Source organism: Mobula hypostoma, chromosome 23 (genome assembly GCF_963921235.1).
Source record: "Mobula hypostoma chromosome 23, sMobHyp1.1, whole genome shotgun sequence".
Classification (NCBI taxonomy): domain Eukaryota; kingdom Metazoa; phylum Chordata; class Chondrichthyes; order Myliobatiformes; family Myliobatidae; genus Mobula; species Mobula hypostoma.
Genome location: NC_086119.1, coordinates 35,940,287 through 36,050,745, shown reverse-complemented (window position 1 = coordinate 36,050,745; position 110,459 = coordinate 35,940,287). Strand labels below are relative to the sequence as shown.

The following is a 110,459-nucleotide window of genomic DNA, read 5'->3' as shown; positions in this document are numbered from 1 at the left end:
TTCAGGGACATCCCCAGTAGATCGTTAAGCCATTGAACATGCTTTTTTGATCAACAGTTACCAAGTAAATTTATTATCAAGGTACATATGACACCAAATACAACCCTAAGATAAGTTTTCTTGCAGGCATACTCAGTAACTCCAAGAGCCATAATAGAATCAATGAAATATTGCACCCACCTGGGCAGACAAGCAACAAATGAGCAAAAGGCACAAACAGCGCAAATACAAAATAAAATAAATAAATAAATAAATAAATAATATTGAGAATATGAGATGGAGTCCTTGAAAGCGAGTCCATAGGTTCAAAGGTTCAATTTAATGTCAGAAATGTATACAATATACATCCTGAAATGCTTTTTCTTCGCAAACATCCACAAAAACAGAGGAGTGCCCCAAAGAATGAACGACAGTCAAATGTTAGAACCCCAATTGTACCCCCCAGTTCCCCTCACTGCTGTGCGTAAGCGGCAGCGAGCAACAATCCCCCCTCCCCCCCACCCGCAAAAAAACACATCAGCACCCGCTACCGAGCACTCAAGTGTGCGCAAAGCAATAGCAAAGACACAGACTTGCAGTTACCCCAGAGACTTCGTGTTTCACCCAGTATACGACATACTCTCTCTCTCCCTAATAAGGGAGAAGGAGATGTCTCCGTTTTACCAGCGAGCAGGGAGACATAACAAACAACTTGCTGGTTTACGATGTTATAAGTCCATTATGTTGCTTTTCTCAAGCTCTGTGTCTGAAGATCTCAAAGACCTCAGATCTCCGGGCACACAGCTGTATATACTTCAGCTCCCCCAGTGACACACAGATCTCCTGCCGTGACACCGACCCTCGATCTGCCCGTCTCCAGTTCCAAGATCCTAGGCTTCCAAATCTGAGCTGGACTCTTAGGCTGAGCCCTTGGTGTGCCAAATAACAGCCAGTTATGTAACCCCGAGAGCGGGTCCCATTCCCGCAAAGAACGTGTAACTCCAGGTCAGGGACTTCAAAAGAACCCTGAAAGGGAAAAATAAAGATATTAAGTACGGAAATAGAGCTGTTTCCGAAGATGCAAACAAAGGAGTCGCCATTTAGTGTCATCATTACTCCGCTCCACCTCCAGAACCAATGTGGGAACCAATTAGTGATTGGGCATTTGAAATTGAATTAAGTTATCCTCACTGGTTCAAGAGGGGTACTAACTGTTCCTGAACCTGGTAGTGTGAGTCCTGAGGTTCTCTACCTCCTTCCTGATGGTAGCAACGAGAATAGGGCATGTCCTGGGTAATGCGGGGCCTTAATGATGGATGCCACCTTTTTGAGGCATCACTCCTTCAAGATGTCCTGGATACCACTCTTCAAGGTTTGCCAATATCAGCCGGTGATGCAACCAGTTAGAATGCTCTCCACGGCGTGTCTGTAGAAATTTGAAAGTGTCTTTGTTAACATTCCAAATCTCCTCAAACTCCTGATGAAATATAAACCTCTGTCATGCCTTATTTGTAGCTATATTGACACGTTGGGCCCAGGAAAGATCCTCAGTGATGTTGACACCTAGGAACTCGAAATTGCTCACTCTTTCCAGTTCTGATCCCTCTCTGAGCACTGGTATGTGTTCACTCGTCCTACCCTTTCTGAAGTCCACAATCAGTTCTTTGGTCTTAGTGACATCGAGTGCAAGGTTCTTGCTGCGGCACCACTCAACTAGCTGATACATCTCGCTCCTGTACGCCCTCTCATTACCATCTGAAATTCTGCCAACAGGAGTTGTGTTATCAGCAACATTATAGCTGGCATTTGAATCTGAATTCTCTGTACATTCATAATAAGACAGATGAATAAACAGCATAAGGTATTGACTGTGGAATGTCTGTTCAGAAATGTCTGCCCAAAAATGATGCTCACAAATACGTGGAGACTTCAGGGACTAGATATCCCTTTTCCTGACATCATTTGGTATTAGTGGGACTCCAAGAGTCACAACTGTGCAGTTGCCCCCTACCCTAAGACTCAGTCAAGTTGTAACAATCTCACAATCTAATAATCAAGTCTCCACAAGCATTGATTGAGATTTTACGAGCTGGGGCTTTGATATAAATTAAACAAGATCGGGTTGCAGAACTGCAGAGTGTTCATTTGGTAACAATTGATTAACATGAAGTAATGCATTTCATATTTTAAATGTACAGGAAATATTGTGTGAAGAACATGATAGGAAATGGGCTCCAATGATTAACTGAGATGCTAAAGAATCCTCTTACATTATCACTTCAGTGCTTATGTTTATGGACAGCAGAATTCATGTATTTAATTATCAACTAAAGAAATTACAATCCACAGACAGAAAGTACTTCTTAAGTCTGCAGTGCTTGCTGAGCAGTACTTGTAAATTAGCAAACCACCAAAACCTCTCTCACATCTCATGCAACAAGGCATATATATTTGCAAAGAATTTTAGTATGAAAGTAGTAAATAGTTTGGGGAGTATACTAAAAAGACTGCAAAAGATTCTTTCTTTTGAGAAGGAGGAGAAAATTTCTTGCAGTGACTGCCTTTCGGTCTATATCTGCATGACCCTTTTTTCTGGAAGATGCATGCTGCCACTACTATACACCTGTACTTAGGCTAAATGACTGACGTCAAATTGCTACACCTGATAGATACACTAACATTCCTGGCAGAAAATACAGGTCAGTGATTTAATTTGGTCCAGATTTTATGTCTACAAATTTTCTTGCAAAAGTCACTCTCCTCTATCTAGTTCCTGTCATTCCACAAAGGCACAATTTGTACTCCGGACTCCACTCACAAACAATGCTTTTCTTCCAAGCATCCATTTCCAATCCTCTGAAATTCTTCCCCTACCTCAGTCCATGTACTCTTCTAAGGAAAAGATACCCCCAGGGGTGCCCGAGAGGGGGGGAGGGTGAGCACCCCAGTCGGATGGACACAACGACATCAGACCCAGGCAATGAACAAACGACGATGAGGAAGCAGTGTGCATGTGGCAAAATCTGCAAGAACAATCGCGGCTTGAAGATCCACCAAGCGAGGATGAAGTGTCTGGCGGGAGCAGGAGCAGCACAACGCGCAGGTGTCCAACCTGGTGAGACGAAGGAAGGGCCAGGCCCGGAGTCACCCCATAGTGCCCGGAACTTCCAAGTGTTGCAAACTAATCCCTCGAACATGAAGTCTATCAGGAGGTGGATCATATGGCCTGCAGTTAACATGACTTCACTGTGGAAGCAGTTTGATGACGATGTTAACCAAATTCTGGAGGCAACGGCGAAGGGAGGGGTTGATAGGAAGCTGCAAACCATGACAACAATTATTGTTAGTATCACAGCTCCCAGTGGAGGTTGGTTGTAGGGGATTCATAGCCTATTCCTTAGTTAGAGCCTTCAGCATTTTGGGCATCGAGGGAGAGAGGAAGAGGAGAGCCATCCGCAGTACCACCGGTGCGGCAGAGAGGGCCTCAAGATGGCTGTGGCTCAAAAGAGGGGAGCCATGGAGTCATAAGTAGCTAGCCATCTGGACACAAGCTGGGGTCTGATCAGCCCCAGCTGGGTCACCTGGAGGAAGGTGTATTATGTTGAAAGACCCGAAACACCCGATGATTCCAGGAACATCACTGAAGATGTGTCCAGAAGCATCAATAGATGTATGTACACAGTTTTACCATAATGTTCAAGCTGCCACTTTATGCCATCCAATCCACCCCAGCCCTTTTCTAACTCTCAAAGTACAAAGTTTAATATAAGTTTATAACCTAAGTAGGTATATGTCACCATATAGTACCTTGAGAATTATTTTCTTGCATGCATTCACACAAGAAAACGGAGAAATAGAATCAATGAAAAAACTACGCACAAAGACTGGCAAACAACCAATGTGCAAACGAAGACAAACAGTGCAAATAAATAAATAAATAATACCGAAAACATGGTCAGCTGGTGGCATCAGCGCCAGACTTTGGAGCGAAGGCTCCCGACTTCGAATCCAGCCCACTCCCTTGTACATTTTCCATCCGTGCTGGGTTGAGCACTGTGCTAGCAACTCGGCCTCATAAAAATAAGAAAGCCTGCTAAAAAAAACACCGTCATGACACCGTTCCAATGACCCCACTCGGAGTTAAGGGCTTTCTTCTTCTTCTTCTTCATAATACCGAGAACATGAGGTGTAGAGTCCTTGAAAATGAATCCGTGGGTTGTGGAATCAGATCATAAAACCATAGGAGTAGAATTAGGCCATTTGGTTCATCCAGTCTGCTCTGCCATTCAATCATAGCTGATCCTTTTTTTTTTCAGAATTTCAGTTCAGAATCAAGGTGGGTGAAGTTATCCACGCTGGTTCAGGTTGTAGGGAAATAATTTCCTGAACGTAATGGTGTGGGAACTACAGCTCTTGTACCTCCATCCTATTAGCAGCAACGAGAAGAGAGCATAATCTGGATATTGGGGGTCCTTGATCTTTCTTGTGGCAGCTCTCCTTGTAGATGTGCTCAATGGTTTTTCCTGTGATAGACTGGGCAGTATCTCCTACTTTTTGTTAGGATCTTCTGTTCTTGGGCATTGGTGTTTCCATGCTAGGCTGTGATACAACCTGTCAGGAAACTCCATATAAAGTTTGTCAGAGTTTTAGATGACATACTGAATGTGCACAAACTTCTAAAAAGTAGATGTACTTTCATGCCTTAGTTGTGATGGCACTTACTTGCTGGTTCCAGACAGATCCTTTTATATGATAATGCCAAGGAATCTAAGGTTACTGAAACTCCCTATTTCTGATCTCCTAATGCGAACTAGTTCATGAACTTCTGACTTCTTCCTCCTGCAGTCAGTAATCAGCTCTTTGCTTTTGCTGACGTGAGTGAGAGGTTGTTGTTGTGGCATCACTCAGCCAGATCTTCAATCTCCCTCCTATATGGCGATTCATTACTACCCCTGATTCAGCCAACAACAGTGGAGTTGTCAGCAAACTTAAATATGGCACTAAACCAGTACTTAGCCACACAGGCATATATATAAAATGAGTAGCGCAGGGGACTAAGCATATAGTCTTGTGGTGTATTTGTGCTTATGATGACTGTGGAGGAGATTCTGTTGCCAATCCATACGACTAGAATGTGCAAGTGAGGAAATCAAGGATTCAGATACATCCTTATCAATGCATCTTCATTGTCCAGATGCTCCATAGTTGAGTGAAGAGCCAATGAAATGGGATCTGGTGTTGACCTGTTGTGACGGTAGGCAAATTGGAGCTGATCCAAGTCACTGCTCAGGCAGGAATTGATGTTTCATGACTAACCTCTCAACATACTTTATTACAGTGGATGCAAGTGCTATTGGACAATAGTCATTGAGGCAGGTTTCCATATTCTCCTTGGACAATGGTATGATTCTCTGTACGAGTTGCTGTTACAAATATCCTTCCTTTGATCCAAGTACTCCTTCTAGCTTGTTCACTCTTTCTCCATTTCCTTCTGTCCACCATTCATTGTTTCGCCTTCCTTCCCAAATCCCTTTTCACACACAGTAAGATTTATCCCAAACTGCTATAAGAAGAAAGGGTGAAGACAGCTCGAGACCTGACAGAGATGTTTCGATGCACGGCCAAACATTCAAATAATCACTTTGTCAAGTTTGCCGATGACACAACAGTGGTGGGGCACATCATCAACAACAATAAGACAGCCTACGGTGAGGAGGTGAAAGAGCTCAAGTCCTGGTGTCAGGCAAACAACCTCTTCCTCAATGTCAGTAAGACCATAAGACCATGAGCAGAAATAGGCTATTTGGCCTTTTGAGTCTGCTCTGCCATTCCATCATGGCTGATTTATTATCCCTCTCAGCTACATTCTCCTGTCTTCTCACTGTAACCTTTGACACTCTGATTGATAAAGAACCTATCAACCTCTGCCTTAAGTATGACTTGGCCTGCACAGCTGTCTGTGGCAAAGAATTCCACAGATTAACCACATTCTGGCTAAATAAATTTGTCATCTCTGTTCTAAATGGACACCCCTTAATTCTGATGCTGTTCCCTCTGGTCCTAGAAGCACCCATTAGAGGAAACATCCTCACGACATCCAAGAGTTTACAATACATGGGACTGAAGACAAATTGTCAAAATGGATCCAGAATTGTCTTGGTTGTAGGACACCACGGGTGATGGTGGAAGCTTTCTTTAGTGATTAGAAACCTGTGACCAGTGGAGTACCACTGGAAATTGTATTGAAACGCTTCCTCTTTGTTTTTATATGTACATTAATAACCTAGATATTAATGTTGGAAATACGATTCGTAATTGTGTACATGACACAAAAATTAGTCGCATTATGAATAGTGAGGAGGATAGGTCAGACCACAGAAAGAGTCTGATCAATCGATAAATTGGACAGAAGCAACGGCAGATGGAATGTAATCTTGATAAGTGTGCAGTGATACAGTTTGGGAGGTGAGAAAAGGGTATGACATATACAATGAATGGTCAGGCCCTGGGGAGTATTGGGGAAAAAGTTGATTTTGGTGAATAAGTACAAAGGTTCATTAGGGTGGCATCATGGATAGATTGATGGAAAAGAAAATTTGTGGAATTAAAATAAACCACTGGATAGAAGTACATAAAATGGCTTATATACATAAATTGATTATATGTCCATAAAGCGATGGGTCAAGCAGCCAAGAAGGTAAAGGGGTGGAGATAAAAGGGTGGTCACAGGGTAAATCCTGCATCAGGATTTATCTTTTAGTCCAAATTCCAGTTCTCATTTATCTCCAAGATATACAGGTTGCTAGCTTTCACTTGCTGAGGCACAGAATATAAGGGTAAGGAAGTTTTGGTACAACTTTATAAAATATTGGTGAAACCATATCTCAAATATTCTGCATAGTTTTGATCATTTGAAAATAGAAAGAACATGGTTGGTCTAGAGGCAATGCTGAGGAAATTCACCAGAACATGGCGTGGGGCAGAATGTCTCAGTTATGAGAAGACAAATAGGTTTGGTTTGTTTTCTTTGGAGCGGAGAAGACTGAGGGAGAACTTTGAAGAGGTATACAGAATTATGCAGGACATAGATATGGTATACAGTAGCAAACATTTCTCAGTGGTGAGGTGTCTATAACTAGAGGTAAGAAGTAAGAGGTACAGAGGGGATATGAAGAAGAATTGTTTCACCCAGAGAGTGGTTAGGTTTTGAAATGCACAGCCTAAGATAGTGATGGAAGCAGAGATTCTCACATTTTTAAAAGTATTTATCCATGCACTCCAGTCACCCAAGCATAGAACGCTATGGACCAAGTGATGCTAAATGGGATTGGTGAGTGACCTCGAGCTGTGTCATCTGCACATGCATCAGGTAATGTGAGTTGAAAAGAAAACAAAGTCTGCATTGTTATTACTTCTATTCACATTAATTCAGTGAGGGTGAATTTTATATAATATCTCAGTGATTTGTGAATCCTGTAATGGTGAATTTCCATTACAATGGTGAATGGCCATAAATTGGGTTTTGCCTGTATATAATAGAATAGAACTTTATTATCATTGCTCAAGACAACGAGATTGCAGTGCTATCCAGTCCATGAAAAACAGATATTTACAATGCATGTGATATGGTGTAATTTAAATAAATAAATATTCCCATATTTACATACAAGTGACTTCGATATCCCATAACTCTCGAAGGCCATTGGCAAACCAGGGTGTGGCATTATTCAGCTGCGCAACAGCCGTCAGGAAGAAGCTGTTTTTCAGTCTAACTGTCTCAGCTAAGATGTTTCTATATCTCCTACCAGGTGGCAGGAGACTGGACAGACAGTGTCCAGGATGGGATGGGTCTTTAATCATGTTACGAATGTGCCCTAGACATGGACAGAGTGAACTGAGGGCCTGTTTCTGTGCTCTATGGCACAACCATCATTTCCTTTATCCTTCTCCCAGTCATTTCTTCCCTTTACCGGCTCTCCATTTGCCCTCACTACCTGGGATGCCAAGGCAGTAACTAGTGGAAGTGGGAAGTGAGCAGTAGTCATTTGGGGCATTAGTCACATTCCAAGAGGGAGTACAAGAGATAGATGGACAGAGAAAACCATGATGTGTTCATTTTGACCTATTGGTCAGGAAGCAAAATGCTGACAAATGTCATATATTCTATAATCTAGACTGGACCTGAGCCTGGACCTTTGTTGATCTTCCCACCTCACCAGTTGTCAAGGCCTTCCCGGGGTACACAGGCTTCTACTTCCGCTGGGCGAGAGCTTGTGCTATGTCAGTGAACTGGGGTTTGGCCCCTCTGTGTCCAACACCACACAAGCCATCAAAAAGTTGTCAATATGTTGTATTTTTTCCAAATCTAGATAGTTTCAAGTTTTTCTCAGATTTCAAGACAGAGTAGCCAATTTGTTTTACAAATTGGTAGGTTTCTGGAGGGGTGTATGGGGTGTCTAGGGAGGGGTAGTACCTCTGGTGGGGGGCCTGCTGTGCCCTTTTTCAGGGCAGCTCGTCCACCTTTGGTCCCCACCTGGCGCTCAGCTCTCACCTGTGGCTCCAAGTAGCCGTAACACGCACAGCGGCCACACCCTGGTAAACCGTCTTGGCAGACGGGCCAAACCAAGTGAGGGTAGCCGATGGATCTTTGACCCTCGGTGAGGTGGGGGATCTGCCTGTCCCAGCGTGTGAAGTCTGGCCCTGGCAGATCGAGTGGAGGAGACCGATTAATGGTCCAATGGTCAAGAAGGCAGGCCAGCAGGCATTGGTGGGGCACTAAGAGCACGACAAGGCACTTAGACATCCTGGTCATCCACTGCAAGAGGTGGTGACCTCTTTAAACTCACCCTGCAGAAGGCAACGGCAAACCACTGCTGTAACCTGCCACGTACATGATTTCTCAATATGTCAGCACGGTGTGGCAGGAAATCGTCCGCCAACTGGAAATTCCAGATGTGACCTACGACGAGGTTTCTGGAAGTCACTGCAAGGGGAGGGTGGTAGAAGTACACGAGACAGTGGTACTTAAAATGCATTTAGACAGGCACATGAACATATCGAGAATTGATGGATGTAGATCATGTGCGGGCAGATTGGATTAATTTGAAATGAAATACCTTTATTGTCATTGCATAGTACAATTTGTCATGCACCAATACAGCGAAAATGAGTTTGCAACTTTCACACTCAAAGCTATAAAACAACAAATAAAATAAATAAACAATAAATAAAATCAAGTAACCAGCCAGTACAAGCAATGTCCTGGTAATTAAACTGGTAATATGTTAGGCAAGGATCAACTCCTTCATAAATATGTGACATTCGTCAGCATTTCGCTTGCCTGGCCAATAGCTCGAAGGGTCTGACCCTGAGATATGCTGTTCTTTGGATGCTGGGGCCCATGAGCGATTACATATGGAATAATCGGACATTGCCCTTTTAATTAATTATCCGCGACTGGGCGCTGACGCTGAAGCAAGTCTTTCATTGGTTGCAAACTGCGGCGATTTTCTTCGGTTTTTGGTGAGTGTCTCCTGCGTGTTTAATCCGAAATCTGGAGGAAGGAGGGAACTATACCACATTTCACTGTGTGCGAGGGCACTGGGAGGGAAGTGATGGTTGGTGTTTGAACGGCGCTGCCCTTTGCTCTGCTAAATCTGGGGTAAGTGTCAATCAAATGCTAAATTGTAGCGCTGCACGTCGAAAGAAGTGGAAATCAAATTTGCTTCAGGAATTAAACGTAGTTTTTTAAATTCCCCCCCCGGCCTTCAAATACTGGTTGCCGGCTTCCCGTGGATCTGGCTGGCACCGGGGCTCCTGTGCATCTGATGCGCTGGTTTACTGAGCATGAGAAGCTCCGAATGACAGTGGCAGTGTGAGATCCCTGTGGAGGCCCGGACCGAGGCTACTTCACCATTTCCCTATCATGGAGAAACTGTTCATTCCTCATTCACCCTTCCGCCTGTTGCATTAGAAAAGTTTCCACTTCGGCCGTGTGTTGTCTTTAAAGTTAGTTGAGCGCTCCTTTCCAGGAAGGTAAAGCCTCTGGTGGTGGAGGGGCACTTGGGTTTCTGCCTGGATTAGAGGGTCTGTAAAGAGAGAAGAGGTTTTTTTCTCTCTCCGGAGTGTTGGAGACTGAGAGGAAACTTGATTAAAATTTTATAACATTCTGAGGCTTAGGAAGGAGAAATCTCAAATTCTTGAAGTTGCGTATCTAAGGTAGGAGGGGAGAATTTAAACGTGCAGGACGCGGTTTTTGCAGATCGGAGGGTGTTGGAACAGGCTGCCGGAGTGGTGGTGAAGACAAATAGGATTGTGGAGTTTAAGAGGCTGTTGGACACATGGGTATGCTTGAAGTAGAGGGAAATAGATCATTGCGAGCAGAATGTTAATTTGTTTAATTTGGCATCGCGTTCGTTGCGGTTTTGTGAGCCGAATGGCCTGTTTCTCTGCAGTACTGTTGTAGATTCTTCCTCTGCACTTTGATCCAGTCCTATGAAGTTTACTTGCCAAATTCTAAAATCTGATCTTCCCTAAAGGTAATCTTTTCGTAGCCATTACCCTCACTGCCTAAATTTGTGAAATCCTGTTGAAGGCATAAATCCTGTTGATCATTCACTCACTTTAATCCTGAACGTGAGATAACAGTCGGGTAGAGGACGAACGGGTCCAGAAAGTGAATGATCCATAATTATTGACCAGCTTTCAGGATGTTTTCGTTTCTGTAAAGACTTGCCTGTGACCACTGAAGATATCCAACTTAATGACTGCCCTTCGGATGGGGTCACTGTCAGTCTGAGACTGCAAACTTAGCTAAACTAGCAGAATCCACAAGAAATGTTTCTTTTTACCTGATGAACATATCCGCCAGAGAAATCTGTGTTGCATCATTCAGAGTTCTTATGTGAGGGGGTGGAGTGGGTGTGGGGGTGAAGGTCTGTTACTTAATGTTTCAGTGCTGAAGAGTGAGACAAGCAGAAGGCTAGAACAACACATTTTCAGTATACTACGATCAGCCAGAGGAACGGGGAGTGGGGTGTCTTGAATTGACTTTATTTCTTACATCCCTCGCATACATGAAGAGTAAACACCTTTTCGTTACGTCTCAATGTGCAATGTGTAATGAGTAATTTATAGTGAATAGAACAGTCAATGTAATATAGAGTATACTGAAGTCAGCATGAGTTCATCAGTATGATGGCCTGGTGGAAGAAGCTGTCCTGGAGCCTGGTTGGTCCTGGCTTTTATGCTGCGGTACCGCTTCTTGGATGGTAGCAGCTGAAATAGATTGTGGTTGGGATGGCTTGGGTTCCCAATGATCCTACAGGCCCTTTTTACACAGCTATCCTTGTAAATGTCCTGAATCATTGGAAGTTCACAACTACAGATGTGCTGGGCTGTCCGCACCCAGCTTTTTTTAAAAAATTCAGTGGTATAGATATGTGTGACATGGACGCTTGCCTTCCAATTACCTTCTGCTTTTCCTTGTGCTCTGGGGTTATGTTTTTTTATTGTCTCTAGAGGAATGTGTGCAGCAAAATGGCTACAGCTGTTGAAACTAAAGCTATCCTACGGAGTGCCGATGCCGTGTGTTTTGATGTCGACAGCACCATAATAAAAGAAGAAGGAATTGATGAACTGGCGAAGTTTTGTGGAGTTGGGGATGTTGTGGCAGAAATGTAAGTTGACATGGTCTGTTGTCTTAATAATGAAGGGTGCTGCTGTAATATTACCTTTATAGTCTATAACTGCTTTTGACCAGTGTTTTAGATTTACCACCACAATCAAACCCTGGCTCTCTGCTGGATTGATGAAGCAACCCAATTATGTAATTATGTAGCCAGGGCAATTATCTAATCTGTTGGTGGATTGAATGTTTCCAGTGTACAAGTTTCTAGGGTGTTTTCTGGTGTTTTGGGATATAGCAAATATTAATTTCGACAGCAACCAGTCTTCAGATCTGAATGTGGATTGTACATTGAGTCTAAAATACAGCTTCAAACCGTGGTGTTCTTGGAGCTGCAGACTGGGGTCGACTGCAAACCAGGAAACGCACAACTGAGCAAGAAGCACCCTGTTAACCTGAGATGTCTGCATATGCATGAATGCAGCTCAGAGACATTGTTCAATATAGGGTGTCTGGAGTGTTGGTGTAAAGATCTAGGTTCTGAAAGTTATATGCAACTTAAAGGAGGCATTATGAATGCATTGTAGCCATTAAAGTTGCTCTGTTGTTACCTTTGATCTTTAGCAATAAAAATGTGATGGGTCAGGGAGTCTCTTTGCAGGATGTCTCCAAATGCTGCCAGTTTGTGTGTGTGCTGAATAATGACTTCTATACTACCAGCTGTGTGTTGCTCCAGTGGCTTTTGTTGACAATCACAACAAGCATAACCCAGTCTGTGATTGTACATGTCATCCTAAATGTGCACCACAAAGTATTATTCTTATATGGGTATGAAATTAACATCAAAGATATCCAGATGTTTTTAGTGGAATTAAATATTTGAAATGCTCTGTAGGTGGAATGGACCAATTTTTTTGAATACTAACCTGTATGATAGTGAGGACATTAGAAGGAGGGAGAGAGGGGAAGAAATATAGGATCACATCATAGAAAGGTTCCGTTCAGCCATCTTGCCTTTGAAAGAGCTTTTGTTTAGCCTTACTCTTGTCCAATTTTTTATGAATGACCTGCAATATTTTTTTCACTTTCAAATTCATCTCAAGTTCTTCTTTGTAAATTGCTATTCAGTGTGCTTTCTGGTAGACATTAACAATTTGCTGTGCTTTGAATGCTTCTCTTCTTTTCACACTTGTTCTATTGCCAGTTACCCATGTACTCTCACATTAATAACTGATGGACAGTTCCTGGATTTTGATCCCATGATGATGGAAGAAACAATGTTGTCCGTGGACCTTTGTTTATGCTGCCTTTGTCCTCCTAATTAGTAGAGATTGTGGGCTTGGAAAAAACTTGGTGGGCTATGGTATGTGTTTTTTTAGATGGGACACCCTGCACCCACGTGCTTTGGTGTGGGAGAAGGGGATCATTTAAAATGGGCATTATTTTGCCAGTTAAATGACCTTACTCAAGTCATGTCATATATTAGAGGTTTTGTTGGAGCTGCACTCCGCTAGGCAAGTGGAGAGTATTCTTTGTAGGTGGTCAAACAGCTCTGTAACCAAGAGATGTTTTAGTCTCTGATTACTCCAGTCAAATTCCTGATTAAATATTGACGGTGTGTCACTAAAGATGGTTTAGACCTCCTCTTGAAGAAGATTGTCATTGTTTGGCACCAGTCTGACTGGATGATAGTTTGCCATTTATAAGGCTCAGGAGCTTGAAGACTCGTACGGCCAGATTTGGGAACAGCTTCTTTCCAACAGTGATAAGACTGCTGAATGGATCCTGACCCAGATCTGGGCCGTACCCTCCAAATATCTGGACCTGCCTCTCGGTTTTTTTGCGCTACCTTACTTTCCATTTTTCTATTTTCTATTTATGATTTATAATTTAAGTTTTTAATATTTTAATATTTACTATCGATTTATAATCCAGGGAGCGGGAAGCACAGAATCAGATATCGCTGTGTTAATTGTATGTTCTAGTATCAATTGTTTGGCGACAATAAAAAAGTATTCTATGCCAGAATGGTGTCTGGGATTTGCTGCATGAAGCTGTGAAGTGGTTTATGATCTAAGGAGTTGTGGGTAAGGCTGCACACCGAAAATAACTCCCATTTGACTGCATGGTATTTTATATCTTTATTATTTTAATGTTTTTCTCATGGCCTGGAGGGAGGCTATCTTGCACCTTGAGTCTGCTGGCTCTCACAGCAATCCCGTCCCCGTCTTGTTTTACGGCAGTTGGTTTCAGTAAGCAATAATTGCGCCTCAGGGGAACCTCATCAGCTACGATACTGCCACTGCGCAAAGCTATCCCATTCTTTCACAAACAAGAGAAAATGTGCAGATGCTGGAAATCCAAGCAACACACACAAAATGCTGAAGGAAGTCAGCAGGCCAGGCAGCATCTGTGTAAAGGAGTAAATTCGATCTCTTGGGCCTTCCTGAGAAAGGGTCTTGGCCTGAAATGTTGACTGTACTCTGTTCCATAGATGCTGCCTGGCCTGCTCAATCCCATTCTTTCTCTCATTTCCTTATAGCTCACTCCCATCAATCATCTTGATTTTCCTGTCCTCCACCTATAGTAACTATTTAAACTACCGCCACATCCTTGTCTTCACTCTATAACGAAAAACCAGTAAGGGGTCCACCACAACAGACAGGATCTCACAGTAGCCACCCACTTCAACTCTGCTTCCCACTCCCATTCAGATATGTCCATACATGGCCTCCTCTACTGCCATGATGAGGCTAAACTCAGGTTAGAGGAGCAACACCTCGTATACTGTCTGGGTAGTCTCCAGCCCCTTGGTATGAACATTGAATTCTCCAATTTCCAGTAATTCCCTCCCCCTCCCTTCCTCTATCCCTATGTCACTCTTCCCCCTCCCCCAGCTGCCTATCACCTCCCTCATGGTTCCGCCTCCTTCTACTACCCATTGTGTTTTCTCCTATTCCTTCTTCACTTTTCCTGCCTATCCCCTCCCCGCTTCCCCTCTCCCACTCCTTTATCTTTCCTCTTACTGGTTTTTCACCTGGAATCTACCAGCCTTCTCCTGACCAAGGGTTCCGGCCCAAAACGTGGACTGATCTTTTCCATGGATGCTGCCTGACCTGCTGAGTTCCTCCAGCATGTTGAAAGCTGCTCACCCTTTCCTCAATGAGGTATTCTACTGACTTCCCCTTCCTGAAGTTTATAATCAATTCCTTTGTCTTGCTGATGAGTGCAAGTTTGCCGTTGCAACACCGCTTAACTAGCTGATCTATCTCACTCCTGTGTCCCACCTCATAGCCATCTGAGATTTTACCTACAACGATGGCTTTTGAAGTGGGCTGGGCCACACAGTGGTGAATGTAGAGCAGTGGGCTAAGCATGCATCTCTGAAGTCAGTGATTGTCAGTGAAAAGGAGAGGTTGTGACCAATTTGCACTGACTCCCAATAAGGAGGTCAAAGATCCTTTTGCAGAGGGAAGTATGGAGGTCCAAGTTTAAAGGCTTGGTGATTAATACTGAGGAGATGATGGTGTTGAACGCCAACCTATAGTCCTGAAAGGATCAGCACTGGGGTCTCAGTGATATTCTGAAATGAAAACTTGTATAGATGAGCTGATTAGTAAGCTTGCAAATGGTACAAGAATTGGTGGTTCATTGTCATAACAACCACCTCGTGCTTAACATCACCAAGTTCAAAGAACTGAACATGGACTGAGAAAAGACGTATTGAATTACGTTGGGGCAAATGTGCGGAGCTCTTTGGGAGATCAAATGTAAGAGAAAATGTGCATTAAGTGACAGGGCCCATAGGAGTATTGATGTACTGGAGCACCTTGAAGTGAGAGCCCAGAACTCCCTGAAAGTAGCAACACAGAGATATGATGGTAAAGAATGTGTACAGTGTTCGTTCCTACATCAATTGGGATGTTGTGGAGAAAAGTCGTTTTGCAGCTGTGCGAAACTTTTGTTAGGTCATCTATTTTTAAAAAAAAGTAATTGGAGGCTTTTGAGGGTGCACACAATTATTGATTGAACATAATGAGTCTAGAGCAGGGGTTCCCAACCTGGGGTAAGGCTCCTTGGCGTTAAAAAAACGGGTTGGGAACCATTCTAGAGAGCGGTGCATTTTGTTAGTCATAAAGTTCTTATGGGTGTTTGTATCCAGATACAATATCCTTTGCATTCTCTGTTACAAATTGCAGTGAACCAAAGTAACATTCTTAACTTGCTATTTGAAAAGTAACAAATTGATACCATGAAGTTACAGAATGTCATGGATAATCAGCCCTGATGGTTTAATGTGGACACATATCCCCAGTGTCCTATTTAGCAGAGTATTTGGTGGTCTACTTCATCTTCATTTGTGATGTGTGTTGGAGCATGAGTCCATTTTCTCCAGTTAATGGAGCGATTCTTTAAATTTATTACAGGACCCGGAATGCAATGGGTGGAAGTATCCCATTTAAGAAGGCCTTAACAGAGCGTCTAGCTATAATCCAACCATCACGAGATCAAGTGAACAAACTAATAAATGATCAACCCCCTTGCTTAACTGATGGCATGTTGTAAGTTACTGTAGGTGTTCTTAATAGTATAAAAAGTGTGAAACTGTAGGACTGTTTGTAAGGATGTGACACCATTGTGATGAGAAAGAAGAATTTTTTTTTGTAAGGGGAGTAAGAAAATAGAAATTTAATTGCTGTATTTCTATTGTATCTTCTTCCCTGGGGGCATATGCCATGTATAATTCTTGAAGAGTGGGGCTCTCTCAAATATTAATATTCATGTGTGTGTGTATTTAGAATAATAAACTTCAGGGTCTATATTTTATAATTAATGGTGATCAAAATCTTGAAGGTTAACACTATTTTTAAAACTCTTCAAGTGGGGTATATGAGATGTAGCAACCCAATATTGGTTGTGCTTTACACCGTTTACCTGAAGAAAGACTGGACTGAACTTGATAGAATGTTATAGGAAGGTTGGGTAATTTTGCACTTTCAAAGATCGAAGACAATTATCCAAAGGAGCTGGGTGCAGAAGAGAAGAACAAACTAACTTTTGATAAGAAATTCAATGTTGTAATTGTATCAGTAAATTTTGCAGATTAGCACTGATCCGATGAAGTGTAATGGCTTTTTAAACTTGTATTTTTAGGGACCTAGTTGATCGGCTTCAGCGGCGGAATGTGCAAGTCTTCTTGATATCTGGTGGATTCCATTCCATTGTGGACAGCATAGCAGCAAGGATCAATATTCCCTTAACCAATGTCTATGCAAATAAGCTGAAATTTCACTTGAATGGTTAGATTTATAATTACTGATAAATAACTTTGGACCAGAAACATTTACTTAGTAGGATTCAACCAAAGCAAATGAACTACTGATCATATTGAGAATGTCAAAGTTGAAGTCTACCTGCTGTCATCTACATAAGTACATACGTGCAAAGGTGCAATGATAAAATTATTTGTATCAGCATCTCAAGCGCATAGCATTATATAAGCCTTATTTTTGAGGGAAAGATAGGAGTAGGCAGGGACATTTATAAAGAAAAGCGAATGGGATTGCAGATGTTACAAAGGTTGGAAATCCCATTCAGTTCCTGTCCAGATTAATGAGATAAAGGATTTCGTGCTGTTTTTAATAGCACAATGTAAAATGATCTTAGTAGGAGTTCATCACTTCATTGTAAGTATGGGCCTCTCTTTGGCATGTGATAAGACTTAAATCTAAAGGAAACTGAAATGGCTAATGTGGGGAGAAAATGCTAGAGATAGGGAAGTAGATTCTCTGTGGGTCTGAGTTACTTGGACATCTTAAACCTGACAAGTCTGATCTTGGTTTCTGAAATTTGCTGACTGTAGATGGTTTAGAAAGGGACGGTGAGGGAACGCTAGAAATATTCAGTGGCTTAATCAGCACTTGTGGAGAGAAGAAAAGATAATATTTCAGATTGATGACTTTTATCAGAATGGGCCGATAGAAGTCGTAGATTAAAAACAAGTTTGAGTGTAAAAAAAAAAGGCTGTTTGAACAAACAGAGAGATTTTGATAAGGTGGAAGGTTCCAAAGGTGGGGGAGTTTTGGGCCTAATAGAAATTATGGTTTTGAGTTACCTAGTCAATTGCTTGCCAACAATCTCCTTCCTTGTATTTCTCAGTAAACCCTGTATCTTTGCTCAAATTAAGATCCAAATTCCAAGGCCTCTGTGGACATTTGGACAATTGTCCAAAAGATGTTTCTGCTTTTGACTGTTTTACGTACAATAAGTGGGATGAAAGCATGTTGAGAATAGAATCTGCATCCAAGTTTATTTTGACTTAAATGTTCATGTAATATTTCTTTTTATTGTGCCTCACTGACGCTTGTTGCCTTCTCTCACTTGCAGACCAAAAGTATCCAAGATATAATCTTCAGTCTCTGCCCAGTGGGATATTTCACCCTTGGGTGTGGGAGAGGAGAAACTAGCCAGTGTTCCAGTAGAAGTGTGGATGGAAGACAGAGATGGCATTGAGCATAGTAGTAAGGCATTCCACAAGTGGATAATGTGTCAAGGCTCATCATGGTCACTTAGGTAATAGTAGTGAGAAGTTGAGGTGGTGCATTCTAGCAAGAGGAAGATTCACTGATGGTAATATAATGAAAGGGGTCATAAAGCTACCTAATATTTTATTTAGTAATTTCAGGATACTTGGTAGTGTGGAGGAGCAGAGGGATCTTGGGGTACATGTCCACAGATCCCTGAAAGTTGCCTCACAGGTGGATAGGGTAGTTAAGAAAACTTATGGGGTATTAGCTTTCATAAGTCGAGGGATAGAGTTTAAGAGTTGTGATGTAATGATGCAGCTCTATAAAACTCTGGTTAGGCCACACTTGGAGTACTGTGTCCAGTTCTGGTCACCTCGCTATAGGAAGGATGTGGAAGCATTGGAAAGGGTACAGAGGAGATTTACCAGGATGCTGCCTGGTTTAGAAAGTATGCATTATCATCAGAGATTAAGGGAGCTAGGGCTTTACTCTTTGGAGAGAAGGAGGATGAGAGGAGACATGATAGAGGAGTACAAGATAATAAGAGGAATAGATAGAGTGGATAGCTAGCACCTCTTCCCCAGGGCACCACTGCTCAATACAAAAGGACATGGCTTTAAGGTAAGGGGTGGGAAGTTCAAGGGGGATATTAGAGGAAGGTTTTTAATTAGAGAGTGGTTGGTGCATGGAATGCACTGCCTGAGTCAGTGGTGGAGGCAGATACACTAGTAAAGTTTAAGGGACTACTAGACAGATATATGGAGGAATCTAAGGTGGGGGCTTATATGGGAGGCAGGGTTTGAGGGTCAGCACAACATTGTGGGCCAAAGGGCCTGTACTGTGCTGTACTATTCTATGTTCTATGTTTACTGGAAGCAGTTTAGAACACTAGGAATTAAATCACTTAGATTACTTATTCACTTATCGAAAAGCCATGTAACTTGTATTGAAAATGTACATAGGTTAGATTTCATTATTAAAGTAACACAGGAATCTTATCCTTTGGCTCCTTACTGGATATTTGTTAGTTATTATCAACTTCTTTCTTTTCCCTTTCACTGCGTTACTTGAATGGCCAAGAAGACAATTGTGCTGAAACTGTTCTGTGGTTATATGTAGATGTGGGAGGTAGGTAGCTGGCCCAAGATGATCTCGTTATCCTTTCACCATTTAGGTTACCTCTGTCTTCCATATACAGCATGTCACTCATTGTCTTTGAAACCTTGGAATATTAAAGCCTACTTTTTATAAATCATACTTCATCATAAGGGCAATTTAAATAATGTAATATGGAGGATAGTAGTTCGGTGGCGTTCATCTGCATTTCAGAATTTAGCTATCTTTTGCATCTGGGTTGTCCCAAGTGAACAATTTGCTGCCTTTGGCCAGAGCAAAATTAAATAAAAGAGCTCAAAACAGATTCCTTTGTTAATCAGACAGCTTGTACCTGAAATTAATTTTGTAGATGCTGTGGTGCTGCTCAGGTGGTGTGCAGGTGAGCTCAGGGTTGGTAATGAATGAACCGTATTGTTATTTGAAATTTCTGTCTTGCTTTTTTCACTCCCCTCCAGATTTATATTGTGGAGGACATCTCTCCATTTTAAGCAAGTTTCAAAGGTGACCCAACAGTTGTGTTTTATTGCAGGTGATTATGCTGGTTTTGACGAAACACAACCAACAGCAGAATCTGGTGGGAAAGGGCAGGTCATAAGTCTCCTGAAGAAAGAAAGAGGCTTTAAGAAAGTTGTGATGATTGGGGATGGAATCACAGACCTGGAGGCTTGCCCACCCGCAGTATGTACAGACACTGAAACCGTCATATCAAAAGAGTAACTTCAAAGTACAAATTCTAATTTAAGCTTTTCATTATATACGTACATCATCTAATAATAGAATTGGCCTTAATTAGCATTAAGTCTTTAATTTAGATTCTGTTTAATGTTCTGAAAACCTATTTTAAGAAATGCCTAATAGACTTTTGGCTTCCTGTCCTAGGATGCATTTATTGGATTTGGTGGAAATATTGTTCGGCAACAAGTAAAGGAGAAAGCCAAATGGTTTGTCACAAGCTTTCAAGAAATTACCGCAGAACTGGAATAGTAAATTTAATTTAAAAAGGCAAATTGTACTTATAAAAATGTATTTACAGGAAAACATGAAATTCTTGTGTGTTTGCATTATAATAAATTTAACCTTATCCATGTTACTTTCCTATTTTGTTTCTGACTTGCTCATTGGAAAAGTGATGCAGTTGTAGAGTGTTATTTCTGTTTTATCATTCAGAGCCAGAGCCCACTTCCTACATCAGCCACTCACCACACAATACACTGCCTAGCAGTGGAACTCTAGAAACTAGGGGAACTTTATGTTGGTTGGTGCTTGAAACACAAACCCATGTTTATGCTTTTGGATTCCCCATGTTTCCATGTTGTATATCCAGACTAAACAGGGCAGAATGGTTCCCACTTTGAGATTGGTGATACCTTTAGGAAAAACTTGGTTCAGTGGGAGCATAATGCTTTTTTCTAGTATGCTTGGAAACACAATAATCTCTGCATGACTTTTTTATTCTCCATTTTCTTCTACAAAGCCCTGTTTATATGTTTTTTTAAAAATGAGGGTGTTTCATTCCTAATTAATTTGCAAATTGTAGAGAGTATATTTGGAATTATGGCACTTTTCTAAAGTCAATAATTATATTGAAAAGAGATACTTCTGTTTGACTTTAGTTCACTAATTGCAAGACTGACTCTAGAACGTTACATTTTTACTACATTTTCTGATCAAGGTAAATTGTTTTTAATTTTAAATGAATAGATTTTTGTCTGGGGAGGAAAAAAGTTAAATATAAAATCTTTTTGTTTACAGCATACCAATGAGATATATACTGTACATTCTGCTTTGCTTTGACTCTCATGTATAGTTATCTTCTCGGATGGATAAGTAACCCAGGCCTGCAACACAGTTTATTAAGTTAATAGTGAATGCAGACAGGTATGCTGTGCTAGTTTGCCTTTTAATCACTGTATTTAACCATTTTGGAAAAACAAGCCTTTTGTGAGATTTAAGTTCACATTAGTAGCCCTGCAAATGGAATGCGGAATCCAGTTCTCAAGGCGCCAAGTGAAGTTTCACCTTTGCCTTATTTGGTGTCTTAGCAACTATTCTCGCACGCCTGCCAGAAAAACATCACGAAAATGAGGGTTGAAGGAAGCTATTGAGCCTCTTCAATTATTCAAGGGAGTTCTTGATATAATGGACTTATTTCTCTCTTGAATGATTTCAGAGTACTTTGAATCACTCCTCTATCAAAGGACCATTCCGGATACTAATCACATTATTTCCTAAAAGATTTTAACTCATGCCTTACTTTACTGTTAGCTCTGTTCTTGAGATATAACAGGGAGGTACTTTTACCCGTTCTGTCTCCACCTTTATGGCCATTTTGCAAGGATAGAGTCTTGTTCTTTTCCTAACATGAAATGTCTAGATGGGCTTCGGATCAATATAATTTAAATTTTGTATTTCCTTTGTGTGAAACCTATTTTGATCAGTGACCTTGATGGTTGTTATCACAAGTACACCAATTCCAGCCAGGAGGGGAATGGATAATAAAATTACTTAATAATTCACACCCCTCATCACTTTGTTCTCCTTTGTGCTTGTGTACTGAAGAATTACAATAAACAATTTTGAATTTCTCTTGTTTCTTCAGATTGTATGCTGGGACTACCCATTAAGATTTGATATTAAGGAGGTCATTGGGGGATGGGCAGTTTCAGCATGGACTAGATGGACCGGTTGGCTTCTTTCTGTCCTGTACTTCTATATGGCTCTGTAATTGTAGGACAAGGTACACATACAGAAGGTCTGGCAGCAGCACCAAAAATATTGAACAAAACGTAGAATATTACGGCACAAGTAATGTATTGTTTTTTTTTTTAACTTGACTGCTTGCCTGCTTTCTAACCAGAAATCTTGCTAAGGATGTATTTGAACACTGTCATGCATGATTCTTACTATACAGAGCTCCATTCTTCAACAAAACTTCAAAATGTGAAATATGCCTATGTCACAGCAATTTGTAGTTGAGAGTAGATGGAAATCTGCAATTCTGCTGAGCTGCTATATCAAGGAATTTTTACTTAATGAGCAGGATATTTTTCTGTAACGTGTGTGATAGTGAGCTATATTGAAGCATTTATGGAAGATAATAAACCCTCAAACAGTCTAACTTTATTTTCCACCTTAAATAGATACATTTCTAATGAGAGGCAATTCCAACATCTCAAGTTCTTCCAAAGTTGTCATTTAGTGCTGTCTCTAGAACGTACAGTAAAATGAGAATCAGAGCGCCAAGGAAATCCCAGGGAACATGCTCTATTGAAAGGCCTAGGGAAACTACCGTTGAACAATATTATAATTCAGCTCATCGGTCAAAGATGTTGATGCTGTTGTGCCAAATTTGCACTTAAAGGATATGAGTTTGCTGGTGCAGAAATATAAACAGGAAACACATAAGCCTGAGTAGTCAGCAGTGACCACAATATGTACCTGCTGAAAAGGGCCTTGAGAGTAAGCCCTGAATCCATGTCTGCTGGTGCCTAAAAGGCTATTGCTAGCTGCCCAGAAATAGCACCACTTGCATGTTACTTGAGAAGATACTAAGGACCTGTGCTTATCAAATGTCTGGAGTGTTCACTGAGCTCTTTAACCTCTCAGTTTGACAGTCTGAGGTACACACCTGCTTCAAGCAGGCTTCAATTATACCGGTGCCGAAGAAGAACATGGTGATCTGCCGCAATGACCATCATCCAGTAGCACTTACATTCACAGTGATGAAGTGTTTTGAGAGAGGTTGGCAATGAACTCTTCTTCACACAGAGAGTGGTGAATCTGTGGAGTTCTCTGCCACAGGAAACAGTTGAGGCCAGTTCATTGGCTATATTTAAGAGGGAGTTAGATATGGCCCTTGTGGCTATGGGGGTCGGGGGTATGGAGGGAAGGCTGGGGCAGGGTTCTGAGTTGGATGATCAGCCATGATCATAATAAATGGCGGTGCAGGCTCGAAGGGCCGAATGGCCTACTCCTGCACCTATTTTCTATGTTTCTATGAAACGTAACTTCTGCCAGAGAAGCAACTTGAACCTACTGGAGCAACAGGTCCACTGCAATGCCATCTCATTGGCTCTTCACTCAAGCCTGGAATATCTGGACAGCAAAAATGGATACATAAGGAAGCTCTATCAACTAGAGCTCAGCATTTAATATCATCATCCCCTCAAAACTAATCAATAAGCTCCAATACATTAGCCGTAATAGCTTCTTGTGCAGTTGGATCCTCGATTTCCTCACTTGCAATCAGTTCGGATTGGCAACATCTCCTCCACGATCTCCATCAGCACAGGTGCATCACAAACCTGTGTGCTTAGACCCCTGCTCTATTTGCTTTACACTTACCACAGCTCCAATTCCATATTCAGGTTTGTTATGACACTACTGTCATGGGCCAAATCAAAGGTGATGAATCAGCATATAGGAGGGAGATTGAAAATCTGGCTGAGTAGTGCTATAACAGCAACCTATGTTATCAAGATCAGGGCACTGATTACTGACTTCAGAGCTCCATGATCTAGTCCTCATTAAAGGATCAGAGGTGGAGAGGGTCACTAACATTAAATTTTTTGATGTTATCATTTCAGAGGACCTGTCCTGGGCCCAGCACATATGAAATTACAAAGAAAGCATAGCAGCACCTCCACTTACTTAGAAGTCTCCGAAGATTTGGCATGATACCTAAAACTTTGACAAACTTTTGTAAACGTGTAGTAGAGAGTATATTGACTGGCTTCTGGTATGAAAGCACCAATACTCTTAAATGGAAAATCTTACAAAAAGTAGTGGACACAGTCCAGTCCATCATGGGTAAAGTACTCCCCACTGTTGAGCACATCTACCTGAAATGCCGTTGTAGTAAAGCAGCATTCATCATCAGTGATCCCCACCATCCACAGCATGCTCTTTTAACGTACACTCAACTTCAGTTGCCCCATCATTGAAATGTTCCCAGAACCTATGGACTCACTTTCAAAGACTCCATCTCCTGTTTGTGATATTTATTGCTTATTTATTTATTACTATTAGTTCTTCCTTTCTGTATTTGCAGAGTTTGTTCTCTTGCCCTGGCTGAACACCCAAGTTGGTGGAATCTTTCATTGATTCTGTTATGGCTATTATTTTATGGATTTATTGAGTATGCCCACAAGAAAATGAATCTCAAGGTTATATATGTTGACATATATGTACTTTGATAATAGATTTACTTTGAAGATACTGGACCTGCTCACCTAACAGCAGATTGAGACTACCAGGAGCACATGGACTGGAGTAGTTCAAGAAGCCGGCTCATTCTGCCTTCTCATGGCAATTTAGGAGCAAGCAAGAAACGCTGGCTTTATGAACCCTTACTTCCCTTATAGACTGGGAAGAGATGTTTTTTTTATTTTACTTCAGTATTCATTGTGGAGCAAGAATATAACTTGAATTCCAAGCAAACAAAAAGATAACCAGATTGCAAATTCTTGCAAGTGAATGTTAGTATTTGCTCTAAATGGAATGTTTCTGTCCTTGATACCAAAGTGGTTAAAAGGGCTTGATTCTGCAAAATGTTACAACCTTATCTGATTGTTAATGTGCAGTCAAATCATGTTTGAGTTTAAAATTCCTCCCTGCTCTGCGGCTGAAAAAAAACTCACTTGATTTTGAGGCTAATCTTCTCCTAGGCTAACTCACAATTTAGCAACTCAGTCTTTCTGTGATTGATAGAATAGCACTGCCTAGATATCGGTGTGTTAATTCCCATCTGAGTTCGTGTGGAAAAAATGATATTCAGAAGGGAAGAAATAGATCTAAGTTAAGTATAAAATATATTTAACTTTCTTCCTTGTTTGGATCTGTTGGTCAATGGACAATGTGAAAAGTAAGGTCTGGTTGTTAACTACTTTAGTTGTTAAGGTTATGTTAAGCAGCAATTCATCTGTACTGAAATTCATTGATGTAATACAGTTCATTAGTGGCCCATATAGGCATCCCATATTTCTAACTGCATGCATTTACGAAAGTTACATATATACTCGTCCCTTCTTTAAAAAACACCCTTTTCTACTTCCCATAGTGGATTCTAAGTATTCAGAGATGCATGCTTTGCTTGTGTATATAGTACAAGGGAACTTACTCTACCAGTTCCCTGCATATAGCAAAACAGTATCTGCTTTGTCATCTCACCATCCTGTGTGGGATACACTCAGAACACTGTTGTATGGGGTAGTGGAGTTAGAGTTGCAGCTAAAAGTCATAGCTGTCATTCCTGTGTGGGTGTGGCCAAAACCTTTATTTTCCCCTGAATACTGTAAGTGATGAAAAAATGAGCCAAAAATCAATCAATACAGTAAGGCAGGGCATATTTTTACAGTAAAAAATTCTCATGGATTGAGGGAGGGGTGTTGAAAAGATGTTTTTGTTTTTAGATTCTTAGTAAAGTTTTGTCCCAGATGATATGAAGGCTGTAATCCAACTCATCAGAATAATGCCAATAGTTAAGATACTCCAAGGATGAAGAAGAAATTCAACTGGTATAAAAATTTGTTAAATGAATAAAATCTGAGGATTACAGGAGACTACTTGGCCCACTGGATTTGCAACAACCTTTCTGAAGAGCAGTCCCAAAATTTCTGCAATTCATTGTAACATTCAAAGCCCCTTCAAAGCTACTGGTTATTTATTACTCACTATTGTAAATAGTTCTTATTTGTTACTCTAAATTATATGAAGTAGAATTTTCTGGTCCTTTGCATGTTGCAACAAGTAATTCTGGCTTCATGAGACACTGAACTTTCAATCATGTTCTTAACAGTGAAGTATATGCAACTATGGAAAATTTGGATCCAGATTCCTATGATTATTTTTGTCCAAATTAGTTAATGTTGCTTGAGAAGATACCAAAGAGGTCTTGGTGGGAATAGAAGAGGAAAGTGGAGAGGGAAAAAAAACTACCAGGAGAAATCAATGTTCTTGTCATCATCTGGATGGAGGCTACCTAGGTGGAATATGAGGTGTTGCTCCTCCACCCTGAGTATAGTCTCAACATATTACAAAAAAGGAGGCCACGGACCAACATGTCAAAACAGGAATAGGGATAGGAATAGGAATTGAAATAGTTGGCCACTGGGAAATTCTGCTTTTGGTGGATGGAGTAGAGGGCTTGACAAAGTGGTCCCCCAATTTATGACAAGTCTCACCAATGTAGAAGAAGCACTGAATACAATAGACGACCCTGATAGATTCACAGGTGAAATGTTGCCTCGCTTGGAAAGACTGGAGCCCTGAATTTAAGTGAGGGAACAGGTGAATGGGGAGGTGTAGTTTGCAGGGTTATGAGCTAGCAGGGAGATCAGTGGGGAGGGACAAATGGACAAGGGAATCAGGGAAGGGGTACTCCCTGAAAGTGAAGAGTGTTGGGAGGAGAGAGATAAAGATGTGTTTGATGTTAGGAACCTGTTGAAGACGGCAGAAGTTGCAGAGAATTATGTGTTGAATGCGGAAGCTCATGGGGTGTTAGGTGAGGACAGGAGAGCTCTATACTTGTTAAGGCAGCAGAAAGATTGTGAATGTCCACAAAGTGGAGGCGATGTGGGTGAGGGCAGCATCATGTGAAAAAAGGAAATCTAGTTCTTTGAAGGAGGAGGACATCTCTGATATCCTGGAAAGGAAAGCCTCGTCTTGAGAACGGATGCAGAAGAGACAAAGCAACAGAGAAAAGGAATAGCATTTTTACATGAGACAGGGTGGGAAGAGGTATAGTCATGATAGTTGTGGAAGTTGGTAGGTTTATAAAAGATATTGGTCAACAGTTTGTCTCCAGAGATGAAAACAGATTGGGAAAGGGAACAAAGGTGTCAGAAATGGACCAAGTGAATTTAAAAGCAGGGTGAAAGTTGGAGGCAAAGTTGATGAAATTGATGAGATCAGAATTGGTGCAAAAAGCAGCACCAATGCAGTTGTCATGTCAGACAGGAAGAGCTGGAGAGCATTACCAGGGAAGGCTTGGAGCACATTGTTTAACACAATGTTTAATCATTCACAGTCCAAGCTGGAAAAAGGATGTGAACCCTTGTTTTTAAATCACTGGTAGAACCTCCTTCAGCAGCAATAACCTCCACCAATTATTTCCTGTAGCCGCTGATCAGACTTGCATAATGGCATGGAGAAAGTTCAGACCATTCCTCCATACAAAACTGTTTCAGTTCATCAATATTTCTGGGATATCTTGCATGAAAAGCCCTCTTCAGGTCATGCTACAGCATCTCAAATGGGTTAAGGTCTGGACACTGATTTGGCTATTCCAAAACACAAATTTTCTTCTTCTTAAACTATTCTGTTGTTGATTTACTTTTGTGTTTCAGATCATTGTCTTGTTACATCATCCATCTTCTATTAAGCTTCAGGCAAAGGAATGCTATCCTGACATTCTTCTGTAAAATGTTGTTTAAAATTTTGAATTCATAGTTCCCTCAGCAAAGCAACCCCAAACCATGATCCTCCTTCCACCATGTTTCACAGTTGGGATGAGGTTTTACTGTTAGTGTGCAGTGCCCTTTTTCTTCCAAACATAGCAGTGTGCATTTCTGCAAAAAAGTTCCAACTTTTGTCTCATCTGCTCGCAAAACATTGTCCCAGAAGCATTGTGGAACATCCAGGTGGTTTTTTTGAAAACTTGAGATGTGCAGCAATGGTTTTTTTTTTTGGGAGAGCAGTGGTTTCCTTCATGCTGTCCTTCCATGAACACCATTCTTGTTCAGTGGTTTTCTTATAGTGGACACATAAACAGAGACTTTAGCAAGTTCTAAAGATTTCTGCAGGTCTTACACTATTACACCCCTGGGTTCTTTTTCACCTCTTTCACCATTGCACATTGTGCTTTTGGAGTGATCTTTGCAGGACGCTCACTCCTAGGGAGAGTAGCAACAGGACTGAATTTCCTTCATTTGTAGAATATTTCTCTTACTGTGGCTGATGCAACACTCAGGTCTTTAGAAATGCTTTTGTAGTTTTTTTCCAGCTTCAATCATATCCACAATTCTTCTAAGGGCCTCTGAAAATTGTTTTGATCAAAGCATGGCAGGAATAAACAGATCTTTCTTGAGAAGAGCAGGCTCTGTCAGTAACTTGACTGGTTTTTTTGTATAAGGTAGGGCACCTCTACAACCCACACCTCAAATCTCATCTCATTGATTGGAACATCAGACTCCAAATAGATCTTGTAGAAGGCATTACCCCAAAGGTACACTTACTTTTTTGAACCTGGATTATGATTGTTTAAATGGTGTACTCAGTATTGACCAGTAGTACAATTGATTGTGTGTTATTAGTTTTGGCAGATTGTGTTTATCTATTATTGTGACTTAGATGGAGATCAGACCACATTTGATGAGTAATTGCAGAAAACCAGATAATTGCAAAGGGTTCATAAACTTTTCCTTGCAACTATATATATAGCTAGGGTGCCTAAAACTTTTTCACAATACTGTAGTAAGTTTATGCATTGCACTGTATTGCTAGCACAAAATAAAAATTTCATGACATGTGAGTGATTATAAACCTGATTCTGATATAGGTCTCTATTGTGGACTGAGAGAGAAGGGGGCAGGAAGAGGGGATTCAAAGCTGGGAAAAGGGGAAGGGAGAGGGTTTGAGCGGGAAGCACCAGAAATGGATTCTGTAATGATCAATAAACGAATGACATTGCCTGGTGTCTAAGGCTGTGTGTGTCTGTACTTGCGCCACCCCCTGTCCCAACACTCCTTCTTTGCCACCTCCCCTATACCCCTCCCGCAGCACTCTACCCTTGCCATTCCCAATATCCTCTGCTCCCGCCAAATGTACCCACTTCACTCTCCATGTTGACATATACAATACTGTGCAAAAGTCTTAGGTAACTTAGCTTTATATACCTAAGAATTTTCTACAGTACTTGTACACTAATCCCATTTTATTCTTCCCACATTTCCTTCAACACTACCTCCCCACTCCCACACGCCAGTGTAATTTACTGTGGTCAACTACCCTATCAAGCTGCCCATCTTTTGGACATAGGATGAAGCCATTGTGGGAAAATAGTTGATCAGAAAGAATATGCAAACCTCTCACAGACATTTCCAGGAATCAGCATTGAATTCAGGATGATGGAGCTAAGAGGCAGTAAGCTGTATCAGCTGCACCAGTGTACTAATCTAATTTGTCATCATTTGTGTATATTACAAAATGTGCAGCCAATCTAAACAGAAATATCATAAATCAAGTTTATTACAGTCTTAAGAGTGTATTGGCTGTTGTAGCCTGACTGTTGAACAATGACCTCGAAACTCACTCCTTTCATTAATTAGATTTACCTAATTATTGTAAATCCCAAAAACTATACATAATGGTGCCATTTAAAAAATAAGCACACGACAAAACCAGTTTAAAAAAATGACATCGTAAGCTTAAATTTTGTTCAGTGATTTAACATGCACCACCTACAGCAGTAGAAAGCAACCCAACAATAATCTACTATAACATTTTATGTTGAATTTGCATCAGATAAACAGCAGGTGTACTATTCTTTCTTCACAAAAACTAATTTTGATTTAAAAAGTAATTTCCTAACTAACAGTTTTAAAAATTGTAATGTTCTGAGATTTTACTGAATGGGGATCAATGTTTTGGGGTGGGAACTTCACTTATTTTTTTCCCAAGAATCAGGCATAATTTGTCCATATTGCACAATGGAACACAAGATTGAATTAATACCTTAAATTTACACTTTTCAAAAACTATTCCACTAAGTAAAATAAGTGGAACAGATGAGATTAAAAAAAACATTAATGAAACTGTCCAAAGGTAAAGGAGTGACGAAACTGAAGTAAGACAATAAAATATATGGTAAGCATTCAAGATATTAAACACCTAACAGAGTAATTTTAGTGCTTTGGAAATAAAATATTACCGGTGGTAACAGAGTTAGCTTCAGAAATATTTCTGTAAATTTGATAAAAGGTCCAGAAGTTAAAATATGCTTTTGAATCTTGACAAGCTCATTTTTCCCTCATATGTTAAGACAAAACACAATTAACTTTCTTGCAAGATGTTCCTAGTTGAGTTCTACTGAAGTGGTGAAATCTTCAGTGGGATCATAATCCTGGAATCCATCCGTTGAATGAGTGGCACTGTGGAGAGGAAACAATGTATAATTCATGCATACATTTAAAATACACACTTTACTTGATAGCAAAAATTGATGGATCAAAATGTAAATACTGCAATCTGCCAGTTCTTTATAAATATTTAATTTTAAATCATTTGTATTTGTATTCAGTAAGCAAACATTTAACAGAAAATGCAAATATTCTCCTCAAAAAATCAACTGGATAACTCCAGACAAAATCTATACCAGCACTGCATATGAACAATTTCATTCAGCAATTTTATTGTTCACACAACTAGGCTTCATATAGGTTTTGTGAATATATGTATATAGAAAAAATATTTACTCATACAAATATGTTATAAGGTAGTGTTGTATCAGAGAAGAAAGTCAAAAACAATGATAAAGAATCTAGTGCTTTCCCAGCATAAGAGACGAATAAACTCTTCTCAGGCTTCCAGCCGGGTACAAATATCAATTTTACAAATTGATATTACAAATTTACAAATATCAATTTCAATGACAAACTCTGCCATCTTCATTAAGGTTGATGCCTGGGCATGTCTAGTCTGGTGGTATTTATACCCCCGTCCTCTGTCCCTCCTGATTGGTTAATCCTCATCCAATTAGGTTTCCGCTCTCCCATCCTGTTTACAATTGAAATCCAGTTCTTACTTAGAGCAAGACCTTCATCTTTGTTAATATTCTTTTCCTCTAGTTTTATTTCAATGGCTTCCTTCACCAGGCAGTCCCAAAAGCCATTGGCACGGCACAGTAGTTTTGTGCCGTTGAAGTCAATCCTATGGCCATTGTGAATGCGATGTTCCACTACCGCAGATTTCTCCGCATAACCCAAACATTGCTACCTCCTGTCTTCCCTACATTTCCACAGTTTCCAGAAGGATCGTCAGGATCCTGAAGAAATACTGGATTAATACCATTCACAAACTCTAAGGAAGCTCAAATCACAGCTTATTGGGTCAAAGATGATCTGGGACGCAGGACAACTGGTGTTTACAAGATTCCCTGTGTATGCACAACAGCGTACATCAGCCAGATGGGATGCACGGTAGAAACCAACATCAAGGAGCACAGGAGGTGTATCCCATTCTCCTGCCTTCTCACCGTAACCTTTGACACCCTGAATAATCAAGAACCCATCAACCTCCGCTTTAAATATGCTCAATAACTTTGTCTTCAGCCTTCTGTGGCAATGAATTCCACAGATTCACCACTCTCTGGCTAAAAAAGTTCCATCTCATCTCTGTTCTAGATGGATGTCCCACTAATCTGAGGCTATGCCCTGTAGTCCTAAACTCAGACACATCCACTCCATCTAGGCCTTTTTAAAGACGGTCAGTTACACTGAAATGGAATTCTGCTGCAAACTGAATGCCAGCCACAAAAGATGCCCGGCATTGTCACATTTAATTTTTGGGTGCTGAGTACTGAGAATTGCTGGATGACACTGATATGGTTCTACAGGTGAAATACTGAAAAGTGAAAAGGTATCTTCCACATCTGAATGCTAATAAACCAAAAAAATCAGTTACATTTTCTTCTTTCTGATACAGGGTATAAAAGCTCATTTTACCATGCTTGGAAATTGAAGACTAAATATTACAGATCTATGTAGCTTTACTTCAACCGTTTCAGAACACTAATTTTAGACTAAAAATACCTGTGTAGTATACACATTCATCCCAGCCAGGTTTCTGCCATGCTGAATTTCGTGTTTCATCTCTTGACTGCAAATCTTTGTAAGCTTTAAAAAGCACAAAGTACAAGAAATAAAGTTAGATTTATATTACTTATATTTAATATAACTAAGCCATTAAAACCAAATGTTAAAAATCAACTATCATTTACTCTTTAAGTTGTCAATTATAGTTGTTCATCCCTTCAGATCAATATTTTTAAAACGGATCTCTTAGTAAATTGACAATTTCACCTGCCACCACAGGTACATGTATATGAAAGGCTGAGAGAGATACGGGCCAAACATGAGCAAATGAGTCTTGCTTAGATCGGCCACATTGTCAGCATGGACAGATTGAGCTGAAGGACTATCCACAACATAAGTGAAATACTTCCATTACATAACATGATATACAATGGTTGATGACATTTTTGTCAATATTTTTTGTAAATTAAGCTTGCTGAACACATCACTAGTCCAGTAACCTGGATAGCTTCACAAGCATGAAAATAGAATCCTTTGTCAGATGAATTACTTCAGAACACAAGTGTGATGATGAAATTACAATCAAAAGTTGCCATTTTGTCCTCCAGATTTGTAAAACAACTTCCCTCTCCCTGACCCCCCTTATAAACTGCATTTGTGAAGACTCTAACTTTATGTTTGCTGTCCTTTCACAATTGGGCATTTGCCATAGGTGAAACCACATAAATTTGTAGAGAAAAGTGCATAGCAGAATTAATTCCTGAATATAACTAACATAAGGCCATTAAATGCAGCATGCATTTTCTTCTTTCTGATACAGTGCAATGCATGCACTGTGGCATAATTGTTAATTGTGGTTGATTATTTTCCATCTCAACCAAGAAACAATGAAGCAAACTGTAATTGCATGCACACAAACGTCTGACTGAGAACAATAAGGCTGGCATTGATTGGACTTTGCTGCTCTACATGGCTCAGCTTCTTAATGTATTAAGTAACTTTCTTTCCCCTCTCTGCAACTTTTCTGCACAATCACAGACTCCGTCTTTGCTGACGTAGTGTGTAGTCAGCTGGCAATTCTCATTTAAGAATTGAGTATCTGAGGTTCTTAATGTCTCAATTGACTGCTGGATGCTCAAAGACAAAACCATGATTGCATTCTACTCAAAAGTAAGCCTAACTGGGCCTTTACATTCAAGTGACAGCACAGCTTGCTAACTTAGCATTAGTGAGCTTTAGACAGAATCACGGTGATGAAACATATCAATTCCTGCAACTTGGAGATGCTCCAATTTGCCTACTGTCAACAGAAAGTGCCATTTCATTGGCTCTTCGCTCAATCCTGGAACATCTGGACAGTGACAATACATACATCAGGATTCTCTTCATTGACTACAGTTCAGCATTCAATACTATCATCACCTCACAACTAACCAATAACCCTCTCCACCAAGACGTAGACCTCAAATAATTTCCTCACTTGCAGACCCCAGTCAGTTCAGATTGGCAACAACATCTCTTCCACAATCTCCATCACCACAGGTACATCACAAAGCTGTGTGCTTAGCCCTCTACTCTACTCGCCTTACACTTATGGTCTGTGAGGCTAAGCACACCTTTAATACCATATTTAAGTTTTTTTGATGACACCACTGTCCTTGGCCTTATCAAAGGTGATGACGAATCAGCATATAGGAGGGAGATTGAAAATCTGTCTGAATGGTGCCACAACAACGACCTTTCACTCAATGTCAGCAAGACCAAGGAGCTGAATATTGATTACTGGAGGAGGAAACCAGAGCTTCATGAGCTAGTTCTCATCAGGGGGTCAGAGGTGAAGAGAGACACATTAAATTACTTGGCATTACTTCAGATGTGCAGTGGATAATATACTGACTGGTTGCATCACAGCCTGTCATAGAAACACCAATTCCCTTGAACGGAAAAGCCTACAAAAGTAGTAAATACAACCCAGTCCATCACGGGTAAAACCCTCCCCACCATTGAGCACATCTATGAGGAGTGCTATCGCAGGAAAGCAGCATCCATCAAGGACCTCCACCATCCAAGCCATATTCTCTTCTCACTGCTGCCAGCAGGGAGGAGGTAAAGGAGCCTTAGGACCCAAGATCCACAGCACCAGTTTCAAGAACAGTTATTATCCCTCCACCATAAGGCTCTTAAACCAGAGGGCATAACTCACCCCAACACTGAATTGTTCCCACAACCTATGGGCTCACTTTCAAGGACTCTTCATCTCAAGTTCTCGATATTTACTGCTTATTTATTTATGATTATTTTATGATTTTTTCTGTTTTGTATTTGCATAGTTGTCTTTTGCACACTGGTTGCTTGTCTCATTGTGTGTAGTTTTCATTGATTCTATTGTATTTCTTTGTATTGACTGGGAATGCCTGCAAGAAAATGAATCTCAGGGTTGAATATGGCGACATAAATGTACTTAGATAACAAATTTACTTAGAACTTGAACCAGTGCTTGTCTATCCAAATATTTATATATCCAGTCCCTAAGAATAACTTACCCACTATTGATGGCAGGCTCACCAGCCTATAATTTTCTGGCTTATTCTTAGAGCCTTTCTAAAACAATGGAACAACATTAGCTATCCTCCAATCCTCTGGCACTTCAACCATGGCTAAGGACATTTTAAATATTTCTGCTAGGGCTCCTGCAGTTTCTGCACTAGCCTCTACAGGGTCCAAGGCAACAAATTATCAGGCCCTGAGGATTTATCCACCGTAATTTTCCTCAAGACAGTATACACCTATTGGGGTAAATACATATTGATACCAACGACATAGGCAGGAAAAGGGAGGAGGTCCTGAAAGCAGACTACAGGGAATTAGGAAGGAAAGGACCACAAAGATAGTCATCTCGGGATTAACTGTCTGTGCCACATGACAGTGAGTATAGGAACAGAGTGAGGTGGAGGATAAATGCATGGCTGAGGGATTGGAGCAGGGGGCAGTGATTCAGATTTCTAGATCATTGGGACCTCTTTTGGGGTAAAAGTGACCTGTACAAAAAGGACGGGTTGCACTTGAATCCTAGGGGGACCAGTATCCTGGTGGGGAGGTTTTCTAAGGCTACTGGGGAAGAGTTTGAACGAGAATTGCTGGGGGTGGGAACCGAACTGAAGAGACGGAGGAAGAGGTGTTAGCTCACAAATAGAGAAAGCTTGGAGACAGTGCGAGAGAGAGGATAGGCAGGTGATAGAGAAGGAATGCGCTCAGATCGATAGTTTGAGATGTGTCTATTTTAATGCGAGGAGTATTATGAACAAAACTGATGAGCTTAGAGCGTGGATCAGTATTTGGAGCTATGATGTAGTGGCCATTACAGAAACTTGGTTGGCTCAGGGGCAGGAATGGTTACTTCGAGTGCCAGGCTTTAGATGTTTCAGAAAGGACAGGGAAGGAGGCAAAAGAGGTGGGGGTGTGGCACTGTTGATTAGGAGGATAGGAAACAGAACCAAGTGAGCTTGAAGGAAGCTTGGAACCCCTGGCACACCATGTGCTGATGCCCAAACTTTGTTTAACATAAAAGGCCCCAGCGAATGAAAGGGAATGCAGTAATCAGCACCCAGCTTGTCAGAATTAGAATCATATTACTGCCAGTATGTAAAACATACCAGAATTGATTGTGCTTCAGTTCCAAACATAAAACACAGGACAATATCATACCAGACAATACAAAAGGAACCAACAACTTACAAGACAATAGTGCAAACAGCCAAGAGCAATCAACAATTAGCAGAACGGTCACATGCACAATATCAATAATCAAATAAATGTGAACATATGAAGAGACTCAATAATTATCAACAGAACAAGGAGAGCAGGAAAGACCATTTAACAGATGTTGTGCAGGGACAGTTAGGGTATTAAACCTGAGTGAGTTTTGTTGAGAAGCTGGTTAGATACAGGAAAGATGACATGTGGTCCTGGTGGTGATGCACTTGTAGCATCTCCCTGATGGCAATTTAGTGAATAGGTGACTGCTAGGGTGGATGCTGTCAGTAGTAATTTCTTCAGCTCTTTTCTTAGCTCTGGCGATGAACAGGTGCCAAATACATCTTGATTTCTGAATAGTCAGGGGATTATCACTTGCATATTCTACATTATCTTTACTGCTTAGCACCTCTATCCTTTTTCTACGAATGCTCTATCTGAAAACTTCATTAACGATACAGTAAATAAAATTAATGCATTGCTCTCTAGTTATCTTGCACAATTATTTATTTCATTCAACTGCAACCAAGCTGAAAACCACCTATATTTTTAATTCACATGGTAGGCAATAACAGCAATAGTGCTTTATTCATTGATTCATTTTAAACTTAGGAGCAATTAATTGAATCAATAAAACTATTAGCAGTAAGTGGGTTAGAGACAAAAATAGTAAAGAACTTATGTGTTACAAATAAACAGCAAAGACTCTGGCAAACATTACTTATGCCTGCATTGTTTAGCTGCACAACTTAAATGACTTCGCTTCTGATACATCACATGTATCTAAAGCCTAATGTAAATAAATGACAGCATTTATTTTGTTTGCTGTGCTCTTGATCCAATAAAAACAATAGGAAAATTCACAATTTCAGGAGTATGTTTGCTATCCCAGTCAATAATTTCAGTAAATTTTAGTAGGTAACTCTCAAGCTGTAATCACTCATCAGTAATAAGCAAAACCTTTTCTTCTTCTTGAAATTAACATTCTTTTTATTTATTTTTCACATGTACATTGAAATACATCATTCACGTTAAAAATCAACACGACCTAAGAACGTGTTGGGAGCAGCCCTGAAGTGTTGCCACACAGTCCAGCACCAACATCATCACAGAACTGCAACAAAACAATAGCAAACTAAACCCCGTTGCTCTCTCTCTCTCTCTCCCCCACGCACGCATACAGTCCTTCAACCCCAGGACAGGCAGTCTCCAGGACTCAAGCGGACTCGCAGACATTGAGCCTTCAACTTCCCTAACGGAGTCAGACTCACAGACCCAGGGCTTTGGCCATTGGGTCTTGATTTCCGGTCTTCCAATCAACCTTCAAGCTTCAGTCTTTGATAACAATCCCAGGACTTGCTGATGACAATCAATGAGGAACCTGAGATCCAGAGTCTCTGATAACTAGGACCCTAAACACTAGGCCTTGAATTCCATTCTCAACGACTTGCATACATAGGGGTCAACAGCCCTTCCTACTACTGTCTGCATAAAATTCTGATCCTAGGAGCTGATGACGATTTACTGATTTGGGGGGTTGGGTGGTGGGACCAGCCTTCTTTGGTCTTCCAGCCTGACACCCATCCACAGATGTCCTTCATCACATATCACTGGCCTTCAAATGCAGAGCGATGGCCTAGACTCTGGCCAAACCTTTAACTCTCCCACATCCCTTTCCTAAAACCTAGTCTGACCACTAACTCTCCTCTCTGTCCCTAAAACCATCCCTACAAACCTAAAAAGCCACAAAACCTGAGCCACAACCTTGATGGAGACTGCAACTCAGTGCTATCTTGACCAGAAATCCTCACAGTTCAAACAAATTCAATAATCATTAGAAGCCATAACTAGTCAGAAAAATTATAAAGAAACATGAATGCAGTAACTAACTGATCTTATTTACCCCATAGGTGATGCACTGTATAAAGTTCACCAATCTGCGAGAAGAAGCCACCAACTGCTTCATTGTTCTCCTGTCGAAATCGAATGGCACGAGCCCTATGAAAAATTAAATGAATCATAAATTCATTATTCATCATTATAGATAATTGAGATTTGAAGCAGTTATATTATAAATGTGAATGATTGTTTCAATTTTGTTGAAACAGACCTCTGAAAGTTGAACTTTGATTCACAAAATAATGATTAATAACTCAATTTTCCTAAAATTTTAATGTTGGAAACTGATTACACAAAATTTCAACTTATTTAACATGCAGTCATAATTATTTAGCTTTGCATAAATTAAAGTTTGATTCCTTTACACTAATAACACTTTACACAAACACTTACAGTATTTTAAATTCTGAATGAAGAGTAGTTGAAAAACTCAATGATTTTTCATTCAACCAAAATCCTCAAACATTAAAGCAGCTGCAACATTAAATTTTTAAACAGTTAAAACAGGATTTTCAACTTTGTGGCATACTTCAGTATAGATCCATATATTAACAGTCTGGTCATGTAAAATGGCAACTACATGCAAGCTAAAATGTAAAAACACCAAGCTTTGAATAGAGCTAATCTAATGGTGGACGGTATCGTCAGCCATTAGATCAGAGCTCTACAGACTTGCCAATTCCAGGCAGAATAAAAAAGTTTCCATAAACATCTCCATCCACAAATATGGCAGAGCTTTGCATGCGTAAACAAATTCAGAGAATGCAATTAAAGAGATCGGTCCTCGGACAATTTGATTCACTCCACTTAAAGAAACTGCTGAGTGCACTGCATTCATTAAAAAGCTTCAACTTAACTGAATACTGAAGACTAATCTAGAATTAGTCATATCTCTAGCCAAATTGTTCTAGTGACAGCCGAGTCATCTACAAACGTTTGTATTTGGAAAAATAGATTTCCGAAGTATACCAAATTCACAACAAACAGGAGAAATTTAATCTGCCAATTGCCATTCCCTTAACCTACATTCATTTGTCAAAGTGATGAAAGGAATGGTTGCTCATTCTATCAAGTAGCATTCACCTAACAGTAACACGCTAAACTCCAGGACCATTCAGATTTTGACCACTTACAGCCTTAGTTCAAATATGGACAAAAGGTCGGATGTGAAAAGGTTAAGTGAAAGTGGCTAGCTTTGATATCATAAAATTATTAAACAGTATAATACAAGAAAGATTCGGTAAAATTAAAGTAATTGGGATTGAGGATAAACTATTCACTTGCTTGTCATTAATATCATAAAGAAAGATGGCTTCTGTAATACTGGAAGCCAATAAATTAACCTTCAGGGTTATATCAGGATTCCTCAGGGTTGTGCCATAGCCCCAAACAATATTAGTAGCCATTTTAATAAACCATTCATCCTAATGTTACGTGGGCTTGATTTCTATCTTTAGCCTTATTTGCACTTCCTTTAAAGAATGAAGTAAGACCGAGTCAACATCCAGGCATGGGATGGTAAGTGACAAGTGATATTAAATTACACAAGCTTCAATCTAAAAGGAATGCTCAAGTACCTTCTACACTTGAACAATAGGCAAGGAAACTATTTGAGATAATTGGAAATACACAAAAAATCCAAATCCCATAAATGATGCAAACATTAAATTAAATAAGACTAATTAGGATTTATTTTTATTAGAATATGTACATGTTGGTGCTTCTTAATAACAGTGAAGGAATTTACATTTAACTTTCTACCTTTTGTTTAAAGAGTTTAGAACAATTATGCTTCTACTTACTTAAACCGCATCTTGCTCATCCTACCAAAGTACTTTATTTCAGTTCTCTGCTTTAAATTTCAATTATGTTTACCCAACTCACTAGTTTACTTATGTCTTCTTGTATTCTGTTATTAATTTCATTGTAACAGAATCTGACTTTCATTTATTAACCAATATTTCTCCAATGCTGGTCAATAATCAAAAGAAAATTAAATTACTTAGAATTTTATTCAAGGATCTGATGGTTGCTGGAAAGACAGAGGTAGGTCATGTGATGAAGGTGACAGTCACAGTATTTTACATAAAGATTGCCAGTACAGTAGATTTCAGTTAATTGGGCCATCAGTTAATCAGGGCAACCACTTATTTGGTAAAACTCTTGAAGAACATAAACAAATTGAGAAAATCGCCAGGATTCCCTTAATTTATTTGGGACATTATGCCACTTAGTTGGGGCAGGAGACTGTTGCCGAAAACAATTTCTAATTAGCAACAGTCGAGTGGCCATTAGACACTAACTACACTGTACTTACAGCAGACAGTTTTAAAATAATGTCACTTGTGTGTTTGTGTTCAAAAAGCAATGATTTTTGTCATTAATAATTGAATAAAGAGCAAGACAATTCAGAACTGTTTTATTCACTAAGGTTTCAAGCTTGAAGGTGCCAGAAACAGCCGGGAGTGAAAATGAAACAAGTTCACAACTTCTACAAGTTAAGAACCATGAAGAATTTGAAGGTATCAAAAATCATCTTGAATGTTACAATGAAAATGAAGATTTGGAGGATGCAATCTTTGGAAACACTGCTTGAAGGCAATCCACTATCTGCACTAGGTGTCTGCACTGATTTTGTTCATTTACAGCCAATCAAAAGAACATGTCAGAATACACTGAATGAATTCCTCCATCGATAACTACAAGGAACTAATAACAGTTTTATAGTACTGTAGTAGTTTTGGTTGTATTCTAATTTATTCTGTATTTCATGTAAATACATAAATAAATGGCAGTTTATCTTTTTTTTTTAAAGTACCTTTTCAACTATTTCCATGAAACTGGCTAACTGGGTCAGCCACTTAATTGGGCCAAAATGTTCTGGTCCCAATGCGTCCCAATTAACCTGGCTCCACTGTATTTGACACAATGAAGATTGGCAATATATTTCCATCAGATGGAGTGGGGCTTGAAGGGGAACTGGCAGGTGGTATTTCTGGGCTCTTGCTGTCCTTGTCTTCTAGATAAGATTGTGGTTTTAGAAGGAGCTGACATAGAAACAGTTTTACATCACTGATTATACTCCCTCTTCCACTTGATATTTTGAAAAGTGTGCAACATCTCAAATGATCAAATCCTATAGAACCACCACCAAAGCAAGAGAGAATATTGTTGAAGACAACTGATCAAGTGGATAGAAAGATACTTTATTGATCCCAGTGTCACAGTAGCATTACAAGTGCACAGATATACAAATATTAGAGAAGAAAGAATGAATTTTTAAAAAGTTCCCTCAAACAGTCTAACAGGAGGCGGGGGGGGAGGGGTCATCACTTTCCCAGCTATAGATTGACTCATTATAGATCCTAATGGCCACAGGTAAGAATGACATCATATAGCACTCTTTAGAAAAGTGCAGTTGTCTTGGTCTATTACTAAAAGTGCTCCTCTGTTCAGTCAAGTTGGCATGCAGAGGGTGTGAAACACTGTCCAGAATTGCCAGGATTTTCCGTAGGGTCCTTTGTTCTACCACGGCCTCTGGTGCGTCCAGTTTGACTCCTATAACAGAGCCAGCCTTTCTAATCAGTTTATTGAGCTTATCAGCATCGCCTACATTGATGCCATTGCCCCAGCACACCACTGCATAGAAGATTGTACAGGCAACAACAGACTGGTAGAACATGTGAAAGAGAGGCCTGCATACTTCAAAGGACCTCAGTGTCCTCAGGAAGTAGAGGCAATTCTGGCCCTTCTTCTACACAGCCTCTGTGTTGGTGCTTCACTTAAGTCTATCATCCAGGTGCACCCCCGGGTACTTGTAGGTCCTCACCACATCCACGCCTTCACCGTCAATAGTAACAGGGAGCAGTGCAGGCCGAGTCTTCCTAAAGTCCATCTCCATCTCCTTTGTCTTACCGATGTTGAGCTGCAGATGATTCAGCTTGCACCATTTGACAAAGTCCTCCACCAGGGTCCTGCACTCATCCTCCCGTCCTCTCTTTATACACCAAACTATTGCCGAGTCAGCAAGAGTTTCTGCAGAATCATAAAAGGAAGCAATGCTGCAAAGCCCATTTGGCCCATAGCATCCATCTTGGTGAAACAGAAGTAAAGATACCGCAACAGATTTCGAAGGACAGCAGGTCTCTTTTCAACAGAAAAAATATACTAGCTTTCTTTAATGGGGTTATACACTAAAAGATAAGCTTTCCTGCTGTATTACTAATATTCTTCTATGAACACATAATTCCATTATTATTCTGTAAAAAAAAATTCAAACTATAATTTACATCGTGATTTTGCTGCATTAGGATAGAGCATTTAAAATTTTGTTTTATGCTGCATCCTCAAACACATTTTGCCATACATTAATTCTAACAGTGACACATTAATTATTCTAAATGATTAGAGAAACAAAACAAAGCTTTTTTTTGCAGTAGAGATTAAATCTATTAGCAGTTATTCATTGTGTAATTCAACTAAAATTGAAACAATGAATATAAAACTATTATAAATTCCTTGCAGCCCAGCTAAACATATAATGGGGGCGGGGGGGGGGGAGAATAGACTATGAAGGTAATGGAGAAGACTAGAGAGTAATTCTAATGGCGGAAGAAAGATAAACTCAAAAACGTTAGGTTTAAGCACTATTGTGAACCACTCTATTTATTTATTTATTGGGATACAGTGTGGAGTAGGCCCTTCCAGCCCTTTGACCCACACACGCCCAGCAATTCCCCCAATTTTTTAATGCTAGCTTTCCCCTCCCCTCTAATCACAGGACAATTTACAATGACCAATTAACCTCCCAACTGGTACATCTTTGGACTGTGGGAGGAAACCGGAGCACCCAGAGGAAACCCACATGATCACAGGGAGAACATATAAACTCCTTACAGGTAGCAGCAACACGAATTGAACTCAGGTGGCCTGTACTGTTAAGCATTGTGCTATCGTGCCACCCCAATGTAAAATTAACTGTATGGGGTGGTTCTATCAGTTTATTTTTCAACATTTAACATTCTGAAAATTTTTGCCATGCAAGTTTCTGAAAGTGCAGGCAAATATATCAACTGGTCAAAGAAAACTAAATAACGGAATAAATAGTTTAACTAATTTTGAACGTTTTGAACTGATGAGCCTTTGAATAAGTAATGGAGGCAATAAGCAACAGAGGCAATAAGGGAAATCTAATGACATAGAAAGAAATTATGTTGGGTGTGAGAAGGAATTTGGGAAGCCAGAGAAAAACAAAGTGGGAGTACAGAAAAGAATTAACTGGAAGCAATGTGGAAAATGGCAGAAGGAACAAAGTTTTTGAAGTGAAACTAGAACCCTAACTTGTCACAAGTGATCATTTGTTTTGTTGATCACTTAATAGCTGTGTTTGGGAAACTATGTAATTGTTAACTTAGTAAAAGCATGAAAGACTAATACATCATACTGTGGGTATATCCATTATTACATCTCAAAGTATTTTAACTTTTCTACTTACTCATTCAGAACCAATTCATTTAGGGCAGCGTTTTATCAAGAACAAATTTATTTATCTACTGGAATGAAACTGTAGTTCAATTATGCTCATTCTGAGCTAGAAAGGTTGAAGTGGCATTGTACAAATATATACATGTTCTTTAATAGGATGCTTAAATATCACCCTAACTTTCCTCACTGAGTTTAATTGCACAATAAATAGAAACATAATTGCCTGAAATCTGTAGCTTATTTGAGCCTGTCAGTACTAGTAGTCTAATGGCAAAACACTGTAATTAATGATTTCTTCCTCTTCACGTGCTCCTGATGATTTAAAAATGGCTTACACAAACCTGCCATCACTTATCCAGCTATTACCGCTATACTCTCATAAACTTGGAAATTGAGAAAACTAGAAAATAGATTCTTGATAATTGCTGTTAAATTATAACCTTTTGAGCTCTTAACACTTAAAAGAGTCTTTAATTGCACTTGTATACATCTATAGTGTTAAATAATTCTTTTGGTCACTTCAAAATAAGCTTCGAATTTCAGTGAATGAGACACCTAATAAATGTTTTGCCCAACAGATGCTGACTCAAACTCACAACTACCACTTAAATAACGCCTTTAACTAACTAAGACCTTCAAGATTTGTACAAAGAAATAGGAAGCAGAATGCAAGAATAGAAAATCAGAACATCACTAGATATAGCTCAGAAAATTTGCAGCAGGGAAGGAAACCAAGCAGCCCATGAAACCCGTATGGTGCTATAAATGTTTTCTAATCAAGTATGCATATACAGTATTTCTCTACCTGAAGTTATTAATTCAACCAAGGCAGCCAGTAGATAAGACAGGATCAATTAATACGGAGGGAGATGGAAGTCAGCAGTTTCCAAAGTGGGATTCTTAAAACATTCTCTCATTTATCATGCAAGAAAGACTACTATTTACAATGTGGTGGTTAATGAGATTGAATTAAACATGCAATTAGAAAGGGCAACCCTTTGGCAATAAACAATTGAGGTTTTGAGGAGTAAATTTATTGTAATAGATTGATACTATTTCAGTTAATCAAATAATCTCATTTGTTGCTTTTACCACTTAAGTCTCAGTGGGGTGGACGGAATGGAAACTGGAATGAAATCTTTCATTCAGATGGTGGTAGTGAGCAGACAATTGGAGAAGATTGATAAATCATAGAAAAAAATGCAAGATAAATAGTTAGCAGAGGGAAAGTTGCAGGAATTGAGGATAAAGTTTTGAAGACTGGGTAACAATGGACATGAAGAAACTAGTTAACAAGGTTACCTTTCCTGAAAAGTAAAATAGATTATAATATCCAACAGTGACTCCAAATTAAAGAATTAAAGTGTGATATCAGTCTATCATTGCCAAATACTTTTACAATGCAAATTTCACATGGTACCTAATTATAAGGGTAAATTGTACATGAGCAGTAGTTTGCCACTCACCAGTTATTACCCCATTCAATCATTGTTCCTGGCTGAAAAAATCATACCAATATTAAAACAATATTAAAACTCCATTTACAAATATAATGCATCAGGATCTCAGTATTTTAGTGATTTAAGACAGTAAATGCATCACAAATTTAAGGTGAAGACTCTAATGAATCATACACGGTATATAATCTAAAGAACTTCACAATGCATGAATTATAATCAAGATATTTTCCTCATATTGTTAATTCATTTAGTCACATCATCACCATCATCATAACCTAAAAAGCTTCTTGACACAGTAACACTTAACTGGACCATCTGTCAGTCTGTACAACTATGTACATGTTACATCAAGCATGGTTAATATAGTGGGTAAGTACACTTGAGTTTAGGACTGAGGAATATCATTAGGGAATTGTAGATAGACAAGTTTCTTTATATGTAATCTCAGATGTATTAAAACAGCAGAAACACACATTTCAACCTCGAGATTCCAAAATATGGATGCTCTTGAAGGATGCAGGAGAACAAATGGCCTGTTGTGCCTATGCTGGATCTTTCAACAAGCTAATTAATGTCACTACTACGGTTTCCCCATGGGCTTGTATTTTCTTCAAGTACATGCAGAAAAATCACATATCATAGATAGAACTGAATATGTGTTAACACCAGCTCCAAGAAACTAAGCAGAAGTAGGCTTGAGCCCAATAATGAAAAAAATAACAGAAGTAAGTGCAAGCCTGAAGCAGCATGGAGGATGATCCAAGAAATAAAATGGTAAATGTTGCACTTAAAGCCAATTTAGATTGCTACATGTGGTAGGTTTGGGTTTGCTGGCCATTCAACAGCAGTTATTGGGAAATTCATTTTATGCTCAAATTAGCATGATCTGAAAAACTATTTCAAGTATAGGTTTATCCATCACCAAACATTACATTAATTTTGGATACTATATGTGTTCCCTCATAACCAATTAATACATTAGTGTTTTGCAGTTTTCAGTTATAATACCTTACAATGGTAATAATAAATGCAGAAAACACAAGTTCCTTACCCTGAGCTGGTATGATCTGAGTTCATAAATATTGGGTCCTGTCCTGGGCAAAGGTTCATTCCAGAAACTGAACTCTAAAAGCAATTGGTTTTTTCGGGAAAGTAGCATTTGTCCCCTTTCCTTCCTAAATTCCATGAACTCCTGCAAAAAAAATCCTTAAATTTCACGAGTAGCAAAGGCAAATATTCATACTAGTTGGTCATTAGATCAAGAAACAAAATGTTTTCAATAGGATACAGAATACAGATCCACTGCACTTTCCTTCACTATTTTAAAACCAGCTGCTTCATTCCTTCCTCAAGGCCAGCCTTACATCACTACAGCAAGAAGAAGAAAAAGATCAGTCAAGTAGTTGGGGAGAGAATGCAAAAAGGAACATATTTTAAAACCCTATGCTTAGTTTTATTCTTATAATAATTTTTTTAAGAACATGCATTGGCTAAATGTCATCAGGGCAAAATAATTCTGGTAAATAACAGTACAAAACTTGAAATTATAAAACATTTTTACTCTGTATTTCTGCAATCTATCAACTCCTGGACAAATAGCCAGACTGTTCAGGATGTAAGTCAATCTATGCTTGGATAATACTTGAAGATCTGGTCCTCTCAATTTCAGCCTCCTATGTAACCCTGATTTTCTTTTCATTTTAAAATCTCTCTACCACTGGGAGTTGTGCCATCAGCTCTAGGGTGTGGAATTTTTTTCTAAATCTCATTGCCGCTCTACCTCGAAATGCTCCTTAAAATCTACCCATCTCTAATATTACTTTAACAAACTTGCTGCCAGGTTTTATCTGACAATGCCTCCAAGAATGCAAGGAAATCGGAGCAATAAAAGGCTGAGTAGGCTCTAAGACCACCAATCAATCTGATCATGTCTAATAAGCCCAGGTCTCATCTCCTCATCTGGGTCAATTCCCCACACCCCTCAATTCCCTGATCTTTCAAAATTAAAATCCAGGAGGAAATTGTAAAAACTGTTTACTACGTCACTTGCATTTATATTATCATTTATGCAGTAAAGCATATTACATTGTGAGTGATAGCAATACAAATCGTTGGTGTATACTGTGCATGCCTGCCACATCAGAATTTTTTAATGAGATGGAGAAGGAAACAGTTTTAAGTCATATTGTCATCAGCCTAAAATGTTTACTCTCTATACTGAAGCTGGATAAACTGCCGACAAAATTCTAACATTTTAATTTTTTTTTTAAAAAGGGGATAATTTGTTTTGACATAGTTACATACTGCAAATGGAAGAAATTCAACAGGAAAGAAAAAAAGCAGAAGCTTCCTTTTCTGATATTCCTTCGTAGCACAAAACATACTGGCTTATATATGCAAGTTTCAAGTTTTCTACTGTTAAGTATAAGAAACACCATTGTACAAAAGGTGTTCATAACTCAGATGTGTCTTCTCTAGTAAGTTTTATATGCAATCACAGAAACTGCTGTAATACTTCATAGGATAAACTATTTCTCTTTCCATTTATGCAGTTTATGTTACAGATGAAATCCATTGTCAAAAACTTTCCTCTTCCACAAGTGATACATGGCATACAATGTCTTCCAGCAATTTCAGCTTTTATGCAGCTTTTTGATTTTCATCTGGTAAAGGTAACAGCAGTTTAAACACAATGGTGAAAGCATTACAATCAATGGATGGTTAATATATTATAGCTCAACTACTTTACCTTGTTTTGCCTCAGTTTATTCATCACCTCTGTAAGTGCAGGGTAACCTCCACTGTATTTCCACAGATGGACTGAAAAAGACCAAGATAAAGGAATAGCAGGTTTTCTCTATTTCATACTCCAAGATTAGACCATAAAACCATAAAACATAGAAGCAGAATTAGGCCACTCGGCCCATTGAGTCTGCTCCACCATTTCATCATGGCTGATCCAAATTTCCTCTTCGCCCCCAATTTCATGCCATCTCCCCGTATCCCTTCATGCCCTGACCAATAAAAAAAATCTATCAACCTCTGCCTTAAATATACATAAAGACTTGGCCTCCACAGCTGCCTGTGGCAAAGAATTCCACAGATTCACCACTCTCTGGCTAAAGAAATTCCTGACCTCTGTTCTAAAAGGAAGAACCTCTATTCTGAGGCTGTGTCCTCTGGTCTTAGACTCTCCCACCATAGGAAACATCCTCTCCACATCCACTCTGTCAAGGCCTTTCACCATTCGATAGGTTTCAAGGAAGTCACCCCTCATTCTTCTGAACTCTAGTGAATATAGGCTTAGAGCCATCAAGTGCTCTTCATATGACAAGCTATTCAATCCTGGAATAATTCCTGTTAACCTCATTTGAAACCTCTCCAGTTTCAGCACATCTTTTCTTTGAATCACAACCAAAGTTAATGAAAATTCTGGATGGACACACTTTTTGTAACTATTGCTAATAAGGCAAAATACCATGGATTCCAGTTAATTAGGACACATCAAGACCAGTACGTTTTGGCCCAATTAGCTGAAATTTCATGAAAATAGTTAAAAGGTATAAAAAAGACAAACTGAGTAACAATTCATTTTCCTAATAGTTATTAATAGTGGAATTCATCTGCTGTGTTCTTTTGATTGTAAATGAACAAAATGAGCAGACACCTAGTGAAGATAATGGACTGCCTTAGTGCAATGCTTTAAACAATTACATTCTCTAAATCTTCATTTTCATTATAAATTTCAAGACGATTGTCGATACCTTCATAATTCCTAACTTGCTGAAGTAGTAAAATTGTTTCATTTTTAATCTTAGCCAGTTCTGGTATCATCAAGCCTGAATGCTTGAAACAACAGAGGGCAAAAGAGTTCCAAACTGTCTTACTGCTAATTGCTCATCAACTATCAGTGGAACACAAGCACATGCAACTGATGCTATTTAAAAACTGATCACTCTAAGCACGGTGTAGTATTTACTGGCCACACAAGTGCACATGACTGATGCTACCTAGAAACTGTTCAGCAAACAGGGAGGTTACTATCATAATGGGATTTCTGGGGTGTAATAAAATATCTTATCAGGTTTTTCCACCCAAACTCCCTCCACTTCTGTGAACTGGTACACTTCCATTGATACCTCCATATTATTGTCCATTCTTCCTCAGATATAGTTATCCCTCCTTCCTTCTTCCATTTTGTTTTAATGTATGAAGTCCAGTGTGTTTTAAGATTTGACAGACCCTTATACACGCTTGAAATGATTCTACTACCATCATCTGAATTATATGCTTTTCTAAACAGTTCTATCAAACATGTACTTGTCTCGGTTACATTTTTCACCCTCCCATTAACATAATGTCACATCTGCAAATACCGATAAACGTCTTGTTTTTCTAATGTGTTTCTCTTTAAAGCATTTCAAAACTGAACAGTGTTCCTTCTTTCATTATATTGCATAGAACTGTTATTCCTTTAGCTGTCCAGTCCTTAAATCTAGCATCCAGTTCATTTGGCATAAAATCCAAGTCATATGCACACCATTTAAGAATTACAATATCTTCCTCTAGTTTATGTTCTTTTATAATAGTTTTCCATATTTTAAGAGTCCATTTCACCCATGGGTTGTCAATATTATTTATGTAACTTTGTAGGTTGTTATCGCCAAAATTGCCTGTATGGGGATGGAAGGTATCTTCTCTTCAATATTTTTCCATTGAGTGTCATATGATGGGTTGCACCAGTATATCACAGCTCTCATCTATGCTGCAAAATAATAATCTCGAAGAGAAGGTAGGCCCATCCCCCCTTTTCCTTGGCTAACTGCAAAGTTTTGAGACGAACTCGAGGTCTTTTACCTTGCCATATATACCTCGGTAACATTTTGTGCCATTCATCAAATTGATTTTGGTTAATCTCTATTGGTAGGGTCTGAAAGAGATATAATAGTCTGGAAAATATATTCATTTTAATGGATTCAATCCTTGAACTGAGACTAAAGAAAGGAATTAGATTCCATCTTGTTATGTCTTCCTTAATTTTTTTATATGTAAACAATTAATTGCACTTTGATAATTTTGCCAAATCTTTTGGCATGATAATGCCCAAATATTTGAAAGACTGCTCATCAATTTCATCGACTTTACTTCAAACTTCCACCCAGCCCTCAAATCGCTTGGTCTATCTCAGACACTTCTCTCCCCTTTCTCAATCTCTCGGTCTCTATCTCTGGAGACAGACTGTCCACTGACAACATCTACAAGCCCACTGACTCTCTTAACTACCTCGACTATACCCCTTCCCACCCTGCCACATGCAAAAATGCCATTCCCTATTCCCAGTTCCTCCACCTCTGCAGCATCTGCTCCCAGGATGAGGCTTTCCATTCTAGGACATCTCAAATATCCTCTTTCTTTAAGAATCGTGGTTTCCCTTCTGCTGTCATCAATGATGCCCTCACCTACATCTCCTCCATTTCCCGCACTTCGGCCCTCACCCCATCCTCCCACCATCACAACAGGGACAGAGTTCCCCTTGTCCTCACCTACCACCCCACCAGCCTCCGGATCCAGCACATTATCCTCCGCAACTTCCACCACCTTCAACAGGACCCCACCACTAAGCACATCTTTCCCTCTCCACCCCTCTCCGCTTTCCACAGGGATCATTCCCTCTGCAACTCCCTGGTCTACAAGTCCCTCCCCATGGATCTCCCACCCGGCACTTATCCCTGTAAGCGTAAGTGCTACACCTGTCCCTACACCTCCTCTCTTGCCACCATTCAGGGCCCCAAACAGTCCTTCCAGGTGAGGCAACACTTCACTTGTGAGTCTGTTGGGGTCATCTATTGCATCCAGTACTCCCGGTGCAGCCTCTTCTACATCGGTGAAACCCGACACAGATTGGGGGACTGCTTCGTCGAGCACCTCCGCTCTGTCCGCCACAACAGACAGAATCTCTCAGTTGCCACCCACTTCAACTCTGCTTCACAATCCCATTCGGATATGTCCATACATGGCCGCCTCTACTACCATGATGAGGCTAAACTCAGGTTGGAGGAGCAACACCTCATATACCCTCTGGGTAGTCTCCAGCCCCTTGGTATGAACATTGAATTCTCCAACTTCCAGCAATTCCCTCCCCCTCCCTTCCCCTATCCCAGTTTCACTCTGCCCCCTCCCCCAGCTGCCTACTACCTCCCTCATGGTTCCGCCTCCTTCTATTCCCCATTGTGCTTTCCCCTCTTCCTTCTTCACCTTTCCTGCCTATCCCCTCCCTGCTTCCCCTCCCCCATCCCTTTATCCTTCCCCTTACTGGTTTTTCACCTGGAACCTACCAGCCTTTTCCTTCCCACCCTCCCCCCCCCAACCTTCTTTATAGGGCCTCTGCCCCTTCCCTCTTCAGTCCTGACAAAGGGTTCTGGCCCAAAACATTGACTGATCGTTTCCACGGATACTGCCCGATCTGCTGAGTTCCTCCAGCGTGTTGTGAGTGTTGCTTTGACGCCAGCATCTGCAGAGTATTTTGTATTTGAAAGGGTTATCTACTTTCAATTTCTCTTGATGGGCTATAGTTATATAAAAGTAATTGGGTTTTATCTATGTTGATCTTGTATCCTGATAATTGACCATATTGTTCAAAGGACTGCATCAATTTAGGTAAAGAGTATGTTGGTTGCCCTAGATAGATCAAAATGTCATCCGTGTAAAAGGCCAAGTTATGCGCTGTCCCTTTAGTAATAATTCCCCTGATATCTTCATTTTGTCTGATGTATTGAGCTAGTGGTTCCAGATATAATGCAAAGAGTAGCGGTGACCATGCAACGACCCTGTCTCGAGCCCCTTTCTAGGGTAAAACTGTTTGATAAATATCCACTGATTTTAATCCTAGCAGTGGGATTGTCAAATAGTGCCTGTATAGTTTTAATAATTGTATCATGTAAAACAAATCTATATAAAACTCTGTAAAGAAAATTCCAATTAACTCAATCAAATGCCTTTTCAGCATCCACGCTTATCACTTTGCTTTTTTTTGTATATAATCCATAATGTGTAGTGTCCTTCGTATATTGTCTTGTGTTTGGCATTGTTGTATAAAACCTGTCTGATCATTATGTATCAGTGTAGGTAGAAACTCTTCTAATCGTTTGGCCATGATGGAGGTAAATAATCTATAATCTACATTAAGAACAGATATTGGTCTTATGATAGTAACCTCCCTGTTTGCTGGAGAAATTGTGGAACTCAAAATGCAAACAATTACCATATTTTCTGGGATTGCCCCGTCATCAAAGACTATTTGAGTGGGATACACAATGCCCTACAAGACATTTTTAAATGTGAAATACCCTTAGAAATAAGACCATATATTTTGGGTATATACCTCAATGGTTGAAAAGAGATAAATATTTAATGAATATACTGCTGGTGGCTGGTAAAAAGACTCTTACCAGGAAATGGTTATCACAGGAGAGCCCAACTTTAAACGCATGGATGGAAATTACAATGGACATTTACAAAATGGAGAAGATAACAGCATCTATCAATCATAAATTGGAACAATTTGATTCATACTGGGAAAATGGTTTAACTACATAACACCTCATAGGCCTGATTTTATTCTCACAAATCAATGATTATGTTGTTAAAAAAAAATCACTCCCTACTTGTACATAGTTTTCCTTTTGTTTGTTCTCTCTTTTTTTTTTCTATAAGTGTATACCTCAGGTAAATACTATGTGAAGATTTGTAGCAAACATGAATATATAATATATACATACAGTATCTGAAATACATCTTATGGAAATGTCTGTATGATGCTGAATTTCAATAAAAAAATGTTCAGTAATATTCTCCTGTCCTAATTAAGCGGCAGTGTCCCAAATCAATAAATGGAATCTGGGCTATTTTCTCCAATTAGTTTTTGCTCTTTAAGAGTTGTCCCAAATAAACGGCTACACTGATTAGCCAATGACCCTATTAACAAGAATTCACTGTACTCATTTCTGGGTAGTTGTACAATTAAGTTAAAACTAATTTTACATGGCTCCATACCACCCATAAAAATCTGAAATTAAGTTAGTTAAATTAAAATCATTGGTCATGTCTGTATATACATTTAGAGATACGATTAGATAGGTTAGTTCTATAATCATTTTTTTTAAAATGGGAATCAAAAGGATTTATTAAGCCTCACAAAAGACAAGATGTCACAAAAATTAAGATTAGTACTATGCTTTAGTAACAAAAAACACTTCAGGCTGGAATACATCATAAAGAAGATACAACATTCAAAAATTAAAACTACAATCATGTTTATGTAAATAAATGAAATGCTTCTATCCAATCTAACTTTAATTAGTTACCACATTTGGTAAGTAAATGCTGGATGCACCCAAAACTTGCCAGTTTTTGCACCCAAAACATCATTCTTATACCAGCTGTCTCGTCAATCTGTCCAGTCCAGATAAAGCATCTCAACCCAAAATGTCGAATGTTCATTTCCCTTTATGGATGCTGTCTGATTGCTGAGTTCCTCCAATGCTCTTGTGTGCTGTTCTTGATTTCCAGCACCTACAGTCTTGTATCTCAAGTTTTAATTAACATGCTTTGCCATAATGCTAAAAAAGTCCTAACACATACAAATAAAATATTTATATAACTCATACCAGCTTGATCCTGCTCTCCGTACCATGTATTCCATGTCCCTACGAGCTCACAAGGGTATTTGTCATCTTTGTGAATCTTTGGTAATACATCTATGCTGCAAAAAAAAAAACAAGCAATGTTAATTGTAGATATTTTGTAACCTTTGCAATTTCTTAATCTTCTAGTCCAATGGGCTAAAACCTTTATCGTCCAAAACTATACAGATCAGCGGCCTGCTTTTAGGAGAATATTTGGGAATATAAAATGCATCAGGATATCCACTTTGATTGCACCAGCATACTGCAGTACTATTTTGTGTATTCATTAGTCTCCCTGCTTACTCTTTCTTCAAGCAATTCGCTCTAACAACTTGTGAGATTATTAAATTTTGACATGTTGACACTGCACTCCTATGCCTGGATTCTTGAGTCTGGGTTTAACATGTTGATACAAGCAACAGAATTTTATTTAACTGGTGCATTTTCTGCAAAATCAGAATTTTTTGAAGGATTCTCGTTTTAAGCCGACAACTTGCTACTTTTGTTTTCAAACTGGAAATATAAGGATGGAGTTAAGGGGAAAGTGAGAATAAGTTAAGCCAGACAACAGAATCAACAGAGCAGAAAGCTCAAGAAGGGATCATACAGTATGGCCAAGTGAAATAGGAATTGATATGAAAGGTGAGGGGAGTAATGAATTAAAAGTATTATATATGAATGCACAAAGTATTGAGCTTGAGGCACAGTTGGAAATTGGTAAGGATGATGTTGTGGGAATAACAGAGGATGGCTTCAAGTGGACAGGGCCTGGGAAATGAATATTCAAGAGTATACGTCCTATCGAAAGGACAGACTGATGGGCAGAGGGGGTGGGGTGGCTCTGTTGGTGAGGAATGATATTCAGCCCCTTGCGAGGGGGGACATAGAATCAGGAGACGTAGAGTCAGTATGGATAGAACTGAGAAATTCTAAGGGTAGAAAGACCCTAATGGGAGTTATCTACAGGCCCCCAAACAGTAGTCTGGATGTAGGGTGTAAGTTGAATCAAGAGTTAAAATTGGCATGCAGCAAAGGTAATGCTACAGTTGTTATGGGGGACTTCAACATGCGGGTAGACTGGAAGAATCAGGGTGGTACTGGACCCCAAGAAAGGGAGTTTGTGAAGTGCCTCCGAGATGGATTCTTAGAACAGCTTGTACTGGAGCCTACCAGAGAGAAAGCAATTCTAGATTTAGTGTTGTGCAATGAACCGGATTTGATCAGGGACCTTGAGGTAAAGGAGCCATTAGGAGGTAGTGACCATAATATGATAAGTATTAATCTACAATTTGAGAGGGAGAAGGGAAAATCGGAAGTGTCAGTATTACAGTTAAACAAAGGGAACTATGGAGCTGAGGGAGGAGCTCGCCAAAGTTCAATGGAACAATACCCTAGCAGGGATGACAGTGGAACAACAATGGCAGGTATTTCCGGGAATAATGCAGAAGGTGCAGAATCAGTTCATTCCAAAGAGGAAGGAAGATCCTAAGGGGAGTAAGGGGAGGCCGTGGCTGACAAGGGAAGTAAAGGACAGTATAAAGATAAAAGAGAAGAAGTATAACATAGCAAAGATGAGTGGGAAGCCGGAGGATTGGGAAACTTTTAAAGAGCAACAGAAGATAACTAAAAAGGTAATACACGGAGAAAAAATGAGGTACGAAGGTAAACTAGCCAAGAATATAAAGCAGGATAGTAAAAGCTTCTTTACGTATGTGAAAAGGAAAAAAATAGTTAAGACCAAAATTGGGCCCTTGAAGACAGAAAAGGGTGAATTTATTATGGGGAACAAGGAAATGGCAGACGAGTTGAACAGGTACTTTGGATTTGTCTTCACTAGGGAAGACACAAACAATCTCCCAGATGTAATAGTGGCCAAAGGACCTAGGGTAACGAATGAATTGAAGGAAATTTATATTAGGCAAAAAATGGTGTTGGATAGGCTGTTGGGGCTGAAGGCTGATAAGTCCCCGGGACCTGATGGTCTGCATCCCAGGGTACTTAAGGAGGTGGCTTTAGAAATCGTGGACGCATTGGTAATCATTTTCCAATGTTCTATAGATTCAGGATCAGTTTCTGTGGATTGGAGGGTGGCTAATGTTGTCCCACATTTCAAGAAAGGAGGGAAGAGAGAAAACAGGAAATTATAGACCGGTTAGCCTGACGTCAGTGGTGGGAAAGATGATGGAGTCAATTATAAAAGACGAAATTATGATACATTTGGATGGTAGTAACAGGATAGGTCCAAGTCAGCATGGATATACGAAGGGGAAGTCATGCTTGACTAATCTTCTGGGTTTGAGGATGTAACTATGAAAATGGACAAGGGAGAGCCAGAGAATGCAGTGTAGCTGGACTTTCAGAAAGTCTTTGATAAAGTACCACATAGGAGATTAGTGGGCAAAATTAGGGCACATGGTATTGGGGGCAGAGTACTGACATGGATTGAAAATTGGCTGGCTGACAGAAAACAAAGAGTAGCGATTAAGGGGTCCCTTTCGGAATGGCAGGTGGTGACCGGTGGGGTACCACAGGGTTCAGTGCTGGGACCGCAGCTGTTTACAATATACATTAATGATTTAGATGAGGCGATTAAAAGTAACATTAGCAAATTTGCAGATGACACAAAGCTGGGTGGCAGTGTGAAATGTGAGGAGGATGTTATGAGAATGCAGGGTGACTTGGACAGACTGGGTGAGTGGACAGATGCATGGCAGATGCAGTTTAATGTGGATAAATGTGAGGTTATCCACTTTGGTGGTAAGAATGGGAAGGCAGATTATTATCTAAATGGAGTCAAGTTAGGAAAATGGGAAGCACAACGAGATCTAGGTGTTCTTGTACGTCAGTCACTGAAAGCAAGCATGCAAGTACAGCAGGCAGTGAAGAAAGCTAATGGCATGCTGGCCTTCATAACAAGGGGAATTGAGTATAGGAGCAAAGATTAACTTTTAACACCTCTATTGTAAAAGGCGATTGACAAGGAGTTCAAACATACAATATACAAATGGTCTATATTCATAACTGATAAGCCTATTCCATATAAAAATACACAAAATGCTCGAGGAACTCAGAAGGTCAGGGAACATCCATGAAAATGAACAAGCAGTCATCGTTTTTGCCCAAAAGCATGGATGCAACCTGACCATCTGAGTTCCTCCAGCATTGTGAGTATGCTACTTTGGATTTCCAGCATCGGCAGAATTTCTTGTGTGCTGTATAAAAATAGCAGTTTTCTGGTCACTCTTCAGGACAGTGTGAGTGACAGGGGCCATGCTGTTCTCCTTATGCATAAGTAAAATAAAAAAGAATGTTTGAGTAGTAAGAGTGCATGTATTTTGGGCCCAGGTACTCTATTATCAGTGAAGATAATCCTGTAAAAAAAAGCTCAGTAAGTGAGCAAAAGTTAAAGAAGGAAAAGACACAGGAAGGACAGGCAAAGTATAAAACTACCTCAATTTTTGAAAAGAAACTAGCATCAGTCTGAGTATGAACTAGAAGCTGCACCCCTGCTTTCCCAGGCACAGTTTCAACAAGGCCCATGACAAGTGGCACCTCTAACACTCAGTGAGGCTGGCATCAATTGGTGCCCAGCCACAGGCAGTGGTGACCAATAGCACTATGGGAGATAGAAAGCAGAGGCGATGAGCAAAATATTGATTTAAATGTATCTTGAACTGATCTAGTAGGAGCTCTAACAAAATGTGTCTCTCACACCATAGATTGGCATTAAAAAAAGTATCGGACAGAAGACAATAATGTTAATGAATAAGTGGAACTTGTGCATAATATAAAGTGTTCCAGATTCATTTTAGAAGCAGCGATGTCCATCCTAATAAACTATTGTAAATAAATTGTGACATGGATTAAAGGAAAACACGTATTGTTCAGATAAGAAGAGTTAAATAAAATTGCAAGTGTTTTACAATATTGCCAAAAGCAATTGCAACATCAAGGGATTAAAGCTGTTAAGGGGAATGGGGACAATACTTGTGACTGCCCCATTATAGCATCTCGACAATATTGTACGTTGCTTTAAAAGTATTGCGATAGCTGTCCTATACAATTTAACTGTTATTTTAACTTAGTTTTGTTTTATATATAACTAAATTATACACATATGGATATACACATATGGATCATGTGATCCACTTGTGACTGGTAATTTTTATTTTGAACAGCGTAGTTATTTAGATAATATTATTCTAAATGTGAAGTAAATTCTAAATGGGCTTTACAGTTCTTTGATCCAACAAATATAGAAATAGGACAGTAGACACAGTAGGGGTAAAACATGGAGGTGTCTACGAAGGGTATGCTTAGTTTGCGGACAGTCTGGCCACTGGGCTTGAAGATGCTCTCAGGCCAAGGTAACTTTGATATCAGTTTCCACCTCCACCACCAGCATCACCCATAGACTACGCAGTTCAAATAAGCCGTACACAGACAGTACTCAAGAACTTGTGTGAGTCTAATTCTGACCAATCTAAAATGCCACCTGCAGAAAGCTCATATGCAACTTTTCTTTGATGGTTTTTCCTTCTGAGCTGCTACTGGAAAAAAAAAATTGTAGAAAATTTTACTGGATATGTGGTGTACGTACATCATATAACAGCTGAGGTGCCACAGCCACCTTCGAGAATGGGAGATTCACGACCATAAACAGCAATTATATGATTTGCCAGAGACATAACCCCAAAAGTCACTGCCACATATCCGCCACTGCTGGGCCCTCCTTATTTTTACATCTCCCAATGGACTTTATGCAGTTGCCTAAATGTTTGGGTTGTAATTATGCACTTGTTATTTTGTTTGTTACCTTCATGGCCAAAAGCTTATCCAACTCGGAGAAACGATGTAGCAACTTTTGATCATTTTTATTATGAGAATTTATTTCTTAGTTTGGAATCCCTCAGAAAAGTCTTGTGATAACTGCCCTCACTTTAGGAATAAAGTTATATTGGAATTAACAAAAGCCTTATAGCATAAGCATCATTTCACCTGCCCTTACTACCATCAATCTTACAGGTCAGCTGAAAGGCAGATACAGGGTGCTGAAAAACAGATGAGTTAAATTGTGCAATGAGCTCAAGCTAAAGTAGCCAGAAGCACGTCCACTGGCCCCCATGACAATGCACTGCACTCTGAACTGCGTAACATTCCTATCTCTGCATGAGATAGTTTTGGGATATCCCTTGGGCTTGCCAGTCACCTCTTTTTTAATGAAACAGATAAATATCCATACTATAAGTGAAAGCATATTGCAGTATTGTATAGCACTAACACAAGCTCTTAAAGATTCCTATCAACAGGTACTTGACGCCCAGAAGACAATGCTGGCTGCAGTATCAGCCCTACCATCCAGGAGACTGGGTACTGGGGAGACCCTACAGACAGAAGAACTGTCTGGAACCATTTCAAGTGTTGCTGACCACAGTTACTGCTTTTAAGATCCAAGGAAAGCTGACTTGGATATACGGCTCGCACATTAAGCCAGGAGTGCTACTGGACCAGGGAACAGGTGGCCAGAAAAACATTGATGATAAGGACTGATGGACTGAACTCTTGATCTTTGCTATTTGCCACCTTAAATAGTATTGTAAGTTTTGAGTGACCTGGACATCTAATTTCCACCTAAATGCACAAGTAGCTCATCACAGTAATGCTCCTAACATGTTCCCCTGCCTTAGCTTTGAATATGCATAGTGTACACACTGGTCAAGTTGGTGGGTGCTCTCCAGAACGGGCCTATACATTCAGAAGGTGGCTTGTCAATGCATGTATACCCCTGGATTGTAATGAGTTTGGTTCTGTGTTTTACTGTGACAACAAAACTGGAACTGTATGGAACAGCATTGCCCATAGAAATGAATCTTGCCAATAAGACTGTTTTGAGGGAGAGTATACACCTACTTATAATGGTTGCATAAACCCCCTGCTCTGGTGCTGCTTCTTGGGGATAGGGTGAAGTATATTAGTGTGACCATCAAGGGATGGGACTAGACTTGGGTAACAGTACATGCAATGTCTATACTGCTAGTGACCCTCCAAATGCCATTAATGGTGTTTACTAGTTAAGTTGTCGACAGGCCTATCACTGGCTGCCAGGGGTACCTCTTCAAAATGGGATCTTTGACCTGAACCAAAGCCGTGGAGAGGTCATTGTTATCTGGCCTATGTAGTACCACAGATGTACCATCAGCCAACTCTCTCTCTCTATATCCTATTGTGTGGAGCTGCCATCGAAGGACTATGGAAACTGAGTGCGTCTGGATTGTAGCATGCCTGTTCTGGGAATCTGCCAGAGTGGCTTGTGAAAGCATTAACATAGTCTCAGCATTGCTGGAGAAACTGGCCACGACCATAGTCTCAGCACTACACAACAAGAGCCAGGCCATCAATGACATTATTGCCGAACTGCTGGCAAACCACACTGTGGCCCCAAAGTCAAACTTTGATAATAAATTTCGTTGAGCTTGAAAGTCACCACATACAACCCTGAGATTCATTTTCTTGCAGGCATACAAAATAAATCCATAAAAGAATAACAACTAAAATAGAATCAATGAAAGACCGCAACAACTTGGGCATTCAACCAGCGTGCAAAAGAAAACAAACTGTACAAATACAAAAAGAAAGAAATAATAATAAATAAATAAGCAATAAATATTGAGAACATGAAAAGAAGAGCCCTTGAAAGAGAGTCTGGAGGTTGTGGGAACACAGGATAGGGCAAGTGAAGTTGAGTGAAGTCATCTTCTTTGATTCAAGAGCCTGATGAATGAGAGATAATAACTGATCATGAACCTGGTGTTATGAGTCCTAAGGCTCCTGTATCTTCTTCCTAATGGTAGCAGCGAGAAGAGAGCATGTCCTGAGTGGTGGGGGTCCCTGATGATGGATGCTGCTTTCCTGCGACAATGCTTCATGTAGATGTGCTCAATGGTGGGGAATGCTTTACCTGTGATGGACTGTGCCGTATCCACTACTTTTTGTAGGATTTTCCATTCAAGTGCATTGGTGTGTCCATACCAGGCTGTGATGCAGCCAGAAAATACTCTTCACTACACATCGATAGAAGTTAGTCTAAGTTTTAGATGTCATACCAAATCTTCACAACTTCCTAAGGAAGCAGAGGTGCTGCTGTGCTTTCTTCATAATTGTACTCATGAACTAGACCCAGGACAAGTCCTCCGAAATAATAATACTGAGGAATTGAAAGTTACTGACCCTCTCCACCTCTGATCCTCCAATGAGGATTGGCTCATGGACCTCTAGTTTCCTCCTCCTGAAGTCAATAATCAGCTCCTTGGTCTTGCTGACATTGAGTAAGAGGATGTTGTTATTTGCATCACTCAGCTAGACTTTCAATCTTCCTCCTTCTGGCACTAGACTTTCTGTTATTAAAGAGAGGTGGTGCTTGTGCCACTATTAGCTAGGCATGTTGCTTGTATGTTCCTGATATCAACAACCAAATATCCCTGATGAAACTGTCAGAGATTCAGAGACTCTGCATTCTTGAAATTCACTCAGATCTATGTTGTCCTCCATTAGACAAAGAGAAGGAACTGTGGAAGTTGTGGTAAGGCAACGGTTAATGATAACATATAGGCAATAGTACTAATGGGGCAGTAGTGGTCAAGTGAGACCACTGTAAACACCTCTGCTTATGACAGATAGGCAGGGGTGACTGCAGCAGTGTGTACTCAAGCCAGACAAGTGAGGCCTCTGTAGTCACACTTTTCTAGAAAGGTCTTACTAAAACAGTGTCCCTTTACACAAGAAGGGATGCCAGAGACAAATGAGACAAGAATAACAGAAGTATGTGAAATACACTCAGCCACTAAGGAACAACTTCTTTACTAATTTCAAAACATCATCGGTTGTCAGCTCAAAATCAGATTGACTTTTAATGAATGTTGTGATCAATATCCACAACTGATAAGCCAATTCTGTATTAAAGACAGCAGTTTTCTGTTTAGACTTCAGAACAGTGTAGGTGACAGGGGTCATGCTGTTCTCCTTGCGCACAGCTAAAATAAAAAGAATGTTTGAGTTATAAGTGTGTGCGTGTTCTGGGTCCAGTTACTTTAGTTACTTTGTTTTATTATTGGTGACAAACAAGCAAGTGCTCTTGCACCTGATAAGTGATGTAGCCATCAGAAAATAAATCTTCAGTTTACAATATAACAAAGAATTCAATGCCATTTTAAAATATAAATCATGGACAAGTGTACAGTGGCTTGTATCTACCGCAGTTTTGTTGGCACACCTGATTAGCACACCAAACACTCAGCTGTATGAATAGATACAAATCCCAATCTTGGTGCATGCAATTTTAAACACAGAAATCTTGAACTTAGAGAATGAAAGATAAGCCAAATTGATGCTTCACATTGATCACCATTGAGGATATCAGACATTAGTTAGGAAGCAGGAAGGAAAGGGTTTTTCTAATGTTCTTAAGCATTTTACATATTCTTCAGTTTTATTTTTCTAATTTTTTTTTAAATAGGAATTTTAGTTTTTCAATTATTCACTTCAGTTTTGTTTCTCAACATCCTTGTAATTCCGCATTCAGAGTTGCCCTGCTTCACCAGCTATGTAAACCTATCACATTATTTTAGGGGTAAGTCTCTGATCTATACCATCTGTGGTCTCCCTGCCATCTGGATCTCACCACTCCAAGGGAGCAGAATGCCAACAATGCATGCCTTTAATATCAGGCTTAGAAGAGTACAAGCCTTTTGAAACCAAAGGCTACAAGTTCAGGCAGCAGACAGCAAACAACATACAACATGATCAAGCCAGAAGTATCTCAGGTTAGTACGTTACATAATTTTTATCAAAATAAACTTGAAATTACCTGAATGCTAGCTACAGATTGTTAAACACATTATGCACATCAGGTCAAGCTTTTCTTCATTCAAAAATAAGAGTATTCCCAGACACTTTTTCTAATACAAATACTGGTACTGTACTTCATAAATATTCCCAATCTCTTTAGCTAAAGTAATAAATAACTAACATAAGAGATTTTTTTTTTAAGTGTTACTGGCTGTTAATCATTTAGAAGATTAAAAATACTATATTATGGAGTAGTATTATGCACATTCTGCTACAGCTTAAAAGAAAACAAATTTCTAAGATGAAAGATCAGCAAACTGAGAAATAGATGTACTTCAGATAATCACACATTTCTTTAGCCAAAATAACTTAAGAGATTGAACTTTATCTTACCAAAGCTTGTTGTAAGCCTCTAGGGATTCTGGTTTTACACTGTGAACTGGAAAGAAAATGTTTACAGTTAAGCTGGAAACTCTTTGAAAATAAGGCATCCCTTAACAGACCAGAAGACACTGTGAATACTTACACTGAATTTTGTATAGGCTGCTTGTTTCTTTTTTAGCTAGCAAATTTGAATGAGCATCTTTGCGTGGATCCACCTTTCTGACAAACAGCGATTTAAACCAGCTATCCTCCCTGTTGTTGAATGAAGTTGCAGACAATGCCCTGTATAGAAATGTGAACAGTTACCTCAGAAAGAAATTGGGAGCATGGCTACTTATTTTTTGAACATTGTTTATTAGGTCAATCTTTATTTCCCAGTCGGACTTTACCCTGATAGGTACATAACAGGTGCTAATTATGATAATTCCTAGAGAGGGTGCAAATAATATTCACTAGAATAGTTCCAGGGATGAGGAAGTGAGTGAAGAATAAATTGGAAACTAAAGATGTACATCACTGCAAAACAATTATCCCTCTTTTTCCCCATTCATGATGTCTTCAAGCTTAGACAGGTTGACCACATTATCCTTCTCCAAAGCCTCCCCACCTTCAACCATCCAGATAGGAGCACATCAACTGGCTTCATTCTTATTTAGGCAGAGGCAGAGAATTACAAGCAAAGTCCTTCTCCTTCCATAACTACATCATTACCTTTAGTATCATAGAACAGAACCAAATGCAGATCTTTGCATTTTTTATCCACATCCTGTGACATAGCAACATAGCTGAAAACCATATGCATGCTGACAAATCAGTTTTATCTAAACACCGCCTCTTTTAACTATTATCTCCAATAATGATTTAAACCTTTTTTTACATGTTTCCTACAAATAATGCTGTGAAGACCAAAACTGTAGCCTGTTATTTGTCACAAACTCAAAACCTTAATCACTGACTCCCTTCCTCCATCTGTTAATTTTCTAAAATTGAATGACATTGCCCAAAATCATGGTGTAACACCTGATTGGACTGTGCTTCAGCTCATGTATACATGTAATCAAACTGTCTATTTCTTTTTCTGTAACACTTCAAGTCCATTGCGGCCTCAACTCATCTTGTAATACATTTATTATTATCTATCGACTTAATCATTTCAATGTATTCCTCATCAATTACTTCCATTCTACTCTTGTTAAGTCTCTGCTCTAATGGAGCTAATGTACACTTTCTATTTACCATCACCCTTGTACCTGGTGACTTACCCTAATTCCCAATGAATCAGTTTTAAAATTCTCGTCCTCAATTTCAAATTTCTCTGTTGTCTCCCCTCCCTATTTTCTTCCTGTCCTAAATTTTTAGGTATCTGTAATCCTTTCATATTTATAAGACTATAAGATATAGGAGCAGAAGTAGGCTATTCGGCCCATCGGGTCTGCTCTGCCATTCAATCATGGACTGATCCAATTCTTCCAGTCATCCCCACTCCCCTGCCTTCTCCCCATACCCTTTAATGCCCTGGCAAAATCAAGAACCCATTTATCTCTGCCTTAAATGCACCCAATGACTTGGCCTCCACAGCCGCTTGTGACAACAAATTCCACAGATTTACCACCCTCTGACTAAAGTAATTTCACATCTCTGCTCTAAATGGATGTCCTTCAATCCTGAAGTCGTGCCCCCTTATCCTAGACTCCCATACCATGGGAAATAACTTTGCCATATCTAATCTGCTCAGGCCTTTTAACATTCGGAATGTTTCTATGAGATTCCCCCCCCCCCCCTCATTCTCCTGAACTCCAGGGAATACAGCCCAAGAATGCCAGACCCAGTAACCCTTTCATTCCTAGAATCATTCTCATGAATCTTCTCTGAACCCTCTCCAATGTCAGTATATCCTTTCTAAGGAGCCCAAAACTGCACACAATACTCCAAGTGTAGTTCCACGAGTGCCTTATAGAGCCTCAACATCACATCCCTGCTCTTATATTCTATACCCCTAAAAATGAATGCCAACATTGCATTCACCTTCTTCACCACCATCTCAACCTGGAGGTTAACCTTTAGCATATCCTGCACAAGGGCTCCCAAGTCCCTTTGCATCTCTGCATTTTGAATTCTCTCCCCATCTAAATAATAGTCTGTCCATTTATTTCTTCCACCAAAATGCAAGAGCATACACTTTCTAACATTGTATTTCATTTGCCACTTCTTTGCTTATTCCTCTAAACTATCCAAGTCCCTCTACATCTACCCGCTCATCCGCCTATCTTTGTATCATCAGCAAATTTAGCCACAAATCCATTAATACCATAGTCCATATCATTGACATACATCGTAAAAAGCAGCGGTCCCAACACCGAGCCCTGTGGAACTCCACTGGTAACCAGCAGCCAGCCAGAAGGGGATCCCTTTATTCCCACACTCTGTTATCCACCGATCAGCCAAAGCTCCACCCATACTAGTAACTTCTCCATAATTCCACAGGCTGTTATCTGCTAAGCAGCCTCACGTGCGGCACCTTGTCGAAGGCCTTCTGAAAATCCAAGTACACATCTACTGAATCTCCTTTGTCTACCCTGCTTGTAATTCCCTCAAAAAACTGGAGTAGGTTAGTCAGGTAGGATTTTTCTTTCAGGAAACTATGCCTGCTTTTGCCTATCTTGTCATGTGCCTCCAGGTACTCCATAATCTCACCCCTAACAATCAATTCCTACAACTTTTCAACCACTAATGTCATGCTAACAGGTCTATAGTTTCCTTTCTATTAAGCTTATTTGATTTTAGAACATAAAACATAGAATAGTACAGCACAGTACAGGCCCTTCGGCCCACAACATTGTGCCGACCCTTAAACCCTGCCTCCCATATAACTCCCCACCTTAAATTCCTCCATATACCTGCCTAGTAGTCTCTTAAATTTCACTAATCTATCTGCCTCCACCACTGACTCAGGCAGTGCATTCCACGCACCAACCACTCTCTGAGTAAAAAACCTTCCTCTAATATCCCCTCTGAACTTCCCACCCCTTACCCCTTACCTTAAAGCTATGTCCTCTTGTATTGAGCAGTGGTGTCCTGGGGAAGGGGCACAGGATGTCCACTCTATCTATTCCTCTTAATATCTTGTATACCTCTATCATGTCTCCTCTCATCCTCCTCCTCTCCAAAGAGTAAAGCCCTAGCTCCCTTAATCTCTGATCATAATGCATACTCTCTAAACCAGGCAGCATCCTGGTAAATCTCCTCTGTACCCTTTCCAATGCTTCCACATCCTTCCTATAGTGAGGCGACCAGAACTGGATACAGTACTCCAAGTGTGGCCTAACCAGAGTTTTATAGAGCTTCTAAGATCTTAATAAATTTGCTCCCTAAACCTACCTGGCTATTTCTCTCTCTTCCATCCTTTACAAACTATTCCACCAGGCTTCTGATCGTCTAGCATGATGCATGGTTCTGTGCAAACTTATTTTAATAACACATCATGGAACCTGTCAAAGACACAACTTATGTGGCAATACCTATAAAAAGTGCGGTAGGGTGACATAGAGTAAAATAAGTGGGAATCTGCAAACGGTGGTTAAAATTCAGAAAGATAAATATAGGCTTGGGAACTAAGGTTAGATATGGTTAAGCGTAAACCCACATATGATAAAATTAAAAGTATAATGAATGATGATGATGTAAGTTATACTGCACAGGACAGCAGAATCAGAGGGGTACTAGCAAACAGACAACTGAATCCATAAGAACGTTAGAAAAGAGAATTTGTAGCAAGTACTAGTCTGACATCATGGAATATGTTACATGCTATACAATGTCGGCACCCAGAGATCCATAAAGGTCCTTCCCTGTCATATGCTTTTCTATATTCCTATTCATACATGGACCCCCTTCAGTCTCTTTTCACTTATCGCTTAAATTCTACAAAAGCAAGTTTTTCCTTTCCATTCAAAAAATGCTCTGTTTAGAAGCAATGTAGGTGGAAGCAGTCATGAGCACAATACAAGTAACATTTCCCCATTCCGCGAGAGTAATATTTTAATTCAGAATGCCAGGGTAGTATCAAACAAACCATTTAGCTTTTACCTGCTTGAACAGTCAAATGGTCCAGAGTTACAAATTTTGATTGTAACTGAAAACCAAACTAAACACTGTGCATAATGAGCGTAAAATTAGAGGGTGATGTTTAGCTTCAGTGCTTGGGAAGCATAGCACACTTAAAAATGTTGAACCTTAAAGCAAGTTAAACTAGGGCAGCATCAGGTCTCAAAAGTTTCATGGCACTAATTTGAAGAACAGAAGGGAGGTGAGCCTGTCCTAATCAATATACCTACATCCTTTAATCAACTCTAGTTAAAGTGTCATCTTGTCATTACCATAATTGTGTTATACTGCACACTTTTTAAATTATACAGTGACTTGCCTACAAAAGTATATTACTGTAAATATTACAAATAAGGGTTATATAAATGAGAGCCTTTAAGTTTCAATTTTGTAAATATTCAATATATGATTTATTGAATTTAAGACTTAATATTTCTTACTATCTAATCCCACAAACACAGTATTATTTTTATGAGTCCTGAAGAAAGGTCTCGGCCCAAAACGTCGACAGTTTGTTCATTTCCATAGATGCTGCCTGACCTGCTGAGTTCCTCCATCATTTTGTGTGTGTTTCTCTGGATTTCCAACATCTGCAGAATCTCGCGTGTTTATTATTTTGTTTACTGCAGCTTAGCTGCAAATAAATCATTTTCTCGCTTAGAATGAACGTACTCCAAAAAAAGATGTTGAAACGTTTCAGCTAGGGGACTGGACAATTATCTATGTAATTACAGAAGATGCAACTGTTACAGATAATGACCTTGACTAAATAAAATCCCCAAATCAAATCTATTAAAAGAAACTTTAGAAATAAGGCTTAAAGCCCACCAATTGTCGGCGATTCTGATGGTTGTAATAAAGTACATGATAAATTGATGTTGCTTTAGCCGACAACTTTGCTGATTAGCGGTATTTTGTTAAAGATAGCGGCGCACCTGTCATTTGACAGAAAGAAAGGGGCCTGTTGACAAACTTTACCTCAGTTTACGCACTCCAACAACGCACAGCCACAGGCGGCAAAACAATATTGGGTGCGGATCTTTCCGTGCACTGACCTGGCTAGAGTTAACGTGGCGGTGCCGGCATCTAAAGATAAAACGCGGTGCTCGGTTCGAGGCCGGGCTGCAACCCTCCTGGCACCGGTTGCAACGCTCAGGAGAACTCTAGCCGCCATCTTGCCGTGGAGGTGACATTCACCCCGCAATGATTACATACACGCATGCGCCGTTAGGCGTCGGGGCGGAGACTAGCGGTCTGGAGCCGCTGGCGTTCAAGAACGTGCGAGATGAGACTGCTTTAAAGGAGTGTTATGATTAACTCGCAAAAATTTTGCGTTGCTGATTTTTGGTCCTATTGCTGCGAATTAGGATCTATGTTTAAATGAAGCAATTGGGGTGAAAAGACTCAAGCAAAATTTGAAGGTTCCCAAAGTTTACAAAAACTTTTGATTTAGACGTTTTTTTAATTGTTAAACTTCACTATCATTGACATTTTGTTTCAGTTCACGTCGGCAGCTTTTTGGTCACAAAACTCGAATCCCACACTTTGTTGCCAAATTTCTACACAAGTACAAATGTATGGAAAGAGTCTGTGGGAAAGTTTTCAGTGAATGATGTTTGGCCCCCTCACAAAAGAGGATGGGATGTGCCGATGCAGTGAAGCGGGTTGATGAAATATTGGATGGGGGAATAGTGTAAGGATAAAGGAATTTAATAACTTCTAAAGCTGATAAATTGGTAGTCCAGAATGAAATATAACTCAGACTGTTAAAAGATGTAAAGACTTACATGCCGTGATTTTTCTATCCTGTCTGAACACTATAGTGATGTCTGAGCATTTGAGAACTACCAGCACTCACAACATGCTGGAGGAACTCAGCAGGTCCGGCAGCATCCGTGGAAACGATGAGTCGACGTTTCGGGCAGGATCCCTTCGTGGGGACTGAAGAGGGAAGGGGCAGAGGCCCTATAAAGAAGGAGGGGGAGGGTTGGAAGGAGAAGGCTAGTAGGTCCAGTTGAAAAACCGGTAATTTGAAAGACAAAGACCAGTCTCTTCAGAAAGGAGAAAGGTATAAACTATGAATCAGTTGGTTTAAGTTTGGTCGAGGGCAAATTATTTGAATAATTTCTCAGGCACAGGTCGATGGGAGCCTTAATTTAGAAAGACAAGACTATTTAGAAGACACAAGGGATAGCAGATGCTGGAATCCGGAGGAACAATCTCCCAGAAGAACAATGAGTCACGCAGCATCTGTGAGAGGACAGAAATTGTCGAATTTTCAGACTGGATTGAGAGTGGTGAGGTAAGATGGATTCTGAATTATATATATAAGATGACAGGCAGTTAGAGGAGGTGAATAGAGGAGGAGTTTGGAAGACAATGGCAAGTGAATGAAGTAAAGGCAGCCAGAAAAAGACAGAAGAAAATAAGAAAAAGATAAAGCAAGGTTTGGGGGAAAGGGGAGTGTGACAATGGGAGGCAGCTGCTGGAGGGAGATAAACAGGCATACAGAGTGCTATCAGTGCAAGATTCTGACATGTAAGGCAGGTGAGAATAGGAGATAGAGGGAAACAGCCATTGGAACCGAATGCTGGAGGTGGTAGGGTATGAAGCCAGCTTGTAATCCTTCACCTCCCTCCTCCTACATATTCTGGCTTCATTCCCCTTCCTTTCCAGTCCTGATGAAGGGTCTTGGTCTGAAATGTTAACTGTTTATTCCTCTCCATAGATGCTGCCTGACTGGTGATTTCCTCCAACATTTTGTGTGTAAAACCAAGAGGGGAAGCCCTGCATTAAATTTTCTATGATTCTAATTATGACTAATTTTAAATATACCTGGACTCGCAGCAATTTGCCTATGGCCACAATAAGTCTATGGTGGATGTGATCTAACTGGCTCTTCAAGCGGCCTTCGATCACTTGGACAATACAAATACCTATGTCAGGTATTACGATTACAGCTCAGCATTTTAACACAACCATTCCTGCAGCTCTGATCGAAAAGCTGCAAAACCTGGCCCTATGTACCTACCTCTGCAACTGTATTCTCGACTTCCTATCACAATCTGTGCAGATCAGAAATAACATATCCACCTCACTGACAATCAACACTGGCGTACCTTAGGGATGTGTGCTTAGCCCACTGTTCTACTCTTTCTACACCCATGACGTTGTGGCTAGGCACAGTTCACATGCCATCTATAAATTTGCTGATGGCACAAGTATTGGCAGAATTTCAGATTGTAATGAGAGGGCGTACAGGAGCAAGATGTATGAGCTGGTTGAGTGGTGTTGCAGCAGCAACATCAGTAAGAACGTCAGTAAGAACAAAGAACTGATTGTGGACTTCAGTAAGGTAAGACGAGGGAACACACACCAGTCCTCATAGAGGGATCAGAAATGGAAAGAGTGATCAGTTCCAAGTTTCTAGGTGTCAACATCTCTGAGAATCTATCCTGGGCCCAACATATCGATGAAGCTACAACAGCAGCTATATTTCATTTGGGGTCTGAAGAGATTTGGTATGTCACCAAAGACACTCGCAAATTTCTACAAATGTACCGTGAAGAGTATTCTAACTGGCCTCATCATCATCTGGTTTGGGGGGGGGGGTGCGCTACTGAACAGGATCGAAAGAAGCTGCAGAGAGTTGTAAACAACACACATAAAAAATGCTGGTGGAACGCAGCAGGCCAAGCAGCATCTATAGGAAGAGGTACCGTCGATGTTTTGGGCCGGGACCCTTCGTCAGAACTAACTGAAAGAAGAGATAGTAAGAGATTTGAAAGTAGGAGGGGGAGGGGGAGATCCGAAGTGATAGGAGAAGACAGGAGGGGTGGGATGGATCTAAGAGCTGGAAAGTTGATTGGCAAAAGGGGATACCAGACTGGAGAAGGGAGAGGATCATGGGATGGGAAGCCTGGGGAGAGAGAGAGAAGGGGGGAGGGGAGCCCGGAGGGTGGAGAGCAGGCAAGGAGTTATAGTGAGAGGGACAGAGGGAGAAAATAGAGACAGAGAGAAAAAAGGCGGAGAAATAAAAAATATATATTAAATAAATAAATAAGTGATGTGGTGTGAAGGGGAGGAGGGGCATTAACGGAAGTCAATATTCATGCCATCAGGTTGAAGGCTACCCAGACGGAATATAAGGTGTTGTTCCTCCAACCTGAGTGTGGCTTCATCGTTCTGTGAGTCGGCTGGGGTGATATACTGCATCCGGTGCTCCCGGTGCGGCCTTCTATATATTGGCAAGACCCGACACAGGCTGGGAGACCATTTCACTGAACACCTACGCTCTGTCCACCAGAGAAAGCAAGATCTCCCAGTGGCCACGCATTTTAATTCCACGTCCCATTCCCATTCTGATATGTCTATCCATGGCCTCCTCTACTGTTGAGATGAAGCCACACTCAGGTTGGAGGAACAGCACCTTATATTCCGTCTGGGTAGCCTCCAACCTGATGGCATGAATATTGACTTCTCTAACTTCTGTTAATGCCCCTCCTCCCCTTCACACCCCATCCCTTATTTATTTATTTAATATATTTTTTATTTCCCCCCTTTTCTCTCTCTCTCTATTTTCTCCCTCTGTCCCTCTCACTATAATTCCTTGCCTGCTCTTCACCCTCCGGGCTCCCCTCCCCCCTTCTCTCTCTCCCCAGGCTTCCCATCCCATGATCCTCTCCCTTCTCCAGTCTGGTATCCCTTTTGCCAATCAACTTTCCAGCTCTTAGATCCACCCCTCCCTTCCTGTCTTCTCCTGTCATTTTGGATCTCCCCCTCCCCCTCCTACTTTCAAATCTCTTACTATCTCTTCCTTCAGTTAGTCCTGAGAAAGGGTTCCGGCCTGAAACGTCGACTGTACCTCTTCCTATAGAGCTGACTGGCTGCAGTATTTTTTATGTGTGTTGCTTGAATTTCCAGCATCTGCAGATTTCCTCATGTCAGAGAGTTGTAAACTTTGTCAGCTCCATTATGGGCACTAGTCTCCATAGTATCCAGAATATCTTCAAAGAGCGATGCCTCAAAAAGCTAGCATCCATCATTAAGGACCCCATCACCATAGACATGCCCTCTTCTCATCAGGAAGGAGGTACACGAGCCTGAAGGCACACACTCAATAATTCAGGTACAGCTTCTTCTCTGGCATCCAGTTTCTGAATGGATATTGAACCCATGAACACTACCTTACTACAGTTTTAATTTTTTTATTTTTGCGCAACTTATTTCATTTAACCATATATTTATTGTACTTCACAGATTTTTCTTTATTATTATGTATTACATTGTACTGCTGCTGTAAAGTCAACAAATTTTACAATATGTGCCGGTGATATTAAACTTGATCCTGATTCTGATATGCTTTGGATTCACTTATCCAACTAATGGTGGGTAAGGTTTGAAGTGTAGGCAAGTGTAGCAAAACTTAGTTATTACTGTTAGTAATTTTTTGAGTGATACAATATACAGTAATATTAAATGTGAAATTCTAATAATGAAAATCAATAATTTGATAACATTAATGGACCCTTTCATCAGCCTTTAATCTTAAAGTAAATATTCATAACAATGGTTTATTATTATTATAATTGTATTCTTCAATTATAAATTTGTAGTAGGCTTGATGATCAGCAGATGTTACTTCATAAAAAAGTAGGGGTTCCATCTTTGGCAAAAGGGTCTTTAAAAAGGAAATTGTAATTCATGGTCTCAGAACTGAATTGTAGGACATTGGTTACCATCTGAATGTGTGCTGAAATGCTGCTTAACATTGGAAGGAACATGAATTTAACTATCCAGGGAACATACACGCAGCGGCCACTTTGACCTGTACATCTGCTTGTTAATCCAAATATCCAATCAGCCAATCACGTGGTAGCAACTCAATGCATAAAAGCATTCAGACATGGTCAGGAGGTTCAGTTGGTGGTCAGACATGAGAATGGGGAAGAAATGTGGCCTAAGTAAACTTAGACCATGGAATAATTGTTGGTGCCTGATGTGGTGGTTTGAGTATTTCAGAAACTGTTGATCTCCTGGGATTTTCACACACAACAGTCTCTAGAATTTACAGAACATGGTGCAAAAGAAAAGACAAAACATCCAGTGAGCACCAGTTCTGTGGGCAAAAATGCCTTGTTAATGAGAGTGGTCCGAGGAGAATGTCCAGACTGGTTAAAGCTGACAGGAAGGTGACAGTAATTCAAATAACCACTCATTACAACAGTGGTATGCAGGAGAGCATCTCTGAATGCACAACATGTTGAATTATGAAGTGAATGGGCTACGACAGCAGAAGGCCACAAACACACACTCAGTGGTTACAGGAGGTACCTAATAAAGATGCCACTGAGTTTATTTAGAATATACAGGACAATTGGTTCATGTATGTGTGGTGCATGGCCAAGTGGTTAGGGCATCTGAAAGTTGTAAGTTCAAGCCCCAGCCGAGGCAGTGTGTTGTGTCCTTGAGCAAGGCACTTACACTGCTCCAGTCCACCCAGCTGAAAATGGGTACTGGCAAAATGCTGGGGGTTAACCTCGCGATAGACTGGCATCCTATCTGGGGGGAGTCTCATACTCTCAGTCGCTTCACGCCACGGAAACCGGCATAAGCACTGGCCTGATGAGCCTATAAGGCTCGGGACAGACTGGTTCATGTATATCTATCAAAGTTCTGGCCACGTATTACAAGAGGAACACCATGCTAATAGAAATATAACAGCAGACTGTTAGATAGCTTGTATCGGAAAGCTGATCCATGCTTCAGTGATTTTTCAGTATTTTCTTCATTCACTGAGGAAGCAAGCTAAAAAAATTGTTTACAGAAGCACCCGTAACTGTGCATGGTCTTAGCTAAATAGCTTGAGTAGAACAGTGAAAGGTGGTTTTCTTTCCTGTCCTCTGCGATTGAGACACAAGCCTGCATAATAAATAGAAGAGCCAAACAAATGAGCAAATAGTATTATGGATATCAAATAAATTTGCTAATGTTAGAATCTGAAACAAAAACAGAAATACTGACAGATTTCAAGCAGTCAAGCAGAGACCTTGGAAAGATAAAGTAATTGAAGTTTTATCAAGATATAGTGCAGAACATGCCCTACTGGCCCTTCAAGGCACGCTACCCAGCAATCCTCTGATTTAACTCTAGACTAATCACAAGACAATTTACCTACCAATCGAGACATCTTTGGACTGTGGGAGGAAACTGGACCACTCGGAGGAAACCCACACGGTCATGGGGATAACGTACAAACTCCTTACAGGCAGCGCTGGGAATTGAACCTGGGTCGCTGGTACTGTAAAGCATTGTGCTAACCACTATGCTACTGTGCCACCCAGTTTCAATTACCCTTCCTCAGAGCTGAAAGGTCATTGATTTAAAATGTTAACTGTTTTTAATTCCACAAATGCTGAATTTTTCCAGCATTTCTATTTTTACTTCATATACTATCATAGACCCTGTTGCCAGCGTGCATCTCCAAATATTCACTTATTTTCCAGCTAATCTCCAGTTAAGTGATGACATTTTTTGGAATATGGTGGCAGGTGCTGGTATCTTTCCTGTACCTTGACTTCATGTCTCAATATTGTTACCTCGTTCAACTTTGAGAAGCCTCTTTGAATTACCATGATTTACTTTTAAGAAAGGAGTTTTATAAAACTACTACCTGATGGCAACAATGCAGTTGCACACAAGCAATTTTTCTGTAAATTTCAATCTTATTCTAATTCTAAAGAGTTATATTAAACAGCATGATGATATGGAACTTCAGAAGTCCAAAGGCTCATTTTCGAAACAAAAATACCTTCTCAACTTGGCAGTGTTGTGATTGAAGACAATCAGTTCATGAAGGAAACATTCAGCTAAACCATTTCAACTGATTTCTTAATGGAAAACCTATAAATGCCCAGGAAAAACACAAAAAGGAAAAATAACTTCCAACAATTATATATTGCCTACACAGAGGAGCTCTTCGTTTGTACCATTTAATATGTAGTTAGCAAAGCCTTCTCCAACAGTATGATTAGAACACTAGATTCACATTACCTTTGGAAGTTCAAGTCAAGTCAAGTTAAGTCACTTTGATTGTCATTTCAACCATAACTGCTGGTACAGTACACAGTAAAAACAAAACAACGTTCCAGTGGTGCTACCTGAAACAAAACAAAACTACACTAGACTACGTGAAACAACACAAAACTACATTAGACTTCAGACCTACATGGGACTACATAAAGTGCACAAAACAGTGCAAGACAATACAATAATTAATAAACAAGACAATAGGCACAGTAAAGGACAAATTACAATATAATAATAAATGATGTAAATGTAAACAATATAAACAATATTTTAGCAAGAATTGAGAAAGAAATGAGCAAAAATTGCAAAGGGAGTGGAGTGGTGTTCAGTTGAGTGAGTGTGTGTGTGTGTGTGTGTGTGTGTGTGTGTAGGTTGGTGTCAGACTAGACTGTGGGAATTGAGGAGTCTAATGGCTTGGGGGAAGAAACTATTACACAGTCTGGTCGTGAGAGCCCGAATGCCTCGGTGCCTTTTGCCAGATGGCAGGCTGGAGAAGAGTTTGTATTAGGGGTGTGTGGGGTCCTTCACAATGCTGTTAGCTTTGCTGATGCAGCGTTTGGTGTAAATGTCTGTTATGGTGGGAAGAGACACCCGGATGATCTTCTCAGCTGACCTCACTATCCGCTGCAGGGTCTTGCGATCCAGGATGGTGCAATTTCCAAACCAGGCAGTGATGCAGCTGCTCAGGATGCTCTCAGTACAACCTCTGTAGAATGTGGTGAGGATGGGGGGAGGGAGGTGGACTTTTCTCAGCCTTCGCAGAAAGTAGAGACGCTGCTGGGCTTTCTTGGCTATGGAGCCCGTGTTGAGGGACTAGGTGAGATTCTCCGCCAGGTGAATACCAAGAAATTTGGTGCTCTTAACGATCTCTACGGAGGAGTCCTCGATGTTCAGTGGAGAGTGATCGCTCCGTGCGCTCTCCTAAAGTCAACAACCATCTCTTTTGATTTGTTCGCATTCAGAGACAGGTTGTTGGCTCTGCACCAGCCGCTGCACCTCCTCTCTGTATGTTGACTCATCGTTCTTGCTGATGAGACCCACCACGGTCGTGTCATCGGCAAACTTGATGATGTGATTCTAGTTGTGTATTGCCGCACAGTCGTGGGTCAGCAGAGTGAACAGCAGTGGACTGAGCACACAGCCCTGGGGGGGCCCCCGTGCTCAGTGTGATGGTGTTGGAGATGCTGCTTCCAATCCGGACTGACTGAGGTCTCCCAGTCAGGAAGTCTAGGATCCAGTTGCAGAGGGAGGTGTTCAGGCCCAGTCGGCTCAGCTTTCCGATCAGTTTCTGAGGAATGATTGTGTTGAATGCTGAACTAAAGTCTATGAACAGCATTCGACTGTACGTGTCTTTCTTTGTCCAAGTGGGTGAGGGCCAGGTGGAGGGTGGTGGCGATGGCGTCATCTGTTGAGCGGTTGGGACGGTACGCAAACTGCAGGGGGTCCAGTGAAGTTACCCCACACAGACGACACTCGGTGGCCACTTATTAGAAACACCTGTTTATTAATGCAAATATCTAATCAGCCAATCGTAACAATAACTTAATGCATAAAAGCATGCATACATGGTCAAGAGGTTCAATTCTTGTTCAGACCAAACATTAGAATGGGGGAAGAAATGTGATCTAAGTGGCTTCGACTGTTTGGTGTCAGATGGAGCAATTTGAATATCTCAGAAACTGCTGATCTGAGATTTTCACGCACACCAGTCTCCAGAGTTTACAGACAATGGTGTGAAAAAAGCACCCTGTGAGCTGCAGTTCTGTGGGTGAAAATGCCTTGTTAATGAGAGAGGTCAGAAGAGATTGGCCACCCTGGTTCTAACTGACAGAAAGGTAACAGTAGCTCAAATAACAACATGTAATAACAGTGGGGTGCAGAAGAGTGGTCACTCCCCTCAATAATAAATGTCCCACTTTGGATACTGTTGTAAGGGGGAATGACTTAACAGTGGGAAGCTGCACTGAGTCTGGTTCTATAGCTCAGAAAAGAAGAGGGGAAAAGAGAATTGCACTAGTGATAGGGTATTCCATAGTCAGAAGAGCAGACAGGAGATTCTGTGGATGGGAAAGAGACAACTGGATATGCTCCCAGATGCCATGGTCAGGAATGTCTTGGATCAGGTCTAAAGGGGGAGGGGAACAGCTGGAAGTTGTGGTACATGTTGACACCAATAACATACTGTAGGTAGGAAAGTGAATGATGTCCTGAAGAGTGAACATAGGGAGTTAGGTAGAAAGCTGAAAAGCAGGATCTCAAGGGTAGTAATCTCTTATTTGCTGCTTGTGCTATGCGCCATTGAGGGTAAGAATAGGATTATCCGCTAGATGAATCTGTGACTGAGGAATTGGTGCAGGGTGCAGTGTTTCAGATTTCTAGATCATCGGGATCTCTTCTGGGAAACCGTGGTATAAGGTTGGTTTGCATTAAACTCCAAGGGCGCCAATATTCTTGCAGGCAGGTTTGCTAGAACTTTTGGGGAAAGTTTAAACTGATTTGGCAAGGATATGGGAACTGGAGCAATAGGGCTGAGGATGAGGCAGTTGGCATAGTCATGGTCCGGTCCAAACTCCACATTCCGGTTCACGGTCCGGTCCGCGAGCTCCAGACTTCAGGTCTTCTGGCTGTCCCTTGTTTCAGTTGGATTTAATCATAAGCACCTGACGCTCATCTTGTGGCTGGGAATATAAGTGGCCCTGGGATCGAGTGTGGTTGCTGGAGGTTAAATATCCAGAAGTGTGAGAGGCTCAAGTAAGGCAAGGAGGTTGGGTTGTGATTGGATGAGGTGGTGATGAGAGAGGACCAGTGGAGTGAGTTTAGGATGGTGGGAAAGAGGAAGAAAAGAAAACAGGTATGAGATATTGAACTCTGGGGAGTCAGGGGATGATCAAAATAGGGTGGTAAAACAATGGAATGAAGATGAGATTAAAGCAATTATAAAACTGAGTGAAGACTTTTGGTGACTGGAACCCGATTCATTTGATGAAGACAATCAACAAACTTATAGGTGAGGTCAACAAAGCAAAAATTTTATGAAATGGATTGCTATTAGTGATTTGCTGGCAAAGTGATAAGATTAAATAAAATAGACAGCAAGCAAGTACAATGCTGCATACCCAACAACAGAAAGTGGACTAGAGGAGGTATTTTGGGAATACCAACAAAAGTTACTATGGATGAGATTAAACAGAACATAGAAGGAGCAAAAATTATTGAGGCCAAATGTTTGAAAGCTACAAGAAATGGAAAAAAAGTGTAATAGTTTATTGGTTATGATTAACTTTGATGAAGAGAGATTGCTGACTAAAGTTTATTTAGGATATATGTATTATGAAGTCAGAATATATATACCACTGGCCTTAAGATGCTTTAAATGCCAGAAATTTGGGCGTATTGCAGCTGTCTACAGAGGAGATGCGTTGGAGAACGTGAATACGGGAAATGTGAAGCGGGAGCTAGGCTGGAATGCTGTAATTGTGGTAAGGAACACAGTGCAGCTTACCGAGGGTGCATTAATCGTAGGAAAGAAGCTGAGATACAATATGTGAAAGTAACTCAAGGAATCAGTTACACGGAGGCAGTGAAAGCATTTGCTGGAAAGAAGGCTATCAAGCAAACAAATACAGGGAATAATAAACCGATGAACTGTGAGGGCTGTAACAAGATAAATAAGGATATGCTAATAATGAGTAGAAAGGATTTTGTACTGTTTATGGTAGATGCCATTAACTGTTCAGCGCAAACAGACAAAAGAACTGAAAAAATTAAAATTGTAGTCAAGTCTGCAGTAAAATATCTTGGTATTCCATGACTTAGGTGGGAAGCAGTCAAAGAAATGCTGAATGGAGGATCAAAGTTTACAGGCAGGATAGATGGGATATTAATGGAGATATATATATATATATTACAAGGGAATGTGAGGAGTCTTGTGACAAATGGTCAAGAATTTACGAAATATGTATCAGAACTTGAGGAAAAACTTCAGATTTTATGTATACAAGAAACATGGTTGAAACCCAGGGTAAAAGTGCAGAACTCCGATAACAAATAAAGTACTCAAAAAGAACAACTGAGAGTTAGAAAAGCGATTAGATGAAACAGTACTGCATTTAGATGGTTTCTGAAAAGGATGCTTGTTGTCAAAAAATCAGTGACTTGGAAAACAGATAAAAGAGTGGAGGAAATTATTCAAAAGTTATAAAAAGAAAAAGGAATTGTTGCAGAGTGAATCATTTACATTTGGATTATTAAATGAAAGCATGGAAACAAATTTAAAAGCGTGCAATAATATTAAATAAGAAGATTTTAGTCTTATAAATGATGCAGATGAAATCAATGTAATTGAGGTGATACAATTACTTGAAAACCATGTGATAGAAATTATGGAGAACAGCAGTTTGCGACACTGCTCTCTAATGGGTGCATACAGCATTTGCAAGAGGAATTGCAATTATAGATTGAAACAAATTGAGATGCAGTATGCGGGTTGAACTAGGTTGTCTGAAGTCGGTTGGAAAGAGATTGAAAATGGAGGAACTTATTACAAAATTGCAAAAGGAAAAGATATTGTGGTAAGGTGACTTATCTACATTCAGGTTACAAAATGAAAACATGGAAGCAAATGACGAAGAGTTTCAAGATCTCAGTAAACAATGAGAGACTACGATTCAAGAAAAGGAAAACTTGGAAAAAGCAGATAGACTTGAAAAACAGCAAGTTTAAATGTTAAGCATGCGAAAATTAATATTCTTAAACAAGAAGCTTTTAGTTTTACAAATAATGCAGTTGAGATCAATAATGCAATTACTTGAAAACCATGTGACAAAAATTAGGGAAAAAAGCAGTCTGCGGCACTGCTATCAACTGAGCATATACTGCACTTGCAAAATGAATTGCAATTTCAGAGTGATATAAATAGAGATCTGCAGGCTGAACTAGATTGTTTAAAGCAGAGTACTCCATGACGTATTTGGTTGAAGATGGAAGCCTAGCAGGTGGTGGTAATGCACCTTAAAGTTGGTTTGCCAACCACCATTAAACAAGAAGAAGTGTGGTTGCTGGGTCGTCTTGTCAGTCTCCCCTTGGAGAAGCCCACCGGTGGAAGGCTAGTGCAGTCATCGAGATATGGATTTGGCTGTTCCGTAGCCCACTGAGGTTACCGGCTGCCTCGAGTCTTGGACCCAACCCGTATCTAGCTCCCTTCCTGTCCCTTGCCTCCGTCGGGTAAGCCAGGCCATTTGCCGTTACCCTGCGGTTGGGTCTATCCCTCCCTGTCCTTGCCTCCCTGGGGTGGGGTCCCGCGTCCAAGTTCCCTTGTCCCGTCACGTCCTCGCCTGGGTTCCAAGAACCCGAGCCTCATCACGTCTTCGCCTGGTTTTGGGGTCCGAGCCCGAGTCAAGACCCAGGTTCTGGGTCCTTGTCCAGTCTCTGGCTCGGAGTCCACGCCCAGGCTCCTTGTTCCCAGTCCCTCGTCCTTTTCCTGCTTCCCTAGCCTAGTAGAAGGGTGGTTTAGTAAGTTTGCTGATGAGACAAAGGTTGGGGGTGTTGTGGATAATATGGAGGGTTGTCAGGGGTTACAGTGGGACATCGATAGGATGCAAAACTGGGCTGAGAAGTGGCAGATGAACTTCAACCCAGATAAGTGTGAAGTGGTTCATTTTGGTAGGTCCAATTTGAAGGCAGAATATAATATACAGTGGCATGCAAAAGTTTGAGCACCCCTGGTCAAAATTTCTGTTACGGTGACTAGCTAAGTGAGTAAAAGATGATCTGATTTCCAAAAGGCATAAAGTTAAAGATGACACATTTCTTTAATAATTTAAGCAAGATTGATTTTTTTATTTCCATCTTTTACAGTTTCAAAATAACAAAAAAGGAAAAGGGCCCGAAGCAAAAGTTTGGGCACCCTGCATGGTCACACCTCCTTAGTAACACCTCCTTTGGCAAGTATCACAGCTTGTAAACGCTTTCTGTAGCCATCTAAGAGTCTTTCAGTTCTTGATTGGGGGATTTTCACCCATTCTTCCTTGCAAAATGCTTGTAGATCTGTGAGTTTCTTGGGCCGTCTTGCATGCACTGCTCTTTTGAGGTCTATCCACAGATTCTCGATGATGTTTAGGTCAGGGGACTGTGAGGGCCATGGCAAAACCTTCAGCTTGCACCTCTTGAGGTAGTCCACTGTGGATTTTGAGGTGTGTTTAGGATCATTATCCTTTTGTAGAAGCCATCCTCTTTTCATCTTCAGCTTTTTTACAGACAGTGTGATGTTTGCTTCCAGAATTTGCTGGTATTTAATTGAATTCATTCTTCCCTCTACCAGTGAAATGGTCCCTGTGCCACTGGCTGCAACAGAAGCCCAAAGCATGATTGATCCACCCCCATGCTTAACAGTTGGAGTTCTTTTCAGAAAATACTGCACCCTTTTTTCCCTCCAAACATACCTTTGCTCATTGAGGCCAAAAAGTTCTATTTTAACTTCATCAGTCCACAGGAACACTCACAACACACTGGAGGAACTCAGCAGGTTGGGCAGCTTCCGTGGAAATGATCAGTCAACATTTCGGGCCGAAGCCCTTCGTTAGGACTGTAGAGGGAAGGGGCAGAGGCCGTATAAAGAAGGTGGGGGGAGGGTGGGAAGGAGAAGGCTGGTAGGTTCCACGTGAAAAACCAGTAAGGGGAAAGATAAAGGGGTGGGGGAGGGGAAGCAGGGAGGTGATAGGCAGGAAAGGTGAAGAAGAAATAGGGGAAAACACAATGGGTAGTAGAAGGAGGTGGAACCTTGAGGGAGGTGATAGGCAGCTGGGGGAGTGGGCAGAGTGACATAGGGACAGAGGAAGGGAGGGGGAGGGAATTACCGGAAATTGGAGAATTCTATGTTCATACCAAGGGGCTGGAGACTACCTAGACGGTATATGAGGTGTTGCTCCTCCAACCTGAGTTTAGCCTCATCATGCAGTAGAGGAGGCCATGTATGGGCATATCCAAATGGGAGGGGAAAGCAGAGTTGAAGTGGATGGCTACTGGGAGATTCTGTCTGTTGTGGCGGATGGAGTGGAGGTGCTCAACGAAGCGGTCCCCCAATCTGCGTCGGGTTTCACCAATGTAGAGGAGGCCGTACTGGGAGCACCGGATGTAACAGATGATAGTTGTGAATGTTGCTTTGACCCCAGCATCTGCAGATTAGTTTGCCTTATCAGTCCACAGGACTGGTTTCCAAAATGCATCAGGCTTGTTTAGATGTTCCTTTGCAAATTTCTGACGCTGAATTTTGTGGTGAGGACGCAGGAAAAGTTTTCTTCTGATGACTCTTCCATGAAGATCATACTTGTGCAGGTGTCGCTGCACAGTAGAACAGTGCACCACCACTCCAGAGTCTGCTAAATCTTCCTGAAGGTCTTTTGCAGTCAAATGGGGGTTTTGATTTGCCTTTCTAGCAATCTTACGAGCAGTTCGCTTGGAAAGTTTTTTTGGTCTTCCAGACCTCAACTTGATCTCCACTGTTCCTGTTAACTGCCATTTCTTAATTACATTATGAACTGAGGAAAGGGCTACCTGAAAACACTTTATCATCTTGTAGCCTTCTCCTGCTTTGTAGGCATCATTTATTTTAATTTTCAGAGTGTTAGGCAGCTGCTTAGAGGAGCCCATGGCTGCTGATTGTTGGGACAAGGTTTGAAGAATCAGGGTATTTATAAAGCCTTGAAATTTGCATCACCTGGCCTTTCCTAACGATGACTATGAACAAGCCATAGCCCTAACAAGCTAATGAAGGTCTGAGACCTTGGTAAAAGTTATCTGAGAGCTCAAATCTTTTGGGGTACCCAAACTTTTGCATGGTGCTCCTTTCCTTTTTTTCACTCTAAAATTGTACAAAACAAAAATAATACACTAATCTTGCTTAAAATGTTGGAAAAAAATGTTTCATCTTTAACTTTATGACTTTTGGAGATAAGTTCATCTTCCATTTACTTAATACGTTATACTTTATAAAGTATAAAGTTCATCTTCCATTCACTTAACTATTCACAGTAACAGAAATTTTGACCAGGGGTGCCCAAACTTTTGCATGCCACTCTTGTTAGTGTGGAGGTTCTGAGACATTTTGGGGTCCGTGTCCATAGGATACTCAAAGCTGCTGTGCAGGTTGACAGTGTTGTTAGGAAGGCATATGGTGTGTTGGCATTCATCGACCATGGGACTGAGTTAAAGAGCCGTGAGGTAATGTTACAGCTATATAAGACCTTGGTCAGACCCCACTTGGAGTACTGTGTTCAGTTCTGGTCACCTCACTATATGAAGGATGTGATTACTGTAGAGAACAGAGGAGATTTACAAGGATGTTGCCTGGATTGGAGGGCGTACCTTATGAGAATAGGTTGAGTGTACTTGGCCTTTTCTCCTTGGAGCGATGGAGGATGAGAGGTGACCTGATCAAGGTGTATAAGATGATGAGGGCATTGATCATGTGGATAGCCAGAGGCTTTTTCCCAGGGCTAAAATGGCTAACATGAGGGGGTATAGTTTTAAGGTGTTTGGAAATGGGTACAGAGGGGATGTCAAGGGTAAGTTTTGCACACAGAGTGGTGGGTGTGTGAAATGCATTGCTGGCAGTGGTGATGGAAGCAGATACAGTAGGGTCTTTTAAGAGCCTCCTAGATGGGTACATGGAGCTTAGTAAAACAGAGGGCTATGCACTAGGGAAATTCTAGACAGTCTCTGAAGTAGTTATGTGGTCGGCACAAAATTGTGGGCTGAAGGGCCTGTAACGTGCTGTAAATTTCTATGTTCAATGTAACCGTAGCCTTTGGCCAGGAGCAGATGTTGTCAGGTGGTGCCCAACCTTCAGAGTGTTTTGACCCTTAACCACCACACTCTCCATACAGCGGGTCAGCAGTGGTGGCCAGTCACTGCCCATCTGCTCCTGACTTCCAACTCAACTCCTATCGCCTGCTCCATATCCAGCAAGAGGTTCTTTCTACTTCCTCCCACACCCTGTGAGCTTCTTGGTTCTTGCTCTTTACATCAAGGTCCAGTGCAAACAGCAACCTCCATGCCAATCTTGCTGGGAACCCTCTACAGCCGATCTCCACTGGGAATAGCCACGTCTGCTGTCCTTTGCCCCTGCAATCCTGGACTAAGGACTGGTACTTTGGGGCCTTCCTCTTGTGAGACCCCTTGCATTCTTCCTCTCATGGTACTGTGAGCTCCACCAGGGTGATTTTCTTGTCTTCGGTGGACCACTGTACGATGTCTGGTTTGCACCTGCAACTTCCTCCCCACATCTCCCATGATTTGACAGTTTGCGGCAGATTGGATTTAAGCCTCTTTGATATGACTAGTGTGGCCCTCTCCTTGATGAAAATGACTGCCCTGTTTGCCTCTCCTCCAACTGGTCTCTTTTTACACCTCTCCCACTCCAGCATGTCAGCAAGGGACAGCAAGACCTTGTTCTGGTGCCACCTATATCGTCCTTGTGTTAAAGCTGTTTTGCATCTTGACAGTATGTGTGCCAGTGAACCCCACTGACCACAAAGCTTGTATTTAGGGTCCTCTCTCAGATCCCATGTGCGCGGCTGTGATGGTGTAGGGAGAGTGCCGTACACGGATTGCAGGAGGAAACGAATGCGGAAGGATTCCAGTCTCCGAAGCGCTGCCCAAGTGATCTTGTGCTGGGAAGATCCCATTTCTTCCTGGTGCCCTGTAACCCCAACTCCACTGCCTTCGATACCCGCCTCTCGCCCTCGCAGTTTCGCACCTCTGCCTGAACCATGTCATGCCTGTCCCTTACAGTCCCCCATCGTTGAAAGTGCGTAGAATTGAGGCCTTGCCGTCCCAGGCATGGATTGTTGTTGATGTCTCTCAATTGCAGGGAGCTCACTGCCTAGTCCAAGGCTAAGTTGGTGGCTGACTTATGGCCTGATCTTCTTGTGATTCCTTCTTGGTTATTAGCTTGTCATTGGAGCCGCTCAGTGTTAACACAACTCTACACTTTGTCACCTTGAACTCCTCCACTATGGATGACAATGGGAGCTATAGCTGGCCTGATCCCCAGCCACCTCCGCAGGTACTTGTTGACTTTCCTCTTGGTGCCTTCTACAGTGGTCATAGGGAGCTTGTACACTGTGAAAAGATAGAACAGCCTTGGTAAAAGACCATGTTGGTACAGCCATGTCTCAAATTTACCATGAAGTCTGGTTTTGTCGACCTTCTTCATCCATTCTTCAGTTTGCTTCACTGTTGGGTATGTTGGCACTGTCCATTGCTGCATTAAACCACTTTCCAGGATTGTCCTTTATGGATGGAATTACTTCTCCCTGTACTTGAAGACTGAACTTGCTAGTAAACTTGCCTTTTTGATAACCATGCATCTGGACTTTCTGGCCTTGAAGGTCATCCTAGTCCAGGTAGCTACATTGTCCAGGGTTTCCAATACCCATCTTGCTTGGGTTGTAGTGTAGGGAAATGTATGGTCATGCACTTTGGAAGAAGGAATAAAGGCATTGCCTAGTTTCTAAATGAGGAGAAAGTTCAAAAATCAGAGGTACAAAGGGACTTGGGAGTCTGTGCAGGTTTCCCTAAAGATTAACTTTGAGGTGAGTCGGTGGTAAGAAAGGTAAATGCAATGATGGCATTCGTTTTGAGAGGACTAGAATTTAAGAGCAAGGATGTTGAGGTTTTATAAGACATTGATCGGACTGCACTTAGGAGTATTGTGAGCAGTTTTGGGCCCCTATCTAAAAGATGTGCCCAGATGGTTCAAAAAATGTTTCCAGGAATGAAAGGGTTACCACATGATGAATGTTTGACGGCTCTAGGCTTGTACTTGCTGGAGTTTAGAATGTGGGAGATCACATTGAAACCTATCTAATACTGAAAGGCCAATGTAGTGTGAATGTTTCCTACAGTGGGTAATTTTAAGATCAGAAGGCACAGCCTTAGAATAGAGGTACATCTATTTGGAACAGAAGGGAAGGAATTTCTTTTGCCAGTGGGGGTGAATATATGGAATTTATTGCATGGACGGCCAAGTCATTTGAGTATAAAGTGGAAGTTGAAAGGTTCACGATTAGTCAGGGCATCAAAGATTATGGGAAGGTGGCAAGAGCATGGGGTTGAGAGGGATAATAAATCAGCTATGATAGAATGCCAGAGCACTCATTGGGCCAAATATCCTAATTCTGCTCCTATGTCTTTTGGTTTGAATGCACAACCTTGAAGTGGATGGGCTACAGTAGCAGACCATACTGGGTGCCACTCCTGTACCTAATAAAGTGGCCACTGAGCTTATGTCAAAGATCAAAATAGAAGTGGTTGACACATGTCTAAATGTAATCTGAAGGTACTGCTCATATTTACTTCTGGCCACCTGGTATTATGTATTTGCTGTAATTTTGTTTTAAAATGCTTGATAAATAATGTTATCTACTCAATTTCTAACCCTATAATTACTAGGCATTGAACCAGCTAATATTGCAAATATAGTCCTCTTTGCATAGACAGAAGATTAGCTTTATTTATTTGTCACATGTACATCAAAACATGCAGTGAAATATGTAGTTTTGCGTCAACAACCAATAGCCTGGGGATGTGCTGTGGGTAGCCAACAACTGTCACTATGCTTCTAGCACCAAGGCATGCCCACATCTATGACGATAAATTCATCTTCTGCCCGGGCATATTGCAGCCTTTTGGACTCAAAAGAATTCTATAAGTTCAGCTAACATTTTTTTTTGTAACTTTGTCAGCCATCCATCTGCTACATTAGATCAGTTTGTTTTTTTACAAATGGAGTAACAATCTGCAGGAAGAACACTGTCAGTCAAGCAACATCTGTGGGAGGAAAGAAATACAAATTGAATAGGTGCATTCAACAAGTTTTACCATAAACTGTTTGTAACAGTTTATCCTATGACAGACTGTGAGATCTTCATAGGAATTCCACCAGTACTTTTTAAAAGTTGCCTATTCACATTTCCAGTTAAAGTCCTACCCAGAGAAATGGGACCTTTGGCTGAATGACTCCATTCTGTAACAAGTACACATTTACATTAATCCTACACTAATATAATTTTATTCTCTCTGCACTCTCATAAACCTATCCCCACATTTTAACTCTCATCCTACACTATAGCCACCAATTAATCTGCCAACCCACACCTTTGCGGTCATGATAGAACATACAAACTTCACACAGGCAACACCACTGTGTCAACTCTCATCACATAGTTTGAATGTAAAAATATACAAAGAAATGCACACTTCAGATGTTGAGCATTACATGCAATAACTGCTTCCTTTCATTTTATTCTGATATTAATAAAAACATGGAAAAGAAATAATATAAGATACAAGAAATATTATTACATCTTTAAAACTATATTGTATGATTTATTGAAAATGCTAGAGAACATCAATATATTTTATGGTGAAGATGTTCACATTTACCAACATTTATTCAGCTCAGTTTATTTTGGTTTTCTGTTCAGAATTACTCTGCACAGCATTGATCTCTAAATTCTCTAATTGATCATTCAGTGATCTGACATCTGAATCAAAGTCTGTGAGGGGCTCAATTATTCTGCTCCCACTGCAGCGTTTCTGTGTTATAGGATCGATAATATTTCCAACTTTGAAAACAATTTCAGCTAGTTCATGTTTTACATGTTTGGTTCTTCGTTCAGGTAAAGCCTTCAGAAGCACAATATCACCCACAGTACATTGTTCTTTTGGATCATGAGCAAAATAGGTCTTCCTCTTGTTATAAAACTGTGGAAAAATGAAAACATTTTTGAAATAAAAAATTGTTGAAAAAGCACATCTAGCCTGTATTCATCAGTATTTTATAAAAAGAAAGTTTTGCTGTACTTTAGTATCACTAACATCATTCCTGACTAAGAACAAATAGCCTAACCTAGATATTTACATTGTAGAATAAAGGTAAAAGATAAGTGTTGCTGTTCAGAGGGACCAGGGTATACAAGACATAAAGCACAGGAAGTTACCATGCAGGAACAGCAAATAACTAGGGAAAAAAAATCAAGTACTCTTATTACATGAGGAATTGAGTACAAGAATTAAGACATCTTACTGCATTTATATCAAGCATTGATGAGACACCATCTAGATGGTGAAGATGTCTAGTCACCCTGCTTTGTCAAAGATGTACCTGATTTATTCCAGGGATGGAAAAATCATCCAGTGAGGAGAAACTAAACAGACTGGTCCTATATTCTGCCCACAATAATGTAAAATGATCTCATTCATGCACACACAATTCTTACTGGGTTTGACAGAACAGATACAAGGATGATATTTACTGGGCTGGAATATCTAGAACCAAGGGCATGTACTGAAGATAAAAGGTTGATTATCTGGCAATTTGAAATTATCTACCCAAGATCATTATGGATGCAGCAATTGAAAGACTTTTAGAAATTAAGGAATAGAGTGTTTAGATAGGTATGCTGCAGAGGTAAAAAGATTATTGATTCTTTCATTACTTGACGTTGCTGTTCCCTCTAAGCTGCACGGGTGCATGCTGAGCAGTAACTGAAATGCTCCCACGCACAAAGCCTTTGTTGCCACGCAGCTGGAATTCTCTTTTATGTAATGTTAATATAATTTTGAAATTATGCCAATTTAAAAATCTACTTTAATATAATTCTGAAATACCCTGTAATTAATGTTAATGAATAGAATCCTTAAGTTTTCCTAATCATACCACAATCTTTACTTAGAGCTTTAACATATTCATTGTCAGTGTTTCAAGTTACAACGCAGTAACAGATTGTAACAAACACAGATGGAAATCGATAGCTCACTGTTAATAAACCGCTAGCCTGCTGTATGCCAACCTCATCTAGTCATGACATTTTATTTTTGCCATTGTAGCTGTTAGATTTTTTAACTGCCTGACAATGTGTGTTTGTGTTGAGAGTTGGTTTGTCTGATGTGAAAAATTCTATAGATCTGTAAATTTTATTAATTAAAACAAAAGTATGTGACTTTCAATTTCTATTCTAAAAACTTATAGTGTGCATATTACAAATTAAAGTGCTGTGCCGTTTTCAGGCTGTATAAAAATTTCCTGCTCAGAGCAATGGATGGTCTGTGTAGCTGTAAAAATACTTAGAGGGAACGTTGCTTGGCATGCTTCTGCTTCTATTTCTGATGTGAATTTATCTGCTGATATATTGAATAAGATATTGGAGACAATTGAAAAGTAATTACAAACAAAGCAGTAGTATCTCCAGAGTGGCTCAGTGGAGAGTTAAGAACCAAACTTTTTTAATCTACTCAGTTACAGGATGTGGACATAGCTAACTCAGCCAATGTTTCATCAGCACTCACAATTCTCCTCCAATGCAGAAATAAATTGCCTTTTTGACACTGCAGTCACATGGCAAAGCCACTCTGATGGTGCTCTTGGATAAGGAATTCCAATCAGTTGTACAAACCAATGATATAATTTAAAATTAGTAATGTATGAGAGTGGAATCAGCAGGTTCCTATGCACCTATCCTTGCCATTCAAGATAGTTGTGATCTTGGCAAATTCTCTCACAGAAACCTCCAAATGCTGCTGCATTTTGTGGGTGGTATGCTCTTCAGCTACAGTACTGATGGTAGAATGGGTGAAAGTTTAGGATGGAGGGTTCTGTGCCAATCAGATGATATGGGAATAGTTACACATTTTTATTCCTCCTTAAAGATCATTAGTGACCCAACTGGGTTATCACAACAAATTAAAATTTAAAAAAACTAAATGCTGGTAATCTAAAACAAAAAGTACTGGGAAATATTCAGCAGGTCAAGCTGCATCTGTGAAAAGAGAAATAGGTTAAGATTTCAAGCTGAATTCCTCATGAAAGCAACAATCAATTAATCTGAGTCTATAACTGATAACAGCATACATCTTGTTGATACCTAATGGTCAGAGAAGACTCTCATGTGAAAACGTGCATGTACGGTTGCAAGAAAAAGTTTGTGAACCCTTTGCAATTACTCACAAAATGTTCTCTGATCTTCAGCTGAGTCACAATACTAGTCCAACACAATTGCAGAGATGCATGAAGCTGGAAAAGGCTACAAAAACACTCCTAAAGACCTGAGTATTCATTGGTCCACAGTAAGAGAAATCATCTACAAATGGAGGAAATTTAGTACTGTTGCTACTCTCCCGAGTAGGTGTCCTGAAAGATCACACCGAAAGCACAACATGCAATGCTGAAGAAGGTGAAAAAGAACCCAAGGGTAACAGCATAAGACCTGCAGAAATATGTAGTCTCTGTTCATGCGTTCACTATAAGAAAAATACTGCACAAGAATGGTGTTTGTGGAAGGGCAGCAGGGAGGAAACCACCGCTCTCCAAAAAAAAAATTGCTACATGTCTCAAGTTTGCATAAAACCACCTGGATATTCCACAACCCTTCTGGGACAATATTCTGTGGAAAGATGAGACAAAAGTTGGACTTTTTTTTGCAGAAATACACCTTGCTATGCTTGGAGGAAAAAAGGCACCGCACATCAACACCAACACCACATCCCAACTGTGAAGCATGGTGGAGGGAGCATCATGGTTTGGGGCTGCTTTGCTGCCTCAGGGCTTGGGGAGCTTGCAATCGTTGAGGGAACAATGAATTCAAAATTGTATCAAGACATTTTACAGGAGAATGTCAATGTAACGGTCCGTCACCTGATGCTTAATAAGAGTTGGATGATGCAACAAGACAATGATCCAAAGATCCAAAACACAGGAGTAAATCAACAGCAGAATGGTTTAAGAAGAAAATTTGTGTTTTGGTGTGGCCAAGTCAGAGTCCAGACCTTAACCCAACTGAGATGCTGTGGCATGACCTGAAGAGGGCTGTTCATGCAAGGTATCCCAGAAATATTGACGAACTAAAACAGTTTTGTATGGAGGAATGGTCTAAAATTCCTCCTCGTCGTTGTGCAAGTCTGATCAGCAGCTATAGGAGATGTGTTGTAGAGGTTGTTGCTGCTAAAGGAGATTCTACCAATTATTAAAGTCAAGAGTTCACATACTCTTTCCAGCCTGGACAGTGAATGATTAAACAATGTGTTCAATAAAGACATGAAAAGTACAATTGTTTGTATATTATTGGTTTAGGCAGATTTTGTTTGTTATTGTGGCTTACATGAAGATCAGACCATATTTTAGGATAATTAATGCAGAAAACCAGGTAATTTCAAAGGGTTCACAAGCTTTTTCTTGTAATTGTACTTTAATTTATGACTTTCACCAAAATGATTGTACATCCTCTATCATGTGAAATTTGGCTGAAGACATACAAAATTAAACTGAGAATAAGCAGAATAATTTGATTTTTAAAAGCACAACTTTTCTACAATTAAAATAACTTCTGTCTTTCAAGAAAATGAGAGTAATTTCTCAGATTAAGAAATATAGGATTTAGTCAAGTGTAGAGTTATTCCTGTATATCACATCTTCAAAAGGAACAGAAGTTCTGATTAAAACTATCACAAAGGCCATGCAGTTTTTAAAAAATGATAGGAAATGTTAGAAATAAATTGGGAAAAATCAAACCCAAAACCACACTGTTCCCTGCTTTAAAACAGATTTTTTTATTTAAACAAAATCTTTTGTTCACATTAATTTGTTTTCAAATTGGATAAATGTTCATTTTCTGTGCTTAATCTACAAAACAGTTCGACACATCTCAAAACAAATACGTTACCTTTAACAGATATGGATTCAGGACAAGCCTAGTAACTCTGACTTTAGCAGTCTTCTGCATTTTTGTTCCAATCACTTTTCCTATAATCCATTTGGCATGGACAGAGGCTGTTCTGGTTGACATTTTGTAAATAACCTGCATTAATGTAATTGAGAATAAGTAACAAACAAAATAACTCCAAAATATTTGTCTAAACTTACATTTATGGTGCAAATATAATATCAGGCCTTTTAAAAGCAAACCACCTGAACTAAGTAAATATATCACATGCATTCACCGTCACATGGGTAAGAACAGCAACCAAATTGCATGCAAGTTTCCACAATAACAAATAATAATCAATTGATCATCTTTTCATCAATTTTTCAAGCCAGTTTAAAAAAACTGAGGGATAAAAATATTCAACAATATTGTTATTTTTATGTCTATCATGTTTTCAAATTTAGATCAATACTTTAAATATACAACCCACAAAAAGTGGGGTAAAATCCTTCTAGATATGCTCCTCCAAGGGGAAACCAGTTTGTCTTTGCAGAGCACCTCTAGGTATGTAATATTTTATGTGTTGTACACTGGAAGGACTGGTTTGGTGTTTAAATAATGGATGCATCTTGAAACTATCATCTCTGACTTAAAGAGTTTAGATTGAGATACATTTAATCCTTTGGATGTTTGTGGCCACTTTCCAAATTAAATAGCACTTTCTTCCCGATGATAAAGATTTGTATTTGGTCCATGGAATACATGCAATAATTTTAATTATATATTTATAGAGTTTATGTATGGAGTTATAGAGTTAATTCCACAATTCACTCCAGCCCGTTTTATACACAATATCAGGAGAATGCAACTGCCTTTCAATACCAGACTTGTCAGTTACCATCATACATGCAGACAAAGGATACTTAGTGAAACAAACTGGATGTGCCAAAATTCCCTTCAGTTAAACAAAGAGAAAACTGAAATATTTGTCTTTGGTGCCAAAAACGAATGATATAAAGTCAGTGCTCACTTAGAATCCCTGTCATTACAGTCCACAAACCAAGCCAGAAACCATGGTGTTGTGATGGACTTCAACTTAAATTTTAACTGCCACATTAAGACAAATACAAAGTCAGCTTACTACCATCTTTAAAATATAGTGAGAGTTAAAGGGTTTATGTCTCAGCAAGATCTAGAAAATCTCATCCATGCATTGATTTTTACTAGGGTTGACTACTGTCATGGCTACTGTACCTACTGTACTGTAAACAAAAACCCTCAGACAGCTGCAGCTCATTCCGAATGCTGATGCTAGAGTTCTCATTAAGACCAAGAAAGTAGAAAACATCACTTCAGTTCTCAGATCACAACACTGGCTTCCTGTCCATCAGAGGATTGACTTTAAAATATTACTACTGGTTTATAAAGCACTGAATAGTCTAGGGCCAAAATACATCTCTGACTTCTTGCTGCATTATGAACCTTCCAGAGCTCTCAGGTCATCTGGGCGGATCTGCTCACCATCCCCAGGCTCAAAACTAAACATAGTGAAGCAGCTTTTAGTTACTATGCTCCACATATCTGAAATAACCTTCCAGATGATCTGAGGTCTGCCCCAACTTTAAGCTCTTTCAAATCAAGGCTTAAAACTTTTATTTTCACTGTAGCTTTAAATTAGAATCTCTTGCACTGTAACTTCTATTTATTTGTGATTTTATTCTCTTTATATTGTCTGAAAAGTTTGACTTTTTTTCTTGTTCATTGTAAAGCACTTTGAACTGCCTTGTGTTTGAAAAGTGCTATACAAATAAGCTTGCCTTGCCTTGATAACAGACATCACACCTCTCCCGGAAGTCTCCCGCATATTGATAGTGACTCCCTGACGCCCAGAAATTATATACAATATCCCGGAAATAGACTTTTTTGAGAGGGAGAGCGAGCATCCTGATTGGTCTCTCTTCGTGCTAAGAGTGGTCCCCAACCACCGGGCCGCAAGGAAACGATATGATTTGGCGATATGAAACGATATGAGTCAGCTGCACCTTTTCTCATTCCCTGTCACGTACTGTTGAATTTTAACGCACGTGAGGTCATCAGTGACCCAAGACGTGCAAAGGAATGGGTCCGTGACCCATTTGTGAATGTTCCCGGTGAATCATCCATGTCAGCGCAGGAAAAAAGATCAACTCCTCGAGCTTGCAAATGACGGCCGGTTGAAAAGTATGTTTGACATAACATCTGTGTTGGCATTCTGGATCAAAGTCAAGGCTGAATACCCTGAGATAGCCACGAGAGCACTGTTGCTTCCATTTCCAACATATTTCTGCAAAGCGGAGTTTTCTGCAATAAATGCAACGAAAACTAAATTGCGGAATAGACTGGACATAAGGAACCCCCTTCGAGTATCGCTGTATCCCATCACTCCTCGATAGGACCGTGTTGGTGCAGGAAAACAAGCCCAGGGCTCCCACTGACTCAGCGATATTGGTGTGTTGCAATGATTTTATACGTTTATACGAGGAAAATATGCACTGTGTGTTTAATATCCAAACATTACTTAAAATGTTATGATGCTATTGACTTATAATTCAGTGGTCTCCAACCTCCGAGCTGCGAAGAATACAGCTGTAGCCAGAATGCACCCAGCACATCTATAAGAAAAAAAGCCGAAATAAACAAGGTAATTGATTACGTGCCGGGCAGCACCTAATCAATTAGCTTGTTTATTTTGGCTTTTTTCTTAAAGATGTGCTGGGTGCGTTCCGGCCACCGCTGTATTCTTCACGGCCCGGAGGTTTGGGACCACTGTTATAATTGACTTATCACTATATTCATGCGAGGAAAATATGCGCTGTGTGTTTAATATTAAATTCGTTAGATAAAACCCTTTAGAAACGAAGTTGAGTGTATTAGCTACTTACAAGTGACTTATAGTTGACTTATCACCTATATTCCGGTCGCATTTAACACCCCCGCCCCCCCCCCCCCCGGGGTTGGCCGGTTCGCAAGAATATTATCAATATTAACCCGGTCCGTGGTGCAAAACAGGTTGGGGACCCCTGATTTAAACTAGCTGGCTAGCTGCCAAGGAGCTACGCTATTGATGTCCTACGTGATGAGGCCAAACTCCCTGTAGACTTGCTTAAAGTTGTAATAGAATAAACATGATAATATAATGTACGTTTGTAATATAAGCACGTATTTTAATGTCACATTTGCTGCATATACCCAATTTGGTTTACAGATTAGACAAAATCACTAAACAAAGTATTACATACACCCTTGGAGGTCGATGGGGTGGAGACCTTTACCAATGACATTTTTTTTTCTTTTAGAATTGACACAAGCTTGAGATATTGAAGCACAGGCTGAACTATTCTGCTTATTTTTTGGAAAGTGAATGGACTCTAAAGTTTGCTCTTTTCTACTGCTATGCTAATGCAGATTAAAAGTAAACATCTAAAACAAAATTGATTTCTGGTTAGGCCTTCATAGTTGTAATGCATGCTTAACTCAACAGCATAAGTGGTCAACATTTTGCCCAATTACAGTACAGTGCAAGTCTTCTGCACCCTAGATTTTTTATATAAATTTTGTTTTAGATGTTTACTTTTAATCTGCATTAGCATGTCAGTAGAAAAGAGCAAACATTAGACTCCATTCATTTTCCAAAAAATTAAATGTTAGAGAATTTTTTGTATTTTGTTAAATGAAGTAACATTAAGTAATAGACAACTTTTCAAAGAAAAATGATTACATTTTAGGTATCTAGCCCAGTGTATGATTAAACAAAGATAACAAACAGGTACTGATGATCAATGACATAATGAGTTGAATGAACTAAACTGAATAACTGAAACAGAAATGGGTGTAGAAGGAATCAAACTTGGTGACAGATAACCAAACTAAAAGACAAGTGTGTGGCATATGTGACAGTTTAACCTTAAAATCATCAATTCTTACACTATACCAAGAGTAAGCAAAGCAACAAGACACAAGGTGGTCATCCTGCATCAGCAAGATTTCTTCCAAGCAGAAATTTTGCAGCAAACAGGAGTTTCAATATGTGCTGTCCAAGCTCTTCTGAAGAAGCACAAAGAAGCAGGCATGGTTGAGGACCAGAAATGTAGTGAGCGGCCATGGAAACTGATGTCCCTTCTAAATCGGAAGAAGTCCAGCACTGCTATCAGCTTGAACTCACAGAAACCACTGGAACCCAAGTACACCCCTCTACAGTCTGGAGAAGTCTTGTCAGAAGTGGCTTACATGGAAAAGTTACCGCCAAAAATCTAATCCTCCCAAGCGGCAACAAAGCCAAGAGACTCACCTCCGCACTAAAACACAAGGACTGGGGTGCTGAACAATGGCAGGAAGTGCTCTGCACTGACAATTCAACATTTGAAATTTTTGGCTCAACTAGGAGGTAGTTTGTCCAGAGAGGAGCTGGAGAACACTGGGTGGATGAGTGTCTGCAGCCAACAGTGAATCACGGCAGAGGCTTCCTGCAGGTTTAGGGCTGTATTACTGCAAATGGGGTTGGTGATCTGGTCAGAATTAATGGAATCTTCAATGCTGAGAAGAACAAGCAGATTCTCATCCATCAAGCAATACCATCAGGGAGGCATCTGATCTGACCCAACTTCATTCTGCAGCAGGACAAGGACCCCAAGGTCATAAAGAACTACCTTCAGCAAAAAGAAGAAGCAACTATGCAATAGATGGTTTGGTCTCCACAGAGCCCTGATCTCAACATCATCAAGGCTGTCAGGGAGACAGAAGCACACGAGACAGCCAAAGTCTGCAGACAACTGAGGCAATTTCTCCAAGATATTTAGGACAACCTACCAGCCAATTTTCATATAAAACTGCACAATAGTCTACCCAAGAGAATTGATGCAGTTTTAAAAGCAAACGGTGGTCACACAAATAATGATTTGATTTAGCTCTTTTACTGTTTACTGCTCTTTATAGTAATATTTTGATAGAAACTTCATTTCATTATTTTTGAAAAAGTCTTCACTTTATAGAATTTTTTTGTTTCCAAGGCTTTTGCACAATTCTGTATAAGTACAATTTTTATTGAATAGTTATAACTTAGTGTTCTGCATTTTCAAAACACCATTTAAGTGCACATCCTGAAACAATGTTCCCTAGTTCTGTAAACTCTAGCCAGAGGAAAATACCCCTTCCTAATTTACCTATCAATACTTTCCAGTTTCCTACATCTTTCAATGAAACCATTATAATGATTAATCATTTCTTTCACATAAAATACAGTTTGATAGATTTCTGGATATTAATCAGGATCACTTTATTGCCAGTATGGAAAACACGAGAATTGATTGTGGTTTGGTGCAAGCATAGAACACAAGACAATACCATAACAGACAACACAATAACAATTTACAAGAAAATAGTACAAACAGCAATGAGCAATCAACAATTAGCAGAATGGTCACATGCACAAATGTCAATAATCAAAAAATTGTGAACATCTGAACAGACTCGATAATTATCAACATTGTGCAGGGACAGTCAGGGTATTATACCTGCAAGAGAAAAATCAGCAGATGCTGGAGGGTCTTGGCCTAAAACATCAACTGTACTTTTTTTTTCCATACAAGCTGAGTGGCCTACTGAGTTTCTTCAGCATTTTGTGTGTATTACACCCCACTGAGTTTTGTCAAGAAGCTGGATAGCTACAGGAAAGAAGTTTCTGAGATGATGTGTAGTCCTGGTGGTGATATTAAGTGACATGAGAATGGTGCTCAAAATTGAATTTGAGTAGGTCACACCTACTGGACTTCCAAGTAGTTGTACGTCCCATATCTAAAGGGGAAATGTATCATGCATAGCTTTTGACAAGACAGAAGGCGTCATACATATTGAAGGCTATTGCCAAAATACACATGTGGGCACGTGGCCAAGTGGTTAAGGCATTAGACTAGCTACCTGAAGGTCGTGAGTTTGAGCCCCAGCCGAGGGAATGTGCTGTGTCCTTGAGCAAGGCACTTAATCACACTTTGCTCTGCGATGACACTGGTGCCAAACTGTATGGGTCCTAATGCCCTTCCCTTGGACAACATTGGTGTCGTGGAGAGGGGAGACTTTTAGCATGGGCAACTGCTGGTCTTCCATACAACCTTTGCCCAGGCCTGCGCCCTGGAGAGTGAAGACTTTCCAGGTGCAGATCCATGGTCTCTCAAGACTAACGGATGCCTTTACTTTACTGCCAAAATGCAACGTAGGGATTCATGTAAGGGCTTCTTCTCCATCTAACATCTACTTTAGTATTTTCATGCTTTTTTTGTACTTATTTAATTATATATTTCTTATTGTAATTTAGTTTTTATTATGTATGGCAATGTACTACTGCTGCAAAAGAACGCATTTCATGACGTACACCAGTGATATTAAACCTGCTGCTTATCCTGATGAATAGCTGAGCAAAGGCCAAAACCCATTCCTGCTTCCAATTACGTTCTTACCATTATTCCTTATTAAGAAATACAATTCAACTTGTTGTTTATTCTTATTTCAACAACTCAGTAAAAATTTAAAATATCAATCTGGCGGCATAGGAGACCGCAGGTGCTGTAAATCTATAGCAATACACATAAAATGCTGGAGGAACTCAGCAGATCAGGCAGTATCCAGGGGGGAATAGTCGATGTTTCGGGCCGAGACCCTTCATCACGATGAATTTCAATCTGGAGAACTGACTCCAAAAGTAAGTTTTCCTTCTTGGGTAATGATAACGAATTTGTACAAAAATAGACCAGATGCGAAGATACTGCTTTTATTTTAAATTGCCAGCATCCGTAGACTGACGCTCTATGATCACAACTTGTGGATTGTCGGGGGAGCGCCAAGCTGACGGACTCTGCCTCTGCGGGCCACACGCATGCGACATAGCTCGTTATCCTCACACTCAGCGCCAGTTGCTGAGCAACCGACCCGAATCCGAAGTTCTGCACGGTAAAAGTGCGACCCTGGTACATCATGCAACCTACCTGGGGAGCAACGACTCAGCTGCTCGATGTAATTAGTCCCCACTCTGCTAACCCACCCATGCAGCTCCCTTCAGAGTCCGTACGGAGGAGCACGTGATACGGTGCCGCACCTTGGAAACAGGAGCATGCGCAGTAGGTGTTCCTGCCGTCACTCGCGAACGAACCCAACACTGCCCCTGCTGGGCGCCTGTAACTTCACCTGTTTCTAATTTAATTTAATTTAATCCTACTTTGTCACTGTATACATTATTACAGTATAGGACGTCTCGGATAACGAACAGGTTCCATTTCTACGGACATCCTTATGTCGGAGAATCACTAAGGATCGTAACCTCCACACACAAATGGCATCATAAGACTTATGAAAAACAATAATTCAACGTGGAGAGAAAGACGTAACTAGTTCTGCTGTTACTTTGAACTTCTGAATTTAATCATGTTTGGAAGCTTGTTCTTATGTATATTGTCCATAATTTGCTAATTAGTCCGGATATAGGGTCTAAACGTGAAACATTGAATATTGAGTGTTCAGCAGCACTGGGGCTCCACAGGGGACTGTCTTGTCTCCCTTTCTCTCCACCATTTACACCTCAGACTTCAACTACTGCACGGAGTCTTGTCATCTTCAGAAGTTTTCGGATGACTCTGCCATAGTTGGATGCATCAACAAGGGAGATGAGGCTGAGTACAGGACTACGGTAGGAAACTTTGTCACATGGTGTGAGCAGAATTATCTGCAGCTTAATGTGAAAAAGACTAAAGAGCTGGTGGTAGACCTGAGGAGAGCTAAGGTACCGGTGACCCCTGTTTCCGTCCGGGAGGGGGTCAGTGTGGATATGGTGGAGGATTACAAATACCTGGGGATATGAATTGACAATAAACTGGACTGGTCAAAGAACACTGAGGCTGTCTACAAGTAGGAACAGAGCTGTCTCTATTTCCTGAGGAGACTGAGGTCCTTTAACATCTGCCGGACGATGCTGAGGATGTTCTATGAGTCTGTGGTGGCCAGTGCTATCATGTTTGCGTTGTGTGCTGGGGCAGCAGGCTGAGGGTAGCAGACACCAACAGAATCAACAAACTCATTCGTAAGGCCAGTGATGTTGTGGGGATGGAACTGGACTCTCTCACGGTGGTGTCTGAAAAGAGGATGCTGTCTAAGTTGCATGCCATCTTGGTCAATGTCTCCCATCCACTACATAATGTACTGGGTGGGCACAGGAGTACATTCAGCCAGAGACTCATTCCACTGAGATGCAGCACAGCGCGTAATAGGAAGTCATTCCTGCCTGTGGCCGTCAAACTTTACAACTCCTCCCTTGGAGGGTCAGACACCCTGAGCCAATAGGCTGGTCCTGGACTTATTTCATAATTTACTGGCATAATTTACACATTACTATTTAACTATTTATGGTTCTATTACTATTTATTATTTGTGTTGCAACTGTAATGAAAACCAATTTCCCCCAGGATCAATAAAGTATGACTATGACTGTTTGTGTGACTAAGTACAGCTCCAATGCCATATTTAAGTTTGCTGATGACATCAAAGGTTCATTTATTATCAAAGTATACAACTCTGAAATTCTTCTTCTCCAGATAGCCCCATGAAACCAAAAAAGAAAATAAATGCAGCATGATCATCAACCCCCAAATACCCTCCCCCCCCACACACAAAATAACTGAGGAAGATTGGGCATTGGTGTTGTTTATTGAATCAAAGGTGGTGATCAATTGGCATATAGGAGGGAGATTGAAATCTGGTTGAATGCTGTACAACAGCAACCTCTCAGTCAATGTCAACAATACCAAATACCTGATAATTGACTACAAAAGGAAGAAGCTGGAGGTCCATGAGCCAGTCCTCATCAGGGTATCGGAGGTGGAGAGGGCCAGAAACTTTTAAAATTCCTTCAGAGGATCTGTCCTGGGACCAGCACATAAGTGCTATCTCAAAGACTTTTTTAAGAATTCCATGTGGATTTGACATATTATCTAAAACTTTGACAAATGTCTACAGATGCACAACAGAGAGTATCCTGACCAGTTGCATCATGGCCTAGTACTGAAACACCAATGCCCAGGAACGGAAAAGTCTACAGAAAGTGGTGGATAAAGCCCAGTCCATCACAGGCCACAAGATAGCAGCATCCGTCATCAAGGACCGCCAACGTCCAGGCTATGATCTGTTCTCACTACAACCATCGGGTAGGAGATAAAGGAGTCTTAGATCCCACACCATTAGATTCAGCAACAGCTATTACCCTATTGTATGTAAATATCTGCAAGGAAATAAATCACAACATGGAATACGCTGACAAAAATGTACTTTGAAAATAAATTCACTTTTACTTTGATATTGATTATCCATTTCCCTCCATAAATGCTGCCTGATCTGCTGAGTTCCTCCAGTGCTTTCTTGTGTTGCTCCAGGTTCCAGCATCTCCATTTTCTTGTGTCTCCGATTCTTTGATATTGGCACATATATCAAGATACACTGAGAAGCATGTCATGCATACAGATCACCTCAAGACACAAGTACATCAAGCTCCAAAACGTGGGGCTTTGTACCTCCCTATGCAACTGGATCCTTGACTTTCTCATTGGAAGACCACAGTCTGTGGGTTGGAAATAACACAGCCACCCCGCTGATAATAACACTGACGCACCTCAAGGATATGTACCTAGCCCACTGCTCCACTCTCTCTAAAACCACGACTGCAGACATCCCCCCCTCGCAAAAACTCATTTCAGGGAGGTAGCACCATCAATTTGCGGGAGACTCCCGGAACCTCTGAGAGAGGTGGGATGTCTGCAATAGAGTTGCTCCTTAGCAGCTAGCCAGCTAGTTTAAATAATGTTAGCTATGCTAATGAATGAATGACACCCGTTAAATTCACCTCAACATGTCTTTTTAAAAACGCAAACACGAGGAATTCTGCAGATGCTGGAAATTCAAGCAACACACATCAAAGTTGCTGGTGAACGCTGCAGGCCAGGCAGCATCTCTAGGAAAAGGTACAGTCGATGTTTCGGGCTGAGACCCTTCGTCAGGACCAACTGAAGGAAGAGCTAGTAAGAGATTTGAAAGTGGGAGGGGGAGGGGGAGATCCAAAATGATAGGAGAAGACAGGAGGGGGAGGGATGGAGCCAAGAGCTGGACAGGTGATTGGCAAAGGGGATATGAGAGGATCATGGGACAGGAGGCCCAGGGAGAAAGAAAAGGGAGAGGGGGGAAACCCCAGAGGATGGGCAAGGGGTATAGTCAGAGGGACAGAGGGAGAAGGAGAGAGAAATAAAGAATGTGTGTGTATAAATAAATAACGGATGGTGTACGAGGGGGAGGTGGGGCATTAGTTTGGGGTGTTGTACATTTTATATTTTCTTTTTTCAGAACACTCTGCCATGGCGTGCTCTCGCTCTCTCTCTCTCTCTCTTGCTTTTCTCTCGCTCACTCTCAAAAAAATTGATTTCCGTGATATTGTATATAATGTGCAGGCATCAGGGAGCCACTGTTAGTATGCCGGAGACTCCCGGAACTTCCGGGAGAGGTGGGCTGTCTGTGACTGTGTGGCTAGGCACAGCTCAAATGCCATCTATAAATTTGCTGACAACACAACTATTGTTGTCTATGCTGCTATTGTTCTCAGAACTTGTGAAATCAAAACAAAGTTGGTGTTTCATCCGAACTTGCTAAAGTTAGACTTGCTAAACTTGCAAAATGTTTAAATTACAGTTAAAATAGCGTGGAAAATGTAGATGAAAACACAAGGCAAGACCAGACAATGTGGGAGGAAAGAAACTGGAGAAGGGATTAGTGAAAAACCAGAAGGGTGTGTAACTAGGAGAAACAGAATAGTTATCTCAAACATAAACAGTGACAACTGGGAATGTTAAATTCAGAAACTGGAAATGATAATTCAATAAAATTGTTGAACTTAGTTTTGAGTCCAAAAGGGTATAAAAAAGGCAGACAAAATGCTTTTTCTCAAGCTTCTTTGTGCTTTACTAAAATAGATAATCTCAACTCTGAACTGATTTCACAACCTCTGGGGACTCGCTTTCAAGGACTCGACAACTCATGTTCTCTTAATTTAGTTATTTGCACAGTGTCTTCTTTTGCACATTGGTTGTCAGTCTTTGTGTGTAAGTTTTTAAATTTTTTTCTTTGTTTCACAGTCAATGCATGCAAGAAAATGAATCTCAAGGTAGACAAATATGGTGATATATAAGTACTTCGATAATAAATTTATTTTGAACTTTGAAACTAGTCTATAAATTACAACTGTATTCATATGGCATCTTGAGCTTTCCGTGGGGCTTTAAAGTTGGAAGGCGCAAACTTTGCCGTCTGCCCCAGCACATCCTCTGGTGTATTGGTTGTTAATGCAAACAACACATTTCACTGAAGGTTTCAATCTACTCATGATAAATTAACTTAAATCTTGGTATCGTCCATTGTCATGCAGTTTTTCCTCAAGAAATATATCCCGCAGTTTAATGGAAGGATTACTTGATTATGTAACGCACTGAGCTGCGTTCACAGCATTGCAATTTTTTTTGCATTCATTTGCCATAACAAACTGTGATGCATCTGATTAGGATGCTTTCTGTGGTGCATCTGTAAAAATTGGGACGAGCTATCAGGAGCATGGCTTGTGAGGAAGTAGAGGTCAGAATCAGGTTTAATATTACTGGCATATGTCTTGAAATGTGTTGTTTTGTGCAGCAGTACATTGCATAACATAATTAAAATATATATTACAATAAGAAATACACTATACATATAATTAAATTAAGTATTGCAAAAAGAGGCAAAAAAAGAAAAAATATATAGCGAGGTAGTATACATGGGTTCATTATCCATTCAGAAATCTGATTGCTGAGGGCAAGGAGCTGTTCCTGAAATATCGATTATGTGTCTTCAGACTCCTCCACCGGCAGCAATGAGAAGAGGCATGTACTGGGTGATGGGGGGTACTTAATGATGGATACTGCATTTTTGAAGATGTCCTTCATGCTGGGGATGCTAGTACCCATGATGGAGATGGCCAAATTTGCAACTTTCTGCAGATTTCTTCTGATCCTGTGCAGTGGTCCCTCCATACCAGATGGTGGCAAACCATGTGAAAGGGAAAGCAGGTTGAAAAATTGACAGCAAAAGCAATAAAGCTAGGTCAGTGGGCAAACAGGAGGCAATTAAGTTGGTGGAAGTGAAGGTTGTGCTACAACTAGGACATAAAAAGAACTTCATTGTGGGCTGAGGACAGAGGCAGCGGGTGTAAGGGAATCTGATATTGGGAGCTGTGCCTTGGGGTTGAAGAGTGTGAGGGGAGTTTAACTGGTAGGCATAGCTGTGAAAGCAGGTATGACATCAACTAGCAGATGGTTTCATTCTGACGTTCATCTATTTTGATTCCCAACACTGCAGGTTGCTACACTTAGTGTATTGATGTGTAGAACAGACTGTCTCATCTCTGGAATGCAGCCTCCTGGTTCATGTTTGGATCAGGTTTGCCTGGAGGTGTAGAGCAGTGGAATCATGTAGAAACCCAAATTGACTGTCACTGAGCATGTTATTGGTAAGTTGACTTGATAACATTGCCAATCACACATTTTATAACTCTAATCATGACTGAGAGTAGACTGATCAATAGACATTTAAGACCATAAGATATAGGAGCAGAATTAGGCCACCTGGCCCATTGAGTCTGCTCTGCCATTCAATCATGGCTGATCCTTTTTTCTATCTCCTCCTCAACACCAGTTCCTGGCCTTCTCCCCGTAACCTTTGACGGCACATCCAATGAAGAACCTATTGATCTCAGCCTTAAATACACCCAACGACCTGGCCTCCACAGCTGCATGTGGCAACAAATTCCACAAATTCACCACCCTTTGGCTGAACAAATTCCACAAATTCACCACCCCTTGGCAGAGATGCCCTTTGGCATCTCTGTTTTGAAAGGGCGCCGCTCTATTCTGAGGCTGTGCCCTCTTGTCCTAGACTCTCCCACCATGGGAAACATCCTTTGCACAGCTACTCTGTCTAGGGCTTTCAACGTTCGAATGGTTTCAATGAGATTCCCCCCCTCATCCTTCTGAATTCCAGCAAGTATAGATCCAGAGCCATCAAATGTTTCTCGTATGATAACCCTTTCATTCCTGGAATCATCCTTGTGAACCTCCTCTGGACCATCTCCAATGCCAGCACATCTTTTCTAAGATGAGGGGCCCAAAACTGTTCACAATACTCAAGGTGAGGCCTCACCAGTGCCTTATAAAGCCTCAGCATCACATCCTTGCTCTTGTATTCTAGACCTCTTAAATGAATGCTAACATGGCATTTGCCTTCCTCACCACCAACTCAACCTGCAAGTTAACCTTCAAGGTGTTCTGCACAAGGACTCCCAAGTCCCTCTGCATCTCGGATTCCTGGATTTTCTCCGTTTAGAAAATAGTCTGCACATTTATTTCTACTACCAAATGCATGGCGATGCATTTTCCAACATTGTATTTAATTTGCCACTTTCTTGCTCATTCTTCTAATCTGTCTAAGTCCTTCTGCATCCTACTGGTTTCCTCAACACTACCTGCCTCTGCACCAATCTTTGTATCATCTGCAAATTTGTCATGCTTCTTGTTCCTTTTTGTGCATTGGATGGTACCTACGTCACTTCCTTAGCACTTGTCTGTTTTTTACACGGATGAGTTGCTAACTCAATTCCCAACCTGGCACAATGGAAAGCATACAAGGGGCTGGCCAGATTCAAAGCTGGGACCATTCACCTCAAAGTCCAGTGCCGATTCCACTGAACTACCGGCCGGCCAAATCATGCTTCTTGTAGTAGGATACATGCAAAGAACTTTCCATAATGTTGAGGTATAAGTACTGGAACTATACTGGAACATCTTAGACAAAAACATAACATGTTCTAGAGCAGAAATCTTTAACAATGCAATCAGGACATTTTCTTGGTCCTGTAGTTTTTGCAACATCTAGTACTCTTAGTTAAAAGATCATATCATAGAAGTGAATCATATGGACTGAAGACATGTTTCTGTAATGGAGGAAACTGTAGGAAGAGTCAAGATGATCATGCACTTGATATTTCTGGCTAAGTACGGGCAAAATTGTTGACTTTCTTTGGGAGAGACGGACAATACAGTAGAAAATATCCTCAGTGTGAAAACAACATCCTCGAGTGTTGTTGAACATGTTTTACAGAGGTAAAGGTGTGGATGTGTTGTAGGGATGCAGAACAAGGGTGGGCTGTGTTGTATGAATAAGTGGATAATAGATTATGCTATGTTCATAAAGCTGTACAAGATGAAAACAGTCATTCAACCTAACACACCCATGTCAAAGTAAGAAGACAATAGAAATGATAATTGACTTCAGGAAGCAAGAGACGGGGCATGTGCCCATATTGGACATAATTTCGCGCCAATATATAATTGGAGTTCTGGTTCTTGGGTCGGGTTTAATTGATGCAGTTTATGGATTGGACTATCTAGTTCACATTATGATGTGCTTCTGGTTGCTGTTTTTTGTTGTTATTTTGTTGGGGCTCTGAGACCATAAGTTAACAAACGACATTGTGCTAGATTGAATTGCATATGACTGGACTGGTGCGATGATTTAGTGTTTTGTATTGTGCATCTTTCGCTCATTTTTCCTCTTTGTGCGAATTATTCTTTTTTTGCGCTTTGGTGGCGCGATTGTTTTTCTTTGAACGGGGGCCATGGTATTTTTTTGTTTCGCGGCTGTCGGTGGGAAGGTGAATCTCGGGGTTGTAGACTGCATACATACTTTGATAATCAATGTACTTTGCATCTTTCAACTGCCTTTGGAGGGAAAGGCAGGGCTGGGAAGAGAGGAGGAGGAGGAGGAGGAGGAGGAGGAGGAGGGAGCTAGCTGCGTTGGAGGGTTGGGTGGGCAGGTGAGGACTGTGAGGCGTTCCGCTGCGGGTTGCTCATCCCACCTGGAGGGCGCGCTCTGCCGTCGCTGTCGGGGAGCGCTGTTTCGCCGTCCTTCGACCCAGCCCGCAGTGTTGTTGGACCGGCTGCTTAAACAGATCGCCAACAAAGTTAAACGTTGTGGATCAGGTCATGGCCTGGTTATTGGGATCTCTGTGCGGTCTGCTGTCGGTCTGAGGCTGGTGTCCGTGTCGCCTCGCACGCACTTGCTATCACTCGAGTCCGGGGCTCGGGCTGGGCCTTCCTACGTCCGTGAGTATCAGGCACGATTCAAACTGCCATAGATTTAAGGATGAACCGACTCAAAGAACACATATATCTGTGGGTTATTTTTGAAAACTGTTGTTCAGATTTTGCATTGGACGCACAGTTCGGCCTCCGGAATGTTTGATTTTTTTTTGAAGGATTTCTTATGTTTTTAAACGCAGATATTTTTCTGCTATCTATAATTAGGGATAATGGTATTATGTACATGTTATAGTTTTTTTTTGCAGAACTAACGCTTTTGTTTCATTTAACCATTGATTGTTTTGTTGTGAAATAAATCACAGGGTAGAGGCAGCCTAACCCTTCCAACTTTTAAGTAAGTCCACATTTCTTTATTTTCTTTCCCGCCCGCTTCACTTTATCCTCTATCGATCCGTAAGTAACAAATGAAAAGTAAAGACTTCGCTTATCTGTAAGGACACAAGACAAACATACTTGTCTCTCAAAAGGAGACTATTATTGCATCTCAATTCATCCACAGGTTCCTTAAGGTTGTCATAGCCGGGGGTGGTAATGGTGATAAGCTCCCACGACCTATTAAATGCCCGCAATGGTGTGCGTCTCAAATTGCCTCTGACAACCAAGTCCAGCTCCTGGCCTTCACGTGTGGCTTAGTACTGACAGGAGAAAGGGCAAAGGAGGGTTACTGATGCTTTAAAATCAGTCGTTTTGGGCAAATGGGGTTCGTCAGCTTTGGTTGGCAGCTCATCTTGGAGGAGGAAAACTTGGATCTCAAATCTCAGCAGCCTTGTTGTAATACCCACTCATAGGGAAGACTTTGGGAGTAAACCCTGAGGAAAAATTCGGAGCTGAAGTCCCAAAGGCAGCTCAACGCTGACTGGAAACATCTGTGACGCCACTGGTACCAAAATGTATCCATCTCTGCTATTCCTTCAGATTCATCAACTGCGTGGAGACAGCTTTGCTCTCCATATCGTACAATCCTGGCTTGCGGGGACACAACATCCATGGATGACCCCGACAAACGGTGGGCCCACTGAAAATTCATCCGCAGAATCACGTCGCACTATACGTAAAAATGGAGAAGGAGGGCTATTAGGTTTAACCTAATTAATCATAAAATCTTGTGTTTACAGCATATATTTCTCAAACCACTAATCAATTATTCTCTGTGGGTATAGAAATGCATTCACCGTGAACCATCTACTAGCTTTCTAACTTTTTATTGATATCAGCCCAAAATTTATTCTATTGCTCTTTTAAAACATTGCCCCCCACTCAGCCCTGAGCCCAGTAACTCTTTAATAATTGGAAGTAATATTCTGGTATTTATTTCTCCCATTTTGTTAACCAACTGTATTGGAAACCATATTTCTGAAATCACTCATCCATGTTATGTGGGAGATTGTATTTGTTACTCTGAGTCTTTGCACCTTTTTTGAATATTGATTGCTGGATTAAACACTAATTTGCATTTAGCCTTAAAGTTGTTGTTTAGTTTGTCTTCCACTGACTTGCATTTTACCATTTTTACTGTTATTCAAAATTATTCTGGTTTAACTAACTTAACTCCTGAACCAAGTTCTGCAACAATATTTCAAGTGTTTGACTTGCTGAGTGCTTTGACTATTTTCCTGTTTTTTACTGCATTAATGGATCATTTGTTCTAAGACTCCCAAGAACCTTTCAACTTTTTATTCTTGTTCAGATAGTGTTTTTTTTTACCTTTCTGTGTTTTTGGAGTGTATTTTGCTTTTTTAAAAAAAATAAAAACATCATTCATTTCTAGATAGAACAGCAATGACTTCAAAAGGCAGTTAAATTCTAAGCATCACAAACAAGAGAAAATCTGCAGATGCTGGAAATCTGAGCAACACACACCAAATGCTGGAGGAACTCAGCAGGCCAGGCAGCGTCTATGGGAGGAAGAAGTACAATTGACGTTTCGGGCATGGGAATGGGAGGTGGAATTAAAATGAGTAGCCACTGGGAGATGCCGCTTTTTCTGGCCATTTTAATTCCACTTCCCATTCCATTCCGATATGTCTATCCATGGCTGCCTCCACTGTCGTGATGAGGCCAAGCTTAGGTTGGAGGAACAACACCTTGTATTCCTTTTGGGTAGCGTCCAACCTGATGGCATGAACGTTGATTTCTCAGACTTTGTGTAATGCCCCCAAACCCCCTTACTCTTAATCCATTTCCCATCCCCTTTTCTCTCTCTCACCTCATTTTCTTGCCCGCCCATCGCCCCCCCTCTGGTGCTTCTTCCCTTTTTCTTTCTTTCTTCAATGGCCTTCTGTCTTTCTCCAGTCACCTTCACAGCTCTTTACTTCATCCCTTCCCCTCCAGGTTTCACCTATCACCTGTTGTTTCTCTCTCCCCTCCCACCATGTTTTTAAATCTACTCTGCTTTTTTTTCTCCAGTCCTGCTGAAGGGTTTCAGCCCAAAACAGCAATTGTACATTTTTTCCATAGATGGGGCCTGGCATGTTGAGTTCCTCCAGTTCTTTGTGTGTGTTGCCTTTCTAAGGATATTAACAGTATTCAGGTGTTGAAATGTGTTTTGAAATTAATGTGTGTTTTGTGGGAGAATATGAACAGAAGAAGGCAGTTTTGAAATCACTGGGTTCACTATTTGGGGTTTCCATTGAGAAGCATTTTCAGATTGTCTCACCAGTTTGGATTCAGGTAATCCAAATGTATTCCTGTAGGTTGAACCAGTCTAGCCATTCTCTTCTGACCTCTTTCATTAACAAGGCATTTTCACACTCAGAACTGCTGTTCACTGGATGCTTTTTTGATTTTTTGAACCATTCTCTAGAGACTGTTGTTCATGAAAACATTGCTTATTTTTACTGCAGTCTTGTCAGAATGGATATTGGAGTGTTGCCATGCTTTGTTTTTATTTTTTTCTTGCACTTCTGTCTTTGATTATTGTGGGCTATGTTAAACTACGGGAAAATCTACAGCTGCATAATTGCCCAGTCTTTACTCCCTTTGTATAGAGAAATGACTAATTTAGCTCTTTCTAGAAAAGGGAGGCCCAGATTACGGGAGTAGAGATTTGAGAACTGTGAAGTGTTAACACTTATACTCTGCAATTTACTTGAAAACTTCTGAACATGGAACAGTACAGTACAGTATGGGTCCTTTGGCCCATAATGTTGTGCTGACCTATAGGACTGTGTGCGAAAGTCTTAGGCACGTGTATGAAAAAAATCTGTAAAGCAAAAATGTTTCAAAAATAATGAAAAAGTTTCTATCAAAAATTTAAAGAGCAGTAAACAGTAAAATAACTAAAATCAATACTTGATGTGACCACCGTTTGCCTTTAAAACTGCATCAATTCTCTTGGGTAGACTATTGTGCAGTTTTACAAGAAAATTGGCTGGTAGGTTGTTCTAAACATCTTGGAGAAATTGCCTCAGTCTTCTGCAGACTTTGGCTGTCTCGCTTGATTCTGTCTCTCCGGGTAAACCCAGACAGCCTCAATGATGTTGACATCAGGGCTCTGTGGAGGCCAAGCAACCTGCTGCATAGCTCCTTGTTCTTTTTGCTGAAGGTAGTTCTTTATGACCTTGGGGTCCTTGTCCTGTTGCAGAATGAAGTTGGTACGGATCAGATGCCTCCCTGTTGGTATTGCTTGATGGATGAGAATCTGCTTGTACTTCTCAGCATTGAGGATTACATTAACTCTGAGCAGATCACCAACTCCATTTGCAGAAATATAGCCCTAAACCTGCAGGGAGCTTCCACTGTGATACACTGTTGGCTGCAG

General features: G+C 40.5%; 4 protein-coding genes across 7 annotated transcripts in view; 2 read left to right on the top strand and 2 right to left on the bottom strand.

Annotated features, from left to right (window-relative positions):
• The first annotated feature begins 9,470 nt into the window (after positions 1–9,470).
• On the top strand, positions 9,471–21,763 carry psph (phosphoserine phosphatase). Of its 3 annotated transcripts, none has more exons than XM_063031224.1 (6): positions 9,471–9,501; positions 11,500–11,657; positions 16,033–16,167; positions 16,760–16,905; positions 19,778–19,926; positions 20,128–21,763. In XM_063031224.1, exons 2-6 carry the CDS (start codon positions 11,518–11,520, stop codon positions 20,230–20,232), a joined length of 675 nt encoding a protein of 224 aa, XP_062887294.1. In that variant the 5' UTR covers positions 9,471–9,501; positions 11,500–11,517; the 3' UTR covers positions 20,233–21,763. The 3 variants fall into 3 exon arrangements, with proteins under 3 accessions (XP_062887294.1, XP_062887292.1, XP_062887293.1); XM_063031222.1 differs by lacking the exon at positions 9,471–9,501 and adding an exon at positions 9,509–9,640 and having other exon boundaries at positions 20,128–21,762; XM_063031223.1 differs by lacking the exon at positions 9,471–9,501 and adding an exon at positions 9,816–10,014 and having other exon boundaries at positions 11,502–11,657.
• An 8,275-nt stretch (positions 21,764–30,038) lies between these two features.
• On the bottom strand, positions 30,039–67,881 carry LOC134336671 (protein NipSnap homolog 2-like). Its single transcript, XM_063031026.1, has 10 exons — positions 67,725–67,881; positions 62,708–62,847; positions 62,575–62,620; positions 53,320–53,414; positions 47,403–47,473; positions 45,705–45,845; positions 44,660–44,691; positions 37,714–37,808; positions 32,055–32,138; positions 30,039–30,395 (listed from the first exon to the last, which is right to left on the bottom strand). Exons 1-10 carry the CDS (start codon positions 67,841–67,843, stop codon positions 30,331–30,333), a joined length of 888 nt encoding a protein of 295 aa, XP_062887096.1. The 5' UTR covers positions 67,844–67,881; the 3' UTR covers positions 30,039–30,330.
• An 18,386-nt stretch (positions 67,882–86,267) lies between these two features.
• Positions 86,268–98,583, bottom strand: mrps17 (mitochondrial ribosomal protein S17). The gene is made up of 3 exons (XM_063030970.1): positions 98,471–98,583; positions 91,476–91,610; positions 86,268–87,522 (listed from the first exon to the last, which is right to left on the bottom strand). Exons 2-3 carry the CDS (start codon positions 91,596–91,598, stop codon positions 87,217–87,219), a joined length of 429 nt encoding a protein of 142 aa, XP_062887040.1. The 5' UTR covers positions 91,599–91,610; positions 98,471–98,583; the 3' UTR covers positions 86,268–87,216.
• Positions 98,584–106,400: 7,817 nt separating this feature from the next.
• nf2b (NF2, moesin-ezrin-radixin like (MERLIN) tumor suppressor b) overlaps positions 106,401–110,459 on the top strand; it is a 60,717-nt gene continuing 56,658 nt past the window's right edge. For both annotated transcript variants that reach the window (XM_063031963.1, XM_063031964.1), the window contains exon 1: positions 106,401–106,702. The gene's annotated coding sequence lies outside the window, so the exon portion shown is untranslated. The remainder of the gene's footprint in view (positions 106,703–110,459) is intronic.

Coding starts and splice junctions, on each gene's coding strand:
- psph (XM_063031224.1), top strand. CDS start 11,518: ATGGCTACAGCTGTTGAAACTAAAGCTATCCTACGGAGTGCCGATGCC. Junction 11,658..16,032: donor GGGGATGTTGTGGCAGAAAT/GTAAGTTGACAT, acceptor AATTTATTACAG/GACCCGGAATGCAATGGGTG. Junction 16,168..16,759: donor TGCTTAACTGATGGCATGTT/GTAAGTTACTGT, acceptor TTGTATTTTTAG/GGACCTAGTTGATCGGCTTC.
- LOC134336671 (XM_063031026.1), bottom strand. CDS start 67,843: ATGGCGGCTAGAGTTCTCCTGAGCGTTGCAACCGGTGCCAGGAGGGTT. Junction 44,692..45,704: donor TCAGATCATACCAGCTCAGG/GTAAGGAACTTG, acceptor TGATTTTTTCAG/CCAGGAACAATGATTGAATG. Junction 30,396..32,054: donor TGAATGTGTATACTACACAG/GTATTTTTAGTC, acceptor TCCTCTCCACAG/TGCCACTCATTCAACGGATG.
- mrps17 (XM_063030970.1), bottom strand. CDS start 91,598: ATGTCAACCAGAACAGCCTCTGTCCATGCCAAATGGATTATAGGAAAA. Junction 87,523..91,475: donor TGAATCCATATCTGTTAAAG/GTAACGTATTTG, acceptor ATTTTTCCACAG/TTTTATAACAAGAGGAAGAC.